This window comes from Scleropages formosus, chromosome 20, assembly GCF_900964775.1.
Source record: "Scleropages formosus chromosome 20, fSclFor1.1, whole genome shotgun sequence".
Lineage (NCBI taxonomy): Eukaryota > Metazoa > Chordata > Actinopteri > Osteoglossiformes > Osteoglossidae > Scleropages > Scleropages formosus.
In genome coordinates this window covers 3,919,711-4,063,889 of record NC_041825.1, presented here as the reverse complement: position 1 = coordinate 4,063,889, position 144,179 = coordinate 3,919,711, and the positions used below count along the sequence as shown (strand labels likewise).

At 42.2% G+C, this 144,179-nt stretch overlaps 5 protein-coding genes across 11 annotated transcripts in view; 3 read left to right on the top strand and 2 right to left on the bottom strand.

The window, feature by feature from the left end:
- The window catches only part of LOC108923930 (myosin-binding protein C, fast-type-like), a 37,508-nt gene extending 4,172 nt beyond the window's left edge, over positions 1-33,336 (bottom strand). Inside the window, exons 1-25 of one of the 2 annotated variants that reach the window (XM_018734990.2) lie at positions 33,230-33,336; positions 22,030-22,050; positions 21,557-21,577; positions 17,938-18,009; positions 17,668-17,816; positions 17,389-17,506; positions 16,526-16,574; positions 16,318-16,377; positions 15,209-15,375; positions 14,771-14,903; positions 13,437-13,561; positions 11,940-12,045; positions 11,042-11,208; positions 8,578-8,743; positions 8,328-8,434; positions 7,304-7,333; positions 7,044-7,186; positions 5,520-5,679; positions 5,145-5,249; positions 3,620-3,808; positions 3,066-3,200; positions 1,908-2,075; positions 1,715-1,803; positions 1,407-1,602; positions 1-46 (exon numbers count right to left, since the gene is read on the bottom strand). The exon at positions 1-46 is cut by the window's left edge and continues 94 nt beyond it. In XM_018734990.2, coding sequence (XP_018590506.1) covers positions 1-46; positions 1,407-1,602; positions 1,715-1,803; positions 1,908-2,075; positions 3,066-3,200; positions 3,620-3,808; positions 5,145-5,249; positions 5,520-5,679; positions 7,044-7,186; positions 7,304-7,333; positions 8,328-8,434; positions 8,578-8,743; positions 11,042-11,208; positions 11,940-12,045; positions 13,437-13,561; positions 14,771-14,903; positions 15,209-15,375; positions 16,318-16,377; positions 16,526-16,574; positions 17,389-17,506; positions 17,668-17,816; positions 17,938-18,009; positions 21,557-21,577; positions 22,030-22,050; positions 33,230-33,251 — 2,744 coding nt within the window. In that variant the 5' untranslated portion in view covers positions 33,252-33,336. The remainder of the gene's footprint in view (positions 47-1,406; positions 1,603-1,714; positions 1,804-1,907; positions 2,076-3,065; positions 3,201-3,619; positions 3,809-5,144; positions 5,250-5,519; positions 5,680-7,043; positions 7,187-7,303; positions 7,334-8,327; positions 8,435-8,577; positions 8,744-11,041; positions 11,209-11,939; positions 12,046-13,436; positions 13,562-14,770; positions 14,904-15,208; positions 15,376-16,317; positions 16,378-16,525; positions 16,575-17,388; positions 17,507-17,667; positions 17,817-17,937; positions 18,010-21,556; positions 21,578-22,029; positions 22,051-33,229) is intronic. The other variant, XM_018734993.2, reaches the window with a different exon arrangement.
- Positions 33,337-45,375: 12,039 nt separating this feature from the next.
- Positions 45,376-52,791, top strand: ccndx (cyclin Dx). The gene is made up of 5 exons (XM_018734919.2): positions 45,376-45,452; positions 46,714-46,921; positions 49,026-49,241; positions 49,683-50,006; positions 52,630-52,791. Exons 1-5 carry the CDS (start codon positions 45,376-45,378, stop codon positions 52,789-52,791), a joined length of 987 nt encoding a protein of 328 aa, XP_018590435.2.
- Positions 52,792-58,542: 5,751 nt separating this feature from the next.
- Positions 58,543-82,814, top strand: plekha4 (pleckstrin homology domain containing A4). The gene is made up of 24 exons (XM_018734918.2): positions 58,543-58,893; positions 61,617-61,689; positions 61,771-61,869; positions 61,981-62,053; positions 62,363-62,463; positions 63,877-63,995; positions 64,126-64,332; positions 65,465-65,792; positions 66,008-66,067; positions 66,919-67,068; positions 68,984-69,052; positions 69,797-69,877; positions 70,025-70,189; positions 71,138-71,236; positions 71,393-71,501; positions 72,125-72,213; positions 74,362-74,472; positions 74,931-75,033; positions 75,576-75,631; positions 76,343-76,480; positions 77,535-78,095; positions 79,373-79,491; positions 80,588-80,709; positions 80,873-82,814. Exons 2-24 carry the CDS (start codon positions 61,618-61,620, stop codon positions 82,396-82,398), a joined length of 4,557 nt encoding a protein of 1,518 aa, XP_018590434.1. The 5' UTR covers positions 58,543-58,893; position 61,617; the 3' UTR covers positions 82,399-82,814.
- Positions 82,815-83,370: 556 nt separating this feature from the next.
- LOC108923928 (liprin-alpha-3-like) lies at positions 83,371-120,028 on the top strand. Of its 6 annotated transcripts, XM_018734984.2 has the most exons (32): positions 84,956-85,042; positions 87,199-88,163; positions 94,297-94,398; positions 95,314-95,478; positions 97,314-97,388; positions 97,483-97,539; positions 98,870-98,995; positions 99,354-99,446; positions 101,494-101,546; positions 101,817-101,910; positions 102,706-102,840; positions 102,997-103,080; positions 103,253-103,384; positions 104,865-104,927; positions 105,574-105,653; positions 105,825-105,990; positions 106,122-106,315; positions 107,559-107,805; positions 107,891-108,024; positions 108,227-108,378; positions 110,269-110,362; positions 111,307-111,388; positions 111,845-112,045; positions 113,330-113,392; positions 113,991-114,017; positions 114,488-114,663; positions 115,385-115,482; positions 115,845-116,020; positions 116,146-116,214; positions 117,536-117,698; positions 118,211-118,277; positions 118,993-120,028. In XM_018734984.2, exons 2-31 carry the CDS (start codon positions 87,825-87,827, stop codon positions 118,261-118,263), a joined length of 3,693 nt encoding a protein of 1,230 aa, XP_018590500.1. In that variant the 5' UTR covers positions 84,956-85,042; positions 87,199-87,824; the 3' UTR covers positions 118,264-118,277; positions 118,993-120,028. The 6 variants fall into 6 exon arrangements, with proteins under 6 accessions (XP_029102443.1, XP_029102445.1, XP_029102444.1 ...); XM_029246610.1 differs by lacking the exon at positions 84,956-85,042 and adding an exon at positions 83,371-83,489 and having other exon boundaries at positions 102,706-103,080; XM_029246612.1 differs by lacking the exon at positions 84,956-85,042 and adding an exon at positions 84,551-84,686 and having other exon boundaries at positions 102,706-103,080.
- A 2,009-nt stretch (positions 120,029-122,037) lies between these two features.
- On the bottom strand, positions 122,038-132,010 carry ntf4 (neurotrophin 4). The gene is made up of 3 exons (XM_018734943.2): positions 130,989-132,010; positions 130,650-130,834; positions 122,038-124,502 (listed from the first exon to the last, which is right to left on the bottom strand). Exon 3 carries the CDS (start codon positions 124,481-124,483, stop codon positions 122,939-122,941), a length of 1,545 nt encoding a protein of 514 aa, XP_018590459.1. The 5' UTR covers positions 124,484-124,502; positions 130,650-130,834; positions 130,989-132,010; the 3' UTR covers positions 122,038-122,938.
- Positions 132,011-144,179: the final 12,169 nt, after the last annotated feature.

The following is a 144,179-nucleotide window of genomic DNA, read 5'->3' as shown; positions in this document are numbered from 1 at the left end:
CCCCACACGTCCGTGATCTTCACCGCCACGGGTGGTCCAGGCTTCTCTGTGGGCACATTTTGCACAGCGCTGTGTAGTGACCTGTTGCGTGTAAATCGTTCTTTCTACTGTATATTCCAACCTTTATTGTGTACTTACTGTTGTTAACTTACTTAATTCGTCATGTTCTTATTTCATTGCTGCATGTATGCTGGATGATGCTGTAACCAGGTGAAATCCATCCATCCATCCATCCATCCATCCATCCATCCATCCATGCTAACCCTAAACACATCCATCCATGCATCCATCCATGCATCCATCCATGCATCCATCCTGGCAGCTGCAGTTATCTGCTTTCCATAGGAGACGTCATGATGTCCATAATTTTGCTCCCTACAGGAAATGTACTGTTAACTGAAAACACCTTTTTTTTCTTTTTTTTTTTTTTTTAAATCAAGGGATCTTTATGATCTTTATGTTTGCGTTCCGGCACTCTTTTTAGTAGCATTGCGCTAATGATCCTTTCAGTGTTTTAAGGACTGTGATCCTTTTGGGTGTTTTGTTCTAGCTGAAAACTGTCTGTCACCAGGCCCGTACAATGTATGACGCACAGGGGCAAAATTTGAAATTATTAGCAAAAATAATTGCAGGTTTTTTTCATCTGGACTGCTCCCAAACTTGTCTGAAACAATGCTTAAATATCCATAATTGTTTTGGTATAATGTGGGTGCGGTGGCATGGTGGGCTTGGCCGGGTCCTGCTCTCTGGTGGGTCTGGGTTCGAGTCCTGCTTGGGGTGCCTTGTGACAGACTGGTGTCCCGTCCTGGGTGTGCCCCCCCCGCAGCCTCACACCCTGTGTTGTCGGGTTAGGCTCCAGCTTGCCGTGACTTTGGCCTGTGTGTGTGTGTGTGTGTGTGTGTGTTTTGGTATATTATCATATATGTACATACAGTGTTGTTCAAAAGTATGTGAATCCTACAGAGACGGTTATTATTCCTATATAAATTATTAAAATAAACTTATAAAATGAATATAACTGTTATGATTCTACATACCTACTTTGTTCTACCAAGGAAACTTATTTTTATACCTGAACTACTTCCATGTTTCCACTACACACATCATTTCCTCTAAAGCAACATATGGAATTTGTCATTACACGCCTATTATGCCACATAAGGACGACTGCTTCTCATCATATAACCATTTGGTGGTAAAATTAAGGGACTCAGGGACGTCACACACTTTCAGGCAGCACTTCATTCATACGTGTATGTATATACACAATGTTTTAAAATGAAAAGTAAAAAAATGTCCATAATTTTTACAGGCAAAGTATTCATCCCTCCCTAAAAACAGTTTGAAAGTGCACAAGCATGATGAAATGTTGTTACTGTATGGATTAAACACACAGAGATACGGACCCACAATTTGGATGTCGATACTGGCTGAGTCCTGCATGTTCTCAATCTGCAAGGTGAGCGTGTATTTTCCGGAGTGTTCCCTCTCAGCGGAGCGAATGAAGAGAATGGTGTCTACAAAGGAGTTGCGGATGCCCACTTTCTTGGGGTCCACAGGTTGACCATCCTTTGTCCACGTTGCAACTGGACGAGGTTTGCCCTATAATACAAAGAAAAGACCGCATGGACCAGCGCTTTCACATGTAAGGATTATAGATCCTTGAAATCACTGTGACTGTAGTCTATTTGGAATGGCTGCAGAGACCACAGACCTGGAAGGGAATCACCAGGTTGATGGTTTCACCCACTTTACGGATATACTTGGTTCTCAGGTGACGCGGCAGACGGATCTTAGGATGCTCTGGCACAGGGAATGACAGAAAATTGCCGCTGATGAGACACAACGGAAGGCAGTCAGTCGCACGGTGATGCCGGCGCTCAAATGGTTTCCCAGACTCCGCTCACCCATAATCTCACGGATGGTGACTGCCTGGCTCAGCAAGGCCGGTGGACTCAGGCCGGCCACGTTGACAGCCATCACCCTGAAGTTCATCTTCTCTCCGGTAGGAAGACCTCGCACCGTGTAGCCGTTCCTCTCAACCAGGTCCTTGTTGGCACGCACCCACTCCGTATCTAAAAGACAGGTTAGCTCTAGCTGGAAAGAGCAACTAGACACCAAGCAGGTGATGACAAAGGTGAAAAGTGCAAGGATGCGTAACTGCTGGAAGACGCCAAGAAAACAAAAAAAGAGCCAAAAAGGTTAAGTGTCAAATAGGAACAAATCGCTCATCATTATGACCAGTGCAGAATTTCAAGGGTACAGTGACTGCGGCTGAGCCCGTATTTTACCACATCATACCATAACAAGCAGCGCAGAATTACAGCAGCAAAGTCAATTAAAAATATTGTACGTTTCAATATGCGTAATCCTTTCGCATCAAATAACTCAATGCAGGCGATAATCTAAGCGTGGCAGCCTGCTATTTTTGGCTGAGGGAGAGCAGCGTTTCTCTGCGACAGCTTCTATTTAAAGTAATTTGATGCACTGAACGAGTACAGAAAAAATTTATCCACATAAAATATTCACACGAATTAAATGAGGCCTCAATTCTTTATTTGCTGCAGGACAGAACGAAAGGAAATTACTTTTTTTTTTTTTTTGTTTTCGACCGCATTGCAGTGTAAACTATTAATATCTTTTAATATTCTTTACTCTTTCGCATAATGATATGATTCAGGTTTTTTGTTAGCTTGTGCATTGCTGTTCCACACTTTAGTCGATTAGGGAAGGTTAATCATCCGTAAAGGTGCAACAATAAGCCTCTCTTATGCAACTGCAACATGACGTGTTTAATATGCCCATAGCTAGACCTCCCTTACAGTACCTACTGTACACACAAAGCATATTTACCTTTGGACTCCATCTAGTGGACACACACACTTCACGGCCCTCGGCTCACGCTGGTCAGAGCGGCGGCAAGAAAATGCTGTCTTTTCACACTGAATTTGGGAATTTTCCATGTTCTCTGTGTTTGTCCCAACTGCTCGCACGATGCTCGTCCATCACGTCCAGCCAGGGCATCATGTGAAACATGCAACTCCAGCTCCTACAGAGCTCCTCACCTCCTTCCTTGCAGTACTCGATCACGTATCCGTCGAGGCCACCCGCTCCGATGCGCTCGGGCGGGAGCCACTTCAGGGTGCAAGTGCTGTCTCCAACGTCGTCCACCAAGAGGCGAGTTGGTTCGCTGGTGGGTGCTGGGGCGAGGAGGGAGTAAGTAGTTAAAGTCTTTAATAGTATGCCACATAAAGCGCACACACACACACTGGGTTAGGCATCAAGCAAAGCTTCACTTCCCCAAATGACATCTTAGTGCAGAATTAATCTGTTGAGCCATAAGAACCTCTCCAAGCTAATTTAGTCTGTGATTTTTTTCAAATACATTTATATTTGCTTTTCTGTAATCTCCCCAACCCTTTGGTGCAGATACAATGAAATGTTAATAGATTTTCTCCGTGTTTCTTACTATTTTTCTTGCTTAGGCTTTTTGTTTCTGGCACTGGAAGGTAACAATGTGTTTCCACAGAATTATTATGAAAATGGTGCAAAATAAAATGATGTACCGCATAAGGTTCTGAGAAACCGAATGAGGTAGAGGAGACGAGTTTGATCGTACCGATAGGCATGAATGGCTTGGAGTTGAGGCTCGGCTGCGATATGCCAATGCCGTTGACGGCAAACACTCGCATTTCATACAGGACGCCCTCGATCATCCTCTTGGCTTCATATGTAGTGGATGTATGGAAGTCAAAGTTCAGCTTTGTCCATCTCGAGGATCCCTTCTTCTTCCTCTCCATGAGATAGCCTGAACAGATATGAGAAAAGATGTCCATGCTGAAAAACAAATGCATACATTCCAGGAGAAAGGCAGATGAATTATAATATATGTCACTTTTTTTTCTTCCTCACAAATAGTTTTAATTGTAATGTTGGCTGAGTGTGAGGTCAGGTGGAACATTTCCATGTATGCCAGAAAAGAGCACAGATCTACGGAAAGAAGCTCATCTCAGTCATGGAGACAAGTTAAGGGGCCGTTCAGTTGCAGGCTGCTTCCCCGCGAGCCCCGGGGGGCGACAAGGCCTGTCCATCACAAGTCCCGCTCTGACTCACACCATGGCTGCTGGGGGTTTTTCTTCACCCCTTATTTACAACGCAGCCTCCTCCTGTCCATAGCAGGAAGAGCAAGTGCTTTTTTTCCCTTTAGATGTTTGAGACATTGTCTGAAAAATTTTATTCTGATGACTGTAAAAAAAAGGAATCTTGGAGTGGGTGTTCTGCCACCAAGAGTAATGGAAGATACTATGTCACTGCGTTTTAGTCCCAATTAATTTTTACAGCACTCCTCCTTCATCTTACAGGCTGCACTGGAACTCATTTATAACTGTTAAAAGGAGAGGTCTTGTCATTTCACACAAGAATCATGCTCATCATGAAATGATCATTTATTCGCGATGACTAGAAATTAAGTATTTAAGTTCAGTAGTCAAGCTGTGCAGGCTAATCATCACTCAGGTGGAAAACCTGTGGGAAAAGTCTTTTTAATGCAAATTTATATGTACAAAGTGAACATGTGTATTTCTACAATAATTTAGATCCAAATAATGGAAAAAATCTTGCAATTTAGTAGAGTAAAGGCAATGGTTAAATTCTTTACCTTTATAATCACCTTGTCTTATTTGTGTCAGTTGCAATCCACTAAACTATTTTATTTATTAGTCTCATTAAAGTTTTTTGTCTTATTTTTCAAATCACTTCCTATAAGCATGGACAGTAGAATTTAATTCATTTCCCCACACTGAACATGCCATTATTTATTTCCCAACTGTTTCCTTTGTGTAATTATCAGGGGTGGATTAGAATTGGAGCTGCAGGTGGCGTAGTGATTAGAGCCATTGACTTGTACTCAAAGGACCTAGGTTCAAATCCCCTTCCTGCTGTAGTACACTTGATCAAGGTACTTGAGGTGAACTAGTACAGTAAAAATTACCCAGCTGTATAAACTGGTTAATGATTAGAAGTAGGTATGGAGAAAAGCATCCACAAGGTGAAAATAAATCATATTGTGGCAGTTTATTGAGCATTCTCCTAATTTCTGTGAAAAGAACGGTAAGAACACCCAGAAGAATCTGGAGAGATAGTACCTTTAATTGGAGCACCCCCATCAAATTTGGGTGGTTCCCATGTAATGGTGGCAGTGTCCTCCCCCACCGACATACACTTGACAGCCTCTGGGGGGTCAGGCACATCTGAAGGTGAGAGAAAAAAGGGTTTATTGGCACAGAGGCTCAAAGAACAAGGAAACAAACCAGGCTTTGTTACGGAGCCCAGAGGAAATGCAAAGGTTACAATCAATAAGCTCTTAACTCATAACTTTTTGGAGGGAAAAATGGACCAAATGAGAAAGTTGTGTAGTTTCAGTAGCTTTGTTTGCTCCATAACTGACAGACACATCTGAGCGATGTCAGAAAGACAGGTGCTTGACAGCTCCACTGGTGAGGAAAATGCCTGGTACCGACCCACAATCTTGATGTGGAGCGTGGCTTTGTCTTCCCCTGCTGGGTTGGTGACGGTGATGGTGTAGTTTCCCTCATCGTCCCGCTCAGCACCCTCTATCACAAAGCAGCTCAAGTCCTTCCTGTTCTCCACTCTGATTCGCCCTTCTGTCGCTGTGATAGCCTGAGAAGCAACGGCGAGACTGATTCAATGCAGAATATCAAATGCTATTATTGTTATTTTATTGCTATTTTTATTTTGCGTATTTTCCATCATTCTTACATGTGTGTTATAGGCAGCAATTGTTTTATTAATTATTATTACGTTATTACTTTTATTAATTAGAATCACTATTAATAGTAGGGGTGCGGTGGCGCAGTGGGTTGGACCGCAGTCCTGCTCTCCGGTGGGTCTGGGGTTCAAGTCCCGCTTGGGGTGCCTTGCGGCGGACTGGCGTCCCGTCCTGGGTGTGTCCCCTCCCCCTCCGGCCTTACGCCCTGTGTTGCCGGGTAGGCTCCGGTTCCCCGCGACCCTCTATAGGACAAGCGGTTCTGAAAATGTGTGTGTGTGTGTATTAATAGTAATTCATAGTGTGTGAGTGACAGAGAGAGTGTCTTCCACTGATGTATGGATGAGTTTATTTATTTATAAATAAATATCATTTATTAATTTACTGTCTTGTATTCTGTTTTGTGTTGCACCAAGGCCTCCGGAGAAACGACATTTCATTCCACTGTATGCAAGCTATATAGAGGAATGAAAATAAAACAACTTGAACTTGAGTGACCCATTGTAAGTAGTGTATCTAGCAGTGTAAGTCACCACGGTGAATAAGGTGTGTGGGCTGATAACACTACATAGAGTTCATTGGAAGTTGCTTTGGAGAAAAGCGTCTGCTAAATACAGGTGGTCCCCAACTTATGATGGAAATACGTTCCACGAAACCCATCGTAAGTCAAAAATATCATAAGACGAAAATGCATTTAATACACCTAACCTACTGAACATCACAGCCTAGCATATGTGTGATGGCCATTACGGGCTTGTCGCCTTCATGCTGGGAAATTATCCTGAGTTTCTCCTCAAGAATAATTGCCCTCCTCTTCTTCTTCCCACCAGTAGCAGGAGACACAGATTGGCATTTCTGTGACATCGTGGATGCACAAAACACAACCGTGAGACAGACCGGGAGATGCGGATCGCTACCACATATCACGTGCCCAGGAAAAAATCGAAATTCAAAATTCGAAGTACGGTTTTTACCGAATGTCTATTGCCAGCTCACCATCGTAAAGTCGCAAAACGTTAAATCGAACCATCGTAAGTCAAGGAGAATCTGTAAATTAACATTAATGTAATGTAACGCTCTCATGACCCGATGCTTATTTTTGAAGTTTTGTTATCTCAGTTTTTGCGCTCTTTTGGTCAGGTTTGGGTAACTCAATAGCATGTTTTGCTAGAATAGCTGGGGGCGGTATGGAAGTGCACATTGTCATTAAAGAAGTGTAAGGCGATCGCTGCCAAGATACGATATTTGCTGTCCTCACATTGTCTCCTTTCATCCAGCAAACAGTGGGCGCAGGTTCCCCAGTTATCTCCACATCCAGCCGCAGCTTGTTACCAGCAACAACAATGATAGTGTTTTGGGAGACCATGTTGCCAGTGGTGTCCAGGTGAATCTTGGGGGGGTCTGGTGGAGAAAAGATTCACAGGTATTGCAGAGAGCATGGAAGTGCTCTAAGTATACTGAGAGAATCCTTAGAAAAAAATTTGCTTTTCTTAGAATAAAGAATACAGTAAAGCTTACCTTGACGAGGTACGTAGTCAATTTTGATTTCTGAAAAGAGTAAGAAAAAGAAACTTCATGTCATATGAATCTGTGTCCGTTTTTATTATAGTATAATAAAAGATAATATATGTACTATATATAACATAAACATAGCATTTATATATATGCATATATATACTGTATATATAATATGTATACAAAATAATTTTTTAGTCAGCTGAACCCGTAGTGTTTTTGATACTTGAACTGATTTGTTGTTCTTCAGATTTTCAGATAAATGTCATGATTAAAAAACTGAGATCCATCATCAAATTCTTTACTACATTAGTGAGGTCCTGTATACTTATGTCCTTTGGAGGTTAATGTGGGGCACATTTTGTACCCCCTGTCAATTTTTGCTCAATCTTTTGTCAAAGCTTTCAAATATGATCGATATTCTGAATTTTATGCAGCTACTCGTGTGGTGAACATTGGTCCACATGGTGGAAAGAAACAAACTAACTGCACTTTGGAATCACACGTCTGCATCTAAGTGTCTCTTCCTGCTCGTGTAATGAACACATTTTATTTTCTGTGAGATGTACGTCGCTTTGGAGAAAAGCATCTCATAAATGAATACATGTAAATGTAAATGCAAAGTTTCATAACTGAACCATGTGCTTTTAGGTGTCTGTCTCCAGCTGTTTTGTGCATTTATTGCTATTAAAGTTATCTCAATACATGGTCATGTGACCAATAGTCACACGTTTCCTGTCGGCCATTTTGTATCTGTAAGCTGGCACAAAGGTGTTCTACTGCAGAAGCTGCAAAACTCATCCCAGACTGGAGAAAAAATAATGACTGTGATGTTTCAAATACTGCATTTCACTATACTAGTAAGTTAATTTCCAAATGGAGCCTTCGAGCTTTGCGGGGAGAAAAATCCTTCCCTTAAAAACATATAATAGTACATAATTTTCCATAGGGTTACTCTCGAAGGGATATACATTGATGTCTGATTTTTTAATTTTTTTTTTTTTTTTTGGTTTCTTGTGTCCCTCACCCAAGAAGTTCAGCTTGGCAGAAAGAGAGAGAGCGTAGCCATCTGGGATGAAGGTGTAGTCACCAGCGTCCTCTGGCTTCACATCATCAATCGTCAGCCTGTGAATCCTGAAAGAGAGAAAAGGTTTGAGAAAAATCCATCAAAATATCTAAAATATCACGGTAATCTCTGGCACATCATATAAGGATGGGTTTTTATAAGGACGAACTCCACACATTCCTGTTTCCGCTCGCCGTTGCTCAGCAGTTACCTTCCAATGTGTGCGATTTTGACGCGTTTGCTGGGATGGACCTCCACTCCATCTTTGTACCACTTCCCTGTCACTTTCTCATCGGAGACCTCACACTTGAACATGGCCTGCTCTGCTGATCTCACTGTTAGGTCAGCGATGCTCTGGAGCACCTCCAGCTGCTTCTCTGAGGGAGCAGGAAAGAAAACTGTTGAGACCACATTTCTATGACAGGTAGACCAAGACCATTCATGTGCAGCATAGCAGTAGCATTGGGACATTTATGATTGCTCCTTTTGAGAACTTAAAAATATTTATAATATTTATAATATCTGAGACTTGGGGGCAGCAGGTAATGTAGCGATTAGGAAGGACCCAGTTTTGAGTTCTACCCCCTACTGTAAAGTACCTCACCCTAAATTGCTCCAGTAAAAATTACCCTGTTGAATAAATGAATAATGCTAAGTAACTTAATACTGTAAGTCAGTTTAATATGAAAATATGAGTGCATTTCCACATCATCACCATTGTGACTTATCTTCAGTTGTTTTTGTTGTTGCCAGTATTACTTTACTGCCTTTACTTATTTTTTATGTGGGTTGCGTAACGTCTATGGTCAGTAATAGCCATCTAATTAATCAAGAACATGACCATGGAACATGTTTATAAACAGCAGCTCGTTTAAGCACATGATGAGCCTGCTGGCTTCTGCTGCTGCAGAGATAACCACCGAGAATTATTTCTTTATCTCCTGCCTGCTTTCCCAGTCCTCAGCTGTGAGTTCCTTTGTAGCGCTCTGGAAGGTTTAAAACCTAAGTGCTATTTATTGGATCTTTTTTCTTTTGTCTTGTAGAATGACTCAGTCTTCAGTTCTGTCTTGATGGGCATTTCGAAAAAAAAATAAAAATCACGTCAATGCAATTTCACCAAGAGTCATTTGTAACCTGTTCATGTGTAATGCCTTGTATTATCAACCATGTATGGCACTCACTGCTGTCTGATCAATTTACCGTCATACCCAGGTTAAACTGGCGTGGGCATGATCCTTCAGTGTAAGGTTTCAGGCTGAACAGAGTTAAAATTAAGTCTTCATCCAAATTCTAAAAATTTTAAGTATATATTGGGTTGATGCTCTTTAAGGAAGATGTCAGCAACTGATGATGTTGTCTAATAGTACTGTGCCTTTAAATTGTTGTTTTCAAAGTACAACTGCTGGTGCATTTTTCAGTTGAAATGTTAACTAAATGATTTTTTGCATCCATCAGTATTAGCCGTTAGAGTGCTCAGCTTGTCGTGCTGTTATAGGCTATTTTTTTTCTTTTTTGCAGTATGCCTTTAAGTAACTATTGAGGTTTGCTGTGCCTTTGGACTGGGACATCTGTTTCTCACTGAAATGTGCCTTAGGCTTTGGGGGGGAGAACATTGGTTATGTACTGGGGATGTGTATGGAACACATTTTGAAATGCATTGGATTGCAGTGGAACACAATGACCATGCTTTTACTCCTTCATAGGCACGGTATTTTTTTTTTTTTTGATGGCCCATGGAGGGCTCTGCCTTTGCTTCCAGGCACTCGGAGTTGGTGGAAATGTTCAATACAACCACGACATTCTCCAGAAGGAAATGGTTTAAAGTCACCAGGACTTTACCATGTCAAGAAGTTATGAAACACCTTTTTTGGACAATGCGCTGCCAATAGGAAAGGAAAAAATAGCTTTCACTTTATTTATTCCTATTTGTACAACTTGTGAAGGGTACATCCATAGGACTGAAGATATGAACCCTCCCAACTGCAATTGACACTGGCTCTAACCGGTACAGGGGAGTGCAGGGGCACAGTGGTGCAGTGGGCTTAGCTGGGTCCTGCTCTCTGGCGGGTCTGGGGTTCAAGTCCCACTTGGGGTGCCCTGTGACAGACTGGTATCCCATCCTACGTGTGTCCTCCGCCCTGTGTTGCTGGGTTAGGCTCCAGCTCACCACGACCCCCACTCAGGACAAGCGGCTTCAGCTGCTGTGTGTGTCTAACCACTACACTGCTTGCTTTCAAATTTCTTCAACTACCTTTGCTCAAGGCATCTTACAATGTTTGGCTTAAACACAATCTACTTACAATTGTTGAACTATTTTCACAGCAAGGTATTCTTACTAGAGCAATTCATTGCTCAATAGTATTAAAGCAAGAATTTAAACCTTTCTCAAACCTAACCCTTATAACTCTTTTAACCCTAACCCTCTGACCACTACAGTATCACTATTCCTGCAATTTGACACCAGAACTAAGACACAGATTTTGTAAGAATGTAGAAAAAGTGCTCTTCAAAGGAAAGGATATATCATAGGTAAGGTAGCACCTGCTCCTCAACCAAAATGTTAGCAAGCCATAATTGGACTAAGCTGAAGCAGTGAACTCAGAGGGATGGCTACTATACAGCACATGGAAGAACTATAAATGGAAGGAGAGTTCAACAAGGTGGTGAAACGATACCTTCAACTTCCAGATCACCCTTGGAATGGCCACCATTGGTGAAGATGTGATACGTTCCTATGTCCTCCAGCGTTGCTTCATTAATAATTAGCCAATGCCTCTTCCCATCTTTCTTGAAGCGATATTTATGGGACTCATTCCTTGACAGCTCCACATCATCTTTCATCCTGAGTACCAAGATTATGAGAAAGACAACAGCAAGGATTGCATGCTGTCAAAAATGGCCACCAGCAAATGATTACAATTGTATGCTACTCAAGTAATCTCAAAATTTGTTGCCACTATGCTGATTCTTGGAGGCTGACATCTTGATTTATTTTGGAGGATAATATACACTGGAAAAGAGTGATTTATTTTTCATTAATCACATCCCCAAGCTCCTACAGTGTTTGTCAAGCCGAATAGTCTGGAACAATTTAAAGCCACTTGAAAAAGGCATGTTTACCAATTTGACCTAATTATCTTGCTAATTTAATAATAATAATAAAAAAACCTAAAACTATTAAAAAACTCTGGGTACTAGTTCTAACAGGATAACTCTAGACCCACTCATCTGAAAATGTGGTTTTAAAGAATTTAACAAATTCCATCACTTGATATCTACATTAGGTTAATTTTCTTAGTTGAGTTCAAATCACCATAAGGAGATACACTGTTGATTTGATTAAACACATTACTCAACACTTTTTTGTCATTTTTCTTTGCATAACATTAATATTCAGTGAAACATAGCTGATAAATGATGCATATGAAGCAAAAATTAAAATGCATAATAACCAGTCATTTAATATTATACATGTTTGTACCTGCAGAAATTAATGTCGCTATTTGATCTCAAAGATTATAAACAGCAATTTGTCATTTCATATTTTGAATGAGAAGGACCTACTAGACTGACCATTTCACATGGGCACCTTCCTCTGAAACCTCAACTTCAAACTCCACCCGTTCTCCAACCACCACGTGGTAGTCATCCAGTAGCTTGGTGATCGTCACTGGGGGCTCTGGAAATAACAACAAAGGGAGTGGGGTTTAAATCTTTTGCTAGAAAAGTAATAATTACATAAATAATAAATTTGCTACAAACTGATTGGCCACTGTGGATACATTACAAACCTGTGTTCAACAAATTGTCAGGGATGACACAGAAACATTGCTGCCTCATCTTCAGTTACTTTACGAACAGCTGTTAAAATAATATACAGGCTTAATTTACGATGGTTCGACTTATGATTTTTTTTTATTTTACGATGGCGAGCAGGCAATAGACATTCAGTGTAAACTTTACTTCCAATTTTGAATTTCGATTTTTTCCCGGGCAAGCGATATACAGAGCGATACACTCTCACGATGCTGGGCAGCGACAGTGATCCGCATCTGTAAGTCTGTCACACAGAGGTGTGTATTAGGTGTATTAATTGCATTTTCGACGTACGATAGTTTTGGCTTCCGATGAGTTTCGATTAACGTAATCCCATCATAAATCGGGGACCAGCTGTATTGTAACAGCCCGCATTACTGAGGAGTGTTATGTTCGAGCAGGAACAGATGTTTATTATAAATACTTGGAAATTGTGGGGAAAATATGAAATAGTTGTTGGGTGCTGACAGAGATTATAAAGGAGTGAGTGCCAGCTGGGGTCTGTGATTAAGCTGAAGAAAGGCTAAAAAGGGCTGGAAAGGCTAGCCTGAGGTGCTGGTCCTAGAGGAAAAGGGGTCCTCGGACTGAGAGCATTATTTCCATAAGTTTATCAATAGCTTCTGCTGTATGCCGGTGTTCCAATAAATATTCGTAATGAACGGCATCCCTGTGTCCTTCTTTGTCTTTCCATTGGTTTATGCCCCATCCGAACCTAGAGTGCCGCTTTCTACAAAATTTTTCCACACAATAGCTTTGGAATGGGTGATACAATGATAATGCATCAGATTATTTTTGTTTATTTTACATGTTTTTTAAGGGTTTTAAATAAACAATTTTAAATTACTTGACATGTACACATTTTTCCTACCAAGACTTTGACCATTTTTAAAACCATGTGACTAGGGAGAAATCCAGAACTTAGCGTTCTTATGATGTCTTGCCTTCGGACTAATGTACGTGAGTAAGTCCAAAAGTTTCTGAAATAATAGGTATCAGAATTATTTTTTATTGAGGATACTATTATATAATTATAAATCATACGCATATATTAACATTTGGCAAAGTTTTACATGGGTAATAATATGATTTAATGTAATAATGATTTGTATATCAATCTCAGTTCTGGCAATGTAGTTTCCCAACATTCTCTTAAACACTGTGAGAGAGCAGACAAACTCTGTGTTTTATTCTCCATATTTTACAGCAACAATTTACATGGGTGTGTGTTTTGTCCAAAGACATAAGATACGTTACCCTTAACAAAGACCTCTGTGAAGCACTTGTCTTCCCCAACGACACACTCGTAGGCTGCGTCATCTGCTAGTGAGCACTTGTTGATGGTGAGTGTCCTCTTATTTCCAACACTTTCAAAAATATACCTGACAGATTTGAAAGGTGCACAGAAAATGAGAGAACACTGAATTCAGCTCTTCCGTAAGTAGATCGGAATAAGGGAAATTACATCTGAATGTGACCGAGTTGCTATTCAGAAATAGTAGACCAATTCATAAAGGCCCAGCAATGCAGGCATAATGAAAAAAGAGCACAAGCAAAATGTCCAAACCTATTAAGTCAGACCAAGAAGGCCTGTGAAACAATTTGCCGTCAAAGCACCTACATCATGCTGAGAACAGTCTGCTGTGTCTGTATCCATTTAAATCAATAGGTTTTGTATATTCTATTCACGTTCTCGCTTATACTTCCACCCAGCGTTGCCCTTCACAATTTTTTAAAGGTTAGCAAAATAAAGTGTGTGCTCCTGCCAAATATTTTCTCCTGATGCTGCCTACTCAGATTTTATTTCATTTTTAAGACTTCCCTTTCACCTCACAAGGAAAGCACAAGCACAAATGGTTGCAGTTTGCCAAATGTAACTCATTTAAATAAGTACTCGAAAATATAGTCAAGGCCAGGTTAATGGCATATGTGGTCCACAATGGTGCATTTTAACAACCGTGCCACTTTTGGATCATGTTCACTAATGCTCATTTTAGTGACTGCACTCCAGTTTCTTTTTCTTAACACTCGTGTCTATGACCAAATCTGCACGACCTACCAATAAAATTGGCCGACGTGTGCGTTGCTTGCAGGCGTGCCATGAATACATATTAAAATTCATTAATTATTTGCAGATATAGTGTGAAAACATGTATTATAATCTATACTTACTTTTAAGAGACCTTAAATAATGAAGGTAAGGTTTTCCAGTTGTCTCTACTTTTGATGGGCAGGAATAAAAATACTGTGAAATTAACAGTTGAGTGGGTTTGGCCACAGTCCTGAGTGCTACAAAAATTTTAGGTTTTTATCGTCATTTTGTAACTCTATTGCTTATTTTAATGTGTTATTTCAACAAATTTACACTAAAATAACTTTATATCACCATTTTCTGACTGTGACATGCCTTGAAAGGGGGGTTGGTTACTTGTACACTTTTTTCATTGATTTTTGCCACTAAAGTTTGGATAATTTTGAAAATAATAAACTGAAGAACATGCAAATTGAACTAAACATACTAGAATACAGAGTTTGCTTAACAAATCCTTCCCGTTCCGTAAGTACAATCCAAAAAACTGTTCATCCCATACTTGGCAGACTGTTTGATCTCCTGCCCATTCTTCAGCCACTTGACTTGAGCGTTGGGGTCGACCACTTCCACCGACAGAACAATCCTCTTATCCTTATCCACTGAGTAGGCTGAGTCCAGTTTTCTCAAGAAGGCTGAAAGTAAGAGTGGTTGAACAAAATTAAATTAACAAATTAAACAAATAATTCCATTTGTGTTCAGCACGCAGGAAAACTGAAAGTGCAAGAAAACAGTTCCACTGATATCATAGGACTTGTTTATGAAATATCCACCAGTTTTTTTTTTTTTTTAAAAAAAAGCTGCACAAGAAATCAGTCTTTATTTCGAAGATGTATAAGAAGTAGAAAGGTCTGTTTTCCTTCCTTTAGAAGCAGATTCCAAGCTGTCATATTTTCCTACGAGTTAAACAACCCATCGCTGGTCTTTGTGCTCCCCTCACCGTCGCACTTTGTGGGCTCGACTGCTTTCATCTTCTTAAGACGCTTCAGCATGCCCCTGAGATCGGTGATGCCGTACTTGAAGGCAATCTTCTCGTAGTCGCTGGGATGTGCACTTTTCAAAAGCTCCCAGACGTCGATTTCTTCTTTGGGTTCCTCCTTCTTCTTCCTAGTAGAATGAAAAAGAGCACAAGATTGAGAAATGGAGACAGCAAGAGAAAGAAAGATTAACATGTAAGGACAGTTATGAATTTGTTGGCATCCATTTAGCAACTTAAAGTTATGAAGTATGCCTGTTTGAAATGTTGCACGTTCTATGTTACGACTGTATAAAACGTTGTTAGTTTTTTCTATAGCAGAACAAGTAATGGGCGAATGTTCAACAAATTTTCAGTAGATTTTATTGATCCCCTCCCCCAAAAGACATATTTCAGCCTCTGTCTTTGAGTGGTTAAGAGCTTTATCGTTGATGGATGTACAGATTAACAAACATAAAAAAATGGAAAAAAGATTTTAAGCAAAGGTTTCATCTTCTGCAAATGTAAAGAGGCACATTGTTCAACCCAATTTTGCTCGGATCATATTGAGCAGTGGTTTTTCTAACATTTTAATAAAAGAGAATTTCTCTCATCGCATCTTAGGATCTTGTGCTCTTGGAAATATAGCAGCATTTGGTTCTGATCAATGAGCGCACGACACAAAATGGCATGCAAGACCGAGAAAACAATCTGTGCTCTTGGTATACTGCAGACATGTAAAAATTGAACCTGCAATACATTTCTGAAAGCCTTGGCCTTGAGGAGGATAAGAACTTCAGTCAGGACAACGGGCGAGCAATTTTGTCTGCTCATAACAACCCATAGGTTTCAGACTCTACCCTACCCAACGCAACCCAACCCAACCCACTGTCAACTCATGTGCCCTTTAACCCTGTTGTAATACTCTGCTTTGCACACCTCTTCAATAACATTATGCATGTGCTGCAACAACATTACCCACACGTCCCTTGTGAACAGCCTGGATTCAGGCCATCAAAGTCAGTTTCTTTGCATCAATATGTGACGACAACTGATGTTAATTACCATACACGACCAAAGAGAATCTCTCTTACTTTTTCGTAGCCTTGAGTAAAGCACTGAAATCCAGTTCACCCTCATCTTCTCCTGCATCCCTAGAGAAAAAAAAATGATGCTTTCACAGTCAAAAATATTTTAAAGATACAGACTTACTTGTATTTTGAGAGAAACAGAAGAGCCCAGTTTGACAATGAACGTGTTAACACCGGTCATGCTGACACGCACATGCAAGCACACACTCACGCTCTTTTAAATGCCTCTAGAATATTCACTTGTGCCCCTTCATCTGCAGCTGAAAAAACAATACAAGTAATGTGTGTTTAAATCTGCATGTTTCCCTGGTGCAGAAGAATTGCTTGAAAATCGCATTTGATCCTTTTTTACATCTCTTCTCCTCCCTGCCTGCTGTGGTTAAACAACTGCCAGACTTTGTTCTTTGGAAATAATCTCCCCAGCCTCTATTCAGAGACAGATATTCCCCTATGATTGTAATACTTTCAGTCTCATACTTTGATTTTCATGCTTGCACTGTGACAGGTGTTTGTCTCTTTGCTTTCCTAAAAGTTTGCTGCCAGCTTCTCCTGTCCACCCCGACAGACTGACGTTGGTGGAAGTGGCCTGGATTGCTGCCTTCTTGACTGCTTCCACTAAAGTTCTTAGCAAGTTTAACCTTCAGCCCAGTAAATTCCTTGGCTCATACTCCTGATAAATACTACCAGACCATCTTCAATGAGCTCCTTCACCAAATTTCTGGTCTGCTTTGAATACTCCATAGACTCATGACAGCTTGATGCAGCTTTCAGCTATGGATTTTTGTGCTCTCATGTCACCTGAGACCGACCGGATCTACCAACAAGCAAAGTCATGGCCCATTCCAAAGAGCTACACCAGCTAGATGGTGTCATATTTCTCTGTTGCCGTGATGCTGAAAGTAAACTGCCCATCACCCACAAAGTCCCACCTGAGATCTTGCCAATTTTTCCTGAATATGTTGTGCATCTCCTTCTTATTCGCTAAACCAGCTGCTTGTTTTTCATTAGTGTCTCTGTTTTGGAAGATGCCCCCTTATATGTAGTTGCTGATGACAATAAACATGAGTGTCTTACCTTCAACAGTGACCTCAAATGTACAGCTGTCACACTTTTCTTTGGCGCTGGCCTCACATCTATAGCCTCCAGCATCTCCCGGGACTACCTTGACGATCTTCATTTCATATGTGTACACCTGCAGGGAGCACAAGGGCGAATGGAGACGTTTCCGGTGGACACAAGCAGTAACTTAACATCTCAGCACCTAGACTTAACTAATTTAATCTGACTAGAGTGGCAATGTGAGAAGACACTAAGCAGCGATGGAAAAGGATATTAAGATTAACACCCACTGACCTTGGTGTTCCTGTCATAGGTCTCTTTGAACTGCAGGTGCTTGCCAGCCTTGCTGCCCAGGTCCAGCCACTTCCCCTTTAGCCACTTCAGTGTGGGCTTCCTCTGCAGGCTCGAGGAGTCCACTTTCGCAGTGAACACCATGTCCTTCCCTGGCATGAATGTCACTCATTGATTGTCTCATATGAGCAGTTCAACACCACCTGACCAGTGGAACACAAATTGATTCATTCTATCTGCAAGACACCATAAGTTTTTTGTCTGGATCCTCACCTGCTATGGCAACAACTGACTCAGGCTTCTCCAAAAAGAGCCCACTGAGCTCCGTTGCATCTTGGGCAGCCTCTGAAACAGGAGTGGAATTGCGTAGAGCCATAAAAAGTCAGTGATATCAGTTGTCACATGCAATACATGTGGTCATTACAAAATAAAGGACATACATGCAAGAAGGTAACACTTCATCCTATACTCATAAAACACATCAGCTGGAAAAATAAATTCCCACTTGGAAGAAAAAGGGTACTACCTACAGTGAATATAAGATGTAAAATGCTAAACTTCACCTTCTTCTTCACCCTGGTCTCTACAAAATGATATTTGAGATATTAAATTTAATGGTTAAACTAAATATGTCTCTTTCTTTGGCTGCAATAGGAGACTGCTGTTGCTCAACTGGTTGTATTATTTAACTCATAATATTATTATAGCTATGCTGCCGCTTTAAAAAATTCCACATCTGATTTTGTAGAGAAGTTTTTTATTAAGAATAGATATTTTATATCTTTTTATACTCCAAGAACATGTCTTGCTGATCTGTGAGACACCAGCGGACATACTGTACCTGTTATACCCCAGTCCACTTTTATAGTTAATGCAGCATTCAAACACATAAACCCAGTTGTACATTTGCTGACATACAGTGCATACATATTTAAACGACACAAACAGGAAGCACAGACAGTAATGTTTACAGTAACCACAGATGCAGTAAAAGTCCCAGAAACTCTTCAAAAACCCAAGCACACTAATATGAAAAAGAAAGAAGGAAAATTATATCCTTTCTCTTTTTATTCTGACATTACTCAAGTTGGCAGCATTGAGAGTGAGCAGGGCTTTGGGGTGCTCTGTGAGGGTGTAATAAAGACAGCTACAGTTTGCGTGCTCTGGAAACGGAACTTAACATTTTTATGTTTTTTGAAATAGTATCTTTGTTAGGAGAATGTATGCTTCCTGTCTGGGAAAACACTTTGCCCCTGGGTCCCACTGCAGCGTGGGAGGGAAGCATGTGAAACCTACACACCGCTGGCCCTCTCGTGGTGGAAACGGAAAATGTGACTGAAATTGCTCTGTTTGTCCACAGCACCCTCTTTGTAATTCATAATCAAACAGGGAGAGGTTGTAAATGTCAGTAGGGGTGCCAGGAAAGTAGGACTTAATGGACAGGACATAATGCCTGGTCCTGGATAATCCAGCTATTACAATTAGCTCTTCATGCATGAAGAATAAGACCTTATCTCTTACACTCACCTAACAACAGCTTGATGAGGTTTAATGCATTCCTGTTGGAGGAAGTTTTCAGTGCAGACCTCCGTCTCACAATCACTGTACTAGAATCGTGTGCCTGCTCACAAGCGTCTTTCAGACACCTTGAGACATTTTGTCGTAATATAAAGCCATCTTCATCTATCATCTATCATTACAATGAGCATTTTACAGAAAGCACTGAAAGATTTTAAAAAAGGCAAAGGCGAGCCTTACCTGTCGGTTTAAAACTTAGACTGAAAACGTACAGTGTATTGAAAGGCAATGTCATTACTGACGACTTTTGTGTGATTTCATTTACGAGTCTTTCATCCAAGATTAAAAATAAAGCAGGATCTCTATTAAAAAACACAGTTGAAACCTTACCCCCATATTCTTATTTGTTCCAAGCTTTTTGAATAAAACCGTTTTCATCTAACGTAGAAGTTTCTTGTTATGGTGTGGAGAGCAAAATATAGCATTTTTTTTTTTTTTTTTTAAATTTACATATTTTACCTTTCCAAATGCCATTTTGAACACTGCATATACACTAACAGTACGGCTGTCAGAGGATAACCATTACTGCTCTTTTCCTGCTGACCATCAGACCCTCTGGTCTTCCCATCTTCTGCACCTTCCTTATATAGCCAACTCACCCAGTCAGACTGAGCTTGTGAATTAGGGCAGATGTCCAGTGATCCCTTACTACAGGGTCACAGCTATGGCAACTGGCATCTCAAAAGCTGTGACATCTCTGAGCTGCCTCCGTATCGGGCTACAATTTCATATAAATGACAAGATGAAATCCACAGTATATAATGACTCATGGCTGCAAAATTGCTTCGTATACATGTTATGTTTTAATGCTGATTGCTCCGTTTAATGACTGCGGTGGACTGGCATCTATCAAGGGTGTACCGTACCTACCCTAGTATCCTGTGCTCCCAGGATAGACTCTGGACCATCATGCCTCTGCTTTAGAATAAGCATGTATGGATAGTGAGTAAGTGAGTGAGTGTATTTAATGAGATACATACAGAAAGTCTACAATAAGTATTTACATTGATCATGGCAGAAGCATGGAGGAAATGTAATTCCATCTTTCAAGTCTCACACTTCCGCACAGACACACACACACCGTGAGAACTCGAGTGTGCGCTTCACTCTGATAACAAAATGAGATCACTTCAGTGGCTGAAGGGTGTTTCACTGGCATCTGTTGAAATACAGTGTAACACAGCGACAGTGAAAAAGACAGACAGATCTCTGACACACAAAACCTGACATGTCAAGAAACATGTCGACCGGCGGTAAAACCTCATTAGCAAAACCAGTATGAGACTCTGGATGCAACTATTGTACATACTACCTATTTGCATTCAAAGGCATGGCTTCACGATCACATATGGCATGGCATATGTCGGTACTCTATTGAAAAACAATACAAGCCATCCTGACTGTTTCAGACCTCTGTCTGCAATACTATGCAATATAGAGCATTTTTGTTGGCTGTATTTTTTTGTCTTGAGGATATGTATATATACACACACACATATATATATATATATATACATATATATAAAGTCATAAGTACTTAAGATTTGTTGATAAAGAAATAAGTTGTATTATAATGCCTGGATTGTGCACTGAACACCGTCTACAAACAAGAACTGACATCAGTTGTATCTGCAAAGAGTTTTAATTTGCAATAAAATATAAGTAAGCCAATGGGGGTGCGGTGGCGCAGTGGGTTGGACCGCAGTCCTGCTCTTCGGTGGGTCTGGGGTTCAAGTCCCGCTTGGGGTGCCTTGCGGCGGACTGGCGTCCCGTCCTGGGTGTGTCCCCTTCCCCCTCCGGCCTTACGCCCTGTGTTGCCGGGTAGGCTCCGGTTCCCCGTGACCCCGTAAGGGACAAGCGGTTCTGAAAATGTGTGTGTGTGTGTGTATAAGTAAGCCCTTAATAAACAGATTTTGTTTTTACATCAAGCACTTTTTGCTCGAGTCTACAACAGTATTTTTATTACATATGAAAATCCATAGTATTTATTATAGTATTTCTTATATATATATATATATATATATATATATATATATATATTTTAATTTATATTCGTTATATAGTTAATTATGGCATAAATTGACTGCAGTTCCATAATGACCAAAACTGGCCATAATATCATTAAAAGATAAGAGTTTACTGCAGATAACTATTTCTCTGTAATTGTTTCCCCTTTCCTAAGCACAAAAAGTCTGAAATAGTGAGGATGGACTGTATTCATATCAAAGGACCAGTACCAGTGCATGGTAACCATTCACATCTGCTGTATTTTGATGCTGAATATTTCAGTAGGTGTTTCTCTGTGTTCCCTTACCTTCTGCTTCAGAGGACTTTTCTATTCAATAGACACAACAGTTGAGGTGCAGTCATTAATAAATAAGATCAAGCCAATGTGAAAATAAAAGTGGTGTTACAGACAAAACACAGAAGTACGGTAGGTACCAAGATACACATATAGCTACTGTTTTTCTCTGTACCTGTGCACATACAGAGACCCACATATATACTTGCACACACCAAACAGAGTTTGTACCATTTTCATTACCTGGGTATCAGAATACATATTTGAAAATGACACACCTATTTTAGCAGACAATATAGAACATGTTAATATTGTATATGACGTACCAATGGTCCATAAAACTGCTTTTAGTCATATAAATAACACTCCCTATTGTGTTCTGTTAATTCACTCTCTAGCCATTCTGTATGTGATGGAAAAACATTAACCACAACCAATGTACTCCAGTCCTATAAAATATAGAACACGTTACGTGTCTGACTTACCCCCTCCTTCTGGAGTTTTTTCTGAAAAACAAAGGAAAAAATAGGACTTTAGACAGAAAAACTGATCATTGTAACTACTGGATTAAGGGAACACAAATAAGGGTTAACAATGTTAGCAGAAAATCAGAAAATAATTAAATATACATATTTATACAGTTTTTGCTTTTCGGTACAGGGAGGAAGGTTGCCCTTATTGCAGTGGCCATTTATTGTACGCATATGATTCTATGAATAGCTTTAGATTGATTTATATGTGTTTCAGCTGGCTGCAATATTATATCCCTCTACAGAAGCCAAAGTGTGAGACTGTATTCCTGATATAGTCAAAACTAGATATTAATTGCCAAGTGGAACATTTCTTAGTATAAAGTCATGTTAACACCTCATTTTTCTCTGGGTTCAGGTAAACTAAGGATCTGAAATGCGATATTACGATTAAAAGTGATTATGCAGAATTTAAAATTTTCCCAACTCTATTCTCATATCTAGTGTGGTACTGTAGATTTCTTTTTCTGTGCCTTTCATAAAAATTCCAAACAAGAGGTAATTTTGAATTGCAGCCTGTATTGTTTCCACATTGAGCAATTTCAATGTTAGTCTTTAGTCAAAATGTGTACTGCCATGTAATACATATTTTTATAAATTTATATGATAATGAGTAGAAACACCTCACCTTGAAAAAATGTACGAAAGTGTATATTAACAGTAAGCCATAGATTTTAAAACCATTCAGTTACATACTCATCTGTGCAGGAGTCATGCAGAGTGCAGTAAGAAGGATTTCCGAAACAATAGCTACTTCACCGATAATTTAGCATTTGCATTTGTCCTTTTGCTTTTGGTTTTTTCCCGCGGGTTTCTTTATAATTTATTTATTTATTACTCTCTACTTATTCACATTAATCCTCTTTATTCTTCTATAGTAAAAACATAATTGTATATATTCTTTTCAATGAGGTGGAACACTGGCATTGGCACCTCATATCTGTGGGCTGTGGATTCAGACATAGGTTTGAATCTGGCTCAGTCTGTGTGGAGTTTGAATGTTTGCTCTGTGTTTCCAAGGGTTTCCTCCCACAGTCCAAAGACAAGTGTTTCTGTGTGCATGATTGTGAGTGTTTGTGTGTGTCTGTGTGTGTGGCTGCTCTGCAGTAGATTGAAGCCCCATTTAGGATGTACGCTGACTTTTGCCTTATGCTTCCAGCATAGGCTCTGAACCAACATCAACGTGATTTGGATGGATGGATGGATGAATGCATGGATGGATGGATTTATATGAATACAGACTGCTTATGAAATGACTAATTGAAAAAGAAATTATCAAAACTGATCCAAATGTCAAAAGCTTATTTGTGAAAGTGTGAATGGTAAACTGAACTGATTGAGACAGTCTTTACCATTGTTCATTTGATCAGTCATCACGGATAACTGCTTGTTCTAGTGCAGGGTTCTGGTGCCCATACAAGTAGTATAGGATGCAAGGAAGGGTACAGGAAAGGGTGACACCCCATCACCATTTTACAGCTGCATTAGAATTACATTTTTTCCCTATATATAGTAATTTACTTTGACTTCAACAGTATCACATTAACCTCCTTGTCTTAAATAAAAATTATGAAATAAAGCTGCTCTTTATTGATTTTACTTGTTGTACTAGTGCACAACCTATTAATATTAATTTCTTAATTTGAAGTAATTTTGGAGAAAAGCATTTGCTGTATCGGCAAATTAAAATTCAAATGGTATCATCAAGAAAAATACATGCCGCTATTCATTACTGTATATAATGCTTATATATGTCTTCAGATCAGAATATATGGGGGCACACAGCACCATGGGTTTGGATGAGGCAAAAAAGGATGCAGAGTAAGCATTTATCTCAAAAGTTTTATTTTTTTTTTTTTGAACATCAGTTCACAAGGAAATATTGCTCTCAGTCTATGGACCCCATTTCCTCCAAGACCTCTACTTCAAGCCAGCCTTCCTAGCCTGCCTAGCACCCCCAGGCTCCCTTTCAACACCCTGGCAAACACGGTAATCCCATCATTTCCCCCAGAAGTCCCCCCAGTGGTTGCATACCCACATTTCACATTTTTCCCCATAATGCAACTATTTACACCAAAGACATCTTCCTGCCTAAACACCGTAACGCGGGTCATTGCAACATAATATATTTAATAATAAAGTTAGCTCATTGAACCTCTTTTTTATTTGTAAGAATATATTGTTCAATTGGAATTTTCTCATCTCTACCATACAAACAATCATTTTCATGAGATGAAAAATTAGGATCAAATAAGAGTCACATTTTCCAGTTAGACAAATATCAAGATGTTTTATCTCTTCAGGACATATCAGCCAATAGTGAAGGGAAGAGAGCTGCCTTTTATGCTCAAAGGACCAACATTTGAATCCCACCACCTGCTACAGCACCTTTGATCAAGGTATTTACCCTGAAATACACAACTAAAAAAAAAAAAAAAAAAAAAACACCCCGCTTTATTAATGGATAAATCATTGCAAGTAGTTTAGTGTTGTAAATGACTTGGCAGGAAAGGGTCAGTGTAATGTAACTCCGGACATTCTGGATGCCTCTGTGCTGAAAAAAATGCCCTTTTCTCCTAGCGGTTTGCGTGTGACTAAGAATTAATCTTCTATATTTCTTTCTGTTGATGCTGAAAAACCCAACTTGGTGATGCCATAAATATCATTCATTCATTTATGAAGCACTGATGGAGGCAAAGAGTCACATGTCCTTTATGAAGGCAACAGGAGTGTCAGTGCCAGTGCGTAAATACTGGCTCCAGGATTTTCTTTGCTGGGAATTCTGGGACAGTTTAAAGGAATGATGTAGCTACCAGTGGAATTTTGTTGATACAAGGGAATCTGTTTCCCGCTGTGTATAAATCGGCGGGCACATTTACAGCTTTCACGGATTTACACTTATGTAGAAGAATTTGGAAGAGGTAGGACGAGTCCCAGTGGAAATGATCAAATGGAGCGTTTATCTTCTCGGATCCTGAGAATTTCTGATGATAATGCCATATTTTGTTAAAGCGAAAATATACGTTAAAAGCAAAAAATATTTTCTAGAGACAAAATACAAATGAAATAGCTATTTGTTTCTTCAATTTTAGCAGAATAGAAGCTCAAAGATGAGCATTATTATACCATGTAATAAAAAATTAGAATCCAAACCATGTCATTTTTACTGTATAAAAAAAGACATATAACAGCTTCCTTCTAGTTTAATTTGTTTTTGTACATTTTCTAACAAGTAATCGTAACAATTTGTAATTAGCCATTATCTGGAACTGTTGATACATCTTAATACATAGAAATATGTAAAAACTGGCTATAGATTGTTATGTTTACAAGGCATAAAACGTGTTGATTCGGGTTTTCGTCATGGAGTTGCAGAAGAAGAAAATATTTAGCGACCATGTAATAGTACGGGATGATTTTCAGTCACTTTAAAAAGAAAAGAAGGGTCAGTAAACAAAAAATGTGAGTGTGTGCCAGAATGGGAGTGCAGCAGGCGTGCCGTCCAAAGGTCACAGCTGACTTTGCAGTCACAGAAAAGGGCACCGGGGCACATGGTGAGATGGCATCCTATCTTTCCACCACATGTGGGTTATAAGCACCATTCCTAAAATGTTCACTGCGGACTCTCTCTGCCTTTTGACACCTTCGTTTTTGAAAAGGATTGTTGGTGACTGTCAGTTTTTCACATGGCCTTAAGCTCTAGGTCTAATATCCCTTGGACTACTGTTTTGCAGAAGACTTAACACCCTCTTTCCATGATGGGGCTGTTAGCAGCTGCTGTGAAATCAATTTTAAAACATTATTTAAGAGTGCAGCCTAGATGTTTGTTTCAGACAAAGAACGTCTGATCTTGACATAAACTAAGCACCTCAGACAATATGCTTTTCATTATTAATGAAAACATCAGGAGGGAAGAAATGAAGTTGTACCTTCTTTTACCCCAGAAAGGTTTTTCCCATTTCTGTTTTATCCTGAGCTACATTTTGTAAAATTTGGAGCTGCTTCTTATATCACAGTCTCTATGTTAAATTCATAGAATGATTTTTTAAATTTATTTTATTATTTACTAATAATAACATCATATATTGTTTAATTTGGTATTTTATTTAGTATTTTTGAATAAAAATACGCAGTGAAATACCCTGTCTAAGGCAACAGTGAGATACCAAGAGGTTATAATTTGCTGAAAAGGTCATTGTCTATGAGTACTGTCCCTTTGCTCTTAATTTATTTATGTTTCCACAGGAATTAGCATTTTCACACATTTCAGTACTGACAGTCAATCAGTACTTTAACTCATTTGCTGATTTTGCGAAGCAGGCTATCATGGACCCATGCATTAATGCGCCTCGATGGGCTGTCATGTTCGGTGATGTGTTAATCAGCACCAGTGTTTGGTTTCATGCTACGTGCACGTGTCAAGTCAATTTTTCTCCTTCGTACTCAATGACACATGTTACTCCGAAAACAAGCATGTATTCTGGAAACCGGGAGTAGCTCGTAACTGCATGTGTGCAGGTGTTTAGTTGGAACACACACTAACTCTTCCAACAGACCACAGACGTACTGTGATGTATGACTAGAGACACACACCTACACACAGAAACATGTTGACCAGACAAGGTGACCAGCCTGTGCTTGTAGTATTAAAAAGTGAAAATAAATAAAAGTATTTTTAAATTTATAAAATGAAAATAAATAAATAATTACATTCTCTGAGATGTATGTCGCTTTGGAGAAAAGTGCCTGCTAAATGAATAAATGTAAATGTAAATAAAAGCATTTAAATGCAATACTGGTACTTGGATGGAAAAGAATGCGTTTCATCATGACAGGCTTTGCCAGGTTTCCATAGAGGAGCAATGTAGGGCTATATCATTAGGGTACGTGTGTTTTGGCACATTAGTAGGTACGATTTAAGAGATCAGTAAATCAGCTGGTGGTCTGACAGTGTTGATAAGATTGATAGTGCCACGGCAATGCAATGTGGGTGGAGGAAGCATCTGAAGGAATGACAGGAGAAGACTAAAAATGGGCAGAGAGGTTTGAAAAGGGACCAGCGGAGAAGAGCTCGGTGACAACAACCCTGATCGGAGATGTAAGATTAAAGAAAATCACTGGGATTAGCTGAGCTGCAGAAACCTGCATGAGGGGAACTAAAAAGGAGGGAAAAAAAAAAACATGAGTTCGGGAAACAAGACCTGCAAAAATAGACCTTAACTGAAAGGAGGAGGAGGAGTGGAAGGAAAACAGAGGGAGACGGGTAGCATATCATGTGCCGACAATTAGAGTTATGGTCTGTAGACACCCTTTCCATTTTTACATCTACCAATATTTATAGGAGGTCGGGGCAGGGCTGGGGAAGGGGCAGCGTAACAGAGTCAGTTTAGAGAGAAAGTGAAGGGATGAGGGTTGAAGCAAACGCACATTTCATAAAATGCATACAATAACCAATACATTGATAACTCATTATGTCTTCATTCTCAAAAGTCCAGTTTTCTTTTTTTAAAAAAATCTTTTCAGGTAGAAAATATATCAGCAGGTGGTGTAGCGGTTAGCACTGCCGCCTTTGGACTTAAATGAGCGGCTTTTGAATCCCACCTCCTGCTACAGCGCTCTTATCCTCAACTGATAGTTGAACTGAAAGTTACAAAGTGCTATAAATAGGTAAATACTATAAAGAGTTTAGATTGTAACTTGTTTCGGAGAAAAGGGTTGGCTAAATGTAAGTAAACGTATAAATCAATAAAGAAAAAGAAGCAATATGTCAGAGGGCCAGAGGTGTTTATTATTTATTACTGATGAAGAGGAATGTGATAGTGTAATAAAATCTGATATGCTAGTGCTGTATGTAATATCACATCAGGGCGGCAAAATGTCTGAATGTAATATCACAGTAATGCAATATCACTATGCGGGGAGGGGATTAAGTCAGTGAGTGAGGGCTTAAAAAATATCAGTCTGATCTCTGGAGTAAACTGTAAAACCCCTTACTTTTTAAGTTATGTGTATTGTCAGTTCCTGTGCTCATCAAACACTGGTGTCAATAATATTTGGTTAATTCTCTAAAAAGTAAATAGTTTATGGGTTTGGTTAAAAATGATGTGACTTAAATGCTGAAATGAAACCCCATAACTGATATGAAAAGTGAAGTGGAGAAGGTGGAAGGAAGTGAGACTTAAAGGTAAAAGACCATATAGACATAAAACAATAAATGAAATATTGTATGAACAAATTAGCTTCTATTAAATTATACTGTATTTTCTCAAATTTGCATAAAATGTGAAACAATTTTGCATTTATTTGTTAGCAGATTATAAATTCTAAATCTGAGAGACTGTCCTGTCTCCACAATGTACAGCACAATAAAATGATATAATAGGCACAACATAAAACTTAAGAGAAAAAAAAAAATTCAGCATACTGGGTTTTGAAATATATAGACGAAAATAAGGAATTAAAAAATTTGAATTTGGGTAAATTAACATAATTTGCAATGAGTACAATAATAGATAGATGTTTTGTGAAGATGGGAGTTGTAAACGAGTTCGGCTTTTTAAATTAATGCTTTAGCACTTAGAGGGGCTGGAAAAATATTCACGCACCACATTTCAAAAATCACATTAATACAGAATGGAAACAACCTAACATACAAATTTGAAAGTATATTCAAAGCTTAACTTCAACGCTGATGTATAAAAATATGTCTGATATTGACAAAATAAGAGTGGCTTTCTCCCCCTGTGAGCCATCTGCTCCCTTTTTAACAGTGCAGCGATCTGATGTCACTGTAAATCACCACGGTGACGGAAACTCGAGAAGGAGCGGTAAAGCTAATGTGGGGGGGGCTCACGGAAAGCATGACGGAGGGTGTCCAGAAAACTTTCACGGGTGCGGTCCTCCCTCTCTTATTCCATTTCGCACAGTGTCACCGCAGGCACGTCTTTCACACGCTCCCTTCCCCTCCAATCCCTGCTAATCACAGGCCTATATTCAAGTGCGCTGGCATCCCATCTTTCTACCGCATGCGGGTTATAAACAATTTGCCAATCCGCTCGATCCCGGTCATAAGACGACTAAGGCAACTGGAGATCACTTTGTCACCTTCTTTATGTTTTTCCCCTTTCTGAATACCAGCAACTCAAGGATCGTTCTTATGAGCACGACAGCAGGATCTGAACCAGCAACCATCAGGTCACAAACCCCTGTCCTTAGCACCAGTGTTTCCCACTCTCTCATATCTGTTTATTTGTTATCATCAGTTTATTTTGCTCAGTTTTGCCCAACTTCCCTTTTGTACTCCATGGTTGAAATCATTTTGGTTTTTCTCCCTTCTCTAGCTGCCATGTGACTGCCCCTCCTATTTCTGACCTCCTGTCGTCATACTGATCACATTACTGGAGCCCCGCTCAGCCTAGCCAGCTAGTCAGTCTTCTCTGAGCTCCAGCCCAAGGCGAACTTCTGCTCAACATGCCATCGCACACTCCTACGCCACAGCGAGGGGCAGATTGTCACCTGCAATCATGTTCTGTGGAGAAGCCCTCTAATGACATGGAGCAACGCAATTTTTTTAGGAGTGAGCTTTTCTCAGCGGTCAAATAGACTGACCACAGCTGAAGCTGGACACGGCTGGAGATCTGACAAACTTAGCCCAGTGCTCAGCTGCGTGTCTGTGTCTAAAAGTGTCTCCTAGTTACCCTGATTGGTCGGGTCTCATCTCAAGACCTTAAGCCACGGGAGGTGACTTGTTAAACTGATGAATGACATACCTTAAATGGTGATGTCAGTCAATGCGTTGCAAGATTCTCGGTTGAAGAATGCACTTAGCATTGAAGTTAGAATAAAAAAATTTAAAAACTGTGATTTTTTTTGTTTTTTTTTTTTATCTGACACATTTCTCCAAAGCAGCTTACAATAATTTATCCAACTGCACTGATTCTGTTGAAGCACCTCTCTCAAGGGTACCACACCCAGGGATGGGAATCAAAGTTGGGTCCTTCTTAGAACCTGTGGTTTTAGCTCACATTTATCACTTTTCTCTAAAGTAGCTAACACTGTCTTAGCCTTTTATATTTCAACTGCAGCAATTCAGATTAAGTACCATGGTCAAGGGCTCTAGGGCAAGAGTGGCCATTAAAACCCGTGTCCTTTGGATCCACAAGCTGCAACTCTCACTATTACGCTGAACCAGACACACAATACAACAGCTAGTAACTTTTAGTCTACACCTTCAGCATCTCTGAGCATGCATATCTGATAATGAATTGATTTCTTATAAAGAAAAGAACTGTACTGTAAATTGCTTACAACCCTGCTAGCTAAACGCTTAGTTAAATTATTCAAAATGATTAAAATGTCAAAATGCGGCATCCACATTTTTTTTTGGCAGTGCATCGTCATATTTCTTATTAATGCAGTATGTGCATTAATTTTTCTTGTTTAATTCAACGCCATTGTATCCATAGCACTAACATTACAATTCTGCCTTGTGAGTTCATATGAAAAATAACATTAAGCATAAAATTACATTAACCCTCATTGTAGAGTCACATACATTGATGCCACTCTACAGTGACTTGGCACATTAATGACTCTTCATGCTTGATGACAGCTTGCAATATGTATTCTTGTTAATGGAATTGCATCACATGTAATGGAAATAAATATCTATGTATTGATTTGCTATTAGTGGGGGGTGCGGTGGCGCAGTGGGTTGGACCGCAGTCCTGCTCTCCGGTGGGTCTGGGGTTCGAGTCCCGCTTGGGGTGCCTTGCGAGGGACTGGCGTCCCGTCCTGGGTGTGTCCCCTCCCCCTCCGGCCTTACGCCCTGTGTTGCCGGGTAGGCTCTGGTTCCCCGCGACCCCGTATGGGACAAGCAGTTCTGAAAATGTATGTGTGTGTGATTTGCTATTTGAGCATATGTCTATACATTTGGACCATATGTTGAATATTTTATACAAAGTTCTATACTTTGTCTGCAGGTCATTACTGTGATTGCATTTTAGTTAGAAAAATATTTTATTTACTGAAGATCTTGTTTGTCATGCCATTGAAGATCTTTTCTTGCAATAGCTAGCTAGGAAAAACAAGTGTCCTGGTGGTGCAGAAAAGAAAAAAGTGAAAGAAAAAAGATTAAGAAATGAAACTGAAAACAAAAGAGTGACATGGAAATATGAGTACTGCATATTATAGTACTGGGTATTAGTATTATTTTAACACAAATAATGTGTGAAATTTGTGAGAAAATGAAAGAAAGCTCTGTTATGCATAGCATTTATGCGTATTAATTGTTTATATGTCCTTACGTATTATCGATTTGTGATTTACAATGAATGTGAACCTGGAATCGAAGCCCATGAGCAGTTGAGAACCACCTGTGATTGAAATAGGCTCCAAACTCACTAATATATTTCCTCCAGTTGTAATTAATACAACCATCACCCTCACCAGGAAAAGCGGAAGGAAACTGACAGACTGAGTAAATGCTGTTCTTTTAAAACATTATGAGACAGTCATGAAATGGTAATAAAAATTATGAAATAGTCATGGAGTTTTTTTTTTTTTTTTTTTTAATTTTCATGGCTGCATTCTCAGACGCCTGGTAACCTAAAGGCTAACCAGAGTCGGAATGAATTTTGAAATAGTTACATGTCACTTAGACTGATGGCAGAAATAGGTACATTCTTATGGTACAAATTCTTTGTCAGTACAGACGGGAAGGTAAATATCACTGAGATACTCTTAGTATTTTCATAAATAAGCTCCTCCATGACTGAGATCAGAAACAGTGAGGCATCAGAGGTGCCATGACCCCTGACCCCTTAGTGATCCATCCTTCAGACCACTAAGTTTCTCCTTTCACTTTTGTAAATTGACTCTCACCTTTTGAGTAATATTATACACGGCTGATTGGTTACACTTAAATCTTTCCATGGTTTATTATATATGTGGTAAACCGTACTACTGTATATGCCTGACTGGGTAAACTTAAATCTTTCCATAATATACTATATATGGAGTAAATTGTACAATATGCAGTTGACTGGTTAGACTTAAATCTTCCATAATTTAATTTACATTTTCATCCGGCAAAAACATTTAATTGATACAATGATGCAGCTTTCTTATTAATCCGGCGAAAAATGTATCATCATACACTTGTAACCGTCCGCAAGGCTGTTGCTCTGCTCAGCCCGCTTAGAGTTTAAAGTTGTCTTGTGAGATTCTAAATAAATCTTTGATCCAACGGCTTATCCGTCTGCAAGATATCAAATTATGTGATACTGCGTTTGACAGAATTACTATGCAATAAGGCTTCTCGCCGAGCCGAGTGTCGCACATATCGCAGCTTTCTTAGCAGCAAGCTTCACACTGCCCCAGGTAGATCAGCAAACACAGCTTTGCACCGCAAATTATTATTCTTCACACAATACAGACCTGCTCCCTCCACCCCTGTGTGATACAAACGTGTCTTTGCCACTGCATCTCTTCATTTGTATAATTATACATTGCGTGGCCAAGTCCATATAAGGACTAGAATACCGTGGAGATTGGCTCAGAGTACAACCTTTCTATATTTGCACACACACACACACACACACGCGTGTGTGTGCACTCAGGCACACACTCTCACACAAATATGCCTGTTAGCTGCTGTCTCTTTTACATCAGCACCACACCATGGGAAACTTTTTGTGCATTGGGATTGAGCGGCCCAAGAAGAGGTAATACATCATTTCATATCAAATTGTAAAATGCACTATTTTCTTTCATAAATATAAACTTCCAGGGAATTAATTACAGCACTAAGATGCAGCCTCCAGCAGAATCCAGTTCAATATCATAAATGGGGTTCATTGCGGCTCCCTGTTTTAACAGGCACACGATCACCAGGACCGAGGGCTACTATTCAGTGTGTTTCTTAACCGCCCGGATTACTCTGCATGACGTTCGTCCTCTTCTGTATCTCTAATAACTGTTCAGCAACATTAATCTTAGGTCTGATGAACCGTTAAACTGTTTAAATTTAGGGGTTTCGATCCCAATAGGGAGAAAAGGCTGGCGAGTGAAATGATGGCCTCCAGTCAACAGAGAGCAGTGCTTGTGTTCCGTGGGTAACGGCAGCGCCAGGTGCGGTATTGCACCGGTACCTTACCTGGCTCCTTAGGTGCAGGCATGGCTGCTTCTCAGAGTCTTCCTCCTCTCTGTGCCCCTCCTGCTGCGTCTCTGTGCTCTGTGTCCGTGTGTGTAGGCTCCCTTCTCTCCATTACTCCTTTTATTACTCTCACTTTGAACCCCACCCTACCGCCCCCCAGGGCATTTCAAGTCTCCCAGCCCCCTGGGGAAAAAAACCGAGGAAGGGAGGGAGGGAGAGTTATGCGCAGCACACCCGAGAAAAGAAGGAGACCGATATGGTGCTGCAGCAGCGAAGGAAGTCATGGAAGTGTAAAGTATACACTATAAAGACGAGGCGTAGACAACGGCGAATTCCTCCGATAGAGTTATTGCACTGGTGCCTTTAAATACCAAAGCACTAATTTGCACGTTTTACTGGGTATCTGACTGCTTCGACGCCTTGAATCACCAGATTAGCGCAGGTGTAAATTTATTAATTACACCCCAGCTGCAATCACTGCTTATCCAGAGCCCTCAAGGACATTCTGAAAGTTTCACGTTAATTAGCCCAGACCTTATATGTTTACGAGGCTGTTAAGAAAAAGAAGGCCGTGTAAATACACGACGTTACAAGACACGAGTTGGGTGCAGCGTGTATCAATTCCCCACGTTGGCTGGAACAGCCGGTCATGTGGAAGACTGATCTAATCATCTTGGACTTCTCGGTCCTTGCGCTCACTAGGAAAAGCACTGGCGTCACGCATCTCATGACCTCATGACCCCCCTCCCCTACCCAACCACCCCATCAGGGCAGTTTGATACAGCTACATTTTTTAAATTTCTCTCTAGGGCCTTTTTTCCCCCTAAGAAAAATCAACAATGGAATCAGTCATTTTTAATAATTTCTGCTAATATGTGACACTTAAAATTCACTCTTTTGTGTGTGTTTATTCACGCTCATATGCATACAGTGTACCAAGTACATAGCTATCTCGAGTGGGCTTTGACTGCGGCAACGGTATCTTGGTTGGCGAGCCCACAGCATTCGCAGATTTACACCCACAGAGAACAGCGGGGGATCTTTCTCCGTGGAGAGCAGTTGGAAGATGCACACGACGCTCGCTGAGGAGACGCTGACAGGTTGGGATGAAGCTATCCCACCGTGTCACATTTTCGAAACCGCACGTTCTCGCTTATGAGATACATCTCAGTTAAACTTGCTGCCCACGGGCAATTGTCTTGGCTGCCACTTGCATTTTTTTTAATGAAATGTAAAACGTTGAATAATAAATCAATAACCAGCTACTTTGGAAAAAGAAGCATAGCTCTTTGGAATCTTAGGGTTCTTCTGGCTGTTTTATTGCCAAAACGATGTCGTCATATCATATATATATTATATATTACATGTTATTGCTTTAAAAATCAAAGCAAATTTGACTGCTTTTTCAAGTTATTTTCATCTGCAAATATTTCTAATATGGCCAGTACAAAGAGAGCCTTCCAAAATTTATTGGAATTGGAAGATTTGCACAAGGCGGACTGTAGACACCAGTCCTTTCGGCCTGTAGGGATCATCAGCTTACAGATAACTGGCTTCTTACGCAAGATTATAGAAAATTTACCGTGGTTTCTACGTTACTTCAGATGAGGTCGTGTAGGGAATCTTGTGGAGAATTTATGCCTTCTTATCTGCTAATATTGATAATATTTGAACAGTTACAGATAACTTGGCAGTATGACCATCTCATCATAAAACTTTTATTTTTTAAAATTAATTAATTTATTCATTTATTTATAGTTATATTCCGGACTGTCTATTTCAGTCTTTGTAACTTGAGATGCAAAATCTGAAGGGGGAAGAGGGAAAGAAAGGATTGAACAGGCAAACTGTCTCCTCCAACAGCACAAACTCCCAGAGAAGCAAAATGCTTCAGTCATAATTACAGTGCAATTTATCCAGTTGGATGGTTTATATTTATACAAAGGCGATCAAAACGAACAAGAAATGAGCATTTTTATCTGGTTGTATGACATAATTGCAGGAGGTACGGTGTTCAACCCTGAAATTTCACTGTTATTTTCGGAGCAACTCCTTAAAAAGTTGTGCAGCTGTCGAAATGACGCTCCATGGAGCTCAGGTCAGATCACAGTATCCCTCAGCCAGTCGAGTGGCGATACTATCAACCAGGCTTGCAATCCACTGTAAATATTGGCCACCTAACGGGTGATGCTGGAAAAGTGTGACCACACTGCTTAGCAAAAAGGTTTGCGTTGAAATGCCAATGAATACCTTGTGCCCAGTGATTACCTGGAGTGCATATGGAAAGAGTCATTATTATTATTATTTCTTTATATATATATATATATATTTATATATAGGGGGTGCAGTGGCGCAGTGGGTTGGACCGCAGTCCTCCTCTCCGGTGGGTCTGGGGTTCGAGTCCCGCTTGGGGTGCCTTGTGATGGACTGGCGTCCCGTCCTGGGTGTGTCCCCTCCCCCTCCAGCCTTACGCCCTGTGTTGCCGGGTAGGCTCCGGTTCCCCGTGACCCCGTATGGGACAAGCGGTTCTGAAAATGTGTGTGTGTGTGTGTATTTATATATATATATATATTTTTTTTTTTTTTAACTCTGAGGTGAATGGATGTGGCAATACAGATTTTTTTTAGAAGTTACCATTTCTTACTCTTCCTACTCATAGGTTACCTTGCGTAGGTTACGCTGCAAAAAGTGACCTTTCGAAGTGACCTTGCCTAAATAAGTTTTTCAATGTGTAATTTCTACTGTTTATTTTTATGCTCAGTCCTGCTTAATCATCTATTGTGGTCAGATAATAATAATAATAATAATAATAATAATAATAATAATAATAATAATTTAATCTTTAGAACCAAGGTTAAAACAAAATGTTCGGATTCATAGTTTAAAGCTTGTCACACCAACCATTCTAAAATCTGACGCAAAAGGTTTCTGTGTTTCTTTTACACTGACCATCTGACCTTTTTATTGATTACAATGTATGTTTCAGAATGCTTCCAATTAACAGGAGGATAAATGTTACACTTATAATTTATCTGCATTCTGTGCATTTCTCAAAAGGTTTGGGGTGATTATTTCAACCAACCAAAATATGTTTTTCTTTTTGAGTATGTATTTGAAAACTACTGTATTCCTGCTGACCCCAGCAATGCTAATGGTTTTATCTCGGTCAATTGTGCTCAATTTCCTGATGTTGGAAAAGGATCCATTTATGTCTTTGGAATAATCTGAAGAAAATCAGGAAATGTGATCACCAGGAAAGAGAAGATTTTGTTCACTTACATTACATTCTGAATTCCTGTTATTGAAGGTATTCACACTGTAAAATATAATTTGGGGAAAGAAGCAATACCCAAAAATGCTGAATAAAAACTAAGATTTATTAAAATGAGCACCAACTGTGTCCAGTGTTGTTTTGTATGATGTGCCAACATTTGGAAGACTGTCGCAAGTTTCCTGTTGTACTCTCTTTGAATCCTATGATGATAAAATGATAAGCGCTATATGGAAAAATCATTACATTCATTTGCTAGAACTTCTGCTGCGTACCTTACAGTTTCTAATGTCGAAAAGAAAAGTAATAGGAAAACTACAGAAACTGTGACATTTCACAAATAATCCAAAGCTTTTCTTTTGTTAATCAATTCTGATACGAATCCGTTAGTTCACAGAGGGGAAAAACTGACATATCCACCCATTAATAATTATTCTAATTTTCATTGAAAGAGTGGTTAAATACATGACCTTTTATTATTTTATGCCGTAAAATTTTCAAATACAGCATGTTTTGGCTGGGGGGCGCTGTGGTGCGGTGGGCTTGGCCGAGTCCTGCTCTCTGGTGGGTCTGGGGTTCGAGTCCTGCTTGGGGTCCCCTGTGATGGACTGGCGTCTCATCCTGGGTGTGTCCACCCCCTCCAGACCTATGCCCTGTGTTGCCAGGTTAAGCTCGGGCTCACCGCAACCCCACTTGGGACAAGCGACTTCAGCCAGTGTGTGTGTGTATATAGGAAAAAAAGTGGCTGTTGAAGAGATCATACTGACTGTAGACTGGTGGCCCTTGTTGGGACTTTTGGAAGAGCCCTCCTCTTTAGCTCCCTCTTCTCAGCTATGCATGTGCAGAGCCTGAGCACCAAGAAATGGCCTTATGGCCCCCTCTCATGGTCTGCGAGAGCCAGCACAACCACATCATCAATGGGACACTCATTGGACTCAAGAGTACAGTGTCAACGTTGAGGTTTCCTGCCATCTCAGGTGAAAACTGTAGTGGGCGGTTTCATACAAATTTCCAGTGAGTATCTCTGCATCTTGCATAGACTATATTACTACAGGAACCAGTACGGCAACTATCTCTATGTCAATATTATGCTTATTTAGCTGGCGCCTTTCTCCAAAGCAGCTCACAACATTAAGCTACTTACAAGTATTTTTTACACATTTACATAGCTGGGTAATTTTACCAGAGCAATTCAGGATAAGTACTTTGCTCAAGGGTATTACAGCTCAAGGTAAGATTTGAACATGAAACTTGTGGGGTCAAAGACAGCAACACTAACCACTCTCCTACACTACCAGCTTTCCCTCTGTGAATGGGTGAATTCCTGAATTCAATTTGGGTTATGGCCTTAAAAACCATCTGCACTCCAGGACCTACAGGACCTGATTGCTCTCTGCACGCTAGCAGGAGCACTGAGTTCTTCCACCTCTGGCGAGTTGGTGGTCCGTCTCCCAAGAGGTCCGAAATCAAAAGCCCGAAAGTTCTCAGTTCTGGTCCTGGTGTAATGATCTCTCACTCAGAACTGTTGAGTCCCTTTCTATATCCAACAAGGGTCTCAAAAAATCTCTTTCAGACCAGCTTGTCTCCTGATCTCCTATCTGCTCCATAAACTTGCACTACATGGCACAGTTATGTTTGTATATCTTATTAATTACACAACTCAACAAAATTTTTCAAAGTTCTTAGTTTTGTCGAATTTTGCTTTTATTATAATTCCGTAAAGTTTATCGATTACCCAAATACCACAAGTTCTTCTGGAGTGTCAGTTTTACTCTGGTACTTTGCAGCCATTGGAAGATTCTAGAAGGAATTTAAACATTCTAGAAAGTATGAGAACATTCTAGAAAGCATCAAATCCAAAAGGGACTGGAAAATTCAGTGCTTGGAACTCAGAGGTATTTTAGTATAGTATACGTAGTAAGGAGTAGTGGCGTCATCTAAATACTTGTACACTGTACTGGAGAAAAGTGGCGATTCAATGAGAATTAAGCATGTAAAAATCAGTTAAAGCTAAAGAAGACACAAGAAACGACAGCTATGTCATGATATTTGTGTGACTATTTTGAAATTAATTTTGTTAGTTTCTTTTTAGGGATGAATTTGCATTGGTATGAAAAAATCATGTTTTTTCTTTGTTTTTTTTTTTTTGATTTTGCTTATTTGCTACATTTAATGAACAAGAAACACACTATCTAGCTTTAGATTAAAGATTACAGGTTGAGTTGGACGTGACCTTAGCACTTGAGTTTTGAAGAGGACAATGTGCCTTCAGTGAGAAAATGACAATCCACATCAACTGCAAGCAATTGCAAGGTCTCTCGTCGAAATGCAGCTTATAGTCACAGGTGAAGGTGATGCGAACCCTGAGGAGGGAGCCTGTTTTTATCCTTAATCAATGTAAAGTCATTCATTTTATTTCATGCTTCCAGCATTTTCCAGAAACAGGTCTGCGACAAATATGTTTACACGTTGTACACAACATCAGCCCATTATATCTCTACTTGAGGATAAATATGGCCTTTGGAGATTTTTTTTTTAACTTAGTGTAAGACAGGAATCATAAACTTCTATTAAGAGGTAATAAAAGCATTTAATATAAATTAATTATTATTAAAATTATTACTAAATCATTTATTAATGTCTTATAAATTATTAATTATACATTACACATTTTTTTAATGAAATACTCCTGTTGGGTCATGAATGAAAGTTCATAAAGTAATATAGTTACTTGCATTATACTCATACTATACTACAAATGTGTAATATTTAATGTCTTTTCCTACAAAAAATGTGACAATGTCTCATTACTAACTTCTTTCTTCCTTATATCGGTGTTATTTATATATGCTTGTTTCTGTCCTTTTACCAGCCAGCTGATGGCCTTCTAGACATGATTGCAATTTGTGACTGAATGACCTGGCCTCTGTCTCCTTTGCTCCACTTCTCTTTCTGTTTAAGTGTCTGCCTTCCTTTAACATTTTGATTTAACAAAAGAAGAGCCATCATCCTGTCCGCCCAATAAATGGCCCGTGAAATTAGAGGGACAGAGGCGTTTCACACTATGGCTGGCCCTTTCTCTCTGTTTTTGTCCCGTCGGCCCGTCTTTCAGTGTTTGTTTGAATACAGCCCAGACGTATGAATTTAACACACTGGTTAAACAGCCTCTCAATATGTTACCGTTTTCCATTAAATCCCCTTGTGCAACCTTACATTTCATGTTCGTGCCTTTTTGTTGGTGTTTTTTGGTGTCTCTGCATGGTTCTTACATTTATTCATTTAGCAGATGCTTTTCTCCAAAAAAATGTACATCTCGCAGAAAATACACTGTGCTCATCACATTAGCAAAAAGAGTCATAGATGCAGACGTGTGATTCTTAAGTGCAGTTAGATTGTTTCTTTCCACGAATGAACCAATGCTCATCACATGAGTAGCTGCATAAAACTTTATCCAGATATCCCAGATTCCTGATTATCTTTGTAGTAATATGTATATATTTTGAGATATATATATATATATATATATAAACATTTACGTTACATTACAGGAGTAGCTGCGTAAAGTTTTATCACGCATGATGTTAAAGTAATAGTGCATGAACATTTACACCTTACATGAACTTAAGAGATGATGGGCAAAGTGAGTCTGGAAGAGGTGAGTTTTAAGACCTTTTTTTAAATGCGGACAGAGATTCAGCAGTTCTGAGTGAGAGGGGGAGGTCGCTCCATCACAACACAGTCAGAACCGAGAACTTCTTACAATGAAATGTTTCTTAAAGCTCATGGTGTGAAACCTGGAACATTCCAGTGTTTGTTCGCTCATGCTTATATAGTACAGTGATGCTTGAAAGTGTGACTCCCTTGTTTCCCTTAGTTTTATCACAAAATGGTAATTTAATGAGAAGCAGTATTTCTCATGTAGCACAATAGGTGTGTAATGACCAATTCCATATGTTGTTTAGAGGAAACTATGTGTGTAGTAAAAAAACACGAGTACACGAGTGTAAAGGTGTAAAAATAAATGACTCCAAAGTTAAACTGGTTAAAAGAAGTAGATAAGCAGAGTAAGGGATGTAAATCATAGTCATTTATTCATTTTAAGATGTAGATTTAATCACACACGCACATTTTCTGAACCGCTTGTCCCATACGGGGTCAGAGGGAACCGGAGCCTACCCGGCAACATAGGGCGTAAGGCCAGAGGGGAGGGGACACACCCAGGACGGGACGCCAGTCTGTTGCAAGGCACCCCAAGCAGGACTCGAACCCCAGATCCACTGAAGAGCAGGACCCGGTCCAACCCACTGCGCCACCGCTCCCCCCTTAGATTTAAGTTTATTTAAATATTTTATCCAAGAGTATCGACCATCGCTTTTGAGTTCACAAGCTTGTAAGCAGCACTATATATCTTTATACTGATATTTACCTTAATGTTTTCTGAATTTTTAGGACTGACTTTAATAGTTAAGTTTTACAACAGATCCGCCTTTAAATGCACAAGACTGGTGTTTTGACTGCTTTCATGGTTTCATTTGACCTCAGAATTTGACCCAGATAATCGCAGTCAAGACTGAAAAACTGATTCAGGTTCTCTAGTTTGCCCAATTAGTTTTTTCTGCCTTTCACTTGGGTATTTCAATAAGTATGTAAAGTCGGTAAAGGTTATGCCAATATCTAATTGTTGAATAAATAACTAACAAAGAATAAAAATCCCAGTACAAAAGAAGAAGTGGGTACAAGTGGTTACTAGTGGGTAGAGTTTTCAAAAACAATACTGAAGTGCTCATCCAAAAATCTCCTTCGGGAAAGTATCAAGTCAAACCAGGGTATATTTATTTTTATTTAAATTGGATTGTTTTTTAATTTCTGAACCACTAGCAATATTAAGAGTTCTATACAATTTCTGACTCATGAAAAATATATAAGTTGAGGGAATTCAGTCTGCTGTGACAATTAAATTAAAGAGATAATTAAATACAGTACTGTGCAGAAGTCTTAGGCAGTTAGATGTTTCACAAAAAAAATATTTGTTTTAGATGGTTATTTAATGTGAGGGGGATGTGGTGACGCAACGGATTTGGCCTGTGCCTGCTCTCTGGTGGGTCTGGGGTTTGAGTCCTGCCTGGGGTGTCTTGCGATGGAGTGGTGTCCCATCCTGGGTGCGTCCCCTCCCCCTCCAGCTTTACACCCTGTGTTGCCAGGTTAGGCTCCGGCTCGCCACAACCCCACTCGGGACAAGCGGTTTCTGTGGGTGGGTGGTTATTTAATGTCTTCTGCATTAGTATCAATGGGAAGGAGCATATTTTAGATTTCCAAGCATTCCTTTTGCAAAAAGTTACAGTAAGGGTTTTGTATGTTGTTAAAGAAAGTAGAATAGTAAACAGAGAACTCTCAGATTTTATACTCTCGCAAGAGTGAGTATAGCAACAAGACACAAGGTGTTCATCCTCGGGACAAGCGCTTGTTGACGATGGATGGTTACTGAGCTTTGCAGGAAGTTTATTAAGATCTTTATTTTTGGAATCATTCTCTCTTTACAGCTTTTTCCCCAACCAAGTGGCTAAAACTTTTGCACAGTACTTTACATACTAAACAAAAGACTTCTGCTACGTATTAAGTCCAGCAATATTTAACTGACACTTTTGCTCAAGCTGTCGTGTGTAAAGTTATTCATACAGCTGCATAATCTTCACTTGTGTAATTCAGGCTAGCATCTTGATGACAAGTCCAGCAGTAAAGATTTAAGCTGATGTCCTCTGAGGGCAAGGCAATAGCTCTAACCACAATGCTACCGTCACCTCCAAGTGAACAGTTATATCTTTTGCTTCCCATTTAGATAACATGTTGATCTAAAGCTCTTTAGAACTGTTTACCCATTTACAGGACAGGTTACTTGATACTACAGGAGCTCCGGGTAAACACATTGCTCAAAGGCAATAAACCAGTGGAATTCTTATTGGCAGCCTTAGGGTTCACATTAGGATTAGGTTAAACTCATTGCCACCAATACTACTAGGTTTAATTTTATTTGTTAAAATTATAGTAAATGGCAAATAATATTGCAGAATTACACGAACAGTTTTCATAACATTACCCTGTAAAGATGAATAAATAATTCACCAAATAAAGAAAATGCTATACAGGTACCCCTCTACTTATGCAAATAGCATGTTCTTCAACCCCTTACATAAGTGAAAAGTGACGTATGTCAGATTCCCCTTGTTCCCCCACAATTCAACATAATAACATTAATCATTTTTCCTTCTCAGTTACTGCATCTTGAGATTTCTTTGTTATTATTGTTGTTTTCATGTTAGCTATTCCTTTCACTGCTCCTTTATACGTGCAGCATCTTTACCATCCTATTTATAGTCCATAAGGCTAAACCTGGTTCCCGTGCTATAGACCATAAACTTTGTCCACCTTCATACATCGTTATTATTTTCAGTTTCATCTTCAAATCAATTGCTGTACGCTTGCGAGATGGTTCTCATTTTTCTTTCTTCTAACAAGAGGAGATGCGTTCACAGCTCAAAACACACGGGAACTGGGAAGACGTAGCTTCCTGTCTTGTCTGGCTACGCCTACTTGCGCTCAACGTATTTCACATGTTTTGCGTAAAATAAAGATTCAAGATTCAAGAGTTTATTGTCTTGTGTACAGTAAACAGTTTGTTACACCATACAATGAAATTCTTACTCTGCGAATCCTCTCAGCAGTCTATGACATAAATTGTAAGGCCATAAGGAGAGAAAAACACAAGGCGTAAATCACAAATTACAAAAAAAAAACTATTAGTGCAAAAATTACTATTAGTGCAAAAATCCAAGAAACAAAGTTATATATGTATATAAAGTGTGCAGTGCACTATGTAAATATGGAAGTCGTATATAAGCAAAGTCCTGCAGAGGTAGATTGGGCTTTCCGTAAATGATGTATATGCCAAAAATTTTTTACGGAAATCCGGATTTACGCAAGTCAAATTTACGTAAGTAGAGTGGTATCTATATCTACATATTGTCATTGCTGACCATCACACTGATCAACAGATTAACATTACACTTCTGAACTTCATATAAACTTGTCCTGCAATTAGTTGTTCACTTGCAGTTCTCCAGCACCACTTATAAGCATCCTAAATATTTTTAAACCTATAATACTTTCTTTATGTAAAATGAGTCATTTTTAACGTATATAAATTTTTACCATTCTTTACAAAATACTAACATGTGTAAAATGCCATATCCTCGAATTAAAAAAACAGATTAAGCTCACTGAATAGCTCAGTTTGAAAGCAATTAAGATTTTAAAATTCAATATTGTTCAAAATTACAATGAAATTGGTTGGGAAAACACATTCTTAACTGCTTAAAGATATTTAATGTAGCATTTTTTCCTTAGAGTTCATTTAGTCTGCCTATGAATGAACTAGGTTGTCTATCAAGAAAACTCAGCACTAAACTGAGTGGTCAATGTTAAGTTTGAATTGATCTAATTGCACGGATATATTGATCCTGTATGGCATTAATACAGTCCTTATATGTTAAATTGCTACAGTCCATTATATATTTTATCTATGAAGATGGGACAGTCAGTAGTGTAGTGGTTAAGGATAATGAGTTATCTCCTAAAGTCTGCTGTTGTGAATCTTCCACCTTCCTTTGCTTTATTGTCTTAGGTGGATTTCCTATAAACTGCTACAGTAGAAATTCCCTTCTGTAAAGGTCTGGGTAATCCCTTGTAATTTTTTTAGAACAAAGGCATCAGCTAAATGGCAAATGAATAATAACTTTATTTTTTCAAAAATGGACTGAATTGGAGATTGTTTTCACCCAAAAGCTGTTTCACTGGTCCTTCAAGGTTCACTCAATCTATTCAAAAACAATGGCTGAAGTTCTTGATCCAGGCAGTCTATGACGTTATTCTGAGTCCGTCTAACTTGTTCAGCTGGGAAGAGCTGACTCTCCGTCGTGCTCATGATGTCCCAAGAGAGGGATATTGGAGCCCATCCACAGCTGCACAAGAGCACGATGTGAGGTCTGCTGTTGCGAGCACCATGGTCAGTTGTTCAAGGCTAATGAGTCGCAGCAACATGACTTGAGTTATTAGGAACAAACCTTAAAACATTCAATTTAAAAAACCTGAAAATAACAAGGGTGACATAACTTTGGTTAGATTTGCCATCTTGCACTCAATGGACCCAAGTTTGAAATCTACCCTGCTATCATACTCTTGATCAAAGTACTTGCCCTAAAATTGAGATTGAATTGAATTCCCCATTTGTAAAAACAGATAAATCATTGCAAGTTGTTTAACATTGTGAGAAAAAGCATCGGCCATGCAAATCAAAATAATTATGGTCCACAGCTTCAAATGCCATTTGATTTCATACAAAGACCAACAGCTTTTATGTCCTTTGCTGTATAACTGTGGCACATTATTAATAATTGAGAGTAGTTAAGAATTTACTTGAAGTGTTAGAAATTACTACAGATTGTGGTATTATTGTTGATTAAATTACAGACTTATTTTGATAATTAACATTACACCGTAATAACATATTGCAATAAAACAACTCTGGAGTCTCACAAAAAAGCATATTTTCGATTAGGTCTAAAATGACTGCATACAGTAATGCTATACAGTATAAATAGAGTACAAGGATATCAGTAAAACTGTGCTCAAAAAGATTTTTTTTTTCCTTTTTTAACACAAAGAAGAGTTAAGTGATATTTTGTGGGTCAACCATTCCAGTTTGAGGACCTCTGATGAGTTTGACCCCTGCATGACCGGCAGCAAGGCTTGGAGGAGTGTTCCTGTTTGTGTGCACGCACAATAGGCCATAAGGCCCAAAGCTGGTGTCTGACAGCCAGGCATGAGGGAGCTGGTGTGGCTCATTGACCCACCTGCCGCCAGCATTGGCTTCGCACGCCCCACCCTGCCCTTCCGATTGTAATTGTTCGGCCCGCAGCAGATAGACAGATTGCTCCCGCGAGGGAGGGGGAGAGGGGCACAGATTGCTTTGACAATGAAATTCCTCAGAGGCTCCCAGAAGTGCATGTGTAATCGGCAGCCACAGAAGGACAGCATTTATTGAGCTGAAATTCTTCTGTACATTGCCAGTTTTATCATTAGGAGAACCCGGGCAATTGCCAGGGGCACCAAAACCTAATTTTTCTGCTAAAAACGAGAAATAAATGGTAATATTAGAACTAATTATTAAAAATCCTTCCTTAATAATAACACATTTACTATAAATTTATTGCCTTATACATCAGGGGAGTATTGAATGATGCATCACCACCCCATTTTTGTTAGATGTTTCGTAGGTAGCTTTTTTATTCCAACAATAGTAAATACTCTATATCTGTTCCCTTAATGAACTTCAGTCTTGAAAATGAGTTTTAGGTATGTTTTCTGTCGTTAACGTCTGAGTTTGTGTGCTGTGCGTGTCAAATGTTCACATGTGTTTTCATAAGTAATTAATTTAAGAAATAGCATTTAATTAATACAACAAAATTTTATCTCCCATTCTTCAGGTTCTGTACGTATCTATATCTGAAAAAAAAATCTATATATATACACACACACTGATTGAGGTGAGAGTTAAACATCATTAATTAAGGGCAACACTTTTTCTCTACTTTATTCCTGCCCTCCTGCCGAATGTGCTGTAAGTCCCTGTTGTTATTCATTCCCATTGTCACTATTTGGAGGTGACCTTTGTTGTCTGTCCTTTCATTTTTCGGCTTTCTCAGTTCACAGTGCCAATCTGTTCTTCCTCATCCACTGTACCTTCCCTCTCGTGCCTCCAACACGCCCCTCTTTTGTCTCTTTCTGTCTTCCTTGCTGATGCTACCATTGAATGGACACAATGGTTATTCTTTTTTCTTCCACTTATTGGTATTTCATTCCTTATTCCCCATTCCCTCCCTCTCTTGCGCCCAGCAGTGCCTATGTTAACCCCTCCCTCTCCTCAGTCCACTCCCTATATAAATGGGTGACACAAAAGGTGAACGATTAAATTCAAGGGAGGCTCACACTGGCAGGCCTAAACACACACCCCTGGCAAACAGACCAAAAATAAAGGTACTTAAAGGGTGACACAAGAGATCAAGTACAGTAGAGAGGCCAGGGCAGTTCCTACTTGGACAAATATATTCCAGAGCCTTTACTTTTACCTGCAGACATTCGTGTTCCACCTTTATTCCAGGTTCCTCTGTGTCCCTGGATCTGGGATGTCTGTGTCACTGTGGAGCGAGGAGACCAGTGAGGTCCTGCGTGGCCCCGGTGTGTGTCGGAAGCGTGTGGTGGAAGGTCTGCTGCAGTTAGAAGAGAAATACCTGCCCTCTCCTCTTTACATCACTCTCATTCAGAGAGATCCAGACACCAGGGAGGCTCTGGCAAAGTGGACGCTGGAGGTATGTGTGTTCATCACGCATGAGCTTGAACTTAGTGCTTTACACTGGTAAATCATATTTAATTTGGTTAAACAGCAAAAGTTAGACATTATTCTTGCAAAAGTATATTACATTTTATAGGATATATTTCTCTCTTTGAAACATGAACGCTATCAGCGTAAAGCTGCACGCATAAATATATGTTTATATGGTTTTGTAGTTGCTCTTTCGGTTGTGTTCAGTTTTAAATGTCCGTTGACCAAACAGTTATGCGACTCAAGAATCTCCTGTACATGGTGTAGTGTTAGGAAAACATTTTCTATTAATACATTTATAATTATGCATTCTGATTTTAATCTTTTGACAGTGACTTCTTTTGATTTATTTTATTTTTGGATGTCCAGCTGTATAAATGGCTAAAAAATAGTTGAAACTCGAAATTGCTTTGAGTAAAATGTCAGGTAAGTGAAGGGATAATGATTGTAAAAAACAAACAAAATTTAATTTTAAATTTTTGAAAATTAAACTTAGGGAAATTTCAGTAACTTTGTGGTTGCATGTCAGTCTATAGCTGCCCTGAATGTATCTGAATGACACTCTGTAGAATGACTTGACCATGATTTAATTAGTAGAAGCTGCAATATTCAGTGGAATAATATTATAGATATTTATAAATGTTTAGCACAACTTCAGTTAAATTCAGCCCTGCCGCACATCACCCCATATCACCCCTTTCAAACAAGCTGCTTCATAGACGCTTTATATAAAAACTTAATAATAATTAACATAAATGTTTAAAATAGTTAATAGAATTGTTCAAAAAGCACTGGAAGACATTCAAAGTCAATATGAAGTTAATAAGTTTCTGGGAGAAGCCAGAGGGCAATGAAAAGATTGTGAAGGAAATAATAACAAAAAACAAGTAGAAAAAAACCCAAGGGAGAGGGGAGAAAGGAGACACAGTTCATACACAAAGTATCGTGAAGAGCAACATAAGGAGGTGATATGAGCAGGAGCCAGTATTCAGCAAGTAAAGATTATACTCTATCTTGATTATACTAATTAATTTAGAATTATAAATAGGGGCTAAACCATTCAGAGACTTGCAAGTAAGCAGTACAACAACAAAATTTGTCTTACACTTCAGCGAAATCCAATTCAGGGCCCTGAAATTGACATAATGTCGTTATACTTCGCTGTTCTAGTAATCATCTTTCCTGCAACAAATTTGCAGTAACACGGCCAGAGCAGTACTGGGACCCCAAGAGTAAGGAATTACCATAGACAGACTTTCAGTGATGAATCCATGTTTCTGTATCTTCAACAGAGTGACATTACCTCAACTTTACAATATTTTTAAGATACAAAAAATATATTCCAGAAAGAGCATTCGGCAACTGTTGAAAAGTAGATTCTTATAAAAATGTCTAAATTCCTTCCTGATTGTTCACAACTTAATTTAAGCCCCTTCCAGATAATAGCAGATTGTAGTAAACTCTCACCTTATGTCCCTGAACAATAGGACTTCTGTCATTTTCAAGTTTAATGCTTTTAATTCGTAAAGTTTTTAATCTGAATAAAATATTTCCAAACAGTTATTGCACAAAAACTCACTTTCTGCACTACAACTTTAAAATCTGTTTGCATTTCTATTTATTGTGGTAGTATATGTTGTACATGTTGTCATCTGCGTCACACTGTGGTCCTGGAGAAATGCTATTTCACTCCAATGGACCTTCAAAAAATATTGTGGAAGTGATAATAAAGCTGACTTTGACTTTGACTGTGATATTTGGTTATGCTAGTTGCAGAGTCAGTTTTATCAATAAATGTATTTGTGTGTCAATATCATTATGAAATGTATCTTTATTGCTTTGATGGAAAAGTTATTGGCCTTAAAACGGAACCCTGAGGAACATATTTAATCTTAGGCATTGGCAGTCATTATACCTGTGCACATAGCAGAAATGATTTTCTAGATAAAGAGAAAAAATACTAAAAACAAGTCCATCAGGTCCGCTCTAGACTTTGGAACAGAATATTTCCCATTATATCAAAATATGCCTTCAACAACACTGTTACCTTTCAAGGTCCTTATACCACGGTTGTTCCATGGTCTCTGCAGGTGTGCCGTGAGCACAGATGTGCAGAGTCTGTGTTTCTTCTTGCTGTCTCACTGCTGGACCGCTACCTGTCCACCAGCCTGTCTCTGCCAGTCTCACCCACCTGCCTGACCGCAGCCTGCATTCTCATTGCCTCCAAACTCATAGGCAACAAAGCTGTGAGCCCAGGCTACTTGAGCAAGGCTGCAAACTCCAACTTTCTGCCGGGACACCTATTGGCAAGTTTATTGACATATTATGTGTGCATCCTGATTTCACTATGTTCAGTCACTCGTTCTGAAAATGGCATTTATTTTAGACCAGATTTCCTCTGAATGTATTGTACTGATAGTGTAGTGGTTAGAGCTGCTAACCACTAACCCAAAGGTTGCAGGTTTGAGTTTCACCTCCAGATGTTGTACCCTTCAGCAAAGTACTCGTCCTCAGTTGCTCCAGTAAAAATTACCCAGCTGTTTAAATGGGTAAATAATCGTAAGCTGTTTTGAAAAAAGCATCATATAAATGTAAATATCAGTGTGACTATGGTTCTGATGTTGCTTGCTTGTAAATGTTTATACATAACATTACACCTTTATATCATATGAAACCATATTTTACATCTGTGAATTTGCTCAATGCCATGAAGACATTGTTTATAGTTCTTTACTTTTCTCTTCTAGGATATGGAGAGTATTGTCCTCGCAACGCTCAGATGGGATGTTGCCACTGTAACCGCCAGTGACTTCCTTCCCCATTTCTTGTCAGCACTGTCGGAAAATGAGGATGGACAAAGGACGGGACACACAGAAGGATTCTTGTCAAGCGTTCGTAGCCTTAGCGACACACTGGTTGCCCTGTGTGTCTGCGATGCACATTTACTAGGAACACCTCCATCACTGGTTGCAGCTGCAGCGCTGAGCTCTGCATGCAGAGCCCTGGGAAACAAGGCTCCTGAGATGGACACCATCACCACCTTATTGGCTGGACTCTGTCAAACAGAGAAGGTGAGCTCCTGGAAAAGAATTAAAGGTGTGATTCTTATATACAAGTTTATCTATAGAAGGGAAAATATACATAGGACAAGGACATAGATATAGGAAATACATTTATTTATGACATTTAATCTCCCAGTAGTCACTTTTTTCTATGTCCAGTCAGATATTACATTTACATTTATTCATTTAGCAGACGCTTTTGTCCAAAGCGACGTACATCTCAGCAAAAGTACAATTTATGCATTACATTAAGAGAAGGAGACACGGCTGCAGACGTGAAAGTTCACTGATCATTAATCGGTCCAGATTTTCATTCATTCGAACTGCTACATCCCATCCAGGTATGTGACATGTAGTCCAGCACGACAGGCTGAGGCTGTTTGAGTGTTGCGCCAAGTGGATGTGTGAGAGTGACTGTGAGATGCACTGCATTGTGGGAACCGTGCGCCCATGCTCTCAGCTGCAGTTCAGCGCTCTGTGGTCTGGCTTGCTTATCCACCTGTTTGTGTTGGCATCCTCTTTTGCACCATTGACACATGGGGTTTGGAACGAATTGTAACTAACAAATAAACAAGTAATTTCATTGGAATATGTAATTTCATCATCAAGAGTTCCAGTGTTCAGTTGTTTTTCAGGAATGAATACAGACTAATTAACAAGAGATAGGTGTTTGACCACTTCTACAATAACATGTGTTTCTGTTATGCAATTTGGACATAATGGAATAATTAGCGGAGGGATGCAATTTACACAATGGGAACTTTTGGCAGTGCGATTTGGGAATAACACAATACTACAGACGGTCCCTGACGGTCCAACTTACGATTTTTCGACTTTACGATGGTGCGATAGCGATATGAATTCAGTAGAAATCGTACTTCAAATTTTGACTTTTGATCTTTTTCCCGGGGGTTGTGGTGGGACGTTGGGTTCAGTCAGTGCCTACTGTGTGGCGAGTCTGGGGCTCAAGCCCCACTTGGGGTACCCTGCAACAGGCTGGCATCCCATCCTGGGTTTGTTCCCTCCCTCCTCAGCCCTGCACCCTGTGTTGCTAGGTACAGCTCAAGACAAGCAGTCTGGACAGATTTTTTCCCGGGCAAGCGATATGCAGTACAATACTCTCTCCTGATGCTGGGTAGCTGGGCAGCAATCTGCATTTCCCAGTCTGCTATGCCGTCGCTCGTGTATACAATCAATACTCTACAGTGTTCTGTGTTGCCAACATTTTTTTGGATATCCCCCCATATCTACGTTGTGTTTTTTGCATCTATCATATCTACAAAACACCCATCTGTGTCTCTTGCTACTGGTGAGAAGAAGAGGAAGGCAACTACTGTTGAGGAGAAACTCAAGGTAATTGCCCAGCATGAAGGCAGCAAGACCCTAATGGCCAACGCACATAAACTTGGACTTTGGCAATCAATGATCTTGACCATCTTAAAGGATGAGAAGCAATGATATTAGGGAGTTTAGTAGGTGTATTAAAAGCATTTTCGACTTACGATGGGTTTATCAGAACGTAACTCCATCATAAATCGGGGACTGTCTGTATTTCAAAAATCAGGCTCACACATCGTACTTTTGTATTAAACAGGGTTAGCCAAACAGATAAATCTGTAAAGAAACATTCTGGTGGTTAAACGGCTCTTAGAGATTATAATGGAAGGGCAATAATGCTGGAACAGAAGTTGGGTGTCAAAGAGCACGTTGAAAGACACAAAACAGCAAAATGAGATAAACTGCTTATTCTCTCAGTATATTCCTGTGCTTTATCATTGGTAGTGGATTATGTTTTTTGTAGGTTCTCCGCTATCTAATTATTTAATTTTGGGTGTGCTATGAGTTTTTCCATGTGGTGATTATTGTACTTTTTATTTTTCAGTCCAACCCAGTTTTTCTCACAGAAATTATTATTTTTATGAAACAAATTAGCATCACATGATTTTTTTTTTAGGAACGTGCCCAGAGCTCAGATGAGGCCTGGACCGTTTCATATTGTGAGGTCCCCTCATTGTTTGGGAAGAAGGGAAAAATATTTTAATGTAAAGAATGGAATGTAATTGCTTTCTTCGTAGAATGTATGACATAATTTCATTTAAAGCTTTAGCTTTAACACTCTGGCTCAACTAGTTTATATATTATAGTATAAAGCACCCTTGGCTAAGGCTTGCCCCCCCCCCATGTGCTGAGGCCTGGGCCAAATGGCCCTGTAGCCCCCCTTTCATAGGGCCTGCATAGTGTTAGCAGCTATTAGTGTAAAATATTGTTAAAGCAGTAAATATTTTATTAGCCTATTTCATACACATATTGTAGTTTGTGTGTATTACATTCACTCCAGACATTTAAAAAATTCTTACAGCTTGACATTTTCAGGTTAAGATTTTGTTCACTACTGAAATAAGTATTTAAATGTTTAGTAAAATGCAAAATGCAAACACGAAACAAAAGCTCCAGCTTTACCCACTATATCACCGCGTGTGTATAGTACATACTATCCGTTCATATACGCATACATTAAACACACATATCCACACACAAGAAAGCCAAGTATTACATTTAGCTTGTGCTGGGCAGAGTGATTACCGTGTTACTCCTGTGTTACACCGGTGCTACTCCTGTCTGTCCTCTCCAGGTTGTGGTGCAATACTACTCTGAGCTGATAGACAGCATCTCCACAGAGCGTCTAAGGAGCAGGGAGAAGCAGGTGTGGGATCTGGACGGAGACAAACAAGACGAAGAAGTGAAGGATGACAGAGCTGGCACACCGACAGACCTGCGGGAGATCCAGTTTTAGAGGCTCTTGAAAATAATTCATGTCTTGCTATTTACATTTCAGTGCAAACCAGTCAGAGATCAAGATCTAGAACAAATCAATAGTTTCTCCATTTATTGATTGGTTGACGCATGTGGATAGAAACTTTGATTATCGTACTGTTACATTGCTTTTCTAATTTGTTTAGGCTGGTGGATTTTTGAAGTTTAAACTCTTTGTGTCAGCATAATTTATGATGTTATTCGATTATATCAGTTGTGTATTAATTATTTATTTTTATTTATTGTTTTGTACCTGTGCTATGTCATTTATTTATTTATTTATTTATTTATTTATTGACCATTCATTGTGTGGAGCTATTCATGTTAAATGTTCTTAAATATATTTTTTCAAAGTAAATTGTAAAATTTCAAAATAAGACACTTTGTAAAGCTTTAGGCTGTCTGTGACCTTTAAATAATTGGGACCAGGCATAGGTTCAAATCCAGCTCAGTCTGTGTGCAGTTTGCATGCTGTCCTTGTCTTTTGGCTCTGGTTTCCTCCCACAGTCCAGAGATGTGTGTTTCCACCTGAATCGGTGGCTCCAAATTGCCTGTAGTCTTTAACTGTGTCAGCAAATGAATGTGTGTCTGACTGCCCTGCAGTGGCCTGGTGTCCCATCTAGAATTTACCCTGTTTTACATCCTATCCTTCTGGGACAGGCTCTGAACCAGCGCAACTCTCCAAGGGACAAGAAGTCAGCGATGATGCATGAATGAATAAATAAATACAGTCTTCAAAGAGCATAAATATTACATTTAGCAATCCTGATGAATCTGCAGTAAACACAACTCCTTTACTGTCCAAAGGTTTAAAAGTTTAAAATACTGCTGAACAAAATGACTGTAAGTAAATTTTACTACCATAAATAAATTAAGAGTGAGTCACCAAGCTCACTAAAGCCCTCCTTTACACAGTTTTTTTTTTTCAATTTTATATTAAACTCTTAATCATAAAAATAAAACAAAATTTTAAAAAAAATACAAATCACAAAACAAATGATGGGAACAAAAACACTGACTAAAGAAAAAAAGCTTGACATAAATAGACAACTCAGTGGTCTTCAAAGCTTTAAAGTTGTATTTTCTGTGTATTTTCACTTTGTCAAAAAGCATCTGCTAAATAAATGTAAATGTAAAGTTAGTGGAGCTCAGGATAGTACTGGCTCCATAGCGAAACACAACAAACGCAAGTTTTTGCCATAAAATTTATTTTACACTCAGACATTTTGCAGGTAAAAGAAGGAGATAGTATTCCTTATCTCTCTCGCTGTCGATGTTGTGCATCCCTGAACAACCTCAGCGTGCTGCTCTTGGTTTCATTTCGTCACTCATGTTTTTCTGATCCTGACCCCTGATGCATTCTCTTTATTGGCGCGAATGTCAGCTCTCATTAAACCGGTTCCTCCCCTCATTAACTCTGCTCAGCCGATGCCGCGTTCGGCGATCAGAAGCCCGTGTGTTTATAGTGTCATATTCCAAAGTCCTCAATTTTTCCTGCCACTGTGCTGCCCTTCTGTGGTAGGATTAAGAGAGCTGGTAGTGTAGTAGTTAGTGCTACTGCCTTTGGCTCTGAAGGTTACAGGTTCAATCCCCAGCTATAGTACCTGTAAGCAAGGTACTTATAATGAAATTGCTCTAGCAGATTTACCCAGCTGCTTAAATTAATAAATAAGGGTTATCTTACCAGTGTAAGTTGATTTGGAGAAATATATCAATTAAATAAATAAAGTAATCACACATGCATTTTCAGAACCGCTTGTCCCATACGGGGTCACGGGGAACCGGAGCCTACCCGGTAACACAGGGCGTAAGGCCAGAGGGGGAGGGAACACACCCAGGACGGGACGCCAGTCCATCACAAGGCACCCCAAGCGGGACTCGAACCCCAGACCCACCGGAAAGCAGGACCGTGGTCCAACCCACTGCGCCACCGCACCCCCCAAATCCTGATAACCTTCCTAGAATTTTTTTTTTAAAGGAAGTTGGAGCACACAGCCAAGAATATGCCATTTTGAAGCGTCCCACTGACCGAGCTTTAAAAAAGCAAAATTAAAAATAATAAAACCAGACCTACAGGTATCTCAGCTTCGGTAGATTCCAGAAGGCATCCTTATGGATCACAGCCAGATGTCTGGATAAAGTAATCACACACACACACACACATTTTCAGAACCGCTTGTCCCACACGGGGTCACGGGGAACCGGAGCCTACCCGGTAACGCAGGGCGCAAGGCCGGAGGGGGAGGGGACACACCCAGGACGGGACGCCAGTCCATCGCAAGGCACCCCAAGCGGGACTCGAACCCCAGACCCACCAGAGAGCAGGACTGTGATCCAACCCACTGCGCCACCGCACCCCCCTGATAAAGTAATCAATCAAAGTTAAATTTATCATAAAGAAAACTTTATATAACAGTGGCTAGTGTAGTGGTTAGAGCTGTAGCCTTTGGACCCAAAAGTTGCAGGTTTGATCCCTACCTCTCGCTGTAGTATCCCTGTGCAAGGTAATTACTCTAAAATTACCCAGTTGTATAAATGGATAAATAACTGTAGGTAGACTAACATTGTAAGTTGCTTTAAAGAAAAGCCTTGGGTAAATGATCATGCTAATGCTCTCCTTTTTCTTAGGAGATGGGTTCGGTGACCTACAGCCTGCTGTGTCTGCGCATTTCAATGACCCGTTGACCACGGTAAAACACCTGTTGGAAGTGCAACCCTCTTAGGAGGAGGCACCGAAACCGAACGTGGTAACGACTTTAAAAGGCCTCTTCTCTTCCCTTCTAACCACAAATTGAGTGGGTTTGTAAAATCATCTGCTCCTGAAATACAGGTGAAAATGTCTTATTACTGATTACAGTACTAAAGGTCCTAATAAGTGAATTCATTTCTCTTTTTGCCTAAAGTTCAAAATTCTGTGCTTTATTGTTCGTTTCCCCCATATTCCTCCTTTGCTCTAATTGCCGGACCTGTCCACCTCAATTAGGACACAGGTGTGTGTGTCTGACAGGTATCTCCAAGAGGTCACCGAGGTGCTAGAAAGAGATTCTCTGTTCAGGGGAAAGCTATGAAACACCCACCTTGAAGACATAAAGGTGATTGCCCTCCCAAAAACTAGCAATAATTATTTTTAAAGTAAAATAAAAAGTCCATGGTGGAGTGTGCAGTTTCTTTAACAAGAAACTAATGAAAATGGAATAAGTAAAATGTGATGCACTTCACTTTATAACAGTTTTTACCCACCCAAAGCCATGAATGAAAGGGGCCCAACTGGCAAACTCCAGTGAGGTGGAAGAGGAGGAACATGAAGATGACAGATTGGTTCTTGTTACCTTAAGCTTGCTGGTTCATGGCCCACCCTGTGGAAAGGTAACTCTTAGATGGTGCAACACAATGGATGGCATGTTGACACAGCAAGTGATGCTGCTGTCTCACAGTGCCTGGGTGGTGTGAAAGAACATGTGTCTGTGTGGAGTTTGCATGTTCTCCCCGTGTCTGTCTGGGTTTCCTCCGGGTGCTCTGGTTTCCTACCACAGTTCAAAGACATGGTGTTCAGCTTCACCCATAGTGTGTGAGTGACAGAAAAAGTGTGCTCCACTGATGTATGGATGAGTGACCTAGTGTAAGTAGTGTATCTAGCAGTATAAGTCACCGCGGTGAATAAGGTGTGTGGGCTGATAACACTACATAAGAGTTCATTGGAAGTCACTTTGGACAAAAGTGTCTGATATATGTAAAAATACCCAATTAGTATGATTTAAATGGGTAAAATGCTGAAAATGATCAAATTTATTAAAAGATTACTGCTGTATGAAATGATTTCCTTTGCCTCAGAACTCCTGAATCCTTCTCAGCATTCAAGAAGGGTTTTTCAGTAAATCTTTTGAGTCTGTTAAATGTGAATATTATGTCATGGAGTTTATGAAGTGAGACTGAATAAAGGAAAGTCAAAGAACAAAATCACTGTCTATGTTTTACATTTACTTGTGTTTTTCTTTTTTACAGGAAAAAACATGTAATTGGGGTTGCTGTGAATGAGCTTCAAGAAACGTGGTAGGAAAATGATGTTGCAGCCCTCCAGGAGTTCAACGTCAAAATCTCCACAAATTCCATGGTGTGTTCCAGTTTATCTTCATTTAAATTTCTCCCAACTTACAATAAAATGAGTGAAAACATGGCAATACTCTCTATATTCTAAGTGATGGAAGTAAGAAGACTGAACTTTCTGAGTCCTCCTTTCTTGAGCTGCATTGCTTCCCCCTTGCAGCCTTTCTAAGTACTACACTGCTACACAAATGGTCCTGAAAACACACTCCGGTATCTCACACTTGCAGAACATCAGCAGTATTTTTAATTTATTTGTGCTAAAGCCTACTTAATTTTTTTTAAATCATATTTTTATCAACGGAACAGTTTCCATGTCCCTCCTTTGGGCCGGAGAAGGTTCACGACCCATAGAACGAGAAGGATGACGAGGTGGAGATGCAGGAAGAGCTGCTGAGGATGACAGAAAACTTTCTAAAGAATTGTTAGTCAGTCACTTTTTTAAAATTTAAATTTGTTCATTTCGCTGATGCTTTTCTCCAAAGCAATTTACAGCGTTAAGCTACAATTATTCACCAGTTTACACAGCTGGGTAATTTTACTTGAGCAATTTTAGGGTAAGTACACTGTTCAAGGGTGCTGCAACTAGAAGGGGGATTCAAACCTGCAACCTTTGGGTCTAAAAGCAGCAAGTCCAACCAATGCACCACCCCTGAACTTTTATGACATCTCAACCCCCTTCTGCTCGCTCCCTTTCCTAAGGGTGGACGCTGGATTGTTTGCTTTAACATTTCCGCCCAGTTCACAATAACGATTATGCTACTTGAGGGACTGTTGGTGTCTTTTACCAGGCTCTCTTTGAGAAGTCCATAGACTGTCTTCCCAGAGGCCAAATGCTCTGAAACAGACTCCGAAGGCATGCCAGTAATGTGATGAGTCATTTGTAATGTGGATAATTATAGATTTTGTTTCACAGCCTCCCTGCCTTTATCATCCTATACCTCACACACTCTCTGCCCCAGCTCACAAGTGTCTCCTTTTTCCCACTGTTACACTGTGCCATCTCTCAGCCCTCCGAGCCCCTCATTTCTGCGAGTCACAGTGCATTAGTTGTTCCCACTCTTGTTTTCCTCGGAAAAAAAGACGCATAAAATATGTGAAGATCTGATTCCCACGATCCGGCTTTCCTTCCAAATGTCCCTTCGACTGCCCTCCCTCCGTCCTGCCCTCGTGCTCCTTCTCCCCCCACACGTCTCACAAAAAACAGGTACAATAATCACATAATTATTCTTACAAGATTCAAAATGCAAATATGAGTTGAAGACATAAACCTTAAATCATACTTAAACAGTGCTCTATTCTCAAGAGACCCTGAGAATTTTTGTAGTATTACAAGTAAAACAAATGACAAACCATCACACACAACATGTATTTGTAACAGATATTATACTTTACATTTAAATCAATTTAAAAATGGTACGAACAAGCTGAAGATCACTGAAAACCGGATGGGGACTAAAGCAGGCTGAGCGGACAGAGCATTGCAGGGCAGGCTAACGTTGCGATAAACGTAACATAGCAGATAAAATGCAGTTTGTGTCTTTTACTGGGTATATGTTAGAGTAGGGGATCACACATGGGGGGTGGCTATCAAATGTCAAAGGGAAAGGAAAAGAGAGGACAGCTGTTTTTAAATGCCCGAGTCACACAGTTCCACACTGAGCAGACCAGGCTGAGACAGAAAGGGCTGAGGGGAGCCAGAGTACAGAGGGCTCACTGTGAGCAAAAAGAAAGAGAAATTGACTCTCAATAGACAGTGTAGGTAGGCTGGGAGACTATTCAGGCTATCCACACTGATGAACACGGGCGGGAGATAAACAGACAGAGAGGGCGATCGTCAGCCAGTAGGAGGGCTGGCACCACGAGACCGGCGGGCGGACGGCAATACCGGTGGCGACAGTGTAATGGAGAGATAGGTTCCACGATGACGACGACAGAGGGATGAAAGGGACGCCGAAAGACGGGGAAAAAGAGCGGTCAGGTACACTGATGGTCTCTGATACACTGGTCTCAGTTGGAGGCAGTGCCATTTGCAACAATGGTACTTTGTTTATGCTGCTTTTTGTCATTAGTTTGTCATGTTAGAACTTTTGCAACAGGGTTAATAAATTTGGGCCCTCCGGATATTCCACTTTTGCCTTCAGCTAAGTGGTGTGTTTATGGTTTTTTTTCATGTCAAGCGCAATTACTCTAGTGATGATGTGTTTTTTGGGATAAACAAAATCAGGATCGCTTTAGCAAGGCAAAAGGCCAGGTGTGCTGTTCTCATTCACATGTGGACACGGTAATTCAGGAATAGTCCATTAACTGTCCACAGGGAAGGATAGATGATTGACGCTGACATTCTTTTGATGGACCTTGGGACTTGGGGGCACTCAAAGACTTTCGTGCAGCAATTCTTTATGAAAGTATGACCCCAACATCGAGCCGTTGCCATCGTGGGCTTTGCGGAGTCCTACTGACACTATGCCGCTTGATGCTAATCCTTCAAAGTGAGGCACAACATCAAGTCACTCAGTGTGTGGTACAGAATAGGCAAAAACGGCAGGGATCATCGCAAACGTGTCCTCCTGCTCTAATCCTCTCGATCCTGTGTTGTCCAGTGTGTGCGCGTATGTCATTCGCCCTCTTTTCCCTGCAGTTTGTCACACGCATCATGTTTTGTTTCCATGATGAGGGTCTGTCCCATTACACAACAATGTGTGTTCTGTCCGCAGGACAAATGTACTGTTTTTCGCTCATTCAGCTCTTTAGAATTTCTAATGTTTTATTGGCAGACTCCGACCTCGGGACAACTGAGGGAGATTTTCCAAATACTTTGGCAGCACAACGGTCCCAGCCTTCCACCCACACACTTTGACTGACCCGATCCCAACTCCCATTTTTGTCAATATCTCATTGTTCCCTCTTCCTTTGAGTATAGTGACTCCACAGTGTTCCCACCCAGTCCTAATACCTTCCTCTCTCATATCATTGGAGAAAACATTTTATGTTATTGCTGTATTTTTGTCCTCTATAAATTTATATATATATATATATATATGTGTGTGTGTGTGTGTGTGTGTGTGTGTGTGTACTATATTTACAGTACATAAATATTTAGTACATCTATTTACACTACACTAAATCCAATACACTATATACAAATACATATATGTTTAATGTAAATATACTAAATAAATATATAAATACACTACATATATAAAATATATGTGCACAATATGTTTTATTTATTTGTTTATTTGCATGCTTTCCTTTTGAGGTAGTGCTCATTTATTGATCATATTCAAAAAGTAAAGCTTGTAGTCAGTGCCTAGAATATGTGGCGTTCCAGTTCTGCATTCCCTCATATTAATTTCCAGCGAGGCTCCCTGTTCTGGAGCGATGCAGCTGTCACCTGTCCTTCTCCTTCTGGAACAGCACGGCCCTCATTTCTAAGGGTCCGACTGTGTGTGGGCGACACCGTTTCCCTGAACCGCACTCGCCTGATCCAGATTTAAGATGTTGTCAAAAAAAACATACACAATTTACATTTTTATTTAATCTTTTCATGTTTTCAAATCTTTGCATCTTTACAGTTGAATGGAATGTAACCTGAGACATTTTTGAGAACTGGGAGGCACTGTTCTCAAAAATTGCCTTGTGTGTGTGGTTATGCTGTACTGCGTTGCTCTGTGGAATCCCTAATCCAGGTCATTTAAAATTCCGTTGCTCATTTATTTAGCTGCATTCTACTCGTGGTAGGATGTGAATCACCTCATGTGATCCACAGAAGCAGGGCCTGTCCCACAGATTAATTTTGCGGCCTTTAAATACAGTACAAAGCTTTCGAAGGCGCAGAGGAAAGGACGATCAAAATCCATAAACATTAATTCTAAGAAAAATACATTTTAATTTTTTTTAAGACTGGGTGACTCATGTTCATATAAAAATTTTATGGTCTAGAAATGGGTGTCAGACTGTTGTGGAGTGGCTCTTACAACCTCTCTTCATTCGTGGTGCCGGTGTTTTTGGCTGTGTTCAAATGGTCGTCCAACAAAATAGTCCTTCTTTACTAGAACTTTCAGATTTAAACTTTATCAAAGCTGAATTTAATTGACTGATCGCAACAAAACAACTTAAACCGCAGCCATGCAGCATATTGATAACACCAATAAACCGATCGCTTCCTTCTTACCCAGTAGACTCTAATCGTTCTTTCATTTCGGGCTGTATTTACACTGCCTGCTAAACATATGGACATTGATTGTTTTTCCATTTTACTCCACTCTTAATATGTGTTTCAGTATCATTCACTAAGTGAATCCATAAAACTTACAACGAATCACACCTTCTTTTCTTCATAATGGTAAATACATTTTAAAATTATCTTTTGCAAAGCTGGTGTTTAAATCAGAGTCAAGATTTAATATGTCCTGTAACTCTGCTTTATCTAAGTATTAATTCAAATAGAGTGTACATAGAAGGAGTTGAAAAAACAATTTAGAAAACATTTTTCAGCAGCATTTTGTCAGAATACTCTTGAACTGTGGATTTGAATAATTATTCCATTCTTCGCTGTGAGCAGTCATTCTGCATTATTGAGCATTGTTTCCATGTCAAAGATACGTCTTTTGTCTTTTTGTCTCCTGTACCAACAGGGGGAAGAAATAAAAGGAAAAAATAATTAAGAAAAACTGTTTCTTTCTCTTTTGCACATGGCAGGATGACGGAACAAGACCGAGTAAGCCAAGCCTCCAGCCTTGCTACAATTTCATCTTTTCCTGTCCGACACAAGGTGGGTGTTCAAATGTCCTCTTCCCTCAATTTTTCCTTCAAATGTTCATACCGCTTTTGATGCCCTTCACACATCCCTCAGGCCGGAGACTGCAAAGTGCAGAACTTTGGGAAAAGGAGCAGAGCCGTGAAGAGAGACCCCAACTGCCCAGTGGTCATCCGGGGCTGGCTCTACAAACAGGTGCATTCCCCAGAGGAGTAAAATAGTCATAAAGATACATTGCAAGAGACCGTCAGAGCACCTACTTGAACCCTTTACACTGTCCAATATTCATCTTTTCGCTTTTTTTAGGACGGTTCTGGACTTAAACTGTGGAAAAGAAGGTGGTTCGTTCTGTCGGACTTCTGTCTGTTTTATTACAAGGGTAAAGGCACACTGGCATTTGTATGTATTCATATGTGTAGCTAAATATTGGAAAATATAAAAAACAGACCACAGACACAAATTTAAGGGTTCCCTTGATCAGAGTATGCACTGTATGTAAAGTATTCTGCTCTGTTTGTAGAAAAGCATCTGGAAAATGTCCAAACATCAATGTAAATATAAATAGTTTGCATATTCAAATCACATATGTGAAGTATGGGAGTGTGCATCTCATAAGACTCTGTGGTTTTGATTTAAATCTTTCTTTCCTCTCTCACTCTCACACCTTCTTTTTTTTATTGTTCTTTAGACAGCAGAGAGGAGTCTGTCTTGGGCAGCATTCCACTTCCCAGCTACAAGATCCTCTTCTGCACACCCAGGGAGTGCAAGAACAGAAAGTATGCATTCAAAGTAAGTCTCCAGTAAAAGACTGTCATACATGGCTGACATGTTTGGAGGTTTAATTCAAGATGTCACGCTTGTCAGGTTTTGAGGAGGTCGAATAACACTACGTTGAGTTATACACGTTATATCTCCACCCCTTGTTATGCCTAAGACTCAATCCCTCAATTCACGAATTTAATCCTTTCCTGAAAACAGCTACTGTAGATATTGATACTTCTCATACTACGAGCCTATTTCCCATTATTTTAAATGAGGGAAAACAATAATGCATTCCCAGCCCATCTGAAAACCTCAGATGCAATTTCTGAAATATCACTGGAACACTGTACAACATCTGTATAATTATCAACCCATGATTTCATGAAACACATTCATACACTTACTTCTCCTGGGTAATTTCCAGTTTTTGCTTTCGTTGATCAGTAATTGATAAGTTTCGTTTCAGTCGATCACTCCACAGGATGAGCAATAAACCAAGCAGAGATCACCTTAGCACATTGTGCTTATTGTATTTATAACAAAATAAAACTGTGCACTGCTGCTACAATGCATATACAGACCCAAAAAAGCATCAGTTTAACTTTTCCTCCTAATTGCTCTGCTGTCTCCACAACCATTCAATTAAGTAATACACCCAATATGGCCAACAGATGCACCTGTGGAATTTCATACACCTCCTGTAAGGTCCCGTTCTCTGAAAGCAACACTCTCAATTTCGTAACACACCAACAGAGAGAGAGATCTGGATGCCTACATGCCAACTATGGTACATTATTGCAGCTCTTCTTCACTCATGCAATGCGTGATTTTTTTTTTTATTCCGTAAATAGAAAATTGACATCAAAAGCCAAGATCTGCTATACCGAAGAGAGTTCATTAATGAAGGGATGTCAGTATCTTTTTTTATTTTATTGTACACTGTACTGGCGCGGAAAGTTGAGCAATCTGTTTCAAGATCTTTTGTCTGTGAAGTGCATGTGGGTAAGTGTCTTGAGCTACCCACTCCCTCTGTTGATTCAAAGGGCTCAGACGTATTCCAGACTGAAAAAGCAGCTGTAATTCGTCGAGCTGTGTGTTGGAAAAGTGGTTCTGTCCATGCAGTCAGTGGGAGCTCTATTGTATGTCGCACCCCACTCACAGATGGCTTAAACAAGGAGCAGGATCCTTTCAGACTGTTGACTGCAACTAATAGAGAAATTGCACAGTATGAGAAAGAGAATGGTAGAGGGAAACTGATGGGGACATGCAGAATAACAGTAATACAGGGTTAAAGGCAAAGCAAGTACATTCTGTAATTATTAGACACTATTCTGTAGCGACTTTCTGAATCCAGGGAAACTAGGATCAAGACAATGGTGAGTGTGTTCTATGGCTTCAGTCATGAGTAAACGCTTAATATGTCCATTGTGTCTTTCCCAGGCAGTACATCAGGGAATGCGTTCCTATTTCTTCAGTGCTGACACCCAGGAGGACATGCTGGGCTGGGTCAGGGCTCTCAGCCAGTCAGCATGCATGGAATTGGAGAGCTCCCTAAACAGGTACATCTCAGCAATTACTTGTCCAGCTTTCTCAGCTGCCCTCTGTCACTGTATTTCATTTCATTCACTGTCTCCTGGAAAGTGGAATATCTCCTGAAATGATCAGCTCCTTTTTTTTTTTTTAACTTAGGCGATGTTCCAGTTACCATGATTTCACACAGATAGGGGGCAGCAGTGAGTCACTCAGTCTCTGCCAAGCGACTTTCATGAAAAACTGCCCAGCCCTAGCTGGGGTACAAGGCACCGAGACTCTGAATGAGGCAAGCCACCCAGAGAGGGGAAGAGATGGGACACCACGGCTGGAGCAGAAAGGGAAACACAAGGCCTTGAGACACAGGTGATACAAGCAACACAGCTTCCTGAGAAGGACAATGACCTCTGTCTGAAGCTACCCACCTAATTTCATAGCAACTTATAATGTTAAATTACTCACAATGATCATTACAATGACAATTACAAGCACTGCATACCAACATTAAATTTCATCCTATGAACCATGGTGGAGGAAGTATAATGACATGGGGCTACTTTGCTGTACTTTGCTCAAGGAGCAGCTGGTAGGATTCAAACCTTGGTCCTTCAGATGCAAGGTGACAAGTATAACCATTCCACTACTTGCACCAAAGGAGGTACAGCTCAGACAATACAAAACCAGCAAAACAAGGCACAGCTGGTAGTGCAGTGGTTAAGGCTACAGCCTTTTGACCCCAAAGTTGGCAGGTTTAAATCCCCCTCCAGCTTTGGTACCACTGAGCAAGGTACTTGTCCTAAAGTGTGCCAGTAAAAATTGCCCAGCTGTATAAATGGGTAAAACAATTATAAATAACTTTGGAGAAAGTGCAAATGCAAAAGTATCAGCTTTACCCAGTAATCTTTTCTTTAAGAGAGTTAAGCAGCCCTACCTAACCAGAATGCTACCACCAAAGAAAAACACACCAAACTGTGACTATAGGTTACTTTTTACTTCTGATATTTGTTACACTCATGAAATATGCTTTGCATGAACAAATTTATTGTGTTTACAATCAAATGCAAGTATTTCTTTTTGTTTCCTACCCAGTCTTTGTGGAGTTTCGGTGTTCTCACCATGTCTGTGTGGGTTTCTTCAGGTGTTCGGGTTTCTTCCCACAGTCCAAAGACATGTAATTTGGGTGAAGTACTGACACTAAATTCCTGGTAGCAATGGCCTGGCATCCCATCCAGGGTGTACCCTTCTCAGCCTTGTGGCTAATACTTCTGGGATAGACTCCAGTTCACCACAACCATGCTTAGGACAAGTGATTATTTAGGTGGATGGATGGATGGATGGATGGATGGAAGTATTTTTGTTGTAAGATTTAAGTCGCAAGATTGATCTGTATGTTCAAAACTGAGACTGATATGACCAGTTTATTTTGTGTAGTTTTGTACCGGAATTATTATAAAGGGGAAAATAGTGATTGTGACAATACTTTCCTGTTCTCTTTTAGTCCATCACCAAAAACTTCAACTCCTACAACCTCTGGTGTGCAGAGGAGACGCGGTCAGTCGCTGAACCAGGACGGAAATGAACTAGACAGCCTTCCCTTCTATTCCAGCGGCCAAACACCACCACCCAGCCTGAAATCTACAGGATCTAGACCTTTAACACCTAGAGGTCAACTAGGGTCACGGCCCCACACTCCAGTGGGCAGAGTGGACATTCGACCTCAGGATGAACCCCAGCTTTCAAGTTTAGGCTCCTCCCCACCATCCCCCATATGGGATTTTACAAGTTCTCTCACTCCTACTGTAGAAAAAAAGTACATGCATGGCAAGGTGAGTAAAGAAGGAGACAGGGGGAGGTGGACAGAGGTAGAGAGATAGGGAGGAGGTCAAAGAAGAAGGGGAAACTCTTGGAAATTGGATTACAGCAGCGCATAGAAGCACAAGAGGGTTAGCAATGTGGATTATAAAGGAGGAAATGATCTGTCCAACAAAGGTAATTAAAAGGTGATACCTGTACTTACCTGTACATTACATTTTTCCTACAGTCGGCATCAAACTCTTCATCCCCGTTTCACATCCCTGTAGTGCGAAGACCTGCAGGAAAGGTATGAATGGCGTCAGATGTTTTACTGAACTGTCCACAAAACAGAGCAATGGATCTATTCGTTTTCATCATCACATAGAAGTTTGTCATTTTCACATTCAAATTCTTTATAACACTGGGGCATCCTTCACTCACGATGTTAACTGAATATATAAAAATACATTAACAAGCTTTTAATATATTATTGACTACCGCTGCATGACCCCTTCTGTGTTATACTCCACCCAGTCTCTGTTTATTTACCATATTAAAGATCAATATTAAACTCTGCCTCTTTGTCCTACCTGCTTTTAAAAACTATAGTAGAGAAAAAAATAATAATTTTAAAGAAAAACTTAAAAAATTAAAAATAAAATTATAATGTAAAAATGATAATAGCTAAGCTGCAGAAGGTTTTTTGGAGAAGTTAGTCTTTTTCTTAGACATTTTAAAAAAATTATTTTGACATTTCATGCTGCAACTTTAACCACTGCTCACATGCACAATAAAACTGAAGCTCTTATTGTATTTGTAATTTTTTGCACCTTTATCAACTTCTATGATCCGAAATGCTGAATAATTCAAAGTCTAAGTATTTGACATACAAACTGCCTGAGGTAGTGAGATGAAACTAAATAAGACATTTAAAGGATCCACTTATTAGTATGATAGTGGTATTTCACAAAATTTAAAGCTGTTTGCGAATCTTCCTTTTCCGGATCACTTTATCCATAATTCATATATTGCTTTGCTAAACTGTTTAAATAGTTTCAATCACTGCATAAATAGTTGCAATTTGTTCTGCACCCCTGGTACTTTATGACCAAACATTATATTACATTTCTCTGCATTACAACTTTTCTTTCTCCATAGGCCAACTCTAATGTGGGGCAGGCTGGTTTATTACCTCCTCTACCCCCACCAAGAATAACCACAGCCCCTACCCCACATCACCAGCACCACCACCACCGCCACCACCACCATCGCAGCCCTATGTCTGTCTGTGTGCTACAGCCAGCTATGGTACAATTTGTCAATCTCATTGTGTGTCTCGGAGTCGGTCTTGGTGCAAATGTTGTTATTGTGCTGTATCAATCTTTTGTGTTTAGTTCTCATAGCTGTGTGGTTCTGCATTTGTGAAATACTTTGACCAGGACCAGTCTTAGGATAACTGAACCTCCTCGACCCAGTGGGGACCCACACTAGGGTTGCCATCACCAGTTCTGAAAAAATAAGGAATGCCTTATAATCCTAGTCACTGGTGGAAATTCTTTGAAAAGTCCCATAATCCCTTGCTTTGAAGGAGAGAGCTGCAGGATTTCCTGTTTTTTTCATTGCTCTATGCATATTTCTTAGAATTCCAGTCTAATTTAAAACTGATAAAATCTTATCTTAGGCCTATTCTGGAAGCTGTTTAAAAATTTTGTTGAACTTGTAACTTTTCTGCTCCAGGATTGACTCAACAGCCTTGCAATGTTATCCATAGAATGTCATGGAGTAGAAAAACGTACAACTTCAACAAAATGTTGAAATAATTTCCAAAATACAAAGGAAGAAATTTTTTTCATAGTTTTATGTGGAAATATAATCACACACACATATATACACGCACACAGGTTTCTCCCACTGTCCGAAAGTAGAGCGTTTCTATGAAAAGCGAAATGTACATCGCTTTGGAGAAAAGCATGTGCTAAATGAATAAATGTAAATGTAAAACTTTTGTGAGCCAAAATGGCGTTAAGCAAAGAAGTAATTACAATTAATTTATATGGTAACTTTAAATTCGTTCACCACGATCAAAACGTTTAATTACGTCCAATTTCACACTAAGAGTAACACCCTTACGAGCTCTCTTAGGCATTTTATACCATAGGACACATCTTGCTAATGGATGCACAACATAAATTGAGATAAAGCACAGATGCCCACAGACACAGTTCGTAGCTATGGCGGCTTGATGCTGAGATGCTTTGTGTAGTTTCCAGTGAAGGAACTTGGTGGCGCCTGTTTCGCTGCTCGAGGTGCACGTTGCCTCTAAAACAGCTCGCTGCAAAACGAACATTGAACGCTGTTTTTGCTTTCTGTCTTTTTTCGTAATGGCGAAAATCCTCTTTGGATTTCTTTTGGTTAGCAAAAATAGGTACTATTGTAGGTCTTTCGTAAAAGCAAAGTGGCGTAAAGCGAACTTTGGAAAAGCCGGGGATTCATTATATATGTATATGTATATATATATGTATATATATATATATATATATATATATATGTATAGTTATTTATATATATAGTTCTGCTTGTAATACAGGGTCATGGCCTATACCCTGCCACCTAATTTGAAATAATCTTAACTCCAGGGGTCCTAAAATGGTCTAAATTGGGCTCCACTTTTATTTAGGCCAGTCCTGCTGATACCGACTGTATTTGAGGACATGCAATACGTGAAATTCTCTACATGTCCAAAATGCCTTCTGCTGAATCTTGAGTCGTACATTCATTTAGAATCCTTCAACCACGGTTTTAGAACCCCTACCTGGATAGATATGCGTCAGCATATTCTATTTGTACATCTCTTGGTGTGTACAATTCACTGTGCTGCCATTATGTTATTCTGCTTGACAAATTTCTCTTTGTTGCACTATGAAGAAAACCCTTTGTGCCTGACTGCACGACCCATGAATTTGGTCAAATGTCTCGACCCTAATAAGAACACATATGAGGTCATCCAGTCAGTGTGATTGGTGTCCGCTTCTGTCGTAGTCCAAACGACACAGATACCAAAAGAGAGGCTCACACTCAGGAACACCATGCAGAGCCTACAACGGGGACAAAAAAAATGTCGAAAAAGTGTATGCATTAAACTAAATAGATATGATTAAGAGATGCCATTGAATGAGTGAATAAAGTTGTCTGTGCTCCAAAAAATGAAATCTTTGTTTTGTAGAATACCGACTCTGACCTGTACCAAGAGAGAGAGCAGCCCTCGGTCCGGCCCCTTGAAAGTGACGTTGATGTAAGTCGCCTCACATTTGTATTTATTCATTCTGCTCATACTTTCCTCCAGTGTGACTTACAGTGTGAATCGCAGTGATTTACCTATTCATACAGCTCGGTTATGTTTACAGTGTCAGTTCAGGGGAAGTACCTTGATCAAAGGTACTATGGCACAGAGTGGGAATCAACTGTGTGTCCTTCAGGTTCAAAGGTGGTAGATGAGACACACTCACCAGGCACTGTGAAAGAGGAATGCTACTCACTTGACACGGTGGTGCAACAAGTAGCTCTGTTGTTTCACAGACCCTGGGTGGTGCAAGATGATATGGGTTCAATCTTCACACAGTCTGTGTGGAGTTGGCATGTTCTCCCCGTGTCTGTGTGGGTTTCCTCCTGCAGTCCAAAGACATGCTGTTCAGGTTCCCCCGTAGTGTGTGAATGACAGAGAGTGTGTGTTGCACTGATGTATAGATGAGTGACCCAGTGTAGGTAGTGTATCTAGCAGTGTAAGTCACTGCGGTGAATAAGGTGTGTGGGCTGGTAACACTATATAGAGCTCATTGGAAGTTGCTCTGGAGAAAAGTATCTGCTATGTAAATAAAAATGGATGAACCTGCTGCCCAAAACATTCTCAGTTGCATTACAGTATTAATCTTTTCACACAATTGCATGAAATTTGCATGATACTTTGTTGTTTCCCTTCCCTTTATTATGAAGATGGTGACTTCTGGTGGCAACATCTCTTCTTTCTTTCCTGTTCCAGACCATGCTGACAAGACTCTGTGGCTGTGACAAGCTGCTCCAGGCTCTCTCCGTGGAACTGGCTCAGCTTCAAGCAGAAAAGGTTGGTTTATTTCTGTGTGCTGTTGATGAGTGGTTTGATCAATAAACGAAAACCTTGTTTTATCACAGTTTACGACAATAAAAGTCGGCTCTTCAGTTGATCTTTAGTACTTGATCATGAATTTCCCCGATGCTCATCTTGGCTTAGGATAACGTGCAGTGTGCTCTGGAGATGACCAGGCTGCATCTCGAGGACTGGAAGGGTCAAGGGACCCGGGGTTTATGCTCCAAGAGGAACGAAGTGCTGTCGCAAAAGGTCCTGTTACAGGAGGAACTGGTCACTGTCAGGGCCAGATTGTGTGACGTATCCATGGTAAGTATTGTGGGAGAATAGAAGGGTGGCACCAAACACACTGTTTCAATGTGGGAAAACAGGGATGGGCCACATAAAGTATACAGTGCTGCTTGAAAGTGTGTGAAACCCTTGTGTTCCTTACTTTTACCACGAAAGGGTTATTGAACGAGAATCAGTGTTTCTCATGTGACGTAACAGGTGTGTAATGATCAGTTCCATATGTTTTGTTAGAGGAAATCATGTGTGTAGTAGAAACACACAAGTAGTGCAGGTGCAAAAATAAGTGAAGCACAAGTTGCATTGGTTACACCAAGTCAGAAAGTAGAATCGGGGGTGTAAATCATAGTATTTTACTCATTTGACAAGTTTAACATTGAACATTGTAAGTTTATTTTGTGACATGTAGTATAAGTTTTCACAGCAGCTTGTAGCATCAGGGTTGTAGCTGCTGCCTTTAGAGCCAAAGGTAAGAGATTCAAGTCCCACCTCTAGCTGTAGTACCTTTAACGAAGGTCCTTACACTAAATTGCTCCAGTGAAGTTACCAGGCTGTATAAATTGTTAAATAGATGAGAATGGCTTAACACTGTAAGTCACACTGGAGAAAATTGTCAGCTAAGTGAGTGAGAATAATATTTCATGCAAGAATAACAACCATCCCTATGGGGTTTACATACTTTGCAGCTGTACTGTAGTAACCGTGTACATCAAAAACATCATATCTTGGAAATAAATAATACAGTGAGTGAAAATAATGGAAGAATTAACAGTTTTTAGCACCTTCTTCAGTTTCTTCCAAAGTCCTTTATAACATTCACTTCTATTCTCATGTGACACACTTTGTCATGTCCTCAAACACTTGGACCACCGGAACGCTTCTTCATGCTCTTATCACTCTGACGACAACATGTGTCATAATAGCAATGACAGCGTTTGTAAGCTCTCTACTCTCCTTTGCCCCGGTCAGGAAATGGAGAGGGTGTGGAGTCAGTATGAAAGGCTGGAGAGTGAGCTCTCCATCTTCCATTCGCACCTCCAGCACATCTGCCGTTTCGGGAGACCACAGGTAGGAGCCTCGCCTCGTTCCCTTTCCCGGATGTATTATTCTTGCCATGGCGGTGTAATTTTTTGAGCGATCTACTGCTTCGCAGCCTACTTTGTGTCGCGCTCGTACCCGTGTTCGAACATGCGCGTCGCCGCTCCTTGCGCTGCTGTGTTCCAGGAGCAGGCGCAGGCACAGAGGGAGCTCTGGATGATGGAGGACATTCTCTGTGGCCTCAAGGCCAACAGGAGCAACTTCCAGCTTATCCTGGGATCGCAGAGGCAAACAGGTGACTATAATATAATACATAATAATATGTATATGATAATATATTATTAACAGTGACATTCGCTCATCCTCCCCTTTGTAGGCCCTCGTTTTAAGGAAATTTGAAATGATCAGACCGAGAAAATTAATAATTTACAAATCTGTACTTTTTTTACTGTTTTCTTTCACATTTTGTTATATGGTGGAGGAGATGCTGATGTGCAGTGTGGTGAGATTTTATGTCACATCTCTCAACTGTAACTCTATCGTGACGATGACAGTGTGAAATATGCTGGAGAGCTCGGCAGTGTTTCAGTGCTGGTTATTTGTGTTAGTTACGTAATTTATTGCAGTTTATTAATTGTTACACCACATTATTTCTCTTATTGTTAACTACATTCAGTTTTCTGAAACTTCTGATCCCGGTGAGGGTTGTGGATTTTTTTTCCCCCAGATGTTTTGTAAAATTTTGGAGACTTTCGGAAATCAGGGAAAACAATGGCTTGCTTGTTTGACAGAAACTGGCCTTATGGACTAATGGTTCAGAATTCCTCCGCTAACCAGGAAAGCAGTGTGTTGCTTGAACCGTTTCTACATGTGAAGAGTAAAACAGATACCCTGGCTGTGCTCTCTCAATGTTTTCAGTGCCTTCCCCAGTTCTCCAGAAGCCTGTCCTGCATGCGGACTCGGTGCTCGGCCCTCAACCTGACAGATCACCAAAGGGAGCATCTGCAGTAGGTCCACACCGTTTGCTCAATACTCACTCTGGGCCGAGTGTCAGAGGAGGGGTAGAAAAACAACCTTCTCACTGAAGATGAACCGCAAACACAAAAATAGTAATTTAACATGCTTTGCTATGGGGTCTTCAAAACTTATATTGCTATGATAATGTACAGCTGGTCCCCAACCGTGAGCTTTTGACTAACAGTCTTTTCACTGAAAGGAACCTTTTTGAGAAGTACTTCGTATTTATTTTCTCTTAAAAAGATCCGACACAGGTATACGACGGCGGTCCCATAAGATTATAATGGAGCTGAAAAATTCTTATCAACTAGCTACGTCGTAGCTGTCATAACGTTGTTGCGCAACGTCTTACGTGTTCGTGGTGGTGCTGCTGTAAACAAACCTACTGCGCTGCCAGGCGTATAAAAGGATAGCACATACAATTATGTAGAGTACATAACACTTGATAATGATAATAAACACCTATGTTACTTGTATTTACTATACTGTACTTTATCGTTATTTTACAGTGTACTCTTTCTACTTCTAAAAAAAGTTTACTGTAAAACAGTGTGCTGTGTCACATCAGCAGCAGCGTCATAAATCTCGTGTTTACCATGTCTCTTCACTGCATCGAGGCTATACCATCTAGGTTTGTATAAGTACACTTTGTGATCAAGGCTATACCATCTAGGTGTGTGTAAGTACACTCTGTGATCAAGGCTATACCACCTAGGTGTGTATAAGTACACTCTATGATCGAGGCTATACCATCTGGGTTTGTATAAGTACACTCTATGATGTTCACACAATGACGAAATCGCCTAAGAACACATTTCATAGAACGTTTCCCCGTCTTTAAGCGACACGTCTGCCTAATTTTAAAAGACGCTTTCCTTCAAAGCAGCACACAGTTTAGAGCAAAGAAAAACTGCATTTTACAACAGGTGAAGAGTTAGAGTTTCAGACACACGGTTTATCGCACATGACAGGAATAGCTGTGTATAGAACTGATGACGAGCCCCTGGACTGCTTTGTCTCACATTCGAATTCTGAACTTTTTGAGAAACGAACCCACTTAAATCTGTAAGTTGGGGACCAGCTGTACTGGTACCAGATCAGCTATCTTCACAGAGAGTGAAAGGCAATATCTCCTGATGTCCACACTGCAATCACTGTACATCTGTTTTCCATCAAAGTTGGGCGTCATGTGTTTCAGTCCTTCTTGGTCTCCCTCCCTTTCTCTCTCCAGTCAGCCACCCACCGCTCTTTCTCTCTTACGTCGCTCTTCTCTGTGCCCCCTTCTTTTCTCAGATCACCACATCCCTTCTCTTAGCAAACGAACCTTCTCTGCGCATTAAATGAAAATGGTCTTCAAAATAAAATGTTTAGTGCTTTGCTAACAGTAGCGTAATAGAGCAGGTTGCATCCTAAGCAGTACAGCCATTTCTTCAATCGACAGCCACACATGGGTGGGCGCTCACTGACGTGAGATCAGTCCAGGTGTGGCCATCTACGTCTCACTTAGTCTGCTTTCGAAGGAAAAGTCTTAGGCTAAAACTGAAATTTGTTCCACTTCTGTTCTAACAAACTCAGAGGTATTTTGTTTTTTCCTTCCTTTCTACTGTAACTATAAGGGACTAAAGGCATGTTTCATTTTTGATTGCTACTGATTTCTGTATACGAAGAAAGAAACAACAGCAGCACTAAGTTCACCTCAAATCGTCTTAAAAATATTTGAGGGATTTAATGGAATTTAAAAATTGGATAATGTCTCCCTATTAATCTTCACCCAGTTGCAGCTGCAGTAGTAGTCAGTAAGATGAGGATGTGGCTTAGACTGCTTCCTGCATTTTTATATCTTGTGTCTTCGTTTAATTCATAATTTTAAAAATTAAATCTCTAAACTTTTTTTTTTCAGTCCCGTTTTACATATCACAGTTTTAGACTGAAATGTATCAAGGATTTAAAAGATATTAAAGTACAGTAAATTACTGAAATTTGTGGCAAATTGAATTCATCCACATTTACCACAAAATACTGTTACTTTTAAGTCAGCATCATCGCAGCTTGTGAAATCTCAGACTGAATCTCGATTTATGATCAGAATAATATTTCAGTCATCACGCGAAGTGCTAAATAATACACTGTCTACTCAGGGGGTGGAGTCAGAGCCCCCACCCCGCCCACCTTTACCTCAGGGGCTTCAGGAGTCCAATGAGAGCAGAGAGGTGGGACACAGCTGGCTGGAGAGCCAATCAGAACTGGAGGTGGGTGACGTCGCATGGTTACAGTAGCATTACTGTATTGGACTGGTGCCGAAATTTATTCATGAACTCAAGAAATTCTTTTGATTGTAGGTTTGCGTGGTAATGATTATTATACAGCAGGTGGCGCTGGTGCCTCACCGCTTCTGGGCTGTGCATTCAGACATGGGTTCACATTCGGATCAGTTTGTTTGGAGTTTACATGCTCCGCCCATGTTCGCGTTGGGTTTCTTCCGGGTGCTCTGGTTTCCTCCCACAGTCCAAAGATATGTTTCAAGTGGACTGGAGAATTTAAACTTCCTGCTCTATGTGTGTGTGTGTAATCATATGTTACTTTGGAACAGAGTGATAGACGAAAAATGTTGATGTTTAGACAATTTTTCATCCACCAATTATTATTCCCTTCCCTCCCCATCACTGTTTTTTTTTCTTTTTCATCTTTCTTTACCTGTCTTCCACAGGTCTTCTACAATGACCTGTCCTCCCATCCTCGGTCATTAGATCGATCGGGACACAGTCTCTCTGTCCTGCCTGGGAAAATACAGCAGACTGAAGTTATGCCAGGTGCCTTCACTGCATCCCTGTTTTTACCCTGTTTTTACAAGAGTCTTGCCACGTTGTGGTGTAAAGAGGTCCCGTTCAGGACTGCATGTCACTAAACACACCAAGGGCTCCTTACAGTGAACTTGGTGTCCTGTAGCAAGGATGCATGTAAAATCGTCGTAACGTACTGTACTGGTTACTGCTCATCTTCCAAAAGCAATATCACATTTTAGCACTAGCAGTAATGAGTGCAATAATAATAATAATAATAATAATAATATAGTGGGGGTTGGGGTGGCACAGCGGGTTTGGCCTGTGCCTGCTCTCTGGTGGGTCTGGGTTTCGAGTTCCACCTGGGGTGCCTTGAGATGGACTGGCGTCCCGTCCTGGGTGTGTCCCCTCCAGCCTTATGCCCTGTTTTGCCGGGTTAGGATCTGGCTCACCGCAACCCCACTCGGGACAAGCGGTTTCAGTTAATGTGTGTGTGTGTGTGTTGTTATTATTATTATTATTATTATTATTATTATTATTATTGGTTTAATGGGATTTTCTGTTTCTCTCAGCTCCAGTAACTGGTCTTACTGCCTCCTGCTGGTCGACGCCAGATCCAACAGCCAAGGTGAGGATCCTTTAAAAATTCACTTGATGTGACTGATATCAAAATCATTTTCCAGCTGTACACACAGTTTTTCTTTTTTTTTAATTATTTTGTATTATTTTGATTTCGGAAAATATGACACGGCTTTTTATTCCTCGCTTCGGTGTGTACCTGTGGGGCAGCATATGACGCATCCAGCGGCTGTGCTGTATGTTCTCTGCGCTTTTCCATTTTTCCATCCCCTGCAGGGTTGGCACTTTGTCCTTGTTTTGTGTTATACCTCCTCATGTTTACCACAAAGCCTGGGAGGGACACGTTTCCCAAATCACCACTGTCCTAGAACTGAGAATCATCTATTGGCTACGAATGAAGTTGGAATAAATCGGATTCATTGTTGTCAAATGATGACATGCGGTGAGAAGCGGCACGAGCTGAGGATGATATAAATTCCTCCTCTGCTTTGTTGCGCACTAATTAGGCCATGTGCAATACCGGAGTGCACCACCTGGTGGCAGTAGAGACGCATATTTTAAAGCCTGCCTTACATCTTTGTGTGGGCAGCTGAGCTGTTCCCCTCCTGTGTGTTCTCTACAGTAAGTGTGTGTTTATGTGCAGTGCAGCTTTCCAGCTGTGCTGAAATGCTGTGTGTGTGTGTGTGTGTGCGTGTGTGTGTGTGTGTGTGTGTGTGTGTGTGTGTGTGTGGGGCCTCTCCTGTACAAATCGTTCTTCCAGAGAGCTAGGATGAGCAAGGAGGAGCAGGTCGAGAGGATGAAAAGGAACCAGGAGAGACTGTCCGGTCAGAAGAAAGCATCCATGGCCAGTCACACCAGCCACATGCAGCGTGGGGGGTCTTCTCCTCCTGCGGAAGAGGTAACACTGTGGGAGACATGAGCGACACACTGCAGTCCACGCAGCACACACTGACTAACCCTAACCCTGCATGTAGGGCGACATTCATTTCTTTAGCAGATGCTTAACTCCAAAGTGCCATAGAACACAGTAAACAAAAGTGCAACTATCAAAACTATACTTATTATTATTATTATTATTATTATTATTATATTCCTCTGCCTCTTAACATTTATAATTATATGTGCATTTACATTTGTTCCTTTGGCAGATGCTTTCCTCCAAAGCAGCATACAAATTAGTAAACTGACTTTATTTGCTTGTTTGATTGTTTGTTTTCCAAAAAGTAAATACACGGGAATAGCATTACAAAAGTATAAACAAAATGTGTCGGTGAAGTCAAAAAATCAGCAGACTTGTAGGAGATCCTAGGCAGATGTGACAGCAGAAATGACACCAGCAAGTCATCAACGATTAGCAGGTAACAGAACACACACACACACACACACATTTTCAAAACCACTTGTCCCTTACGGGGTCACGGGGAACCGGAGCCTACCCGGCAACACAGGGCGTAAGGCCGGAGGGGGAAGGGGACACACCCAGGACGGGACGCCAGTCCGCCACAAGGCACCCCAAGCGGGACTTGAACCCCAGACCCACCGCAGAGCAGGACTGCGGTCCAACCCACTGCGCCACCGCACCCCCATGGTAACAGAACAATGAACATATAATAATAATAATATTAATAATAATAATAATGGTTGGTATGAGTGTGTAATGCGCATATCTGATCTCTCCCTCTCTCTCAATTCAGTTTTTCAGTTTAAGGCACTTTTTTGACTTTAAAAATTACATACACTTAAGCAATGGCTGAACAATTTCAGTAACAATATTTTGTAACGAAAAATGTTAAATAAATACAAAAAATATATTTTTTAAAAAGATGATAGATCAGAGTCGGAACAAACCAACAACAACAACAACAACAACAACAACAACAATAATAATAATAATAATAATAATAATAATAATAAATCTCCATGTCTCTTGCTCTGTCTCCTTGTTTCCTCAGTCTCCTTTCCCTCTGAGAGTGACTCGGGTGGTAACTGCAATCCTACCATCCACCCTGGTCGCTCGGCGTGTGTCAGTAGAAGACCCCCCTCCTGAACTGGCTACTCCTTTTCCAGAGCAGATCTTTCCAGAAGCTCCTCTCTCGCTAACCGACCACAATAAAAAGCACCTGAACAAGCTGAGAGAGCGGCTCGCGGAGAAGACGGACCAAAATTCCAATTGGCCGCAAGAAGAGCCGGCAAAAAACTTCCCGGATGGAAAACTGCGGCGGGATCTGTCAGAAGACGTGTCTGAGAAGAAGTCCAGTTTGCTGCTCAAAGCAAACCGGCACAAGCGTGGTGTGAAAGACGGGGCCTCTTCTCATTTACTTAGTCATGAGCAGCTTTACACTCTGTACACTCCAACTGAGGTACACCCCGAGGACGCTTTAACAGAGCGGTCCAAATCCGAGCTCGTCGCAGGTTTCAGGTCCGACGCGTGTGAGCAGGAAGGTTCCGGATCTGATCTCCACGCAGGAGCGGAAGGAGCTTCCGTCCCCTCTGGAAACATGCGAAGGGAGAAGGTGAGGAGCTGGACTGCAAAGCCAGAAGTTATGTGCGGCCCTTTGTTAATCCATCCATCGTCAACAACCACTTGTCCCGAGCTGGTCGCGGCAAGCCGGAGCGCAGGGCGCAAGGCCGAGGGGGGAGGGGACGCACCGAGGATGGGACGCCAGTCCGTCACAGGGCACCCTAAGCTGGGCTCGAACCCCAGACCCGCCACACAGCAGACACCAGCTGAACCCGCCGCGCCACCACACTCCCCCGATCCTTAGTTAATTTAAATATTAATTTGATTTATTAAAATTGATTTATTATTGAAGTGCGGTCAGGACAGTAATAATTGTAATTATTGCCATGTTTTTTAAACACCCGCACCTGCCTCTCATCAAGGAGGCTCGGTATAATTAGAGCAGGACTCCACACCCGCTTGCAGAACCTTGTTCTGAGCAACCACAGCTCCCCTGTGCTTCGTGTTCCTGATTTCCTGTTCTCGGCATTCTGACATCTGACCCTCGCCGTTCCTTCTCGACTACATCCCTCGTCTCATCCTACGAAACTCCGCTCGCTCATCGCCTGACCCACGCCTGTTTCTGACCTCTTGTTTTCACCTGCCGCTTTAGTTTTGTTGTTAATCAAAGAACCCACGATCGGGTCCAACTCCCCAGCTTCCCTTCTTCCGGCATGACAGCATGAGTGTGAACTACGAACGCCTTTCAGCTGGAGGCCTTCAACAGCGTGGACACACAGTAATGACATATGCAAATAATTAAGGAATGCAGGGAAGCATATTCGTGCCCTGTCTGTGTGGGTTTCTTCCAGGTGCTCTGGTTTCCTCTCACATCCCAAAGTGATGTGGTTCAAGTGAACTGGATTCATGATTGTGTGAAAATGTGTATGTGGCTACACTGCTATGGACTGGCACTCATTCAGTTTCCTTTAACAAGGAAAGTAATCGAACAAAGAGTCACATACATTAAGACACCTGACTGAGCAAAGGGCGACCAGCGAGAAGTGCGACAAATTAGGGAGTTTGCTACACTGCAAGACAAAATTTTACCAAAGTGTACATTATATCTGTGGAAAATGGACAAGGAAGTGTCAGAAATGACACCACTGTGATACAAAACAGAACTTCACATCAATAGAGAAAGCTGGATACATAAAAAAGCATTAGTTATGTTATTATTATTATTTAAGCAAATTCATGGAAGTTCCTTGTTTAGTTAGTACTGAAGTTTTTTACTGTCAGGTTACCATAGCTGTGTGGTAATTGTGGCTGCTACTCTCCCCTTAACAGGTTGGACCGCAAGCATCGCTGCCGGCTCCGGATGCTGAACACGATCTCTGCTTGACCCGCGAACAGAGGGAAGCGAAACTGAAGCGGGTGGAGAGGATCAGAGAAAGGGTCGCAAAAAGGTGCATGAGTCCACGTTTGTGTATCTCGAGTCTTGTAAATTACAGGTAATTTTTGCTTGAAATATAGAGAAACATTCAAGTTACAGTGCTGGTTTTAAACACAAAGTTAGTGACTTCACAGAAAAACATGGCAATTGAGCAGCGGGGCGTGAGTTTACAGTGACCGAGTTTAATGTGCGATATTGGTGTAAACGGAAACCTGCACTACAAAACACCAGTGAGTCAAGAAAAGCATTCGGAGGACCTGAACGTGGAAAGTTTCCTGCGCTGGAGACGAGTTATTTGAATGCGTTAGGTTTCCGTAAAGATGGTTGCTGTATTTCCAATGAAACGTTGCATTTCAAAGCACGCAAGTTAGGTACAAAACGAGGCATCAGTCGCATAGATCTGAAAGTGAACCGAGTTTGGATCACGAGATTCGTGAAGAGGAAAAATCCTTCCCTTTGTCCAAAGACATCCCTTCACCAAAGAATGAGGAAAGATTTCAAGGATAAAGTGATGGATTTTCATCGCTATGTGGTTCAATTTAGGAAGAGCAATAACTATTTGTTATCGCAAATAGCCAATGCCGATCAAACACCCCTCATTCTGGACATGCCGCACCAAACAATGTCAATTAAATTTTTTCCTGAAAAACTTCAGTTCCCGAAAATTCCCGCATAAATCACCCTGATTTTTTAACTTGAATTTTGGAGGAAAAAGTGAGTTATATTCGAGTAAATACAGTATTCACTGTCCAGTGCAGGGCTTCTTCACCTGGGGTCCATGGGGGGTCTGTGGATGGCCTTGAGGAAGTCTCTGATGAGCAGCCTTGCTTTGAAAGCATCGCTGTCTAACTAAATGTTAAACAAGATAAGGACAAGCTAGAAATATCATTATGCCGCTACTGTTTATGATACAATTCTGTGTGAAGGCGATCCAGTTTCACCTCAATAAACTGAGTGCTACATGTTCGTCGAATTTATTTATGGACATTTTTTCTAGGAGGGGTCCTGAGCTTTCCTCATATTCTTAAAGCAGTCCATGGAACCTCAGTCCTAGCGGTGCCCTCACTCTCTTTCCCACCTCTAACCTTTTCTCTGTTTCCGTCTCTCAGTGCAGCCAGAGAGAACAACGCGCAGCCCTTCTGTCAGCGGACGGGGGGCAACCGGGAGGGACGCCTCAACCTGTCCCTTCCACTGGTGAATGAGGACTCAAAAAAGAACAAGGAAATCACTGGTAAAACCTGCACTTGCTTCTGTGTCTGTAGATACATTGAACCATTAGATGGAGTTTTTAACATCATCAGGAATAAAACGAAGGTTTTTGTAGGATTGGCGTGTGGCATCGTTCCAGCTGATGAATAAGGAATGCATTTTTTATTTCCACTTGGGTCACACAGGAACTGATGAGGAATGCCAGTACACCGACGGGCTGGACTGTGGAAGCAGTTGTCATAGTGATAGGGATCCTGACCTTAGTCTAAGTGTGACAACTGAACCCAAACCCTCCAGAATCCCATTTCATGATGGCAGAAGCCGAGGAAGAGCCAAGAAAAGTGACTTTGATGTGAAATACTGCGGAAAGACACCCATCGACAGTCACAGTCATCTGAGCGAAGACACAACAACTCAAAGTAAAAGATTCGCTCAGAAGAAATTAACTGCATCCAGGCATCACATCACTAAGCTGGCAGTATTTCCAACAGATGGAAGCCTGGAAAAAGCTGAGCATTACTCTTCCCGTAACATAAAATGTGAAACAAAAGAGAAAGGTGTAAACTCTGCCAGTCGTTTTAACAAAAAGCGGACAGAATGGTTCCTTTCAGCCAATCAGAGAGTAGAATTTATACCTTTAGCCAATCAAAACGTCGAATCAGTTTCCAATGAGAATAACACAAATCAAGACCTGCGCAATAAAGGCTCTGACTTACTATGTGAACATCCAGCCATGAACAGTAAAATTATGGAGTTTGCCTTATCCCCATTCAATCAAAATTTGCCAGATGTCTCAGACACAAATGGAAAGGCCATTTCCCTCAATTGTCCCAAGCAAAAAAAAGCGACACCAGAAGATTCCTCAACCAGTCTAACGCTATCAGATGAAAATCTAGCCCATGATGACCAAAGCCTTGTCACAACTGAGAAATTAACATCTGAAATTAAATCAGAAGAAAATGCATCTATAGTCATAGATGAATCAGCAGCATCCTTAAACAAGAAGTATTTGCAACAATCAAAACATGAAGTTATGTCTCAAATAGAGGTCACTAGTGCAGAGAGACAGAAAAACCACAAATGTGATGAAACTGAAGGATGTAATCTCACTTCTAATATGAACGGCACCCATCCAGAATTGCTGACAGACCAAACAATTACCACTTATGCTACAGTTCAGTTCATATCACCAAGCAGTACAGGTTCTATTCAAAATGATGAGAGTAACACTCATTTCACTTTAGACGACTCTATCCATGAGGATAACTCTGCCAAGACCAGTCAAGATTTGAGACTGGTAACCAAACCTCTAAAAGTTGCTCATATTTATGAGGAAATAACTTATAATAGTGCATCCTTAGATTCGAAAAGCAGTTCAAGCCAAGACACTGTTTTGACAGTTAATGATTTTGCATCACAGCTCGGCCACGAGGAAGGTCTTGGAGGCAATTTGAATGTGCGGTCTGTCTCCACCAATCAGAGTAATGAAACCGAAACGGAGAAGGAGAAATCTGCGGCGGATTGGTCGGATGGAAATAAATTGGCCAATCAAGAGCAGGCTGATTCAGAGGCGTTGAAAGGCGGTCTGAGAGGGTCGGAGGAGAGCAAAAGGACGCAATTGAGGAAGGACGTCTGTAGTCCAGATGTGGGTGACAATCATGGATCTCAGTTCCCTAAGGCACGTGTGACAGTGGTGAGGACCAGTTTGTAAAAACAGTTCTTCAAGTCTTAAAACATGCACAAGTAAAGATGATGGCTTATTATAACCGAAATGTTCAGTGGGAGTTCAAGTAAGGTCTAAGGAGGCGTGAGTGTAAAAGAAAGTGAGACGGATGGCAAAAAAGATACATTACACAGGAAAAAAGTTTAATAAATAGTTCAGTATACTTGAATGAGAAGCAAGAAACTAACTACTTACTAAAAAAATAAACCACTGCTATTCCACCTCTTGTGCTACATCTTGATAAAATGCATTTATTATATTTGTTTGCATTACGGAGTTTAAAGTATCTTGAGTTGTTGTTCTGTAATTATTTCTAACATCATTTCTGTTTCAGGCTAAAATAAAACGTACGAATAAAACACCATTTCAGAAAAAAGCAGTGTGGCTGTACGGCATGAACAAATTGACTTTTTATATTGGTTATTGAAGTAATAAAGCTTACATTTTAATCTCAGAATCCCGATGAAAGGTTGAACTCTTTCGACACTTTTAAACATTTTTCCCTTCTTTAATTGTTCTTTTCTGCTCCCTGGCTTAGCTTGCCGTTGGTCACATGAAATGTCCCTGAAGAAGCTTTTTTAATACGATATTTTCCCGGGCATTATCGTGTGTTCTTTACTTTAACCTCTGCTTTAGCCTTTGACACGGACAATGCGGTACCGCTCCTGAAGCACGTCACTCTGTCTTTAAATGTTTTCCAAGCCTCAACCGATTACGTCATTGTACAAAATAACATTACATCACTTCTTCTAGGACTCGCCTCTTTCAGCTATAGTCCCGCCTTATTCCTCTAATATCAGGAAAGCTGAATTTCTATTGGTTGTGCCCGAATGGCCGGAAACGTTATCTGGCTTATTATTGGTTAGGTGGCCAAGACGATTGGTTCATTTTTTTGTGCGTCAGAGGAGTCATCCCCCATAAACAGCGATTGGGCCAATAAGTGAGCGGGGAATTCGATTTCTACTGCGCGTGAAATCTTCGCACTGAACATAATATATGTAAAACGTGAATAAAGGCAAGAAATGACGCAGATTTAAGGAAACATCTCGTTTAATATTATCACCATTCAGTGCAAATCGGTAAGTTCCCAACATGAAATCTTCCCTTCGTTAATTTTAATTAACAGAGAATTAATCTAAAATTAAAATGAAATGGAGATTGTTGCGACGCTGATCTAATGATGTATCTGTTTTTTTCTGTATTCTTCAAAGACTTAGACATCGGTAAATTTCAGAATAGAGAAATCTTTTTAATTATAATTGTGGTAAGCATCATCAGAATGTTTACTCTGCAGGAACTGAAGTATTAGTTTAGTTCTCCCAGAGAACACTGCAGTGACATTTACAAATTAATACAGAAGTTTATGGATCTCACAGATTTTAACCGCCAGTAACGGACATCATAGAGATATTTACGCGTAACTAAATGTGATTGTTGCTAAACAAATCCTTTAATTGGTTCAAATGTCCACAGAAATCCCATAGACTTACCCTTTTTCACACCTGACACAGGGCACACTGATACACACATACACACACGCACACAAACACAGATGCACGTCAGGATTTTGATTATTATTGCAGATGTGAATCTCTCACAGCTATTGCTGTGCGCCCTTAATGCAGTGCTAACCTGGTTCTATGGATCATGTCACCGTAAACTGGACCAGTTGTTGTTTGCATAATTAATTGGCAGACTGACCGATTCTTGATATATTTTCATTGTGGCTCTAGATGGAACAGGTCTGCCTTTTACTGTGAATACTAAAGACTAAGACAAGGAAAGGTGCGTTTCTCCATATCAGAATTCAACTTTGAACTGATGCAGCATTATATACAATGTATTACATATATATGCATGCGCACACGGACAAATATATAATACCTATATGATATATCATCATGGACATACAGACGTGTGCGCGCGCGCGCGCGCTCGCGTGTGTTTAGAGAAAGGAGGGGAGAGACAGCAGCAGGACAGAGAGCCTGGAAGATGTGCGAGATGTTTCTTTAAGACCTATTACCTTCCGAAAGAGAGGGAGAAGAAAGACACGGAGGAGGGGTGTGTGCTGCGCTGCTGCTGTAGCGCTGCTTTCTGCTGCTTTGTGCCGTTTACATGTGGAAGTAGGAAAGCGGGGGGCGGGCGGTGGTGGTGGTGGTGGGGGGGGCAGATATCCGGGCTTTTAAGGGGGTATAGGCGAGCGAAGAAGCGAGCAGCGCTGTGATGAAGCCGAGGGGAATATGGTGCCTCGCAGCTCCCCCTCCGCGACCACCACGGTGAGCGACGCAGGACCCCCCCGACCCCCCACCCTCCAGTGATCGCGGCACGCGCCGCCACGGCGGCACGCGAACACCGACAGGTGCGCACGGGTCCGCACGCTTTTCGTGGGCAAACGCGTACGTGTGTGTGGGGGAGATCCGAGATGTGTGTCTGTGTGTGTGCGCGCGTTCGATTGTGTTGCGGCGGACGGACGGAGGGAGGGAGGGAGGGGGAGAGAGAGAAAGAGAGGAGGGAGGGCGGTGGGGAAGGGAGGGACGGAGGGAGGGAAGGAGGGGAGGCAGGGAGGCTGGGAAAGGAGGAGAGGATGAAGGATGCTGCGCTCCGAATGTCGAGACACTTGAGGCGGTGACAGGTGCGTCTGCGACCCGAACTGCGCGATTTATTGGCGTTTCGCTCGCGCGCATATCGCGGCAGAGATGCTCCGACGCAGAAATTATGAAGGAACGCGCAAACGCGCGTTATTCATGCACCGAAAGCATCCACTTCCGATTCGTGGGGAGCGTAAATTGTTTGTCTTCTCCGGAATCCGTATTGTTGCATCTGGGGCTGCGCTGTATCGCTGTGTCGGCGCGAATAAGGCAAACAAACACACACACACACACACACACACACACACACACACACACACGGGTCGTGCGCCTTGCTTGTACTTTATATTGCCCTATGTCATTATATCACCGCTGTCTTTATTGATAATGTCATCCGTGCGCGCGCGCGCGCGCGCGTATGTGTGTTGTGCGGCTCTTCCTTCAGCCTCTGCCTGCGTCTCCACACGATCGCGCGCGCGATGCCGTCTCTTTGGGTGTAAATCGCGCTTCTTCCACAGCATGTATCGTCATTCGTGTTATTTTTTAAGTTAATAATAATAATAATAATAATAATAATAGTCCGCAACACTTCTGTGTACCGTTACCGTTAGTGGAGTGTAGCGGTTTTCCAGGCTCATAACCACACGGACACACACACACACACACACACACACACCGACTATGGGAGGGAGTCTCGTTATGATAACGTCGCATAGTCATAAACGTCGGACGGGCTACTGCGATATACAGTTCATTAAAATGGGCTTTTAAACACTGGTTTGGTTGGAGGGGAAGCTGACCCGACATAGTAGTTATGGTGTGTGTGTGTTATCATACGACTGTCATTCATTTTTCCCCCCTTACATGCCGTGCAGAGTGTGTGTGTGTGTGTGTGTGTGCGTGCGCGAAAGCGGCGACATTGTTGTGTGTCGCTCCGTCCGGCGCGCGCACACTCCCGGGCTTCGAACCCCCATCTCGTGTGTATTCCACCACTTCCTGTGTGATACGCGCTGTATGGTCCACTCCATGTACCGACCGCTCTCGGCCCCGGTATGTGCTCTTGTACCGTGTGACCAGCGCGAGCTCCCTCCTCCTCCTCCTCCTTCTTCTTCACCGCCCCCCCTCCCATGTCCTCATCCCTCTCTCTCTCTCTCTCTCTCTCTCTCTCACACACACACACACAATCATGGCAGTTCGTACAGTTGGGGAGCGCGTGTTTCACGCCCGCTTTTGTAATAATCTGTACAGTATCCGTCCATATTTATGAGCGCGTGACATGATGTGAGATGTTGCTTCCCGTGTCATCATTCATTATTGTATTGTGTAAAGGCATCATTCAGAGGTTACCTTCTTCTCTTCATACTTGATGAAAACTGTTATTATTATTATTATTATTATTATTATTATTATTATTATTATTATAATACTACGGGTGCCTGGTTTGAATCCTCTCATCCCTGTCTCTGTAGATATCTTCTCTTTGCATGTTCTCCCCTTTTTGTGGGGGTTTTCTTGACTTTCCCCCTCCATCCCAAACACACGAGGTGGAGGGTGTGAGGTCCCGGTGACAGATTGACATCCCCTGTGAGGTACCTCATCTCATGACCCATGATTCCTTTGGTTGGCTCGGGGATTGCCACAGTTCACTTGATCTATCCTTTTCGTATTATTTATTATTTTATGAGATTATTATTATTATTATTATTATTAGAGGAGGCTCTCCTGACAAGTTGTTCATTAAACAAGTCCAATGCCCTGAAATCTTCATACAGACCTTTCCTTCCGAGCGCAACAAGGATGGCTTTTGGAAGCGCCAAACACAGATCACGTGGAGAGCTTGGCACGGCACGGCGGACGACCTGGTGCACATGAAGAATGAATTCTTGCCACATATGTTCCACTGTCTTTCATTTCAGTTGCCCCCTTTAGTACCTCTGACAAACAATATTATTCCTTAACGCGTTACTGTTTGTCCTCCCGCTTGTTTTTCCCTTCCCCTCCATCTCTCCCATCTCCTCAGAGGGGGACTCATTACCGAAACTGGCAGTGCTTTTCTCCCATGTTGCTAACACCCCCCCCGTCACCAGCCATAGTTCCCTCTTTCTTTTTTTCGCTCTCTCTCTCTCAGTACCAGTGTTAATGTTCCAGCGCAGTGAGTGTGTAACATGTGTATTAACTCATCTTTCTCCTTCTCTTTCAGCTCTACCTGTAGGTTTGTAGGCCATCCCCAGGGAAAGACTCGCCTCTGTTTCTCCTTCCCCTCTTGGCAACCCTGACCCTTCGACACACCCAGTGTCCCTCTCCCCATCCCCTCGTTGTCCTGCCACCAAGTCCTCTTTGGCTCCCCAACGAGTTCCGCTCACGTTTTAAAAATTGGGTGATCCCTGACAGTCATACAGCGACAAGGGCAGATCAAAAGGATTCTGGAACGTAGATCTAAGAAAGGTGCAAAAGTAGAACCGATACGAGATGATCGGAAGGGAGTAGCCGGGATGGCACGCATCCACATGTGCAACACGCAGTCGTGTGTGTTCTCCGATTAACTGGACATGCTCATTGACGTAGGAGACGAGGCCCACTGGTTCTCCTACAAACGCGACCCGCTACCTGAGCACGTTGAGTCGGAGATGAGTTGACCAGGATGACTTGTCACTAAAGAAGTGTGTGACACATCGGCATTCTTCTCCAACACGGTTCTTAACTCATCTCGACGCTCACACGGCTGTAGAAGCGGGGTGGCTTTTCCGATCCATCTCAGGTGTGGCAGGCGTGTTCTTGAGTAACCAAGGCGGAGCAGGGCTGTAGCGCACCTCGGCCGAGCTCAAGATGATGTGCGAGGTCATGCCTACCATCTCCGAGGACGGGAGAGGTGGGGTCGGCGGAGGTTCCTCTTCCCCGGCAGGGGGCGGGATGGGGCCGGGTGGAGGAAGCGGTGGCTCGGGCGCCATGGGAGGCGGGTACGGGAGCAGGGAGTCGAGAGGGGATGAGGGAGGCAGCACTGGGAACTTGGAGTCCCTCATGGTGAACATGCTGACGGAGCGCGAGCGGCTCTTGGAGAGCCTGAGGGAGACGCAGGATAGCCTGGGGACGGCGCAGCTGCGGCTCAGGGAGCTCGGCCACGAGAAGGAGTCCTTACAGCGGCAGCTCTCCATCGCCCTGCCACAGGTAGGACGCCCGCTTCCGTCCCTAAAACTCAGGGTTGGCGTGTTGTGAGCAAGATGTCCACTCACGAAAGCGGAAGCACTTGCTGAACCCGCATTAATCAAATAAGCCTTCGAGCGGCAGATGTTGGGGACGTCCATGTCCAAGTGTCTGTGGACCCTGGCATAGTTCCGCTCCAGAGCGAGAACAGATTCTGGAATCTGGAGAAGATCACACGTGGCATACATGTGTTCTCGGGGTGCCGCTTGAGAGGAGTAACCAACGCGTGGCTGTGAACTTCTTGGCAATTTTGGTCAAGAACACAGTAGCAAAATCGAAGGGCTGCTGGAGCCCTTTGCCATCATTAAGCCCACAGCTTTGAGTTATTTCCTGTGATTTACCCACTAGTACAGCCAGGTAATTTTAACTGGAACAATTTAGAGTAAATACCTTGCTCGAGGTGTCAACTCCAAAGGCAGCAGATTCAACCACTAGATGCCCTTCATAGATTTTGTTATGTCTGTTTATTGCGTACCGGGGAGGGGTGGCACAGTGGGTTGGACCGGGTCCTGCTCTCCAGTGGGTCCCGTCCTGAGTGTGTCCCCTCCCCTTCTGGCCTTACGCCCTGAGTTGCCGGGTTAGGCTCCAGCTCCCCACAACCCCGTATGGAACAAGCGGTTCAGAAAGAGTGTGTGTGTGTGTGTGTGTGTGTGTGTGTGTGTGTGTGTGTGTTTATTGCGTTGCTATACACCCAAGAAGGTGTTCCTGTATCGACAAAGTATTTTTTACCATGGTTCAGTCATTAAGGCTGGAAAAAGTGGCATCACATTAAGTCTACGAATGATGTTCTCTGGCTATACTTAAATGGGTATATACTTTATAGGATACATGCTTAAAAGGGTAAATACTTTAAGGGTTGCAGTTTTCTTGTGTTGGGAGAGATAGGGCACCAGGGGGCGTAGCGGTTACAGTTGCTGCCTTGCACTCGAAGGCCCGGGTTTGTATCCTACATATTACCTCATGATGAAGGTACTTAAACTAAATTGCACCAGTAAACAATGCCCTGCTGTACAGCTGGGTAAATCAGTGTATGTAATGCACGTTGCTTTGGAGAAAACAAACAAACGTAAACGTCTGAAATGCCCACAAACCAATTTGTGCTTCTCTCTGATTTCAGTGCTGTGCAGCAGAACGAGGTTACAGCGCAAGCTAATGGATTTTAGGATTTGTTACCAAATAATACGAAATAATATGTGTTTGACTTGACAAAATGCTATCGCATGAATGAGATGTGCTGAAATGTCCAGGTGGATTTTATCGGTAAAACCAGCATAATCCGTTGATTAAAATGGCTGTAAATCTGGCTTTTGAACAGCTGAAATATGTCCAGGATAAATCTTCAGCAACGTAAAACATGGCAGTAGGTGGTGTAGTGATGAAAGAAACACTATTTTAAATTTGCGTTTACATTTATTCATTTAGCTGATACGTTATCTCTAATTTAATGTACAGCTCAGAGTCAAGAAAAATGCATTTCGCAGCAGACGAAGACCTTCAGATGCACACGTGTGATTGTCCGATACCACCGTTTTGTCGACACGCGTTACACATGTAGCTGCGTATAGAACAAATAGTCTCGTAGAAAATACAAAGGTGATCACGACAGATGGTGGGATGCGAAATTATGGAGCCGTTAGGAGATCCAGGAGAGAAGTGGATCGGACGGAGATTCATTTCGAGGTCCTTCTTGAATGCCGGAATGGATTCAGCAGCTCCGAGGGCTTGAGGGAGCTCATTTCACCACATGGGTAGCAAAAAAGAGAACCTCCTCGTGGACCCCGCAGTACGTTAATAATCATAGCGGATGATGGAGAGCACAGAGGCGTGTGATAAGTGTGGTACAGTGAGACGAAGGGAATTGTGGGACAGCGATACTAATAGACACCCTTAGACCATTCGCAGCAAGATGGACTTCCAGAAGGCCAAGTGCCAATGGGCCCACTGTGACACCGTCTGTCCTCGCATCTCTCCGCCATACTCCTCTCGTGTCTCTTTCGCTCCATCTGTGTCAATGGCTGATAAACATACACTGAGCGACAGCACCGCACTGCTGGGTTACCGATGGCAACGCTTCACTCCACCGACTGCTTCCACCCTCAGTTAAGCTTCTCCTAGTTATCCTATAGCCTTCCCGATTTCGTGCTCCATCATATTTCCTTTTGCGCGTCCCAATCCGAACACCTGAGTGTGCCAGAGAGGAAAACCGAGAGCGTGTCGGAATTAGGAGTTGGGAATTTGCGCACACCACGGTTCACCCCCAGTTTTACCCTACGGAGAGAGCGAGGAGCAGCACTGTGTCACGGTAGAGACTGGAACTTGACAAAGGCTGTGTTTCTGCAGCCGCAGCGTGGTTTGTCACCATATGTCAGCGTACATGAGACATTATCTCACAGCATGGCACGGTGTGGTTAGGAAAACGGTTTATCTGCGGTGTACAGTTCGTTATTATAAACCTGTCAAACAAGTTATCGGATCTGCTCAAAAAAATGAGACAAAATGGTTTTTATAGCTTAGCCACTAAATTCCTCAGCGGTAATGTGGAAGACTGAGAGCTACATAGTAAAAAGTATATTTCAATCATGTGCATGCTTTGAATTCTGAATTTGCATCTGTTATTAACGTGTGACCCTATACCCTGTAGGATGGTGTCATAGAGGATGCAGTTGAGTAATGAGGTGGCACAGTGAGTAGCACTGCTGTCTCACAGCGCCTGGGTGGTGCGAGAGGACATGGGGTCGATCCCCATTCAGTGTGTGTGGAGTTTGCACGTTCTCCCCGTGTCTGCGTGGGTTTCCTCCGGGTGCTCTGGTTTCCTCCCACAGTCCAAAGACGTGCTGTTCAGGTTCCCCCGTAGTGTGTGAGTGACAGAGAGAGTGTGTGTATGTGTGTTTTCTTCTTAAACCTCAGCCCAAATTCCTTTTCCGATAAAATTATGGAACCATCAGCTCAATACTCTTGTATACTTGGAAAGAAAATTGATTTTATTGTTAGGTTCCACACCTGAAGTTCCTTCTGTAAATATGTGGATGACTGAAGTGTTTAAATTTGTCACACTTGAAAAATGAACGTTTGATCGGTGTGACAATTCAAAGGAATTGCTTAATGTCTGGACACCTTTCTTCAAGTTATTAGGTCGTGCTACACAACCGTACCTGTGAAATATTGTAATATTCTGCCCGTTTTATGTATGTGGAGGTGTTTGCAATCTCTCCGTGTACTTTTTCTCTCGCTCTGGTGTGGTTACTCAGTGATGTTCATTAAACTAATTAAAAAAGGATGGGCTGAGTGAGAAATGGCTATACTGTATGTCTAGGGGACACACAACCATGTTCCCAAAACCCATCACCGGAAAACAGATTTACATTTGTTTATATGTATTCATTTAGCAGACGTTTTTCTCCAAAGAGACGTACATCTCATACAAAATACAATGTGTTCATCACATTAGCAGAAAGAGACACTTAGATGCAGACGTGTGATTCTTAAGTACAGTTAGTTTCTTTCACCATCTGAACCAATGTTCATCACACGAGTAGCTGCATAAAACTTAACCGAATATCGATGTTCCTGATCACCTTCTTAGTAGTTTTTTTTTGAGATATATGGAAACATTTACATTGCGTTACAGGAGTAGCTGTGTAAAGTTTTATCTGGACATGATCTTAAAGTTATAGTGCATGAACATTTATACCTCAGGTGAATTTAGGAGATTATGGGCAAAGTGTGTCTGGAAAAGGTGAGTTTTAAGACCCTTTTTAAATGCGGACAGAGATTCAGCAGTTCTGAGTGACGGGGGAGGTCGTTCCACCGCAACAGATCCAGAACCGAGAACCTTCGTGCTTTACCTTGGACCACCAAGTGGGCAGATGTGGAAGAGTGTAGCAGTCTGGTTGGGGAGTAGCGGATGATCAATTCTTGTAGACAGGATGAAGGAACGGGCCCTGCCGTCCACATTGGTTAGTTCTGCAACATTGTGAACCTGTGTGGCCAAAAAGAAAAGAGCAGTCAAGGAATTATACCGTGACGGTTACAGCTAAAGATAATGCGCAAGTACGAAGTTGTCGTTACGTCGTGTGTCAGCCTGTATTTCTTCCCAGATGGCAGGTGCAGATGGCCAATGGTCAGTTCAGATTAGTTCTGGAAAACGCTTTGAGATCAAACCTATAACATGTCAGTCATTAGAGAGGTGGGTACTTCACATCAAAATACTACAGATTTTTTGGGTTCTTTTCAGTTATAAATTTTCTTGCTCTGGGAGCTCCTGAAATTTACTACAATTTGACAATGTCTTAGGCACCATTGTGTCTGTGTTGGTGTGTCCTGGATTTATGTACCCTTTGTGGTTTGAACTGAAGCTGCACATGTAATTGATAAATTAATACCGTGTAGAGATTTATATTGGGATATTTCATATCCGGCATCACGTTGAGTTCTGTGTTCTCTTTTGCAGCCCTTTAACATAAAATTATGGCAATAATAAAAAAAAAATATTGCAGGGCAGTGCATTTCTGTGATGGCCAATGAGACACTTTTGCTGCTCAGCACAGGATCAGCGTTGTGGGGATGTTTTGTTACCGTAGGGCATTACAATGAATTGTAGTTCTCCGTGTCCCTGAGAATGTGCTTTACGACCTGGTTTTGTGAGAGACGTGACCATCATGCTCTGTTTGCATCTTCTCCCTCCAACAGCCCTGTGCAAAATTGTGATGTAACACCAGTGTTTAAGTTTGCTAAGCTCTGTGTTCGACAAGTCGAGTGTGAGCTGGTGGGCGTCACTGCGTTGAGCCACGCGCTATGTGTGAGGTGCAGTCAATATTTGCTGGTCATTATCAAGCTCCCGTCGTTGTACTTTCGTCACGATGTGCTTATTAAGTACACATATTCCACCAAGGACTTTGTTGTCAAAATGACATGTGCCGCTTGTCGAGTTGTTATTGCTTATGGCCTATCATGGAGTGACAGAATGGGGGAAGGGATTGCAAACAGACGGAGAATCGAGTTCATCTTTTTGCTACTTACAGATCTTCTCAGAAGTGTTTTTAAATTGTTTGAATGCTGGGATTTTAAAATATTAAATATAAATGTTTTTCTTTTTTTTGCTCAGATATTAATTTTTTGTGTGACAGTAAATGGAAGTATGGAAACCAGAAGCAATATGTAAATATTGGGCAGTTATTTTCTATTGTTCTGTTTAATAAGCAATTGCACTTGCACCATATTTATTAGTTTACATGATGCTTCTCTTCAAAGCAACTTACTACAATGTCTCCATTCATGCAGTTGGGTAGTTTTTCTTGAATTAGTTCATGGGAGGTAACTTGCTCAAGAAACCTACAGCGGGAAGGGGGATTTGAGCCTGGGTCCTTTACAACAAATCTCCTTGTGCCTCTGTTCAGGTGTAGACGTCTAACTTGATAACTAGTTGATGTGCTGCATCATCGTGACATATATAATCAAGAGTGTGTTGCATTAACCACTTTAAGCACTCTTCTCTAAGATACTTGGTTTAGTGGTTAAAGGCAAAGCATTTTGCTGCTTTCCCACAGCTTGTAATATCATGAAAATATTAAAAATATGACCCACATTGGTGTCCATATAACTGCATGGTCTCTTTTTGCTTTAAACTCGGGTTGTGTAGCCACCTCTATTTTTGTATCATGTTCCTAGAATCCACCCTGTGCTTCCTGGTGTCTGTTTACTGGTCTGCATTGGCATGAAAGTACATAAATTGGCAAAAGTGGTTCGATGTGGTCGCTGGTGGAAGTTTGTGCGATCCAAATAAAGATGCAAACTGGATATCAGTAATGGAGACGTTTTACCCTCTTTGACCCAATTTCATCAGAAATATCCCCACGTGTGAGCACACAGAGCACATTTAAAATTATTCATCCACAGACTGTAAACAACATATTTTGTTTTGTTTCTGTGTGGGTGGGGAAATTGCGAGCTACTGCTGCAGGCTGCCATTGTTTTGTTTAAAGGCTCGATGGTTCGGCGATAGTGTCCAATGAAAAGCACCTTGGATTTCAATTTGAAAGGGTCTTTTGCACATTTTGACATATGTGGTCTGATGTCACTTCCTCTTGTGGTCCTCCAGGAGTTTGCAGTGCTGACCAAAGAGCTGAACATGTGCCGGGAGCAGCTGCTGGAGAGGGAGGAGGAGATCGCCGAGCTGAAGGCCGAGCGCAACAACACACGGGTGCGATCTTGAGCTTCTCGACTCCTCTTGACCCCACGACCCCTCATCTACCTCACGTTAATATTCTTTGGTTCAAGATTTTGTTTCTTGATGCATTTCTACATTTAGGTACAGTCATGCACCGCTTAACGACTCACCGCAAATACGATGGTGGTCGTATAAGATTATAATGGAGCTGAAAAATTTTTATCGATTAGTGACGTCATGGCAGTCATAACGTCGCTGCACTCCCAGTCGTACAAAAGTATAGCACATACAATTATGTACAGTACATAATACCTGATAATGATAATAAACACCTATGTTACTGTTTTCTGTATTTACTATCTGTACTTTTTATCGTTATTTTACAGTGTACTCTTTCTACTTATAAAAAAGTTTACTGTAAGACATTATGCTATTACGCCGGCAGCAGCGTCATAAATCTTGTGTTTACCTTCACTATACCATCTAGGTTTTTATCAGTACACTTCATGATCGAGGCTATACCATCTATGTTTGTTTAAGTACACTCTCTGATTGAGGCTATACCATCTAGGTGTGTATAAGTACACTCTGTGATCGAGGCTATACCATCTATGTTTGTTTAAGTACACTCTATGATAGAGGCTATACCGTCTAGGTGTGTATAACTACACTCTATGATCGAGGCTATACCACCTAGGTTTGTATAACTACGCTCCATGATGTTCGCACAACGACGAAATCGCCCAACAACGCATTTCTCAGAACGTATCCCCGTCGCTAAGCAACGTGTGTCTGTATTCTGTTTAATTAATAAAATAGCAGGAGGAAAATTATTTACAACTACTTAATTGGTTACCAGTTGTCCGTTTTTCCCAGGCTCTGTGCTCTAAGTGCTTTTGGGATTTTTCTCTGAATGACCCTGGTCCTGCTTTGTGCTCCTGCCCTCAGCTGTTGCTTGAGCACCTGGAGTGCCTGGTGTCCCGCCACGAGCGCAGCCTTAGGATGACAGTGGTGAAGAGACAGGCGCAGTCCCCCGCAGGCGTCTCCAGCGAAGTGGAGGTGCTCAAGGCCCTCAAGTCCCTCTTTGAGCACCACAAGGCCCTGGATGAGAAGGTGAAAGAAAGAACTATGTGTACAAACATTTTCTTCACAAGGTGACTGTGATCAAGGTTAGGCCCAAATCCAGTTTTGCCTATGTGGAGTTTGAGTGTCCTCCCCATGGTTTCATCCCACCGTCCAAAGACAACTTAATTGGTGGCAAATTAAATAGTTAATAGTCAGTTAACAATAAATAATAAATTGATAATCTGGATACCCATTCAAATTTAATAATTTTTGTTGACAAAGAAATATACTGGTGTTATCATTTTTTGTTAAATATAAAAATTGTTTATTGTTGGTGTTTTCTTCAAATGCTTATAACTCTTTTAGTTCATTTTTAGATGACGACATTTTTTTCCCAGAAAATAATGATAATTCAACCCTCTAATAACTGGAATTTGCCGGTGGAGGTGATTTTGTGTAACAAACTAATCCTGTTCAGGCAAAGAATGGGTGTAGCAAAGGGAAAGCATAGGGCAGCACAGTGGCACAGCGGGTATCGTGGATGCGGCAGAGTGAATATGATATTGTGACGCTCGCGATGTACAGTTTTTGTTGAGGTTGGGTCACAGAGGTGTTGATTCACTTTGCTGGCAATTTTTGAGGCCGAGCTTTTTGTGGCATTTAGAAAGAACAGCCTCAGAAGTGAACATCTATCCCTGTCTGTGAGCCTCGACTTGTGACCACTGGTCCTCTTTGCCGACGGACTTGTTTGTCGTATGCTGTCGTTGTTGTTTACATTGTTCTCTTTGACACATTAAATAATTTTGCAGTTTTTGTGATGCACCTGCAATTCAGCCACTCACTATTTGTCCTCTTTGTAACTCTGTTATTTCCCTCATGTTACTTTAAAAACTCACTTATCAACGTGTTTGCTGTCAGAGCTCTTTTATAGCGACACACACACACACACACACACACACAGAGCTAACTGGGAATGAACTTAATATGACTCACCCTTGCAGGTGTTTATAACTGTGATTTTGCTACCTCAAAGTTTAACTCACATAATTTCATGTAGCTTCTGTTATTTTTGCCCACCTCCTGTACACTTGTTATATTAGTAACACACACACACATTTTCGGAACCGCTCGTCCCATACGGGGTCACGGGGAACCGGATCCTACCCAGCAACACAGGGCGGAAGGAGCGGGAGGGGACACACCCAGGATGGGACGTCAGTCCGCCGCAAGGCACCCCAAGCGGGACTCGAACCCCAAACCCACTGGAGAGCAGGACCTGGTCCAACCCACTGCGCCACCGCGCCCTCCCTAGTAACATAATATCAATATTAAAATATAATATTACAAAGAAAATTAATTGTTTTTCAGAAGCATTGTGTTTATTTTAATGGTAGGACATTTGCAATTGTGCATTTGAAAAATAATATGTTGTATGGCTCACTAAGTAGTTTTACTTTAATTTGTGGTAGCTATGAGAAAGCCAATGCCGTCCTTAAACGAAAAGAAGGCATTTAATTTTGCATTGGCTGGAGGAATTAACATCTGTTAAGAAGATGTTACATTGAGCCGTTGAACATTGCAGTTGTGTACTGGAAGTGTCAGTGACACATTTTTGGGAAGAGGGTGTGAGTAAATGGTATTTCTGGATGAATAGGTGGAAACTGCTGCCTTACCGACTTTTCTTTTACCCACTGAATATGTCTTTGGCTTTTTGTGCCGTACCTTCTGTACCACCCACTCATTTTTATTTTTCCATTTATGCTGCTCCACCTGTCATTCACGTCTCCCACCTTCCCCCTCTTCCTCGCCCTCCATCGCCGTGTTGCCCCCACATCGCTTCTGGTCTCTGCCACCTCCCACCTTTCCCTTTGGGTTGGTTCAAGGTTCGAGAAAGGCTTCGTGTCGCGCTCGAGAGGGTGTCTGTCCTCGAGGAACAACTGGAGTCTTCCAGACAGGAGGTATGAGCTCTCTTGTCTACTTTGTACTCTCTAACAAGTGGTCTGATGTAGCAGCTCACTGCATTGATACATCCTCTGATAAAATGTCTTTCAGGTCCTCTCTTTAAGAGAACAAATTAAACGGCGGCAAGGGCTGGATGGCGGGAAAGAGGTAAAAGGGGATTTTATTGATCTGTTTGCATGTTTGTATTAATAGAGATCAACTTGGAAGAATCATTGACTAGAATGTCTAAGAGGCGTGGTCAGCCACAGGCACTTGTACCCCCAGGGCTTTATTTTCTCCCATTTCTGTGTTTCGGGAGATTTTTGTTTTTATTTTCCCAGTTAAGAGTTCGCTTTCTTATACAATGACGGCTGTCAAACCATTATCTTTGTCTCTCCCTGTTTTCTTTCATCATTTATCACTGCACAGTGGTGCTGTGTGTTGCAAAAATTCGACTGAGGACTTTTTGAAGATGCAAAGAAAAATTTTCCAGTTTTTTTTCCCCCCAGCTGCATGTGCTTCACTGTTCTATTCTCTAAAATTTCTGTCTGATGTGGAGAGAAAATTACTTGCATTTCTACATCCTGCCATTAGTTGGCAGCAAAATACACTGAAAAGCTGTAGGAACAAAATAGGAGTGAAGGACCTCATTCAATCAATTTGCTTCCAGTGTTTACAGCTCAAAATAGCTTGAAGTTAAAACTCTTATAATGCATTCTTATGTAATATATATTTATATCCAACAATTTCATGTAAACTTCCCCATAAATAGTCATGTTTTATTAAGGTATAGATAAATAAACAGAAAGTGGACCAAAGCTGATGAATGTTGACTGTAGTTATTTGAGGTCAGTTTATTGAAAAGGATGAAGTTGGAGATGAAATTATTTTTTATTTTCAGTAATTTTTAAATGAGGTTTAATTTTAATGTAGTTAGAAGTTAGAAAAAATCAGATCAAAGTGTTACGCTGTTATGTGGTGTCATCATGTCTGGGGTGTATCCTGCCATGTGCCCCGTTTCCGGGAGCCAGCAACCCTGCGGTAGTCAAGTGGTTATTGATAATGGATGGATGGAAGTGCTACTCCCTATTTTTTATTTATTATAACTTTGTCTCAGATCCCAGCCTGTTAGAAAGTGGAGAGATTTCTGCATTATTCAGCTTTTATTGATTGTGACTTAGTGGTAAATGTGACTATGGAATTGCAGGCAAATCGAGTCACAAACACGCTTCTGGTCGCAGTTGCACTGATAAGTTGAGGGCCCAGTGTACGCACTCAGTTCTGTGATTTGCATCACTCTCAAGAAGGGAACTTGGGAAAAATAAATAGTTTAATGAAAAAACACAAAATAAACACTATCTATTGCCTGCCTGTATAGGTTGTCTTTGTCCTTTTATGTTCTTCTCTTTCCTTGTCTAATTCCTTTGACCCTTCGCCACCTTGTGATTGTCACCCAACGCCTTCTGTCTTTCATGGTGTCTCCTCGACTTTGTTTCAGAGATTGCCCAACGGGCCCTCAGTGCTCGATGATGGGGACATAGACAGACAGAAAGAAGGAGAGATCGAGCGACAGAGAGCAGAACTCTCACAGCTGAGGGAAAGGTTGGCTCTCATGTGCCGACAGGTACATATCAGTCAGTGTGTTTGTGTGTGTGTGTGTGTGTGTGTGTGTGTGTGGAAGGGGTAACACTAAAAAGGTATGAGGTGAGATGTGAAGTGGTATAAGGGGCTCGTATAGCACAAAAACACAGCGGTAATCTCTCCCCTGATAAGGAGAGCAAAGCAGAGTACAGTACATTATCATCGACACTGCATGAATACACAGCCGCATGATACAGATTTAGACCAACAAGCTGACGGGCTCCTGGCTGCCCTCATGTGGGTAGTTTTGGTACTGCAGCCTCTGCCAAACTGTACTGACAAACTGAAAAGAATTAAATCTCAGCTTTTAACTGCCCACATGGGCTCTGTCTGTCTGTCAGGTGGGAGAAATCGAGGAACAGCTCGCCTCAGCCAGGAGGGAGGTCACGAAATCCGAGGAGGCCAATCAGAAGCTCCAGCGCGATGTCAAAGAGGTGAGGACAGACACATACCCTATTTTCAGATGAGCGCCGACACCAAAGACTCTCCACCGCACAAGTAGCTGTTGCGTGGAGCGCAGCGCCTCCCTCTGCTACGCCTTCCGAGTCCAGATTTCAAAGATAAGGAGCCTCAACTGCTACTGACGGCATCAGCAATATTACTAAACCCGAGCACTAGTAAACATAGCTACATTAATAATTGATGTCGTATTTACATAATGCTGAGAGCAATGACATACCGATGAGGGAACGCTCTGCCCTGAAGCTACGGGGCCTGGTTATACAAGCTCTGGCTGGAAACGGAGTGGGACTTCCGTGACTCATTTGAATGGCGAGCGCTCGGGCAGGAATGAGGAGGGGACAAGTCCATACCTGCGTGTTCGGGGCGGGGGGTGTGTTCCCCGCCGTTTGTTGTTTTGTTGACAGAGAGAAGTTAAAAGCCCTCAGGGAGCGCAGCGGCAGAGGTTTCGAAAGAACTCCTGTTCGACAAAACACAGTAGCGACTTCCGAAAACATGTCGCTGCACGGCACCGCTTTGGTGCGGAGATCGCGATCGGCCGGCTGGAGCAACCATTGCAGCCTCATTCCTCAACAGCGTTTCATATTTACGCTTTTGGATCCTGTGTGGAACTTTAGTTCACCTCAAGTTAGTTTAGTGACATTACGTTTGGTGACTGTAAGAACTACACTAACTAGTAACGCCACTGAGTAAGCAGCGGGCAGTTGAAGAAAGGAAAACAAAATCTCCCAACCAAAAGGCAATGGGGAAAAATTAACCTCTGGGGGTCCAAGTAGTTCACACATATGAATACATACAACACAGACATAAATCACAAACACACAGTACAAATATAGACATGATAATAATACAAATAAGGCACAGGGACAGCTGGTAGCATAATAGTTAGAACTACTGCATTGTGGCTCCTAATGTCACAGGTTCAATTCCCACCTTCTGCTACAGTACCCTTGAGCAAGATACTTACCTTAAATTGCTTCAGTAGAAACGAATTACCCAGCTGGGTAGATTGGTATATAACTGTAAGTACATTGTAAGTTGCTTTGGAGAAAAGTGCCAGCTAAATGAATAAATGTAAGACCTGCCACTCATCTTTCAGGTAGCAGTAAATAATGTACATGATATTAATAACATAGGCTGTAACAATGATATACACACACACACACACACATTTTCAGAACCGCGTGTCCCATACGGGGTCACGGGGAACCGGAGCCTACCCGGGAACACAGGGGCGTAAGGCCAGAGGGGGAGGGAACACACCCAGGACGGGACGCCAGTCCGTCGCAAGGCACCCCAAGCGGGACTAGAACCCCAGACCCACCGGACAGCAGGACTGTGGTCCAACCCACTGCGCCACCACACCCCCCTCTAACAATGATATATATATATATATATATATATATATATATATATATATATATATATACACTGTAAATATAATATACAATATCATTATAATAATATATAATATACAAGTAGATATATAATGTGAGGTCCTTAGGATCAAGTGCAGATGTAGTGATTAGTAGATTGTAAATTGTATCAGTAAATAAATATAGTGTAATATGATCTGAGTATAAAGTATCAAGTGTGAGGAAAAATCATACTGTCTTTATGACTCTCTGAGCCCTTCTTTTGCATCGCCTCATATTGATGTGTTCCATGGGGGGAAGAGAGGTTTTGGAATTAGGAGTTTAATACCAGTATGGTACAGTGATTCATACCTTTGTAATACCGCACTGTGCTCAGTTTGGTCCACTGTGCTCCTCATCATTCGTCCAGCCCAACTGGTGTTTCTTTTCTTTGAAAAAATTATGTATCTTTTGTCCATTATACTGAGCTTTCAGTTCATCCATTTATTTGAAGCGTTTAATTTCCTTTGGTTTTTTTCTGTTGTGCTCCTTTTATATATGTTTTAAAAATGTACATGTAAAAATATTTAAAACGTGTACCAGTTTTCTGGTGTAGCAGTGAGCGCGCACTTGCCCAAATCACCCTTTCCCTCTGTGTGTCTCTCAGGCGCTGTGTCAAAGGGAGGACATGGAGGAGAGAATCACCACTTTAGAACGCAGGTAAACGGCCCCTTCGCCCTTGGTTTCTGTTTGGATCCGCTCCTTGCATCCTCCCCCTCTGCTCTTTTACCGCGCTTAGCCAAGCGGCACACACCCCGACGAAAGTTCCTGTAAGGGACACTCATGCACAAACCCCACCCACAGTACTCATGGCCCTCACTCTCTGCCGGCTCCCAGGGCTCTTTGCAGAGCGTGTGAGTGTGTGTATGTCCTGTGGAGTGCTGCTCTAGGGGTGGTTGCTCAGCAGCACTGTGTGTGTGTTTCCTGTAGGTACCTGAGTGCCCAGCGGGAGGCGACCTCTCTCCATGACATAAAGGACAAGCTGGAGAACGAGCTGGCGAGCAAGGAGTCTCTGTACAGACAGGTACTGGATGAGGCCTCCCACGCCGAACTGGACCTGCGACCACAGCGTCTACTCTCAGATCACAGGAGCTTCCCAGTAGCTGCCATTTTTACCATCATTTTACCAGTGCAAATGTAGCTTTAAAATTTTTGGTCATCTATTGGAGCTTCTGATCTACGGTACTACAGCCTCTAGGCCTTGGATTAGCAACCTGTAGGTTACAAGGGCGTGTCATTAACCGCCACATCCCCCACAGTGAAAGACTGGGGAGCTATATTGGCTGCAGATGGTGTAGTGGTTAGAATCCTTGCCTTTTTCAGCTTTTGCAGCTGAAGGACTGGGATTCGAATCTCACCTCCTATTGTAGTACTGTCAGTCACGGTACTTGCTTTGAAAATAGATGTAGTGTAAAGCTGTATATTTTGTGACTTTGACTACCTACTGCCCTGATCAGCAATTTCTTTCATTGAACTATATTTTACATAAATATTATAAAAAGGGGCAGCAGGCAGAGTAGTGGTTAGAGCTCCCACGTTGGAATTCGAAGGGCCAGGCTTTGATTCCCACTTCCTGCTCGGTCAAGGTTCTTACCCTAAAGTGACATAGTGAAAATTACCAAGCTGAGTAAATGGATTAATGAATGTAAGTAGCTTAAGACGGTAAGGCGCTCTGAATAAAGGTGTGAGCTGATCCAATGAATAGCAATAACTAGTTATACTGTATACAGCTGACAGTTACAGGTAGAGAGCGCCTTAAGCACCTCTTGGTCTCCTTGACCCCCCCTGTACTGTGGTGTCACCTGCTGTCCCCCCCCAGAGCGAGGAGAAGAACAGGCAGCTGCAGGAACGGCTGGATGATGCCAAGCAGAAGCTGCAGCAGACCCTGCAGAGGGCCGAGACCCTGCCGGAGATCGAGGCCCAGCTGGCGCAACGGGTGGCCGCGCTCAACAAGGTGCCTCAAGCCCCCCTCCCACCCCGAACCCCACCCCTTGCCCCACCCCGAACCCCACCCCTTGCCACCTCCGTTCCCATGCGCCTGTCTTGTTCCCGAGGACAAGTGCGTTTGACTCACCGCGATCAATCCTTCCGCCTCCGTTTTGTCATCCAGGCGGAAGAGCGCCATGGCAACTTTGAAGAGCGCTTGCGACAGATGGAGGCACAACTGGAGGAGAAAAATCAGGAGTTACAGAGGGTGAGCGCTTATCCCTCTCCGTCTCTGCCTGCCTATTTATAGTGCCTTCGTGTTCGCCCGTCCTCATTTGCATATACAGATTCGCCACCTCATCAGGCTCATAGTTAACAGAGGTGAAGATGTAGAACTAACCCCCGTCCCAAACTCTGTCCCTCCACCCCGCCGGACCCAGGCGAGGCAGAGGGAGAGGATGAATGATGAACACAACAAGCGCCTCTCGGATACGGTGGACAAGCTGCTGTCCGAGTCCAACGAGAGGCTGCAGCTCCACCTGAAGGAAAGGATGGCGGCTCTTGAAGAGAAGGTATCGCCTTCGATGGCACATCTGCAGATGGGTGTTCAACAACAATGCGTCCCTGGAAGCATCCAGCTTTGTCTTGGGTTATTTTGTATACACCTACTCTGGTACTCTACAGAGTAAAGTAACATATAAATGCTGATTATACACAGTATCACTACAGGTGGTCCTTGACTCACAATGGGGTTCCATTCCGATGACCCAGTCCTAAGTCGATTTTGTTGTAAGTCTCAAACCCCCTTATACCATATTAAAGTAATCATAAGAATATATAAACAATTAACATACACACATTTTTTGTTATATAATGGGGATCTGTTACATTTCTTCACTAATTTGAAACATTATTCAAGTTGAAATAATACTAATATATAATAATAATATAAATACAGTTCAGTAGTATTCTTCAGGTCTGCACTATTATTTTATTACGATGTCTGTTTTTGTTTGCAGAGGGGCGCGGTGGCGCAGTGGGTTGGACCGCAGTCCTGCTCTCCGGTGGGTCTGGGGTTCAAGTCCCGCTTGGGGTGCCTTGCGACGGACTGGCGTCCCGTCCTGGGTGTGTCCCCTCCCTCTCTCCAGCCTTACGCCCTGTGTTGCCGGGTAGGCTCCGGTTCCCCGTGACCCCGTATAGGACAAGCGGTTCTGAAAATGTGTGTGTGTGTGTGTTTTTGTTTGCTTTTAGAGCACCACCAGAACACTCACTTTTTCAATTGCTAGCAATTTAAAATAAAAAATAACTTAATACAGGTGGTCCCCAACTTACGATGGGGTTACGTTTCGTGAAACCCATCATAAGTCGAAAATATCGTAAGTCGAAAATACATTTAATACACCTAATACACACCTTTGTGTGGCAGACTGGGAGATGCGGATCTCTGCCGCTGCCCAGCATCGCAAGAGAGTATCACTCCGCATGTCGCTTGACCGGGAAAAAAATCAAAATTCAAAATTCGACGTATGGTTTCTACTGAATGTCTATCGCCAGCTCGCCATCGTAAAGTTGGAAAAATCGTAAGTCGAAGAGCATCCGTAGCCTTGTAAACAAAGTGCAGTTGCTGCTGAACACCGAAACACTGACTGCGAGCGAAACAATAAGAAATAGCGTCTTGCGGCAGCATGGCCGGCCCATGATATCATGCAGCAGATGGAGCCGTCGTCGTTAGATCTTACGACCAAAGTCTTGACTCGAAAATAATATATTGAGGTTAACGGCCGTTAGTCACATACGCCGTAACTCGAGGACCACCTGTCCGTGATATTACTGAAGAGTTAATAACTACTGAAGACATCGTGGTAGAAGCCCAGTCAAAGTCAAGAGCTGGCAGTGTGCTACAGCGGTGTCCAGCTAGAGGTCACAGGTCAGATGACATCAGAAATTGATGTCGACGGAATGTGATTCTCTTTCGTCCGAGTCGCAGCGCAGCATATATACATACTATACAGTATATACTGTGTCTGTACGTAACGTTGTTCTTCCTTCCAGAATGCCCTTTCAGAAGAGATCGCTAACATGAAGAAGATTCAAGACGATCTTCTAGCAAATAAGGTATTTTTTCACTGCCACACAGTTTTTATGTAGTCTTTGTGAGCATCAGCACTCCCGTTTTGTCTGTTTATGTGTATTTTTCTACTATTTTTTTAAATATTTTGTTCAGTTTCTCAGTGCTTGACAACAGTACTTTTCCAGAGGGGAACCAATAGTGACACTTACGTTGAGTCTGGACCAGGTTATCATGCTGACTAGCTGCCGCCGTGCTAAATTACATTTATTTAGGTAGCAGCTTACAGTACTAATGTATTTACTGTGATTTACCCATTTATACAGCTGGGTAATTTTTAATTCAAAATAAGTACCTTGATCAAGGGTACTACAGCAGGAGGCAACAGCTCGAAACACTGTGCTACCTCCTGTCCCACATGTACCTCTTTACTCCCACCTGTGTGGTTATGTACAGGAACATAGCATATGTCACCACTCAATTGTCCCTGTTCACACCCCCATGGGTACATTTGTCAAAAACATACATGGGCTTGGCAAAAACAGCTCAGGAATTGACCATTCATTTAGACTGACTGCCGAGACCTGTATTGATAGTTGATGATAATAATAATAATAACGAAAAGTACAGTTTGCTCCAAAAATGTAATGGGTCCTTATCTCTCTTTCTCTTGTGTCTCTCTGTGGCTCTCAGGACCAGCTCATGGCAGAGCTGGAGAGACTTCAGCTAGAGCTGGACCAGCTGAGAGGGAGGCCTGGTTCCTCCTACTCCAGGTCAGCCACAATGGAACATCAAGGGTTCATGTGTTCTGCAAAAGAATTAATGTACAAAATGCAAAAAAGGGAGATTTCAGAGCATATTCATGTCAACGCTGTGTGTTGTTCTGCAGTCCTCCAGCCGGGCATTCGGAGCACATTCACCTCCCCCTTCGCTGTCACCTTTAGGTCTCTTCCAGGAAGTGCGCTGGAACTGAGATACTCCCAAGGTGGCGGGTCCCTCCCAGCAGGCTCCACCACACACCTGGATCACTATGGGAACGCAGCCCCAGGAGGTGTGGTTAGGCGGGCTCCTCGTGGGCGATGGGGTCCTGCCAGGGAAGATGCCAGCAAGGTGATAACCGTTTGCATCTGGGACTCAACACCAAGACACCTCCAGAGAGAATTCTGGATTGCCAGCGAGTCATTTGGAGTCACACCAGTCCACACTCACCATACCTTTCCCCTCCCCCTCTCTCCTTCCAGTATGGGGAGTGGGACAGTAGTAGCTTGCTAGCCCCTGGCTTCGAGGGCGGCGTGGAGGGCGGCTGCTCCGATGACGAGGAGGACCGAGAGACGCTCTTCGGCTCGGAACTTCTGTCCCCCAGTGGACAGACGGACGTGCAGACGCTGGCCATCATGTTGCAGGAGCAACTGGAGGCCATCAACAAGGAGATCAAGTGAGTGCAGCTATGGGAGCTCCAGTATATGGTCTTCAGAGTCGGCCCACGTGGAAGCCGCTGCGCAAGCGAGAGCCAACGCCCGCTGGCATTTGGCATTCGTCCGCATATGACTTTGTTTGCTGTAAGCAAATTAGCAAAGACTTCGCGGTTAGTTGCAGGAATGTGTGACCTTGAAAAAACGGTTACCGTGTTTTTATAGTTCTAAACAGCGCTGACAGATTTGAAAAGTTTTGTTTGGAGAGCATCAATTTGTCAGACGGACATGCTGTCATTTGCACCATTTCGTGTGGTTGTCAGTTGCATTGTTACCTGAAGTTGTTTGTTGTACTCACAACTTTACATTTATTTATTTAGCTGATTATTTATTTTGCTTTTCTCCAAAGCGATTTGCAACATTAAGCTACTGTCCCATTAATTCAAATGCTTTTCATACAGTGAACCACTGTAATATATTGTATTACTGTGATGATAAACGAAATCCATCAGCATGCATTGTGCTGCACAATGCTAAAGACAATTAAAAGTACACATATACTGTATCTGTGGGCATTTTTTATATTTATTTATTTAACTCATGCTTCTCTCCAGACCACCTTATAATATGAGGAATATGATACTAAGCTCTACTTACAGATTTTTACTCATTTATAGAGCTGGAAAATTTTTAATATATCAGTTCAGGGTTAGTACCTTGCTCAGTGGCACTACAGCAGAAGGTGGCCTTTGAATGCAAGACGACAGCTCTAGCCACTGTTCACCTTACTGCTTTTACACACGCACACGCACAGAGTTGCTGAAACCGCTTGTCCCAAGTGGGGTCACAGCGAGCCGGAGCTGGAGGGGGAGGGGACACACCAAGAGCAGGATGCCAGTCCATCGCAAGGCACCCCAAGTGGGACTCGAACCTCCGACCCACTACAGAGCAGGACCCGGCCAAGCCCATTACACCACTGCACCCCCCTGAATGCTTTTAGTTGGTAGTAAAAAGTTAGTCCTTAATGCTTAGACAGAATCTAAATACAGTGCATTTTTTTAATTAGTTGAATGGCTTTATGTTCCAATAGTAAAGATTCCCAGCTTAATGAATGGGTAAATGGGTTGTGGTAGCTTAACATTGAGAGTCACTTTCAAGAAAAGCGACAGCAAAAGGAATAAATGTAATTGCAAGAAAAAATGTCTACATGAAAGAGCCCTCCTGTACGAGTCTGGAAGTCGTTTTCTTGCTCTTTGTGCTCCCCAGGTTAATTCAGGAGGAGAAGGAGAGCACCGAGCTCCGGGCGGAGGAGATTGAGAGTCGGGTCAGCAGCGTAGCCCTGGACGGCCCTCCGCTCCCTCCCACGTCTTTGGGTGGCGGGAGAGACGGCACGGGGAGAGGCTTCATTCCTCCTTCTCTGACCTCCTCTACACTGGCTTCCCCCTCTCCCCCAAGCTCTGGACATTCCACCCCCCGCCTGCCCCATTCCCCAGCCCGGGAAACGGATAGACAGGTATGCTTTCATTCCTCTCTGTGAGACTGGAGCATATGCAGTGTCGGCGCGATTTAAATGCCTGTTGTAAATATGGAAACGACAGAACAATAAGGAGGATGAGAGGTCCCTGGCCCTCCTCGACTCGACCCCTCCACCCACTCCCCGTGCTCTGCGGCTGGACAGGATGAGCCATACACACCCGGGGGCAGGGCTCGACGATCACAGGGAGTTCCGCAGGTCGGTCAGCCGATGCGGCAAACAACAATCCTGCTGTCAACTGTCAAACTAGCGCTCATGAATGTGAGAGCGAAGCAGTGCACCTCCCGTTGGCACCGCACCAGAATCATATCCACATTTGTATTACCCTGAGTCACACTCAGTCATACACTCTTCCCACAGTAGGTTTCATGTAAACTTGCATTTTCTGTCCGTTGTTCAGCCTCTCTGCTGATTGCAGCAGCTCCAACAGCAGTCAGGACTCCCTCCACAAATCCAGCAAGAAGAAAAGCATCAAGTCTTCCATCGGTCGCCTTTTCGGCAAGAAAGAGAAGGGGAGGATGGGCCAGCCAGGCCGGGAATCGGCATCTCTTGGTGAGGGAAACTATCCGGAGGACGGTCTTTGTTTCTTAACGACGATACGATTAAACGTCTTTGTGCCGGTTAGCTAGCCAGCTAGCATGAACATGTGGCACACATGAGGGTGAAGGCAGAACCTTCTCGCAGCTTATATTTTATATTTTGCTCTTTTATTTGATGGCCATCAATTACTGTTGGTGCAAAATGCAATGAAATGGATGCCGCCGAAAAGACGGCAACCTTCCGTCAACGTAACGGAGACCCATACGATGAAAAACTTCTACGATGGCTTACGAAAATATATACCATTTTTTTTTTGTCACCGTCTTATTATTCATTAATTTTACTTCCACAATAGGCGTTTTATTCGCTGCCTACTGTCCTTTACTTTGCAAATCACGCAGATACTATGTTTCTGTAACAAAACCAAGTGCTGACTTATTTTCTACTTCCTGCTTCCTGTCACACTGACAGTCTCAACCAATCACAGTCCTTGATTAAGGTAAATCTAATATCACAGCTGAAATTGCAGATTCACACGTTTACAAATATGACGTATAAACGTAAATATTAACTCAATTATTTAAGTCATATAAGAAGCTTTTATAATACATCTATCCCTATGCTATCGCAAATAAAGTGTTTTTCTTGTGTCCAAAGGTGATGGTGCCGAAATAATTTGCTGTTCTGCAAAATTTATGCTCCCACATTTAGTTATATGGATGATAAATGATAGAATTACGTATTTTTTACAAATACGAAATATGCAGGTATTTTTATCGCGCATAAATAAATAGTCATTGTATTCTGGTTAATTTTTAAGTTTTCGGTGACATGTTTTTAGCCTGGGAAAGTATTTTTTCCCTAAGAAGTAATGGCAATTTGAACCCCAACAAACAGGAATTTGACAATTAGAGTGTTTTCATGGAACCCAGAAACAGATGTGTGGATCATTATAAAAGCACAGGGTGGCACAGCTGCACACCAGGTAACAGTGTCTTTGCTTTGCAATTAGATACAGGTTCTGTTTTCCTGTGTGTACTCCAGTGTCCCTCTCATAGTCCAAAGGCATGCATTTCAGGTGGACCGATGACTCTTAAGTTGCCCGTAGTCCGTGAATGTCCGAGTAAATGTACGCGTGGCTACCCTGCAATGGACTGGCATCTCGTACAGCCTTTACCCTGTCTGGCTTCCTGAATAGGCTCCAGACCACTGTGACCCTGCCTAAGGATAAGTGGTTATGGATAGGGACTGAGTGAACACAGAGCTGCTTGGAAGTACGTGAACTTTATACGGATGGTCATTGTTCTTGTAAAAAATATTAAAATAATTTTAAAAGTCTATGTGTTAAATCTTAAACTTGTAGAGTGCATAAATGATTGAGTTGTACAGCTAATTCTGCTTACTTGGTTTAAGTAATGCAACTTTGGGTTCACTTGTTTTGCATCTGCACTAGTTCCGTGTTTCTACTAAACGCGTGATTTCCTCTACGGCAAGATATGGAATTGGTCATTATACACCTAGTATGTCAGAGGAGAAAGACTGCTTCTCATTAAATAACCGTTTCTTGATAAAACCGAGGGACACAAGCGCTTCACACACGTTCAAGTAGCACTGTATGTAAGCTGACAGTGTTTATAATAAATTTCAGTGCTTTTGTAATGAGTGCAAGTAAGGAGACTATGGCAGTGATACATTGCTGGCTTATCTTTGGGTAGGTAAGGGTGGTCAAGGGCACATTGCTGGGGCAGGACTAGCAGCAGTGTTATGTGTTATACAGATGTGCTATCTGGTTGAACAATAGAAGCTCAAAAGCAGCACACAGTGTAACTTACAGGTGGGTCACGCAGAGCTGGAAGCCACATTTCTCGCTGTGGATCACTTCCCCTGTTGTCTCTCCCTCAGCCTCCACGCCCTCCGATGACGTCGGGCCCACGGATCCTCTGGGCCTCACAAAACTCACTGGCTCTGTGGACAAAGACCGCCGTAGCAAAAAGAAGTGAGACGGTTTTCTTTTTCCGTTTGGCATTTCATTTAAGAACTTTTCAAAAAGTATTTAATATGCTTGGATTGTTGAACAAGTTAATGTCTTTTAAAAGGAGACCTACAATTACTGGTGTGCGCACTGAATCGTCACCTTACAAACACATAGGAAGTCTGTTCAGAACGTGATTTATTGCTCAATCCAGCCACTACATCACCATCAAAAAAGGCTGAAAAATACTGTCATCCCAAAATTTATTCACGCTACATTTTGTAAAAACCTAAGATAAAGCCATAATTAATTCAAATTTTGTTTTGAAACCTTATTTATTTACATTTTCATCAGCTGCCGGTCTCATTCAGAATGTTTCACCTCATAAACTATGCAACATTCCTCACCTTGGTGTTAATCTCCAATACTCAGGAACACCAGGCATGAGCTTTAAACCCTCTCCAAGCAGACGTTGCAAATTAGCATCAGCTGGTACAGATTTTTCCTACTGCTAGTATTAATTTGGCCCTGAGCGGGTTTTAAACACTCTGGAACTTGAATTCATCGGGTCCCGCATTACTATTCTGATTGGGTGCGTTTTACTGCCAACTAATGGCCGGATGCAGTATTGCAGGTAATGTTTGGTCACAAAGTCAGGAAAACGCACGTAAAACTACATAATTAAATGTAAAAACGTTAGTGACTTTGAAAATTTGTAACTTGAATGTTCCTAGCACAGGGACCCAAAGTATACTGCCTTATAATACGAGACTCAAGGCATAGAGTGCTGAAAAATACAAAGTTTGCAATCTCATTAGTTCATGGCTAATACGTATCTCAAACTGCATTCATGGTTAATTTACTCCGGCCTGTTAGGGGAATATTCTGTTATTAATTTCTGTGCTTGCAAACAGATTGAAACTCCTTATGCGTCTCTCTTCCTTTTTCCATAATTTGTTTTTCCTTAGACATGAGTTGCTGGAGGAAGCTTGTCGCCAAGGGCTTCCCTTTGCTTCCTGGGACGGACCCACTGTGGTGTCCTGGCTGGAGGTACGCCCGCTGACCCTGTCTGTGCCAGCTCAAGTCTCCTTCATTCTTTCAACCTCCCCCTTTCTCAGTTGTTTCAGTCACATGGTCATAGAAGCTATTTCAATCTGAAATTGACTCACTTGTGCTGAGATGTTCCTTCTGCATAATAACATCCTTCAGATATTTATGGTCTGGTTCACAAGTTATATTATAAGAATTACCACAGGTAGCACTATGTCACAGCAGATTGCGCTGGAGTCTCACACCACTTAGGCTGTGCGTTTCGGACATGGTTTTAATTGTGCTGTGTTTAAATGAATAGTGCCCTACACTTGTATCTTTTAATTATTTTTTCCTCTTTATTCTGACTCCTGCCCCGCCACTCACTTATCTTCTCCTCACCTGCTCCTGGTGCCTTATGGCCTGTCCTACTCTCCTGCTCCTCTCTGTCTTTCTTGGTCCTTGGTCCTCCATAAGCTGTGGGTGGGCATGCCAGCATGGTACGTCGCAGCCTGTCGGGCGAATGTGAGGAGCGGTGCCATCATGGCCAACCTGTCAGACACAGAGATCCAGCGGGAGATCGGCATCAGCAACCCGCTCCACCGGCTCAAGCTGCGGCTCGCCATCCAGGAGATGGTGTCCCTAACGAGTCCATCGGCACCTGCCAGCACACGATCCGTCAGTGCACATACATAAGTGTCACAGTCACGTCCTTTATATCCATATATTGTGTGTGTGTGTATGTGTGTGTGAGTGCTGCTTTCATGTAGTATTTGTGACTAGCCTTTTCTTAATTCATGTTATTAATTCCTGAATTGATTAGTAATTAATAATAAGGAATAGTTGATTAATTTATATTTAGTTGTTAAAGTCAGTGTTTTTAATTTTGAGCTACTGGAATGTGCATTGTTATTATTATTACTAAATTACTATTAATATAACTACTACTAAGTTTCAGTCTAATAGTTCACAATAGCATATCAGTAGCTAAACAACTCAAATGTTTGTGCCTTTTTAGGTCCTTTTATTCAGATTACATATGAGAAGACAGAAATTCTTACTCTGATACATTTTAAATTTACAGAAATCCTTTGATTTACTAAATCATTCCGTTCCTGTAAACAGTATGGGTACCGAAATATTGGATGTCTACAGCCTGTTTCAGATTTTTTTAATAGGGAAAATAATGATGCATTCCCAGCCCGCAAACCACAAACAAATGTTCCCAAATATCACTAACACATGGTAAAAAAACAATGTAACTATCAACCCACGATTTTAGCACAATATAAAACACTTCCTGTTAATCAAACGTAATGAGATCATTAAAAGGTATGTTTTTAGGCAGTATATTTCAGGACCCTGTTTTTCCTTACATTTAGTAGACAGCAATGAAAATTCAATAATGCAATACATGTTAAAACATTTTAACAATTTAAAATACATAAGGTAATTTATCTTTAAAAAACTGTTATTGTACTCAGTGAGTGAAAAGAAGAACAGTTGATTGTGAGTTGTGGTGGATGGAGGAGAGAGGAGGCTTGGTAGTCATTCTTGCACTGCAACTGAATGAAGGTGTGGAAGCAAAGTGAACACGAGAGAGGAAACCAACAGGAATCAGTTGATGGCCCAGTAGTGCCAACTACAGCACATTGTTACACTGTTGCTTCACTCGAACAATGCATGACTTTCAATGTTTTTTTTGGACACATTTAGGATTTTGGATAAATTTCATCATCCTAATTTATCATTCTGAAAGTCAAAAATTGAGTATCAAAATCCAGGAGCTTTTATAAAATTGAAATTTCTGATAAAATGTATAAATCGAGGGATGCCTATACCTGGATTTTTTTATTTTTCTTGGCAACAGTATTTTATTTAACAGTCTTTCATTTAGAAAATATGAACTCTTGAAAAAGAAATATGTTCTCATTGTTTGTTCCCTGTGAAATGCGGTCGCAGTCTACTAGTAACGTGTGGATGACGCACGCCGAGATGGAATCACTGACAGCTGACACCAAACCTGTGAGTCTCTGCTTTACCTTCTGTTCTCATACTCGCTGCAAAATACGTGATGTCTGCCATCTATGCCGACCATAGAATTATGTCAAGCACTTACTACTTTATTTAATGTAAAACATTTGCCTTAAGATTGACTGCTCCTGATACAATGAACCGCGCTGGTGTTGGACGAAATATCCCACTTTGACACACATTGACTTTTGCAGTTTCACACCCTTTCTTCTTGGAAGCTAGTTATTAAAATCAGTACAGCGGAACTTACCTGTATGGTAAACAAGCTAGAAAAAAGTCCGCTAGTAGAAACACCCAGCGTAATTGACATACCTGTGTTCTGAAGTCACTTTTAATGCCTTGATTTACATGCAAATGTCTTTGTGTTTTTCTCTTTTTCTGTCTGTCTGACTGGAGTTGGACTCACCTATACAGCGCCAACTGCTGTTCTGCTGTATATTTTCCAACTTATCTCTAATCACTAACAAATAAATCCTACCCTTGTCTTTTCCACTTACCACACCCCCATTCCATGCGCCTCCAACACCGCTGGGCAAATGTGCTCCTCCAATCTCTTTCTCTCTCATGTTCTCCTCCCTCCACCTTCAAGGAGCTGAAGGAGATTAGCTGGGATCAGGTGAGTGATTGCTCAAAGTCATCGCACTCAGCGTTTTTGTACACCACTCAACTTGGATTACTCCAGCTTATGCGGTATTTTTGCCTTTTTTGTGCGTGGAATCATTTTTAATTATTGAGTTTCGCTGTCATTGAACCGAGTGTTGATTTTGTAGTGAGCTTTTGGACCTCTCAGATGCAATGAAAGTGTTAACTTTAAAAATGATCCATATGATGGTATGAAAGCACAACTGTGTTCATTAATTTACATAAATTGACTGTAACTTTTTGCCATGTTTTTCATATCCCCAATCCTCTCATCCTTCAAAAATGCCTTTCCTGTTTGCTGTCCTCTTTTCCTTGCTCTCTGTTCATCTGCCTTTCGTCCTTTCTCTGACGCTCCATCTATCATTTTTCTTTTGATTTGCGCCGCTCACGTCTGCGTTCCCATGGATGTTTTCCTCCCGACCCTTCTGTGGATTTTGTCTCCAGATCCTGGCCTACGGGGACATGAATCATGAGTGGGTGGGAAATGAGTGGCTGCCCAGCCTGGGCCTGCCTCAGTACCGCAGCTACTTCATGGAGTCCCTGGTGGACGCACGCATGCTGGACCATCTAACCAAGAAGGAGCTGCGAGGCCAGCTAAAGATGGTGGACAGCTTCCACAGGTCAGAATTCACCACCGTCCCATTTTACTCCAAGTAATTGGAATTTCAACTTTTTTTTTTTTTTTTTATTTGTGGTACTCTACGTCTCTTGCTAACAGAGGTTCCATTTCAAAAACCCCATCATATGATGACTTTGTCAGAAGTCGAAAATCCCATTATATGACCCATAAGGATATATAAACAATTAAAATTCATGAATGTTATATTCATATGGCTACATTATATTTTTTCACTACTTTCACACATTATTCATGTTAAATAAAACTAATATATAATTATATATTAAATACAGTGCAGTATTACAGTTGCATTTCATGCTGCACTATTAATTTCATACTTAATTTATTGACTTATACGTTTTCACCAGAATGCTCGCTTTTTCACTTTGCTACGCATTTTTTTTAATGAAAGTAACTTGACCGGAATCACACATTAAAATTTTGTATCCAAAATGCAATCGCCGCTAACACCCAAACCTTGACCGAAACCCAGACAATAACAGCTTATGTTATCATGTAGCAGATGGAGCAGTTGTTCATTCAACATGACAACCAAACGTAGGTCCTGGAAAATAAAATAATAAGGTTAATGGGACGCAAGTCCAGATGGTCGTAAGACACATATGTCAGAAGCCAAGGACTACCTGTCTGCCGAAAGCAGTTCATCGTATGCAAGGCCAAGTGGTGTTTTCCACCTTCTTCTTCTTGTGTCCGTCACATAGAGTGAGCTTGCACTACGGCATCATGTGCCTGAAGCGTCTCAACTATGACAGGAAGGAGCTGGAGAGAAGGAGGGATGAGAGCCAGCACCAGAACAAAGGTGAGTATAACCTTGATGCATTGTGCAGGACGGGGCCCAGCCCTGTGAACACCAAGAGGACCATGTGACCATAGGAGTCTACAATATTTGTTTTCCAACAAGAAAGAGTTAAACATGCGAGCAATGTGGCCTGGCACTGATCCAGTTCTCACGTTCCCCTGAGCTGAATGCATCAGCACATGGTGGAAATTAACTACATTACATTTGGGTTTATTCATTTAGTGGACCCTTTCCTTCAAAGCATTTCAACAACAAACACAGAATTGCAGATACGCACACACAATTCTTAAAGTACAATCTGTTTGTCTGATGTGCTCACGTGTTTCCCGATGCTGCTTTTGCACACGTGTGCCCCCTTCCAGATGTGATGGTGTGGTCGAACGAGCGCGTGATGTGCTGGGTGCAGTCGGTGGGCCTCAAAGAGTATGCGGACAACCTGAGGGAGAGCGGGGTCCACGGGGCCCTGCTGGCTCTCGATGACACTTTCGACTACACAGACCTGGCACTGCTGCTGCAGATCCCCAACCAGAACACACAGGTACCCCTGTCGCACAGACACACACACGTGTGCACACACTTAGCTCGTCAACAGAGCATGTTTATTTAGTGTGTTGAATTTATCATTGCATGTTTTGTTTTCTGGCCATTCCTTCGCACTCCTAGGCCAGGCAGCTACTGGAGAAGGAATACAACGCTCTAATTTCAATGGGAACCGAGAGAAGACCAGATGAGGTAAGAAGAATACAATGATGAATTAATACATTTGGAGAAATACATTGTTTTCAAGAAATAATTGCTTGAGGTACATGGTGATGCCCATAAACGCTGATCATCTGAAGAAGAATCATAGGGCCAAGCTTCTTGAATATCTTGTATGGGGTTCATACGGGTGGTTCTCGAGTTACAACATATTTGACTTACACCATCCCGAAGTTGCAACGACAATCCCATTAACACACACACACACACACACACACACACATTTTCAGAACCGCTTGTCCCTTACGGGGTCACGGGGAACCGGAGCCTACCCGGCAACACAGGGCGTAAGGCCGGAGGAGGAAGGGGACACACCCAGGACGGGACGCCAGTCCGTCGCAAGGCACCCCAAGCGGGACTTGAACCCCAGACCCACCGGAGAGCAGGACTGCGGTCCAACCCACTGCGCCACCGCGCCCCCCCCCCATTAACATTATTATATTATTTTTAAGTCTCGAGGTTTGGTTGTAACATCTAACAATGACCGCCGCATTTGCCGTATGAATATTTCGGCTGATTGCTCTGCTGCAGGGCACCGTATTTTTTTTTCATCTGGGCCTCAGTTTCTACTTTGTTATGAAACTTCTGATTGCCGTTCACTTCTGTCACACCTACAAAATTACATGTACTAATTACAGTATGAATAGTATGCACTGCTGTACTGTAGCCCTATAAGTAGATATAATATTGTGCATTAAAAAATATATTACAAATAAGTACTAAGCAGATAAATTATTTGTGTTACATTATTTATTTATTAATTTAGCTGATGCTTTTCTCCAAATTAACATACAGCTTAGAGCATATGGAAGTGCATTTCCAGTAGACAGTGCGATATAGACACGCAAATCTCAAAGTACAGTGAATTTTTCTGGTGTCAGCGTTTAAAGCAGCGTACATTACATGCATAAAGAATCGGTGCACATAGCTGCAGCGTTCAGGTAAACAGTAACAAATTTTTTTGTAGCTCCGAATTTCTGCCGTCGGCGCTATGATGCTGTATTATTATTGTTCTATATTGGTAGTTTTAGCATGAATAATGTGTGACATTAGTGGAAAAAATAGAACAAAGCCAATAAAGTTGACTTTGAGATTGATTATACAGCGTAGAATTCACACGTTTATATAGCCTTATGGTTCATACACCATAAGGGATCTTCGACATAATGAAGAAGTCTACGTATGACCGGGTCATCGGAATGGAGCGCATCATAAAGCAAGGATGACCTGAAGTGTGTATGTTGTGTACAATATGTGTTCGTGGTTAAAGTGTGGCTCAATCTCCTTCCCCCAGGACGGCACAAAGACCTTCACCCGCTCTCCCTCATGGAGGAAAATGTTCCGAGAGAAGGACCTGAGGGGCGTCACCTCTGACTCATCTGAGACACTACCCCCCAACTTCCGTGCCTCGGCTATCTCAACACCCTCAGTGACCCTGAGGAAGGTCCAAAGTGAGGGTGAGGCTCTGTTGGGGGGGGGCTCTCTTCATTCACGGGCCTGTATGTCCTTTTCACCCTGTACGTGCACCTCCCATTGTCTGCGGGCAACAGACCACATAGTGGTTAGAGCTTCTGTCTTGCATTTGAAGGACATAGGCTTGTATCCTACATCGTACTGTATCTTTTCTGCTCCTGTACTTACCCTAAAAATTGCTGTAGTAAAATTTCCCAGTTGTATAAATGGGTAAATCATTGTGTCAAGTGACTGGAATTCTGAACTTTATTCTGAAGACCAGATGCTTGCGACTCTTTCTAGAGGTCAAGTCCTCAAGTATTCACTGAGAATCAGCATCCAGAAGTTCTGTAGATCCCAGAGCTCAGCATTTTATTTCTCAACGCATCATTGTAAATTATTCATAAATTATAGAGGGTTTAGCTTACACCTTAATTTGGTATCTCATTCTTACGGTGTTCAGTTGGCATGCTGAATCTTCTCACCCTTCATCTTCTCTTTCTCTTCATCTTCTCAGTCAGTTCTGGGTCCAGAGGAGAGTCGGGATCAGTGAGGACTTACTCCTGCTGAGGGATTCTTTGTAGGTAAGGAGGTTGCATTGCTGCAGTCATGTGTCTGCTGTTTTTATCCTTTGTATGCCTCTATATATGCCACAGAATTATGGAATTGAAGTATGACTGACTTACAGTAGATCCTTAATAGCTCCAGAAACATATAGCAGCGTTAATAATTTTGTCGGGGCCTACGCCTGCATTGGAAGCACTGAAAATGGGCAGTTTCTGCTGTCTTTGATAGGAATACAGGAAGTCCCGTTCCAACGACTGTCTTAAATCAGCTTCAGTAATTAATAGAAAATCCCCTTATACTGTATTATAGGAACCATAAAGATATATAACAGTTAACACGTGAATGCTACCTTATGTTTTTTTTGCTAATTCCACACATTATGCATGTTAAATAAAAGCTGATGTAGAATAATTACGGTGCGATACAGTATAGTATTTTCGTGCGGCAGCATTATTTTCAATAGCTAGTTTCGATGAAAAGTAACGTGAAGGGAATTAGGAAGGGAAATCCAAACAATAAGATCCGAACGATAAGAAACGCGGTGTCTTGGGGCAGAGCGGCCAGCCGACGGCATCTTACAGCAGATGGAGCGCTCGTCCTCTGACGCTGTGACCAAACGTAAACAATATAATGAGGTTAATGGGATCGTGTGTCATCGTAAGTCCAGGTGGTCTTTAAGTCACATGTGTTGTAACTTGAGGACCACCGGTAACGTCGTGCTGTGTTTTACAGGGCTCGGTGGACTTTGGCTCAACTCAACTGAAGATAAAAACACAGAAAAACATCTATATATAGACAATTCTGCAATAACAGAAAGACAGAAGAATGCAAGAGAACTCTTGGATGAGGTGCGATGACAAGTAAATGTGTTTGCGATGCAGCGATGGGGAGTCCGCGGAACGGGGAAGGATTCCGGCGTTTCTCTTTGTTTCATCCGCAGCTGTGCTCTGAAGCTCTGCTGAGTGGCACTTTTAGAAACCGACGCCAGATGTTGGCCATCGGGCCTCCGTCTGCACTCGCTTGTCCGCGGAGGGAGGCCCGCGAGCGTGCTCGTTTTCCCTCACGAGAGCGCTGTAGGATGGTGACGCGGTTCCCGGAGGACAGCGGGAGGAAAGCGCGTTCCTTAGGTGGCCACGATTTTGCTCAATTTCTTCACTCAAGCTTAAGGCAGGACCGGCGGGTGCCCGCGCCGCCGAGGCATCGGGGAGGCCGTGGAAGAAAACGGCACTGTTTGTGTGTTACAACAGGGACGGTACGGTGTTCCAGTGAGTGTGTATGCAAGTGTACTGTTGTGTGCTTCTGTTTTCAAGGTTAGTTTATCCTGTTCTCCTACAGCCTGCGCAAAGCGCACATGTAGCGTGTCCGTCGAAGCAGCCGAAAGAAGGCGAGAGAAAATTTGCAGAACCCCTGGTCCGAGGGCAAGGAACGTCAGTAGGTTTACGGATGCTGAAGGAGTGGATTTATTAATGCAAGCCATAACAAAATCAAAAAGATGGACAGTGAGCGGACAGAAGGAAGAGGGACGGAAGGAGAATCGCCGAAGAAACTAAAAGAGTTGGGAGTAGAGGGAACAGGATAACGAAACGAACTTCTGTGTTAAAATGCATGACAAAACAAACAAACAATGAATTCAATTTTAATAAGAGAAGAAAATAAAAATCGATAAAATTAATTATTAAATGAGGTTAAAGCTAGGGTAAGCAATTTGTAAAATGTGCGTATTTTATTTTTTATTTTTATGATGACCTACTTATCTGTATGTATTTATGTATTGAACAACTGTATGTAAAATGTTAATTTATTAACTTCATTTTGACTGATTGTAAGTTTAGTTTAAAAGAGAAAAAAATCATTTGACAAACGGAGAGTCGAAATATGCTACTTGTATGTGTAAATTTTGAGAACATACCGTGTCATGATTTAAAGACAATATTAATTAAAAAAAAAAAAGAAAAAGATCAGTGATAACTGAACATTACCAGAAAATGTTATGAAAATTTAAATGATATTGATGATAAAAAAATGATAATAAAAAAGAAAAATTGTACATTGTTACGGAATCCTCGTGGACTGTTGGTCGATTTATGATTTTTGAAACCCTTGATTACTTCTCGAGGGATGGAGGGGTGCTCTGAACGGGACAGTAAGACTGACGTTTTAGCATGAGCTTGTTTTGCACACTAAATATTTTATATATTGTTTGTGACAGTTTAGAAGCCCTCGCGACAAAGTCTTGTCAGTGTGTTCATCCATTAGCGGAAGTGCTACATCACTGCCACAGTGGAACGTTGGGGCATGTAGATTGGTGGTGCAGCACATGGCGCTGGTGCCACGCATCTCGGCACGGATAAAGGCGTCAGCTGAAAACGAGTTTATATTCATTGTACGTCATTTTGCGTTAAAGGGTCCTGCGCAGGGAAACAAAAAGATATTTGCTCCCATTCCAAAGAAAAAAACGGACTCAAAACATTTTTTTTTTTTATCACAGCACTGTAAGCAAATATATGCAAATGTAAACTGGAATTGGCATTAAAAAAATATGAACTCCAGCTGTTGAAAAGCTGGGGTATAAATTCAATTTCCTGGTAGAACTGACAATTTTACACGTCTGCACAGCTAGATCTTTCACCGAAGCTCTTTTACCTTGGGATAGTGTACCCTAACTATCGGAGTGCCCTGTGCTTCAGAGATAAGCCTTGAACCACTGCAACCCTGACTTGGACAAGTGGTTAACGATGTGTTTTACCATGTTTTAGGGTAAAATTGTAAGTCCCTTTCTGAACCATAATTTAGCAAGCACCAGACCACATGAGCAGCCCGTTACTCACCGGGCCCCTATAATGAAGCATTTTCTCTCATATAATTCTGCAGTTTGGAACACACTAAATAGGCGTGATAAGTCTAGCTTTTCTGATATACATTTACGATGGAAAGAAATTCTTAGTAGATAATTGTGGCAAGTTTGTTCGTAAGGTTTTTCCATCGCACTGTGATCAGAATGTGTATGTAACTACGGCAAAAGACTGAAAAAGTGGATAATTGAGGACAGATGCATACGCCCATGTGTGCAATACATAAGAGTATGAAATCAAACTGCGTTTTACACACAGTAAATCACTGTACAGTTGGGGAAAGCCCGTCAACCCAGCGTGAGGCAATGTGTCACTGAATGAGGGTCAGTGTTATTCTGGCTACGATCCTGCAAATGCACAAATCATTTACTGACAAACGAGCAGTACTCCGTAACGTTCAAGTTTGTCATATCTGTCGCCCTTTATTTCAATACATATTTGGGATTCTGCTCCGTCACAGAAATATGTACACAATGAGTCATCTACATGTAAATAAACATTAAAGTATACATACACACATGAAACACACAGGTCCAGAGCGACCAAACTATATGTCTGCACTGCAATTTTTAAAAGTTTAGTGCATTTTCAAACTGTACTGCACGGCACAGTGTAAAATTGCCAATTCAGTAGTACAAAGTGGAGATATCACTCAGACAGGGACAGAATTTGGGGGGAAAAAAAAAACATGTGTCCAGGCATCTCCCTGTTTATGCATACGTACATCTCTATTTATACATGTTTGTAGTTTACATACTATAGGCTATAATACATATATACTGCATATATTAATATATATTAATATCAAAACAGGTTCAAAAGCAAGTTACAGGAAACATGGTACTAACAAATTAACCAGAAGATGAAACAATTATTTATAAAACCATATTTTTAACAAATAGAACACCTACAGCTATATGCCGCTCAGTTGCTTAAGATGAGGTTTTACGTTACGTGGGACCGATAAGTAGGGGACGCGAGACGGACGGATGGAAGGAAGTGGAGTAGGGCAGATCCGCTCGTGCCGAAAGGCTTGGGGAGGTAGAGCGGCGGGAAGGGGGAGTGCGAAAGGCAAAGATGAGGGGGACGACTGGGGGGAAGCATAAAGAAGTGTGAGGGAGAAACCTGAGAGTGTGTGTAAGCGCAGACAAAATGTGTATCTTGCTATCTGTAGTCGATGATGGGAAACAGTTCTTATCACCGCAGACTAAACCTTACACAGTAATTTGTCCTCCTGTCCCAGTGATCCACAGGAAGGGAGTTGTTAGCGCTGTCTTGGGTGCCAGCCAGCCCTAACGCACCTCCGAATTTCTACCCTCACGACTAATCCCTGACCTTTATGGGCCTGGTTTTTAATAGCGCCTTCTTGAGCTTCAACTTCCCGTCTTAACTAAATGACCACTTTCTTTCTTCCCTTATTGTGGACATCAAAGAAAAACTGTAAGACTGCATCTGTTGCACGATGTACTTCACAGTAATTTTTTTTTTTCTGGAAATGCACTCAGGTTGCCAATGCTACAGCTCTCAAGGACAACGGGTTGGAATGGAAACGGCCGCACGTGCAGCTCTCCCGGGATTCGGTCTGGCACCCGAGCTTGAGAGTCGCGCTCGGAATTCGAGCGAGGCCACGACTGGCGCTTTGGGAAAAACGCGCCGTGAGGCTCCACCAAATCCATCCGGCTCCGCTGTTAGAAAGCAGCGAGAGCGTCGTCCAAAATTTCTTTCCCTTCGAAGCATACTGGCCGCAGATGTAGCGCTCGAGCGCCGCCTTTTCCCGCGCCTCCAGGAATGTGTCCTGTGCTCCCGCTCTCATTCCCTCTCTCCTACTAGTTTCTGGTCACCCTGGAAAGCAGCACACAAACACAGGAAGAGTTGATCCTGATCCACCTCCAGCCGACCCTCTTGTTGACGTCAATGGTCAGAGCCCTGACGAAGGACTGCTTGACCTTGCATTCGCTGACCCACTGTCGCTTGTCCACCCCGATGCAGCTTCCTCCAGAAACGCCGGAACGCTTTGCCGCTCCGCCGGCTGCCCCGGTGCCGGACGCTCTCCCTGCCCTCGCCGTGTCTACGGACTCGGCCGGCTTACAGCGCGTCTCGTAGAAGTACTGCTGCAGGGGTCCCGTGAGGGTCTGGATCACAGGCAGCACGGTGACGTTCTTCCCGTAAGAATCGATAGCCGTCTTCTTGTCCGTGACCCAACTGCTCTCCACTTCGCACATGGGCATCTCCCTGCTCCTAGGCGCCGCTATGCGCGAGCGTCTCAGTCTCGCCTTTCCCGGGGAGGCCTCCTCTGGGTGCGCGTCTGGGTCCGCGCTCGCGTGGGACGGGGACATGGTGGGGTCAGCATCGGGGTAGTTCCCCCACCGGTCGTAAGCGTGCTCCTGCTCCACGTCATCAGACAGCAGTTCTGCCTCTAGCATGAGCAACGCCGGTGGGAGGCTTGGAGGAGAGGGAGAGGAGGAGAACAGTACCCTGGGGTGCGTGTCCAAGAACATGAGATCTTCCTCACCCACCAACTTCCCTCCCTCTATGATCCCTTCCACCTCCTCAAGGATGCTCTGTGTCCCAGGCATCTTTTCAGCATCTCCATACAGCTCCAAGGAGGCGCTGGCATCCGGTAAAGTCCGGGTGCTTTCACGAGTGCTGAAGTCTCCCGGAGGAGAAATGTCTGTCGTTTTACTGTGCTTTGCAACACTTGTGTTCGTGAAATGACCACGCTGCTGGACGTCATGTTGAGATTTGTAATCCTCCGGTACACTGCCACTCAGGGAGAGGCGGTCTTCTTGCACCCCCTTCCCCTTGTAGTTCTCACTGCTACCAGCTCCTGCTCGCCCCCCTCTAACGTCAGCATGCTGAGGGCTTGTGTCTTTCACCGTGTCATTCCCTTGGAGATTTTCCTGTCGCTCGCTGACCTCGAGTGAACTCCCCTGTGTCTTTTCGCCGTGGGATCTATACATGACCTGGTTCGAAAAGGAGGACACGTTGTGCTCCGTGTCATTTGGACCGTGCTGTAAATGTACATCTGGAAGTTCACCATCTGAACCGTGTTTTAATGTGCTCCCACTAGCCGTCGCACTGTAGTCCTTTCGTGGGACATCGTTTAATCGCTCAAACTTGCCGAGGCTCTGATTAGTGTGAGAACTGTAATCCTCGGATTCCTTACTTCTGGAAATGTGGTTTTGGTTTCTGCTGTCGGGACTTGCACTCATGCTCGAGTTTAGGTGGCCGTAATTGTAGCTGCTGTTGCTCCTGTGGTTATCGGAGCTGCTGGCACGCTGCGCCACTGCGATAATGAGCCTTGGAGACGGACTGCGAGGGGAGGGGAGGGCCGAGGCGAGCACCATGGCAACCAGGGGAAGCCAGTGCATCACTCCCAAGACGTATCAACTGAAAGATAAAGAGATGGATAGAGAATTGATATGAGTGAAAGAAGGGCATAATATAACGTCGAAATAAGTCTTTAGCCCGGTAATGGTTAACGTGGGAACACTCGTTTTGATCATGGTTGCATTTTTTATCGCCAATACCAATATTTCATATGCATTTCTACCACTAGGCGGCAAGACACTACATTCAATCCTGCACTTTCCATTAAAAAACTATAAGGCCACTCCATTCCATCACTCCTCATTAACCTCACTGCTAAAACTTCTCCAGATGCTCCCACGGCCAGAATGTCGTTTTCAATTAATCTGTGTGAGTGAATTAACAGTTTGCCTTATTTCTGGCTGCTGCAGAAGTACAAATATCAATACCTTCAACCCCCTGCATTCCCAGGCCCTGGTGCCCTGTTTATCCTTTTAATATTTTTGTGAAAGAGATAATGAGGAAGGGAAAAATCGAGAATGACGGTGAAAAGGTTGGTATGCAAAGCATGTGCGTGATTTGGGTTGAGACTGGAGATTCCCTAAGGGTGTCAGAGTCAGGGATGCCACACAGCTAAAATGCTCCACACAAGCCTCAAGATGCAGGTTTAGACTGGAGATTCCCTAAGGGTGTCCCAAATGATGCCACACACTAACACACTGCGTACAAAGAGCAACTGCCACGCCCTGAGACACTCTGCAGGAAACTGGACCGGCAGAGAGTTTGGCCACGGGCCTGACATACAGTCATTATTCAGTAGCATCTGACACATATCTTCTGCAGTAACTGTGTTCTTCCGCACGCTGAAAATGCACCATTCAATCGCACAATTTCCTGCCGCACCACTGTACTCACGCAGGTATGAATAGAAATAAATTCCAGAAACAGGTAAAACATGTTACGCGGCAGAACGCATGTCCGAAATCCCACTCCGCACAATGGACCGGCGCAACGCTTTTGTGTTGCGCGCCCGACAGGAACTGAGGGAGGTCCCGGAAGACCTCTTCTTGAAAGTGAGCCCTGAGAAGTCTGTTCTGACAAAACATTAGTGCAACATTAGAGATAAACATGTTACTGCGCTACGCAGGCTGCCTGAAATGATTAACGACCGCGGCGCGGCTACACGGAACGCCTTTTGCGAAAAGTGGAACGGTTAACTGAAACTTGGCTCCAGTGCGGTCCGGCGAAGCACATCGGTTTATACAGATGTCCCTTAAGCATCACCCATGTCCGTGGTATAGCGAGCGTACACCAGTATTTTTCCGCTGTGGGAAATATCTCAATGTAGGGCAATTTAAGAGAATGGTCTACAGCAGGGGTGTCCAGCTAGCTGGCCGCAAGAACGTCTATAGAAGGCCGAGTACAGCAGAGTTCCCATGACACAATGTAACAAGATTTTTCAAAGTCCTTAGTTATGTCAATTTCTTTGCATTATGATTAAAGTTTATTGAGTACAAAAACAGTATTAGTTCTTCTAGAGCGTCAGTTTTAGCCACAGAATCTTGCGGCCGTTGGAAGATTCTAGAAGGCACTGGAAAATTCTATAAAATACCTGAACTTTCCAGAAAGCATCAGATCCTAAAACGTACTGGAATATTCGGTACTTGGAATCACCAAAATTTGCTAATTTGACGAATGTGGAATATTTTTCTAAAAACTGATATATGGTAGAAACTAACACCAAAAGTATGATTCATCTAGCAAAACTGGAAAATGCAAAAAAAAAAAAAATCAACATAATAAAATTTTAAGCATGTCCAGCCTTCTGCGTTGTCCACCTACAGGTGTTTTTTGTCCTTTTTTTTATGCTAGACATTTTGCAAAATGCCTTCAGTTGACGACCCATCCAGTTTAGAACCTCATGCAGCATCAAGTGGCGATGTTCACCCGTCTCTAAACATCTCACTCCACAGGGACTTGTCTCCTGAGTTTTATTTATTTATTTTTTTTAACTCTTGTTAGTCTTGTGCTGAACTGTGACAGTATAACTGTCGTTATTTTGCACTACTTTGGTTTTTATCCTTAAAACACTGAAACAATGATTACTATGTAGTGTTGAAAATTGGTAAATTAAGGTTTTTCTAGATTTTTATTCAAATACAGCTCATACTACATATGTCTCTGTATTACCCAGATTGTTCTGACATCCGGACCGCCGTCGTTACCCTTTAGCCCAAATAATCGAGACAACTGTACATATTATTACTACCATAAATACTACAAATTTTATCACATGATAATGCTGTGACAATTGCACACATATGAACACACTTCATGCCCAAAATAAACCAAAGTACTTGGGTGGTGCAAGAGGACGTAGGTTCGATCCCCACTCAGTCTGCGTGGAGTTTGCATCCTCTCCCTGTATCTGTGAGGGTTTCCTCCCACAGTTCAAAGACATGTTGTTCAGGTGGATCAGTGAGTCTAAACTTACCCATAGTGTGTGAGTGACAGAGAGAGAGTGTGTGTGTGTTCCACTGATGTATGGTTGAGTGACCCAGTGCAAGTAGTGTATCTAGCAGTGTAAGTCACCTTGGGTGAATAAGGTGTGAGCTGATAACACTACATTCATTGTTCATTGGAAGTCGATTTGAAGAAATGCATCTGCTAAATGAAGTAATGCAAAGTAAATCATGATTTTCCATTTTAGGCATGTAAGGTTCAGTATGTCACTTACTACGGTCTTAACACGTGCCGCCCTCAAATGAGTTCACAACACTGACTGGCAGAAAAAGTGTGTGTGTCGCTGCTCTGAATTGACCTCTAAAGGCACAGCGTTGGAGGAAAACAAGCTCCGTAGTCCCACTTTCTTCGGCTATTCTCTCCCTCGAGCCGTGTGTTCGTCTTTCACTTCGCAATCCCACCAAAAATGCAGCCCCTCGTCAGCCTTTGACCCCTCACCCCTGCCTACGGACGCACGTCCATCATCCTCGTTCTCAAGAGCAGAGGGGGCACCTAAGTGGACCTTTTTCACATGTTATATGCAATTTGTGAACCACTGGAAGGATGACACAGGGGGGAGCGGGTCATGTAGAAGGCCACTGACTTCCCATTAATAAGTGGTGCAAAAACATTTTTGGATTGTGTGTGTGTGTGTGTAAAACAGAGCACTGTTAAAGAGCACAAAGTTCCGGGGTTTTTAGAGAATGCCACATGTACAGATAACTGTATTCATTGTCCCTGTTACACACAGCTCCACTTTCATGCTTCACTGTATGCAGTGACATGACACAACTACTCGAACCTTGTTTATATCCCGATTCCACCAGAAAATAAGCCATACATTTTTCTATTTAGTTGACACTTTTCACATAAGCATCTTACAAAGTTGTGCTATTTACAGTAATTTACCCATTTATACTGCAGCATAATTTTTACGGTATCAACTCAGGGTAAGTACCTTGCTCTAGGGTACTACAGGAGGAGGTGAGATTCCAACCTTGGTCCTATCAGTGGAAGGCAGCAGCTCTAGACACTGTACTACCTGCTGCCCCCATAAGCATAAGACGTAGGAATGGTATAAAGAGTTAATTACATATTCAGGCTTGATATTTTTGGACAAGTGTTGCATTTTTTTTTTTACCATGTGCCACTAAGGAAGCTTTTTTATTTTCATTTATTTTTGCCACCATAAACGGAAGCTTAGCGAGTCCTAATTAATTGCATGTGTCTGTGCGGTAACTTGTCTAACTTTGACAAAGTACTTTAAATCATTTCCTTTTGTTCCAAGAAACAATTGCATGTCTAGAAAGAAAAAAAATAAATAAACTATTCTAATTAGGTTACTGGCAAAGACTTTATCCGCAATTACAAGTGATTGTTATGGACAAAACTTGCTGAGCAAATACATAGAGGCTGGGAGAATTAGCAGGTTTCCCTCCAAATTGAACAAATTCCCTCCAAAGTGAACAGTTTCTGCAATAAAAGGTGATGCGCAGAACTGATCTTCAGATGAAGAAGTAAAGCTGAGAATCACTGGATGAGCTTAAATTCATCACGACTGACTGAGTCCTCCATGGGTCCGAAAAAAGGTTTCCGATCACAATTTAGAGATGATAATCCACTAAAACACGGGGAATGGCAATAATTATAATACCTTGGTGGGTGGGCCAAGGAGTGACTTCTCCCATACACACATTATTTATTATTGCTTTCATATTGTGAACATTATGCACACATTCTCTCCCCAGACTTATTTACGAGTTATTTCTGGCCGTATTTCACCCTGCACCTATTCATTAAAAACCTTAATGTAAATAATCCACTGTACATCAGCAAACAACCCGCCCTTCACTTGCCACAGCCCTGGAAACCAAAACAGTCAGATTTTAAAAAGCGAATAGGTACGATGACTTAGTTCTCAAAAAAGCAAATATTTACATTGAGACACCTGCTTTAAATTAGTGATTAAGTGCCAGTTCTGTGCACCTTGTTCGAATCACTGCTTTCTGAAATAAAAATAAAGGGTTATCTGCATCCGCTGGTTGAGAACAAGATTATTAAGTCCATTTGTGTCATTGCTGAGAGGTTCATAACAAATGAAAACCAGTCTACATTTGTGGCAGGACAAACATTAAAGTAAGAGCATGTTTGCTTTAAAATGACAAATGAGCTTACAGTGAAATTACATCATATTTACTGCACTCAGTGCTCAGGATTTAACACTTCAAATGACAGGTACCGGGAAAACATTTTTTTTTTTTTAAATCAGGATCCTGCGGGGACAGATGGATGGTGTTGTGCTCTGAATGGAGCTGTTCTATGGCAACCTTAACAACAAGGTGGGGAGGAAAAGAAAAATAAATATTGAGGGTAAAGCAGAGTACCGTGCAGCTCGCAGCGAGCGTGTGTTTGCCTGCACAGGACTAGGCAGCGCGGGGCTCTCTGTAAACACTCCGTCTTCCTGGAGACCCTCATCTCTTCACGCTCCACTCCCACCTTGTCCACGACACGGCCGTCACACACCTTATCGCGCGCGCCGACAAGAGAGGAAAACACACACCATGCTGTGCCTCTCAAGGTGTGCTTCCATCACTTTTTCCGCTGCCACCCTTCGATTTTTACTTAAACTCACACATGGGTTTTCAGGCAGCTATATCTACAAGCTATATCACTATAGCTACAGTGTGTATCACTATAACTACAATCCCTGGGCTCACAGTCAATGTCCCATTCAGAGGAATTTTATTTCTAAGAAAATCACTGCAATTTATTCTCTCTGTGCTCATTGGAATATCACATTTAGTCTTATTATGTTGTTATATTCAGTGACAAATTGCAAACACACACACACACACACACACACACTGTCTGAACTGCTTGTCCCATATGGGGTCGCAGGGAGCTGGAGCCTAACCCAGCAACACAGGGCGTAAGGCTGGAGGGGGAGCGGAAACACCCAGGACGGGACGCCAGTCCATCACAAGGCACCCCACGCAGGACTCAAACCCCAGGCCCGCTAGAGAGCAGGACTCGGTCCAACCCGCTGCACCACCGCACCCCCCAAATTGCAAAGTTTTAACACATTTTATTTATTTGGCTAGCTAACAGCTTTCTCCAAAGCACCATTAAAATGTTTAAAAAGATTTGCCCATTTATACAGGTGGTGAATGTTTATTGGAACAGTTTTACAGCAAGTACCTCGCTCAAGGGTACTAAAGCAGATGAGATTCGGAACTTGTCTTGTGTCCTTCAAGTAAAGGGAGAGGCCCACTAAACTTCCTGCTGCCCCTAAGTGTTTATTCAAACATCTCTTGTCAACTTGAAGGTTGACGGACAAAACTGTTGATCGAGTAGCAGTCAAAGACACTCGTTACACTAATATTAATTATCAGCGATTGATGAAAGACGTTAAGTGTTCAATAAGTTCGGTACAGATTTACTTTCTCTCACGTTGAAGTACTGTTTTTTTTTGTTTATTTTTATTTTATATTTCCAGTCATTCTCTGCCGCACATGATGTGGAGCGCGGATTGAGGAGCGCGCGCGGAACGGCGACGGCGGCGCGAGACACTTCGCGCGCACCGAACACTTCTCAGATGTCACCGCCGAGCACATATTCCACGAGAAAAAAAGTCGTAAGTAACGCTTTTCCTAACGTTGGCAACGCAAAAGCAAAAGTATAAGGGAAGTAGCGTCGCGGCAGAGCTGGGCGAGGGAGCGCGCTTACCGTTTAGGTGAGATTCGGACAGCTTGTCCTCGCGGCGACCATCTCATTGATCCGGGGGGAGGCTGCTGCGAACACACGGAAAATAGGCACGAGCCCTCCTCAGCGCCTCCACACACCTACGCGCTCGCGGGTCCCCGCGAGTCCGGCGCGTCGTCCATGCGCGCCACCACGTCCAGCTTCGAGCCCTGTCGGGAAGCCCGCTATCAGTGAGGAGGAACAAACCGGGCAGAAACACGCGCGAACGGCGCGTGAAGTGCCGTGCTGCTGCTGGTCCACAAACTAAACTTCAGCAAACAAACGAAAAAGAGGGAAACGGGGCAGCAAACGGCGCTCACTTACGGAATAAAGTGAGAAGAAAGGCGAAGCCCGGCAGCCTCTCGGTGTGTCTACGGGCACGGGGTGAAGTCAGTGTGTCTGAGTGAGAGAGAGAGTGTGTGTGTGTGGCCGCTTCGCTTTCTCCTCGCGCGCGCACACACACTGCTCCCTCAGCACGGCTCGAGGGGAGGACTTAAAAAAAATGTTCAGCGGACAGGCTGCAGGGTGGCACGAGCCGCCGGGCGGACGACGAGCGCGTCCGCGGCCACGCAGAGCGCTTCCTCGCGGGTCCTCGGCGGAAACATCTCCGCGGGAGGCGAAGCGCCGCCGAAATAAGTCGACGAGACGCTAAAGAGAAGTTTAGCGCGGCTTTCGGGGGCCGACGGGCTCCGTTTTTCCACTTTCACTTGACGAAATCGGCCATCTAAGTAAATATGGACCTGTTCTGCTGTGTGCAGCGCGCGACGCCGACGGGCTCGCGGGGCGGGCGTCGCGAGTGGGCGCAAAAAGGAAAAAAAAAAAAAAGACCTTTCTTCCAAAAAATAAGAAAAGAAATTCGAGCATTAAGTCACATTTCGCCTCACTTTTTTTCTCCTTTCTTCCCAGCACTGCAGGTAATATTGGTGTCGTCGGTGAGGTAAACCGTGTCTTACTCCTGGGCGGGACTGTGGGCTTTGCGTGGCGATACACGAATTCAGCGAGCTGAAAACACCTCAGGAATCACCCAGAACGTGCCGGCGAGAGACAGAACCGCAGCTGTATAAAAAAAAAGAGCCATATAAGCACCTCCGAACAGGATATAAACTCATAACGGGCTGGGAAAGTTGAAAAGAAACAGTGCAGGCAAAGTCAAGGCGCCTCCGATGTCACGGCTCGTGTTGATGGCCGAATCAGCTGGAGCCCCGAATAGAGCTTTTCCTCACAAGAGCTTAAAAGGATGAAAGAGTTATGAATAATAACATGGACAAAGAGGGGAAAGTGTACAGTTACAGCAACTCTCCGTGAAAGACATGGGGAAGGATGAAAGGACAGCTCCTAATCCAGGCCTGGCCCCTACCGTACACCGGTAAAACCAGTGTATTACTGCACTGTACAGCACTGTCAGTAACTCTCGGCAGTGTAATAAACACGGGCCGGAAAGTGTAAATTGCAGGGATCGCAGCAGGCCCCGCTGAAAATGAGCGACATCTTTGAAAAAAAAACATCATCTCTTTAGTGTTCCTTCTTCTGCATGAACATATTCGTACTCCAGAACACGGTATTCTTCGTGGAGCCTTTTCTCCACCCCGTACCTCCTCATGGCACTCGGTGTGTGTCAGTCAAACAGTCTGTCCCATCCCTCCACTGTCTTCCTCGCCTTGTCTCAACTTGTCCCACACATACTTACATTTCAGCCCAAAGGTGAGACGCTGAAAAAGAGCAGGAGAGTTTTGAAGGAGGCACGGAGTGTGAAAATATGGAGGGATATGCCGCGCAAGCATATGTGGTGCGATATCCTTAAAAAATTAGTATGCTGGAATTAAAAGACTGTTGGGGGAGCAAAAATATTATCTGTAGAATATTGCTGGCTGGTTTGAACATTGGAGGACAGGTCCTCCAGCCTTTTGTGGCGCTTATGTTTGTTATGTTATTTAGTCCCCATTTATCTTACCTCCTCGTTGCTCTCCATTGGTTTTCCGCATCAAATTCAACGCTCTGGTTACAGCCTACAAGACTATCAATGGATCTGCTCCTCGATAACTACAGGAGCAGATCACTCGCTACGTCCCAACCACACTGTTGAGCTCCTCATCCTCTGTCCGCTTGGTGGTCCCACGCACAAGAGGTCTAAAATTAAAAGCATCGGAGTTTTGGGTTCTGACTCCCTCTCTCATTCAGAACTGCTGAGTCTCTCTCACCATTCAAGATGAGTCTACAACCACACATCCCTTTCAGTCTCACTTCTCCCATGATCTCCTATGCGCTCAATAAATGTGTGCTGTGTTATCTGTTTAACAACTGTTTAATAACTTAAATGGAAAAAAAAACAATATGCAGCTACTCATGTAATGTGTACTGTTTACACGGTGGTATGTGACAAATGGACTGTACTCAACAATCACACGTCTGCATCCAAATCTCTCTTTATGTTGGTGAATAAATGTAAATTATTCATTCATTTAACTAACACTTTCCTCCAAAGCTGCTTACAATGATTGTCCCATTCTGTTCATTTTTATTGAAAAAGTACTTTGATCATTTGTGCTACAGCAGAAAGTTGGATTCAAACCTCTAAGTCCAAAGACAGTTCTAACCACAACACCATCTGTCCCATAATTTCACTTTATAGATTCTACTCATAGCTCAGTTATGTGGGACTGCCCTGTGGAATCAGCGTAGAGGTGACTATGTGGACCAATAGCAACCGATAAAAATAACCAAACTGGTGACAGAGCATTGTGTTCCATTCCATTCCATTCAATTAATTTTTATACAGCACACACCTAAGGAGCATTGAACTAAGTTCCAGGACTGATGCAAAAAATAAAGGCATGAGGACAAGCTATCTTTCAGCTGGGCACTTTCATGCATTTATTTTGAGAATGTGATAAAAATGCAAGTCTATTGGAATGGGGCTCATGCAACCATTAAAAAAACCTCACAAAAAGTTTTACTGGACTCCATCTATGTTCTTGTTAAACCACAAACCAAATTCTTCTTTTGATGAGGTTGTGATTTATAGGCTGCCTATTCTTACCTTCCTGCCAAGGAAATGTATCGTGACGTTTCGGTCCGCTGAAGAAGTTCCCTCTGTAAATATGCGGATAACTGAAGTGCTTAAATTTTCTCACCTTGAAAAATTACCATTTGATTTGTGTGACAGCTCCAAGGAATTTTGGAAAGAACTGAAACCCTTCTGGGAGTTATTAGAAAGTGCTACATGGTCACACCCGTGATATATTGTAGCCTTCTGACCTTGACCCCTAGTTCTATGTATGCAAACATATCTGCAGCCCCTTGATCTACTGTCTCTACCTGTGTGTTGTTATAACCCTGTTCTGTCAAGAAATAAAAAGCCAGTCGGCAGCTGAGGAGATGAAAACGAATCTCACGGTGAAGACAGGGAGAAAAACAAACATATGGGGGTTCAAGTACCAGTGCTGGTTCACCCCCCATAGGTATCTCACTGATCTGTGTTAAAAGCCAAGTTCTGAATTATGTTGTACTTGGCTGTTTTTTAAAATACTCCACTCCTTTCCAATGTATTCTCTCAGCAACACATTGCACTGAAAATAGGAGTCGCTGTCACAAAAATATTCACACTGTCTCATATTACACACTCTAAAAAAACATAATTTGAGATAAACTTTGTGCTGGGTAAGCAGGCAAGAATGGTGATCTGAGACGAAAAGCATACAGCTTATATTAATATGAGGAATGACCCCCCCATAAACCTTTTAACAGCAATACAGTGACACATAACTTAAAGGAGATTTATTGTTACTGACTAGAGTTGGGCAGACATTTTACATTTGAAGCAAAGTTATAAAACACAAAGGGAATTGCACTGTTTATGAGCAATTTAAAGGGAGCATAAAATGAATAGTTCACAGCTGTGTTTTTCTTTTGTCTGCAGTTCCTCATTTCTGTATAGATTTTTTTCAGAACATGTATATTTGTGTATATATTTTGTTCAGAACGAAATACACCTCCCCAATTCATACCCTTAACGTATAATATTCATATGTAAATTATAATACTTATTCATAAGACTGCGTCCTAGTTCTATGTGTTTAGTGCAGCATTACGTACGAAGGACAAGGATGCTGTGACATGTATGTTAAACTGTGTAATGAGTTTTAATGACCACCAAAACAGTATGACTGTGATTAACAGTACAACTAAAAAAAAATATGTCTCATGGTTTATATGCAGTTTGAATTAGATTTGAAATATTAATGCTTCCCCAAGACCATGCATGTGTGCCGTAGCATGTCCACTCTGTGGGCCAGAGGTATTTAATGAGCGTTACGACCTGACTCTGTGTTGATGCGCCAGCTGCCTCCATGTGTTGCCTCTGTGTGTGTGTGTGTGTGTGTGTGTGTGTGTGTGTGTGTCTGGCTCGCTGCCCCTCTTTTCCCCCCTTCATCCTGTCTTTCACTTTTGTTCCTCTCAATGCTCCTTATCCCTTCCCTCCCCCACCTTAGTCCAGGGATTCATTTCAGCTGCACATGTTTCCAATTACCGCGGTAACGCTCTGCCCGCCACAATTCTGCCTAATTGGTCAGTAAACTGAAAATGTGAACACAGGACAATGAAAAAGGTAAAGGGAGCGAGAAGACATTGTGGGCACACGTGGGGTGTATGGAGAGGAGGCGTGTGAAAGGCGTGTGAAAGGCGTGTGTAAGGAGCAAACAGCAAAGTGGGTGGGTGGACTTAGCATGTCGGCCTTAGGGGGAGGGGGGGCAGAGCAGAAGTGGGACTGAGAAGGTTTTGGTCTTGCTTAAAAATGTGTTTGCTTCATTAGAAATCTGACATCACAAGCACAGTTTTGATTTCCGCAGAGCAAATGCTGTAACGGAGAAACTGAATTTTACCTTAAGGCAGAAGCACAAGGCGGTGAAGAACAATTGCATGTCTGTGTAAGTTTGTGTGATGGGAAATGTTCACAGAGCTGAGAAGAGGGAGTGGAAGTATGGGGAGAGGAGTAAAATTTCTGGAATTTCTTAATTATGGGGAAAAAAAGAGCATGTTTAAGTTTAATCTGTAATAAGAACCAGATCTGAGCGTCCAGCCACGGCGAACGGGGATCTCAGCTGAGACGTAGGTGTTCGTGCTCCTGTCCTCCAGCCTAGCGCAGGGTCGGTGAGTGTTATCCCCACCGTTTCGAACCCTGGCCCCTCATTCCACCACCCTGATGGTCCCCCTCAGTCCAGCCCCCGAGGTTTTACGCTCTTTTACATTGAAACGGCCCTTTAAGACAGTTGCGGAGTCTGGCTGCTTCATTTTTGCGCCCCTTCATTTGTTCATCTGTTGTTCCCCCTCTCCTGTCCCTCCCGACGTCCCTCCGTCCCGCTCAGCCAGGCAAGGAACGCGACACGTTGTAAACTTTACTCGCAGCACAATGCCGCGCGAGGTTCGATTTCAAAGCGAGCCTCCGTGTATAGACGGCTCGAACCCGCAGACAATTAGCAGGAGATAGATTTACACTCTCCCCGGTGCGTGGGGGGGGGGGGTGCTTTCTCATGCTTCTGTCCAGTGTGTTTCAGTGCTCTTCCCCACCCCGCCCCCACATCTGTCGATCCCAGGGGAGTCGAGCATTTTGTGGGGAGGCAGGTTACACAGGACTCGTCAACCTGTCGACGGACCTGTTGGTACCACACTTTGAGGGCCTAAAAATACCGTGGTGTAGCGATGCTTTGCCGCTGTTGTAAGGACACTGCGGCAAAAAAAAAAAAAAAAAACAAAATGCGCACTCAGCAAGGCGCGCACACACCACTCAACCCACTCAACACACCCAACGTAGACGGCTGAATCGCCAAAGGAAGAGGGGCGCCGAGGAACGCGGGAAAACGTGGGAAAGTTTAGGAGCACATCTGTTCCTCGCTCCTTTCTCGGGGCACGACTGAGCGGAAAGGGATGAAAAGCTCCGCTTTCGCCACCTGTCCGTCAGGCGCCGTGAATATTTACACTGCGTGTCCACGGAACGGCGTACATCAGCGAAGAGAGGGAGCCCCACGGCCCACCTTCCTCCCACTCGCACACCGGTAGTGTTTGGTACAGTCAATCAAACTGCTAAATTGCTTCCTCCCGTCTGCCGGTGCCAAAGGTCCGATGGTGCGGTTTAACCTACAAGCCTTGGGCTGTCAGATAGGATTTATTTTACAGTGCAATTACAGGACGCCGGCTTCCCGGGGCTAAATCAACGAATTTCTAGGAAAAACACACAACCGCGAGGTCGCGCCTGTCGATGAAACAAAAAAAGCAACAAGAATCTAAATCTCGGAGCGCAGAGATTAGCAGCCGCCGCGAGGTGATGACAAAAGGCCGAGTCCCGCGGGAGGGGCCTTGATGGACTACCCCCCCCCAGAGTGTGAAAGTGTTTTCTGTGAGGACGGGCCCGCCGGCGACCTCACGCCGCCAGTACGCCGCGCTACACGCTCCGGCTCGTCGGCCGCACACTGCAGTAGGGTAATTGGGATCGTTAAAGCGTTAGCAGGGCTTTTGGCATCAGTAGCATCCTGCAGGGATAAGCCTTGGACCGCTGCCCTCCTGCTCTGGATGCTCCGCCTCAACACACACACTCTACACACTATCCATGACTTGGTTCGAGGGAGAGAGAGAGAGAGAGAGAGAGAGAGAGAGAGAGAGAAAAGAGCAAATAAGAGAGGGATGGAGAGAGGCAGGGATTCCAACGGGTTTTATTAATCTGTGATTTTGCGCTCCGTTGCGAGGGATGTGAGATTGTCTCCCCTCTGCCCACGTCGCACCCTCCGCCTCATCCTTTTACTCCTCATGCCCCACTTTTCGGGGTGGACAATCCTGACGGACAGCAGGTAAGAACGACGCCGCGTCTTTCTAATTTCTATCAGCGTTGCCTGATGCGGAACATATGAGGGAGATTGTTTTTTTTGAATTTAAATGACCTTATCGATATTCCGTAATAAACATAATGAAGCTTTTGTTTTTTTCCTCCGTAAATGTATTCTAGGCTACATCCCCTGGTCCGTCACTCTCCTGCTTCGTTAGTTTGTGGTCTTTATCCGCGGTTGCTATTTTTGTGGGAAAATGTCACGTTACGGAGCGTGTTCGCTTCCGTTATTTTGCATTTCTTTTCTGTATTTGTCGCTACTTTTATAGACGTCGAAACAAACACGTTTGCGAATGATCCGGTACACGGTAAACACCCGGGCAAATATTTGTGGAGGGACAAGACGGGAAAATCGACTAGAAACAGGGCTGAGAAGACGGGATAACAGCTACGAAAGGTGACATGAGGAGGGAGAGATAAATATGATTATTGTGAGGCTTTGCCCAAGACATCTTACAATGTTAGGCGAGCAACTTTACAGCGATTTACCCATTGTACGGCAGAGTATTTTTGCTGTATCAGTTCACCTCGTTCGAAGGTACGGCAGCGGAGCCTTCAGATTGAAAGGCGAGAGCCTTAACCACGCCGCCACCTGCTGGACGGGGGGAAGGAGACCGCAGGGCCCGCAGTAGGACACCGATAACGGCACTGCCGGGGAGAAACATGCACAGCGAAGCAATGTGAGGGTAAAGAGAGCAGATGCGGTTCAGCAGTTTGTGGTTAAGGAGTTACAACAGGAGATTAATACGCAGAGATTATATTCCGAAGAGAGAAAGGAGGGGGAGCGATTTCCTCATACGCGCACACACATGTTGGATGAGTGTGACCGGCAGCGCCGTCCCAAGCTGAGCGGGAGGGACGGACGGACGGACGCTGCCCGACACGGGTTCCCACGCGCTGTGCGGTGAAGGGAGTCGCAGGTTTATATCTCCATCTTTGCGCAAAGCCTGCGCTCAACAATCAGCCGCCGGCGCTAATCCGGCGCACAGACACACGTAGGAACACACGCTGATGCACGCGCAGGTCGTGAGAACGTGCGGCACAGTCACACACATTCATAAATGCAGCATGTACTGTATTTCATATATGTAATTAGCGTGAAAAGAGATACGGCTGCGGACAAATATTACAGGTGTGTGTGTCAGATGAGCACAGGTACAATGATAATAATACTACTTTTGCATCCTGTACGAAAATGTCAGGTGGCAGTTTTTATAGGAGTTCTCCATTCTGCAGTTTTTTGTCTCAGCTCATCAAAATAAGTTCATAAAGAAAAACAACGGAATATGTTTTTAAATTTAATCCTGAATGTAATTCAAACTGTACTGTAGACGTCATTTAGACCACTTTAATTTTGCATATTGCAAAACAAATTATATTATTGCACTTAAATGAATTCATCAATAAATAAATGCACTGTTTCCAATCAGGGGGTGCGGTGGTGCAGTGGGTTGGACCGGGTCCTGCTTTCTGGTGGGTCTGGGGTTCGAATCCCGCTTGGGGTGCCTTGCGATGGACTGGCGTCCCATCCTGGGTGTGTCCCCTCCCCATCCGGCCTTTCGCCCTGTGCTGCCTGGTAGGCTCCGGTTCCCTGTGACCCCGTATGGGACAAGCGGTTCAGAAAATGTGTGTGTGTTTCCAACCATTTAAACTGCTTTTTTTTTTTTTTTTTCAAATTCTATCTGTAATTTTCTGAAAATGTGGCACAGTGGGTAGCACTGGTGCCTAAAACTCCTGGGCTGAGCACTTGGACGTAGGTTTGAATCCTGCTCAGTTTGTGTGGAGTTTGTATCTTCTCCCTTTGCTTGCGTGGGTCTCCTCCAGGTGCTCTGGTTTCCTCCCACATTCCAAAGACACGTGTTTCAGGGGGTTGGAGACTTTAAATTGCCTGCAATCTTTGTGCGAGAGTGTGTGTGCGTGAGTGCCCCGGTGCCCTACCCAGGGTGCACCCCAACTCCCTCACACTCTGTTTTTCCAGGATAGACTCCAGACCTCCGCACCCTGCATTAGAATAAGCGGTTAACATTAACGAATGAATGAAAACGAGTGCATTTGGGCGATAAACTCCTTCTGCCGTGTCTTTAGCCAGCAGGTCCATGCAGAATATCACTGGGGTAAGAAACCAAAATCTGAAAACTTTTGCATTAGACAGATTCACTCATGAATACATTTCTTGCGCAATTATGGCTCTTTTACGCTTCAATGAGCCCATTTACTAAGGAACCCAATATCAGACATTTTTTGAGGTTAATTTGTCGGAATGTGTCATTTCCGTGCTTAAATGAACAATAAGAGTAACTTCCACATCAGCGATGGAAAGTGACCTACACTGGGCGTGTGACGGTATCTGGCAGATACGCACAATTACTGCTCCAAAATTTGCAACAATTTCTACGTTACATAACCATTATTATTTTCATGATTATCATTCACCTTCACTGAGTTTTATTTTTGAAAGTCCATTTCCTTGCAAATCAAGCTTGGAACATCTTGGCAGTTTAACGCAGTCACGCTGGGGGTAAAAATGTGCTTTAAATTAATTGTTCGCTGCCTATAAACAATGTACTGGAGGATTATGAAACATTTTTTTATAGACGGTACTTGTCTCGGTTTCGTTCGTTCTGTGTTTTGAATTTTGAGTTTGTTATGTACAGTGTCTGTAAAACCACTGGGGGAAACATCTATGAGCCATGTTAATATGGAGAGAAGGAGGAAGAAGACAGAGATGTAGAATTTGGAGTAAAAATAGCATGTATGACATTAATAGTCAACACATTGACTTAATCCATCCGTCCATCCATCCATCTATCTGTCCGTCTGTCCGTCCATCCATCCATCCATCCATCCGTCCATCCATTCCCTACAGTATAGATAAACCACATGTCCAATGCAGGGTCACTGTGGTCCTGTGGTCAGAGACTTACTTAACCCATAGCAGAGAGTTGGGGTGTAACAACATGTCAGCTATTGAGGTTAAAAAAAATAATGGTATACTGTGCGATGGTATGCAGGCTATGCTTTACTATGGTATGGTAAGGTATGATATGGTATGGTATGGTATGCAGGCTATGCTTTCCTATGGTATGGTATGGTATGGTATGCAGGCTATGCTTTCCTATGGTATGGTATGGTATGGTATGGTAAACTATGCAATGCTGTGCTATACTACACTGTGCTCCACTGCATTGCACTGCACTATTGTATACTGTACTATACTACAATGTGTTCCACTGCAGTATACCATACTATGCTGTGCTTCACAGCATTAACCCTAATACTAATACTAATACCAATACTAGTACTAATACTAATACTAATAGATGTTCATATGATACTTAGTGAGTAACACGTCTGAAGATGTTCCGCTCTTTTTCAGTCACCCGGTACCTGTTGTGTTTTATTAGTACACAACAGCAGCTATGTAAATAGGAGGGGAAAAAAAGTAAAAAAAGAGGTAATGCCCGTCCGAAAGGAATCTTCCTACAACTGCTCTGTGAAACGGTAAATAAAAGGGTTAAATGAGTTTGCATCTCACACGTGACAATAAAGGGTTAACAGCTGTGATTAATTCCCCATCATCACCTGTTTATTTCAGGTGTATTTCTGTGGCAGGTGATGGATTTTTGCTCCTTCCACGATTTGCTGCACTGCCCTGAAGAAGAGACGTAGCTCAGTATGAAGACCCTTGTGGCCCTCATTTCGTGCGCTGCTCTTCATCTGCTTCGACACCCCCCGCCCCCCCCCGTCCCCGCAGCCCTTCATCTCCCCTTCAGTCTGTTTATTTGCTTATTCTTGTGTCAGATTTAGATTTAAACAGGAGCAGTAGCGCAGACATAAAGCAGGCTTGGCAGCCGGCGCTGAAATGCTTTTTCAGACGAATCGCTGGCCAAGTTTCAATCACGAACTCTAATCCCCTCTGTGAACTCAGCAGCGGCGTGTGTGAGACCGGCCGACGAGGGATATGGTCTTTATTTTTAATATTTCCAGATCATCTCATAACATACTCCATACTGCTCCGTACTTATTGCACAGTGAAATATCTGCATGTCAGTATCTTCAAAGTTTTTAAATTATTGTGTCAATACAATGACATGTTAATATGTTAATGCTGGGGATTAAAGCGTTCAAATCTTATTTTCCATCTTAGCTGTCTGAAGTGTAATTGTAATGTTTCTAATGTACCAGTTTAGATATATTTTTTTTTTTTTATTTTGGTTTTCTGTAATATTCTCAGGTTTCTTAAAGTCGGTTCTTTTATTTATTGTCGGTGTTGTTTTATGAACTTTGCTATTTGAATGTAGTGTGCGAGTCTGTTCGTATTTATCAGCATTTGTCTGTACATTTGTATTAATGCGTTCATTTTATTGAGACGGTTTTAATATGCAGTGTAACTACTGAAGCAAGGTTGCTGTTTGAAGAGGATGATTGTTTCTTATTGTTTTGAGCTGTGTCATTTATTTAAAATATATATATATATATATTTATGGGAACTGTGCCAATGCAGTTATTTTTTATCATAGGTCAAGAGATCTGGGCCACCAGAGCCTTAAAATACATTATCTAGGCCCTGTTTTATACCTAAACTGATGACATCAGCGAAACACTGATGCAGCTCAGGTGTAGAAAAAGCTCTCATATCACAGAAATATTTTTATTTACTTATTTGCTTAGCTTATCTATCTATCAAAGATGACTTTCTTTTGTTCGTCGAATATTGTACAGCAATACAACGGAGTGAAATTTTCCTCTGGGGTGAATAAAGTTTTGTTTCATTCATTCATTCATTCATTCATTCATTCGAATCCTGAGGGTTGGAGTTCAAGACCCCCGCTGAGGCCACCCAGGCCCTCCCAGCATGCATTGCTCACTCTGCCTGATCCGGAACGTTCACGTGACTCACCTCGCTCACGTGTTTGGCGCTCAGACATGCTGTCGTCTTGACTGTTACACTCTCCCTAACTGTGCGTCCCTCCCCTGTGGTCCCTACACCTCCACCACGTCCTCCCACACACACACACACATGCATTATGTACACGCAAATATTTTTACAGAGATGGTTTCTCTGCGTAGTAGATTAGGGTCTCCCTGGGCTTTCTGTCTTTTGTTTGTACTTCTGCAGAACGCAGATCTTCGACTCTATGTTTTTTTTTTTTTACACCGATAGGGTAAAGGAACAGCTTGCAGAAATTTCAAGCAAATGGTTTTTATTTGGTTGGCAGGCTCTTTTATACAGCGCAGCGCCACAGGTTGGCATTCTGCACTTTACCCATTTAAACAGCTGGATGTTTACTGAAGCACATCAGGTTAAGTACCACACTGAAGGGTAAAACAGTCATTCCACCTGAATGTGAATCAGAGGGATTCTGATTACAAATCCAGTCTCTAAATCACCACAACAGCATAAACCGCGAAAACTGGAAAAATATGAGGAAATTTTTCAGTACTGAAGAATGCAGTGCCAGTAAACATTTATGAATAATAATATTTTTGCTTACCTCGTTAATTGTTCCATCTATTTACAGAGCCGAATATTTGACCTTCGTAAGTTAGGTTCAGTACCGCAGGCCCCTTACGGGTCTGAAAACGGCAACATCAGGTAAAGGTCAATGTTATCTGCTGCCCCTAGTGGTCAGGTGTGGGGGTGCAATTAAATTTCACAATAATCATAAATGTAATTAAAATTTCAACTAGCGTTTCACTAAGGTTACATCCACGTCGTTCGGCACAGCTGGTAGAGTCGTGGTTAGCGCTGTTGCCTTTGGACTCAAAGGTTGTAGGTTTAAGTCTCACTTCCAGTTGCAGTAGCCTTGAGTAAAGTACTTACCCAGAGTTGCTCCAGTAAAAATTAACCAGCTATATGAATAGGTAAGTAATTATAGGTGGCTTTGGAGAAAAGTGTCAGCTAACTGAATAAATCAACGGTTTCAGCCTTTCAATCACCTAATTTTGTACATTTCTTCACATTTTCGTATTTACCACACCAATATCATTTTGTAGTCATAAATTACTTGTACTGCTATAAATGGAACAGCACCTAGCACAGTGGTTAGTGCTGCTGCCTCGCTCTTGAAGAGCCCAGGTATCTCCTGTTTTAGTACCCTTCATTAGGGTACTTACCCCGAATTTCTCCAATAAAAATTACCCCGGTGTAAAATTTTGGAGAAAAGCATCAGCTAAATAAATGCAAAAATAATAAAACGAGGGCAGAGGAAAGACCAGTAATGAAGGTCAACTGTCTGTTATGTATGCACTTTATTATTAATGTGTTTTTTTAAAAATCTGGCACATGATCTCCCACAGTGGAGACTGAAGCTGTAGAAGGTATACTAGAACACCTTTCATCACTGCCAGCAAATGCGCTCTTGTCTCCTTTTGTCTCAACGTGGTTCTATTACTTGTTGTCCAATGAGGGGCTTCCTATGGTGTCACAGATTTTACGAACTTATGTCAGAACTGATTGCAATATTAAAAATGATCATTTTCACAGTCTGTTCGTCCGTTCTGATATAGAAACGCCAATCTTACAGATACGGTTTGAAAAAAAAATTACGCAATGCTGATGAGCAGGTTACACTGGTCCATAAAAAAAATTATGAAATGGTACCCTGTAATTTGGGAACCCAAATAAGGAACCAAAGTAAAAA

Excerpts from the sequence above, each read along its gene's own strand:
- ntf4 (XM_018734943.2), bottom strand. The coding sequence starts at position 124,483 with ATGCACTGGCTTCCCCTGGTTGCCATGGTGCTCGCCTCGGCCCTCCCC.
- plekha4 (XM_018734918.2), top strand. The coding sequence starts at position 61,618 with ATGACGGAACAAGACCGAGTAAGCCAAGCCTCCAGCCTTGCTACAATT. Across the intron at positions 75,632-76,342 it reads CGCCAGATCCAACAGCCAAG|AGAGCTAGGATGAGCAAGGA; the intron begins GTGAGGATCCTT and ends TCGTTCTTCCAG. Across the intron at positions 80,710-80,872 it reads AAAGAACAAGGAAATCACTG|GAACTGATGAGGAATGCCAG; the intron begins GTAAAACCTGCA and ends TGGGTCACACAG.
- LOC108923928 (XM_029246610.1), top strand. The coding sequence starts at position 87,825 with ATGATGTGCGAGGTCATGCCTACCATCTCCGAGGACGGGAGAGGTGGG. Across the intron at positions 97,540-98,869 it reads GGCTGGATGGCGGGAAAGAG|AGATTGCCCAACGGGCCCTC; the intron begins GTAAAAGGGGAT and ends ACTTTGTTTCAG. Across the intron at positions 116,021-116,145 it reads TCCCCAACCAGAACACACAG|GCCAGGCAGCTACTGGAGAA; the intron begins GTACCCCTGTCG and ends TCGCACTCCTAG.
- ccndx (XM_018734919.2), top strand. The coding sequence starts at position 45,376 with ATGAGGGAGCTGGTGTGGCTCATTGACCCACCTGCCGCCAGCATTGGC. Across the intron at positions 45,453-46,713 it reads CCCACCCTGCCCTTCCGATT|GTTCCTCTGTGTCCCTGGAT; the intron begins GTAATTGTTCGG and ends CCTTTATTCCAG. Across the intron at positions 49,242-49,682 it reads TTCTGCCGGGACACCTATTG|GATATGGAGAGTATTGTCCT; the intron begins GCAAGTTTATTG and ends TTTCTCTTCTAG.